Here is a 144,179-nt window from a genome sequence, read left to right on the forward strand (position 1 = left end):
CATACTTTTTCACTTCCTTTAACTCAATTTATTTTTCATTTCATGGACAGAGATTTAGTCCTGGTATTAGTTTATGATTTTGCTGAAAGAATTACCGAACACATACAAAAAGGAAATATTATTTTTATTATTTATTTTGTGCCATGTATACCATAGGAAAAAAAAAAAAGAGTTGAAATCACTTCAGTACCGCTGTGTTTTTCATTACAAAGTTATTACATATAGAAATTACTCCAAATTATCTGAAATGAATGGAAATTATGAGGTTTAAATTCCCCAGGTTACTGCAAGCACAGCACTGGAAATTTATTTTGTCATCTTGCTGAACATAATTGCTACAACAAAATTTCTTCCATTTTACAACCACAGCATAACTTATTTATACCAGTGTTGTTGTAATTTTACATCAATAAGTTGCATGGGAAGGAGTACACAGGTGGTAATTGAAAGCAATAATTTGTAGTGGGGTCCAGGTGGAACAGTTGGCTCAGAGAAGACTTCATTTGCTGCTCTGTACATACTCTGCTTCTCGGTGGCCTTTGACTAGGATGCTATCAAACCTCTGGTCCACCCAGCACTGAAGTGGCCTGATCACCCTAAATTACCTTTCAAAGCAGCAGTGGAAGTGAGAGAAAGAACTGATCTGTCTTTGTAGCACTGACCCGCAGCTCACGTGCAGAAGCTGGAAGTGAGGTGCATGGGGAGAAGGTGAAATCACAACTGGGAGAGTGGGAAGCACAATCCTGGAGTCAGGAGCAGCGTCCTTGAAGGAACTGAGCTGGAAGGGAACACAATTTAGGGCTGGAGCATGCGCGTGTGCACACGTGTGTGTGCTCTCAGTGTGTTACAGCCGATGCCAGCTGTGGCCCTTGGCTTTGCAGCTCAGCCGTCCTCAGTGAGCGTGGACAGACACTGTCATTTGTCTGTCGAAGAGAATACTGTTATTTGATCATTTTCAATTAAGATGTGAGTAGTTGCCTGAGACATGAGCAATGACGCTAACATTCATATTTTGCTCCACTCTTTATGAACAGGAATGTGTAATTTGGGTGCAATATACAAGCACTCCCCGGCCAGGCATCCACACTTCTGCGATCTGTAATTGTCAACAGGAATAATGAAACTGCAGAGGCTGATACTGAACCTAGAAACTGATGAATTTCCCTGTTTGAGTTCCGTCGTGCAAGTTAAAATAGTAAAAATAATAATAACAACGATGCTAATTTGTTACTATGGATATACCCTATTTAAATAAAATAAGGTAGGAAGAAGGTAGAGGGAAAAAGAACAAGAATGAATGGGTTGCCGCTCTCTTCTGATGTTCAGATTCGGATTTTCATGATTCACAAGAGACAGACTGGAATGTTTCTGTCATGAGTTCAAGCTGAAGATTTCATTGCAACATTCAGAGCTTAGAGGCCTTTGTTATTTTAAACAATCTAAAGATTTCAAATCCTCTTAAAATCATCTGAGAAGGGAAAGAGAAGAAATTGGTTGAAACTTGCACTTGAAAGCAGAGGAGAGCTGTATCAATCCCAAATTTCAGCTTGTGTAAGTTTTGAGGAACACCTATGGAGGGAGGAGGGGTTCTTTGTCCCTACCACATGCCAGCCAACTTGCACGTGAATCTCCCATGCAAGACCGTGTTATGCATTTCCATAATGGACCAAGTTTTAAAAGTACTTCTTCTGACAAAAATAGCCCTCAATTTCTATGAGGTTTTCAGGGATATATATTTTTTTGGGATGAATTTAGTTCTGGTTCACAAAACTTAGCTTACTGCACCAAGCAATGATGGCATTTGTTTTCCAAAGGCACAAACAATCCTTGGATTGAAGTCGTTAGAAAAGATGTGCCAGCTTTTTTTAAAAAAGCCTCCCCAGCAACAGCGGGTTTTGCCCATCTTCCTTCAAATTTTTTTTCTTGTCCTAAAGCGGGTGCTGTGTGGATGCACAAATGGCATTCATAGTGGGATGGAGTACATGTAGCAGATGGGATGCTTGACTCCTTTTTGTGTTGGATGCTTGTAAAGCATGTTCTCCTCTACCTTTGCCTATTGGCATGTGCACACAGGTGCAGGTGGTCCTTTGCAGGATGAGAGAAGGTGCTGGACAGAATTGTTACCTTTTAGTAGAACTCTCAAGTTACAATTGTAGGGGCAGGTTTGGCTCTCACTGCAATCCCTGAGGTCCTGCAAGTAATTTCAGTGGGGACACAACTGGATCTCTACTGTCAGAGAGTCTGAAGCTTAAAAGAAAGAAAAAATGGACTGATCTTGCACTTTATGTGGTTTAAAAAAAGCCCCAAAATAAAAACAGCGTTTTTCTTCTGTTCTGGCTTGCTGGTTCCATGAGGGGGGTTTGCCTTTTTTTTTTTTTTTTTTTTTTTTTGAGAGGTGGTATTGTTTTGCTTTTATCTAGTTTTATTGAAAATAGGTGTGGGGGAAAACTCAGCCCCAGCATTTTGACTGTTATCTAGTACATTTAACACTTGGAAAGAGTTAGAAAGATGAGGGACTCTGTGTGAATTGAAAAAAATACCACCAAAAAAAGCCAGCAAAAGAACTCACAGACCACTGACTGAGGAAGGGACTCCAAGGAAGGTTTAGAATGTAAATGTTGAGAAAAATCTCATTTTCTAAATTCACTCAGAGAAACATCAGCAAGTCACAGCCACCAAAAATAAGGGGACACCAAATGTCTTGAAAACACAGCAAAATCTTCATCTCTTTTGCCTCACTCCAAAAAGTCTTGGGAATGGTGCAGGGGATAATACATTATCCTCTTAAGCCTTCATTTCACTGCACTCTCAAATACACCAGTGTCATGGAAGAGAAAATCAAGTGAATAAATGTTGCAATTTATATATATTTGAATAGATAACAAGAACAATTTTACTGTTTGCCATAAATGAAAACCCCACCAAATCATTCCTCTAATTGAGGTTCTGAAGCTCTGTTTATGGTTGCAAAGTGATTTGATACAAAAAAATTACACATTTTGAGTTATTATATCACCCAGAAATTTGATGCCACTTAACTATGTAATTTTCAGAAATGATATAAAACCACTGCAGAAAAATATTCAGGGAAGCCCAAAAGACCTCTTTTTATCTGTTTTTATGGGTCTAAAATGAGAACTCGCAGAGATCCTTGCTCTGTATGTGAAGGCTGAACTGCCACCTCGGGAGCTTTATTAATATGTATGTAAATATGATCTGGTTAGATCCTGTGTTTCTGTGCCGTTTCACAAGGTGGAGCGGCTAACTAAGCCGAACAGATCAACGCCCTGTGTTTATTTTCTTTTTTTTCCCCTCCCAAGCAGCAACATTTAAAGATTCAAAGAGAATGAGGACAGCAGCCTCATTTATGTCAAGATTGTCTCAAACCTCCTTCCTTCCTTCCTTCCTTCCTTCCTTCCTTCCCTCTCTTCTCTCCCCCCACCCTGCCCCAACTCCCAGACCTGTATCAAAACCAATTTACTTCTAACTTAGCATAAGCTTTCACATTAAAGACTTAGGAGAAACCAAAATCACATCACACAGAATCTGCAACTACAATTTTTCTTCCACTGAAAAGTTACTTGACCAAATAGGGAGAAAGTGGAAATGCATTCAAAATATGTCCAAGTGGCACATCAAGATTATCCTCCATGAGAATATTGGGACTTCCTCTTTACGCTGAAGCCGCAGTTGTTTATGCATCTACATCCATGCCAAATTTTACCTAAACACATCAAAAAAAGAAGAAAAGAAAAGAAAAAAAAGAGAGAAACCCAGAAGCTGAGCATGTGTGCTGAGAGTTCTTGACTCAGCATGCCTTGTTGTACATAGGATAAAATGGAATATTTGACATCAGATGAGCTTGTTTTTCCCTACGATAAGGACAGTGTTGCTGTATGAGAACTCCTCAAATCCCTTATACATTATGAAGACAGGAAAGATTATTATCTTAATACAAGATATGTAGCGCAAGAGAGTGCTTTCTCCCCCCTAATTTAAAACAAGGGGCCATAGTACTTCTAAAGCTAGTGAAAAACTTGTTTTCTTCTTGCAGATTATGCTCCCATTTTGCTTGGGCTTTTTTTCTTTCTTTGGTGATATTTTTGTGGCGTTTTTTGGGTGTTTTTTTGTTGTCGTGGGGAGCTGCGGCCGCAAGTTTGCAGGCTGGTGGCAGAGGCCGGAGCTGAGCCGCAGCTCCAGGACAGCGGAGCGTAGACCTGGGGGGGCTCAGCCCCCTTTGCCGGCGGCGAACGCCCAGCACGGCCGCGCGGACCGGGACAAAGCGGGGCGATGCCGGGGCCGCCGTCGCCCGGGCAGCCCCCAGGGACCCAGGGCCCTCTCAAGGGGCTGCTGCGGCGGGTGAGGGAGAGACAGAAACGCGGGGCCAGCTGCACATGGAGGCAGGTCGAGGGATAGGTCAAGGTTAGAAAGAGCCTGCTATTGATCTGGCTTTGAACGCGAGACAGGGAGAGCAGAGAGACTAAAGGGGGAGCTGTGAGACAAGACATTAACAGCTTTCAGTGCTAATGATCACAAGTGCCAGACAGGGGAGGAAAGAGAAGACTGAGAAATCACTTTGGAATTTTTTTTCCTCTATTGGGATGTATTTTCGTCGTCGTCGTTGGAGGCAGGCTGGGGGCTCAACCCCCGAAGCCCTGCCAGCAGCTGGAGGGGCGGGAGGGCATTTCGGTGGCCCCGCTGCCCCGGGCAGCTGGGGAGTCCGCCTGGTCAATCATTGCCGGCCCTTATCTCCTGCTCTCAGTGCCCACTGGAAGACACTGGTTAATCAACAGATGATGCCCAGTAACTTCCCGATAAGCCGCGCTCCCAAGGGGTGCAGCTTCCAGCAGCTCGCCCAAGAACGGCGGCGGCCGCCGGCGGCCGGACTTTGCACCCCTCACCAGCCCCGTGCCCACGGCCGCAGCCCCGCGGCGTGGCCTGGGGACGGGCCGCGCTGAGCGCAGCAGCACAGCCACACAAAGCCTGTCGGCCTCGCCAGCCGCGAGCAGAGCGGGATCAAAGCGGGGAGAGCAGTGCGGGCAACCTCATCCCCGCTGATCGGCCCGGGCCCCTTCCCGCGGGGGCGGAGGTCAGCGAGGGGAGCCCCTTCTCCCCCCCCAGTTCCCCCGCCTTGGTGCCGCATCCTTCACCCCGACTCGGACGCGGCTGCCCCGCAGGGCAGGACTGGGGGCTCCCCCTTGGGCCCCGGGGCGGTGGGCCCGTCCCTCCCCGCCCGGCGGCGGGGCCCCTGCTATCACCACGGTCATTTTCCTTTGCAGGACTCCGCAGAACAAACCAAACACACAGGGCGAACAATCGCAGCAGTTTAAGCGCCGTTAATGGTCTTGTACGTGTTTGTCGAGCGTTAGTAGAGGCGGAGGGCCGAGCCCGGGCACGGAGGGCAGTGCCAGGCTGGCCCGGCGCCCCCCGGCAGGGGCTGGGGTGCCCGCCGCCCTCGGCGCTCGCCGGGCCGGGCTGCAGGGTCTGGCAGCGCCGGAACGAGAGCTGTGAGCGGGCGGGCGGGCGTGGGGAGGGAGAGGCAGATTTCCTGGAGGAGGCGAGAGCGATGCTGTTTAGCCAAATTCTTCTCAAAGCTGATTAAGGGCACCGAGATGAATTCTGGTCCCCTCAAGGCTCTCATGCGATTTAATACGAAAAATACTCATTTAATGAGGAAAGTAAATGACACGAGTGCAGCGCGGGTCTCCAAGTGGGCTCCGGGTACGGACTGGTTACTTGGGTTTCTGCTCCATCTGCCTCCGAGCCCCCAGGCCTCCCCTCTCCCCGTTCCCCTCGCCCTGGCCAGACCTGGTGCTGAAAAGCTGTTTGCACCGAACTGTTTACTTATCGAGGGAGGAGAGAGAGAGAGAAACAATCGCAGGAGATGGGCTGGGAGAGAGGAGGTAGAGGGGGAAAAGTTGGTTTCCAAGAATGTTCCAAGTTAGAAACGCACGCAGTTGAGGGCATTTACCTGCGTGTGAAATAGGAGGACAAGTGCACTGGGATGCGGTTCCTGGGAACTCGGCGTCTCTCCGTTCGTGGCTGAGACTTAATTCCTCCAAGGAAAAATAGTCTCTGCCAGGATTTTAAGGGAAGGGGGGTAGGGGGCTGGGAGAAGGTCGGAGCGTGTGTGCGTGTGCGGATCGAGTGTGCGCGCGTGTCCCGCTACCATCGCACTTCGGGTAGGGAGAGAGGAGGGGGAAAAAATCCCTCTCCCCAACCCACACAGATATTTGTGTTGTTGTAAAACTGTTTGAAGAAATGCAGGGGGAACGCGCTCGCCGCCGAGGAGCTGCGGCGGCGCCTGGAGGGAAGGAAGAGCAGCCCGCGACCCCTGGAGAGCCTCCGCTCCTGGGCACGGACGGCGGGAGCACGACCCAGCGCCGAGCCCGGGCGGCGGAGAGAGGCGGCCGCGATGAGCAGCGGCGAGGCGGCGGCACGGGCGGGCAGCGCGGGACCGGCGGGCAGCGCCGCCGCCTCCCCCAGCGCCCCCGCGGACCCCGGCAGCCGCCCCCGCCCGAGCCGCCCCCGCTGCGGCCGGCGCCGAGCTCGGGGAAGTTTGGCCGTGCGTGAGGATGCAGATTTATTCCTTCCCCCCGCTCTTTCCCTGGCCGCCGGCGCTCCGCGCACTGAAAGCGGCGCTGCACAAAGCCCGGAGCGGCGGCGAGCCCTGCGTGTGCCGTAGTTGGTGTGTGTGCGGTGTGTGTGCGTGTGCGGTGTGTGCGGTGTGTGCGAGTGGCGTTTCTTGTTCTCTTGCAGGGTACAATGTTAAAAAGCCACCGCTAGTCGCCCCCAGTGCTCCTACTCTCTGGGTCTTTTTGTCTCTAGTGCAGATTAAACGTCACGTCCGCACTTGAACTTGAATTTTATCCCATTGTACAGAGGCAGCCCCAGCCATAGAGAGACAGAGCGCTCCCAGAGAACCAGGACTCCGCCATCTTCACATTGCAATATATAATAGTAATAGCCAGCACCAGCCCAGCTGCACTGGGGGCTTCCTTCCTTCCAGTCCCAGTGCCAGGCGAGGGGGGAAGAGTGCAAAGTGGTGCAGGAGCACTGGCAATCCAAAAGCACCAGGGCAAAGCAGTGCCACTTGAACTGGGAAAGAGGAGACACAGTTTCGGCTACCCCTTTTCAAAAAAATTCTCTCTATATATCTACCCAGCAAGGGTCAATCTCTGAGAAACATTTTTTTTTGGCGATTTTTTTTTTGTGTGGGGGCTTTCCCAATTCTAGTACTTTTCTTCTTTTTTTTTTAACTACTGTTTTTTTTCTTTTCTTTTATTTTTTTCTTTTTTTCTTTTTTCTTTTTTTTTTTTTTTTACCCTCCTGGTGGAAAAGCTCACTTGCCAATTTGCCAAGCACTCTGGAAAGAGGGAAAGAGAAAAGTGTCACTGGCGGTGCATATCCTCCTAAGTTCAAGAAGAGATCTGGAAGTCCAAGTGGCAGAAGCAGTGGAGAAAAGACAGTGTGTGAAAGAGAAAGAGAAAAAAGAGCGAGAAAGAGCTTTTCCTGATGATGATGATGACGATGATGATTTTTAATTGAGAGGGAATCCCATCCAGTGCACCACAGCAGCAACAAAAAGGAGGCTTTTTTTTTTCGTTTTTGATTTTTTTTGAAAGAAGAACTCGATAAAGAAGAAGAAGAATAAAGAGGAAAAAAAAAAGAGGAGGAGGATCGGCCCCCAACACGTCCCCCCAAACCAGTGCAGCTCTCCAGGCGATGCCAGTGTAAATGCCAGGGCAATGTCCCGTCGCAAGCAGGGAAACCCGCAGCACTTGTCACAAAGAGAGATTATCACACGTAAGTTTGAACTTGGAACCAGACCGAGCCGAAATCGAGAAGCAAAATTAGGGAAAGGGAGGAAGCGGTTGGGGGGGGGGGGGGGGGGAACTCCAGGAGCAACCAAAGCTGGTAAATGACTTCAGAGAGAGGGAGAGGAGAAGGGAATTAAAGAGGGGAGGGGGGTGTGTGGCTGGGGGGGATGGGCTGGGGGTGGAGGGGGGGAGAAGCCCGAAGTTTGCTGTGCGTTTTTGCAGCGGTGCGGAGGTGAGGCGGGCAGGCAGGCGGGAGGGCAGGCGGCGTGGAGCGGGGAAGGAGCTGCCGGCGGGCAGAGCGCGGCGTGGGGCGGCGCGGGGCTCTCCCGGGGAGCGGCTGCATGTGCGGGGGGCGGCGGAGCGGGGCGCGCTGCTCCGGGCCGGGCCGGGCCGCCCCGCCGGGGCTCCGCTGCTCCTCGTTCCTTGCTTCGGGGGCAGCACGGAGCGGTGGGAAAAGTTGGCCGAGAGCCTTGCCTCGGCGTGACAGCCGGGCCGCGGAGGGGGGGGCGGATCAAGGTGGGCAGCAAGGGAGGGAGAAGCGGAACGGCCGGAGGGACTTAGCGGGAAGCACATGGAGACGGCGGGCCGGCGGCGGCGGGGCCGAGCCCCCTGGCACTGGAGCGCGGGGCAGGTAGAGGGCCAGCTGCGCCCTGCCCGCCCCAGGTGCATCGCCGGCGGGGAAAGAGAACTCTACTCCGAAGCGCGGGGCAAGGCAGAACCAGCTCAGCTGAGGCTAGAGGCAGGGCAGGGGCTGCCGAGGGGCCGGGTGCGGGCGGCAGTGTCTGTCGGTGGCGGAGGGCACGAAGAAAGCCGAGGCGGGGGCCGGGGATGGAGTGCACGAAATACGGGCCGGGCAGCTGCACCGGCTCGCCTGCGGGGCAGGAGCAGAGGCTGCACTTTGCTGAAGCTCACATTGTAAGTGAAAATACACACATATCCAACCCAGCCCCCCCCCCCCAAAAAAAAAAAAAAAAAAGAAAGGAAAAAATAAAGCGAGGGGAGGGAAGGAGGCATTCCCCCTCCCCCAGCACCAGAATCCCCCTCCTCCCCGTTCCCACCCCTAAAGCTCTGGTAGAGGGGCAAGTGCCTGCAGGCAGAGTAGGGGGCAGGTCCCCGAGTGGGAGCCCCGCTCCGCCGCTCCGCCGCTCCCGTCCCCGGGGGCTTGTGCCGCGAGGCGGGGGGGAAATGTGGGGGCGCCTCCCGGGGCGCGCAGCCCCCAGCGCTCCGCGCTCCTCCGACGCCTCCGGGGCACGGGGAAGGGGGAGGTCAAGGGGGTCTGCATTTCCCTCCTATAGCATAGGGCCAGTTTGGGGGGGTGGTAAGAAAATATCGGGCACGACGTGGACCCGCACCCGGGAAGCCCGGTCGGACCCCTGCCCCCCCCTGCCCCGCAAGACGAGTCCGCAAGTTGTGCTGCGGGGGGCGGCGGCTCGCACGGAGCCAGCCCGGGGCTGAGCCTGAGCCTCGGCGGATCCGAATATTTATGTTGAGATTTTAAAAAATTTAAATAAATAAATAAAATATTTCCCCGGCTTCTCTCCCCTCCCCTGAAAGCCAAGAATAGGAGCCATCTGCCAGGAGCATTTGGTGCTTGCGAGCTCCTCTCTTTCTTTGTTACCGGTGATAAATTTCTGTTTGTAAGATTTCCTTGGGAATCGAGATATATATATGTATATAATTTTTCCACCTCCTTTGGGATTTTCTTTTCATAGTGGAGGGTTGTTGGGGGACGGTTTGAGTTCCGAAATATAAATTTCTCTCTCTGTTTCTCTATTCCTATTTAAAATATATATATATATATATATATATATATATATACACTCTTTTTTTTTTTTTTTTTAATGTGCGTCTTTATTTCTTAAAAAGTACCCTCACCCACCCCACCCCCAGCCCATCAGCTGGTGGAACCTTGATGAAGATGCATCTGGTATTCAGCTTTTTCTGAGGGGGTTGTTTTTTAATTCATTGTTATTTTGGAGCCAGATTTGCATCACCATAAAAGGTGGATTCCCCCCTTCCTCAACTCCCTCTCCTTCGTTAATTGCATTTTTTATTTTAACCATCCGGTTTGGAAAATGTCTTACTGTTTTTGTTGGTGGCTTCTTATTCCCTTCCCCCCTTTTTTTTTTTTTAAATTTTCTTTTTAAAAGAAAAAGCATCAACAGCCACCTAAATCGCCCTGTGTAATTTCTCCCACTTGTTTTCTGTCTCACTAGCGAGGAGATGTGGGATATTGATAGGGGGTGTGTGGAAAATCTGTTTTGTTGCGCACGTCTGAATTTGTTTCAATGAGTGAAACATTTCTTTTCTCGCTGCTCTTGCTGCTGAGGGGGGGGGGGGAGGTGGGGTGCAGAAGAGAGCCAGGTAGGTTTGTTATTCCAATTCGATCTCCTTTTCCTACCGCTTTACTTGAAGGTAAATAATGAGGCAGGAGAGCATTCAAAGGTGCCGAGGAGCTGCGTGTACAATGGGTTTAGCGGGAAGGCTGGGGGAGGAATGGAGAGCAGAGCAGTACGAGCTTCCCTCCCTCCCCTCTTGTATTTATCTATCTCTCCATCCTGAGGAAGCTGGCGGAGAAATCAGGCTGCATACTGAACAGTGGCAGAAAAAAATGAAGGTATCCAGGGGAGGAGGTGGTGGGAGGCGGGGGGCGGGGGGGAGCTGCGTTGGGCTGGGGTTGGGGCTGGGGAGCAGAAGCACAGGCATTTCAGCCCACAGGTCTGAGCCTCAGCTGTAGGTTTGCAGGAGAGGGGGTCGAAGACTGTGCACTCCTTGGGAAGTGTCATTCATGGGGAAAAAGCAGCCAGGCAGAGTGTCCTCTCTAAAGGGGAGTTTGGAAAGCAGTGGGCAACAGAATAGGAATCCAAAGGACTTACAACAAAATAGAGTCAACCCCATGCCAAGCCCCCAAAGCCAGGATGAATTGATACTATTCTCAGAAATCTTGCGTTTATGTCGTGTTTAGCTTGGGCTTTTTTCTCCCTGTCTCCCTTTTTAGCATCTGTCAGGAGAGTTGCATTTCAGGATGGATTGGAGGTCTTTGCCAGGCAAGGAAAGAGAGATGGGGAGAGAGACAGAGAGGGAGAAGGGTCTTCTGACACTGTTCAGCTGGAGTTTATTTGGTTTCATGCACTTGGTGTTTGGAGAAAGGTTTAGATCCTGAGTGTAAGACAAACAAACTCAAAAAGGAGAGAAAGTGCAGCGTAGTTGTGCTCCAGAGTTGCAGCATCTCATTAGCACAGTGGTCTTTAGGACTGCAAAACGGAGTGGCCTGCTTGTTCTTACCAGGCTCACCCAGGCAGCCTTCTAACTGTGTACGTGCAGGACAAAAAAAAAGAGATGAAACACACAAAGAGAAGAGTGCAACTCTGGACCTTTCTTCACTGGTGGTGGACAGAGCAAACTTGGTAGCCAAGCTCATTTAAATCAGTGGACAATGCAAAAACCCCGATTATATAAAGAAATGGAGGCTGAAGTGTTGAGCTGCTCTGTGCAAAGAAACGTTATTTTGATTTGATTCAAATTGCTGATTTTCCAGCTTAAGATCTTCCATTTTTAACTTAAGAAATCTGTTTTCAAACTAGCCCTGCATTTTGCATTTGAAGGAAATATGAAAGGCAAGAGCATGTGAAAAGCTCGTTGGTAGCAGTTTTGCAGAAGGCGGCAAAGCAAGAACATTCATGTAGGGCAGCAGCAAAGATTGAGAAGGAAAGGCACAGGAAAATCATACAATTCCAGGTAGGGAACCAGGTTTCCCAAGGCAGCTCTTCAGTACCTGGTCAACAGGTTTCCTAGGAAGAGCAGTAATTTCCTGTATCACTTTGTTTTGTACGTAGTCATTAAAAATCATAACAAAAACCCCTATGATTTTTTGCATGTCAAAGTTTTGCAAATTGCTTCAAGGAGCTTCTCTTAAAATGCATTTAGATTTAGTGCAATTAACGCACTTTCCCTGCAGAACAAAACCCACACCAATGTAATCAACTCTAATACAAAGAGAATGTAAGCTGTGACTGAAGAATTAGAGAGGAAATTACTATTATTTTAAGGATGGATGACTTTTTCATAATACCTGCATGGTTGTGCACAGAAAAGCTTAACGTGCTTTTAAAAGACATTACTTGTGTTTACTTTAAACAGGACAGGGAAAAAAAACGGTTGTATGCTGTCGACTTCCAGGTTGTCTTTCATTTAAATGTATTTGTATTGGACTTAAAAGATAAATAAAAAAAAAATACTGGCACAATTTCATAGTTTCTGGTCTTTTAAAATATTTTTAAATACTGGTGCAGAGTAACTAGGTTGTGGCTGTGGGTTGTTCTGTCCTTTTTGGTTGATGTGTCTGGTGGCTTAAATAGATATACAGCGGGTGAGAAACCATTGTGCAGTTTTTGCTGGTCGGCAGATGCAGAGCATATTTTGTCAGGCTTACTTAAATACTGAGAAATAAAACTCTTCAAGATTTTACAAACTGGCTGCCTTTAATAGGAATGGCAGGAGCCCTTGTTTTGCACAAAATGTGTGTTTCTCTGCAGAACAAAGGTTTTTCTTGTGGCATATTTGGCAATAATTATGACTTAGAGGAGTGTGCGGTCGAAGAAGTAGCACAAATTTTTGATATCATTTATGGACTCTGGTTGACTTCAGCTGCTCTTCCCACGGCTGAGTTCGCTGCGAGCAAACCTCTCTGCTTCAAAAATACCTCGCACACGATGTTAGTTTGTCTCCCACATTTCCTACCTGGATCTCTTTGCTCTTTGTGTTGTTTGTTGATGGAAAATACTTTCCAAAATAAACTTCGCTGGCTGCCGGCGCCTGCCGTGTGCCCCAGCCGCCAGTGGCGGGGGTTGGCGACTAGGGGGAGCTCCCAGCCCGTGCGATGGCCGCGCTGGCCCCGCCGCGGGACGCGCGGGATGCGCCGCCGGAGCCTGCACCGCCGCGCCCGGCGCGCACCGCGCTGCGAAATGTGCTCGGCACAAAGTTGTAGTACTGATTTTCATGCGAAGATCTATACAGAGCTAGCCGAGAGAGGCTGACAGAGACACAAATCTATTTTTAACTAAATCGCCGCTGATTAATTGACTCGGGCGGACAGGAGTTTTTAATTAAAATTAGTTTTTAACGGTGCTTTTTATCGTCAACAGACAATGTTTAAATTCTCGATTTGTTGTTGTCAGATAATGATCGTGGTAATGATACCTGTACATGAGTGAGCTCCAGTGTGGTGGGGAGCAGGGGGAACCCACAGAGATCCATATGTTTGTTCCAGTGGATGTGCGAGGACAGAGTGAAGAAGCTGGAGTTGTAGGACAAGATGTGTGCAGCAACAAAGCAGACACACCTGTACAGAAATTGGCTTAGATTATGTATCAGAAAGCCACACATACCCCTGCTGAGAGGATTTGATATGAAATAGTTTACTGTATTTTGATCCTCAGGTCCTTAGAGCAAACTATCTGCAGTTCCTGCAAATGAAAATAAGCATTCTTTTGTTTTCTAGAGAAATAAACACAAAATCACATCCGTCATGTAGAAGTTGCTGCTGAGCAGCTCACAGGCTTCTCCAATGGGCTTGTGCTATTCTCTGCTGCAGTCGGCTTGTGTGTCGTGGATGGACTTTAGCAGGATGCTCTCCTGCCCAAATGTATAATTTAATGGCATACACATGGGAAGCTTTGGATGTCTGTTTCACCCATCCTGAGAAGTCCATCAAGTTACAGCACTATTAACATAGCAGAAGCATCTTATTTTTAGGGTGCAATATGTGGATGGAGGTTATCCTGTGACAGGAAAGTGCGCTTTATTCTAACCTTCAAGAGAAGTAAATTAGGTCAGACAAAGGATCAGGGCTGTCATCAGCTGTACAAAAACCTTTCACTCTTGGGTAGAGAGGACCAGTAATTTATCTGATGATTTCTCTACTTCATTTAATGTTTGAATTGAGCTAGTTGGAAGCATATAGACAGCAGCCAGCTCATTTGACAGACTGGTAAGCTGAAGAGCACAGTGCCTGGGCCGTTGCTGATGCTACTGTTGCACAGCCATGGGGAAAACCTTCCTTTCTCCCCTCCCAAAACCTCAGACTTCACTTACTGTGGCTTTCCTTCCATCGCATGACTGTTAACTTTTTCAAGAGAAACAGCTATCCTTCTCTTCTCCTCCCCTTCGCCTCTGCCCACCAAGTGCACACACACCCACGTTCCCCTTCCTCTTGCTCCCTCCTCTGCCTCCCACCCTTCCCACTACCCCAGGCTGAAGCCTGGTGGAAAAGTGTCCCTGCAGAGACCTGCTACCCCAAAATGGCTCTCAGCCTCCTTGCCAGAGCATTTCCTACTCTTTGGTTGCAGCCGGTTTCTCTAGGGTTGCAGTGCAGTTGTTGGTTGAATTTAGTCTGCCTTCGGTACCGTCCAGAGAAAGCATGTGGAAAAATAAAGAGTGGTTTGGGTTTACCCACATGCTTTAAAGTTAGCAATGCCACTAAAGCACTTGGTGAAGCATCAGCATCGTCTGTAGACGGCTTTATATGTATGTATCTTTTTAATGAGGGAGGGAAAAGGCATCAATAACTGCATGCATTGATAAATGCATGATTCATTCAGCTGCTCGTACTATAGCACCTTCCTCCTCGGTGTTTATTTACTTTTTAAAATGTATCTGGGCAGGCTACACACCATTTCTCGGCACTCAGTTGCAGCCTCAGAGGCAGTTGTGTGTTCAGCTCCTGAACATCAGTTAAATTTTCTCACTGTCTGCCCTCCTTCTCAAAAAGCTGTTTCTTGCTCAGTACTGTAGACCTTTGCTGGAGCTTTAAGTAGCAGCTTGTTTCTTTTCTTTTCTTTTTTTTTTAAATTTTTTTTCAAAGGATATATAAAAAATGCCTAAAGCAGGCTATTCGAAAACAAATTAAAGTAGAGGGACACACTTCATGCATTGCAGGCACGCGCCAGTAGAAGGGGGTTAGAAGAATATAATCATTTTACTGGCAAAAGTGACACCAGATCGGAGATTTGATTAATGGTGCAGCATTCACAGGGACTTAGTTCTGTATTTTTGACATATGCAAGTCTTTTGTGTAGTTGCCTCAGCGCAAGAAATTCCGTTTTGTTTTTTTCCTGGAGCAGCTGATAATTTGTGTGTGTGCTGGATATGCCCAAGGTACTTTCCAAAGACTAAGCACTAGACAGCACAGTACAAAAAAGGAATCCAAAGTTAAGAGAGAAGAAAAAAACATACTGGTTTACTTAACTTTTTTATGACCCCTTTTACTAAGCCACTGGAAGAAGCCATAAATTCGCTGAATGTTATAATGAATATGCTTCAATGAAAGTAAAAAAAAAAAAGGCTTAAGAAAATTGTATATGAGCAACAGCGTGCCATAAACAATTGAAAAATGCAGTCTCTTTTGAGCCTGATATTTAAGAAAAGAACAGAGCTGTTGTGTGTTTAATACATGCTCAGAACTAATTACTTAATTTTGATCATGCCTTTTAAATCCTTGGGTAAGGATCTCTGCTTCCAATATTCTTTTCTATGCCAGTTGAAAGCCTGTACCCAAATACCGCTCCTTCTCCTTTTGTGGCACCGAGCACTCCTTTCTCTCCTTGGTTGTCGTTTAGTTTTAAATAAAACAAATGTATTCACTGGGGAACAAAGAATGCTTTTATATCACATCATCACATCCCATTTTATCTGCAGAGATTTACAGCTTCTGCAGTCTATAGAAGAGCCTATGCATTTTCTGCTTTCAAAAGCAGTAAATATTTTTTTATGAATGTACAGTTTACTTAGGAGGAGACACACTACTCCCTTCCGTAACACTGTACATAGTTTCTGAAGAAATAACCTCTGAGAAGTGTTGGAGATTTGTGCAGATTCTTGGATAGTCTTGTCTTTTGTCCTGTTTGGGTCCGGCGTGGTTATTGTGCCATTTTCCTTCTTCTTTTCCCTAAATCCTGATGTGTTGACTGGCTCTTTGTGGCAGTGCTCGGGCTTGTTCTGTCTCAGGTGTGTACAGAGGGTTAAACTGCTTTCTGAGAGATCCGGTCTACTTCTGCAAAAGGTGTCTGAGGTACCAGTGCTGCAGGATAGTCCTACGACTCGCAGCCCTCTGCGGGTGCTGAAGCGTTGGAGTGACCGGGTCATTTCTCGCACCCTCCCTGCCCCGCCGTGTCCCGGTCCCGTTGCGGTCCCAGCGGGGGCGGCCGGCTCCCTCCTGCCCGCCGGGGCCCCCGGCACCTGCCGCGCTGCGCCGCCGGCCGCCCGGCACGTGGCCGCGGGTGACAGGACGGCGGCGGCTCGGCGGCTGCACCGAGGCCACGCTCGCACGGAGCGGCAGAGCCTCGCCTGCCGCTGCTCCGGCTGCCTTTGTGCACTTTGCACACGCCGGAGAGTCGCAGGGCAAGTGAGGCAGAATGAGGTCCCCTTGTGTTTCTGGAGCTTCTCCGTCAAGTTGCCTCTTTTGGCCAACTCAGCCTCAGAGTTGCATTTAGGAAAAATTTAAATACTACAAACAATTGTTTTGCAGTCTTCAGAATAATTAAAAATTGGTGTCAGATAAGCGGTGCCTAGCACCACTGAGTGTGATGCTGATGCAATATGTAGCCATAATCTCAACTCTGCACCTTGTGGCTGCAGGGAGCTGCTGGGAGGCTCTGGAAGCAGGTTATTGATAAACTTTGACGGCAAGGAGCCGCATCGCCCACTTTGAGCAGCGTTAGTCTTTGCGCAGCAAGGATCCTGACACCGATCTTGGTGATAACCCAGCCAGAGAGCGTGTGATTCGAGCTATTTCCGTTAAGCATGTTGATGTTACAGTAAATGTGACATGTGGGTGTTGATTGAAGGGACATCATTTTCAGGCCTGCTTTGGGCCAACACCCTGAAGAGCAAGTCAGTCCTCTGTGCTCGCTCCCCAACTAGGCTGAGCTCTCTCTGGCTGTGCCTTCAAGACAGCAGGGACTGCGTGAGGAGAACAGTGCACTTAATGTGCTGCAGCACATTTCCGGGCAGTTTCCTGTGCCTGGCCATCACGAACTGAGCCCCCATGGTGGACCCTGGGCACCCCCAGCTTGTCCCAGAAAAGGGTGGTCCCTGGGGTAGCCTGTGCCTTGTCCCCCAGGTGGGCACAAGGGTGGGCAGTGGCTGTGGCAGGGTGCCAGAGCAGGCAGGGCACCCAGCAGCGGCTCTGCAGTGAAGGTACTGGCAGCGCTCACCTTCACCAGCCCGTTATTGATTTGTGCAGAAACCAGCCATGGGGGGGAAGTTTCACACACAGCAGTTTGGCCCAACACCAAAATGTTTCCTCTTCCCCCTTTCTTTGCCTCATTTTGATACTGTGGAACAAGAAAAATAAGGAAGAGAATAGGCTGGCAACTTCTAGATCCCTTCTTACCCTGGTTCTGCAGTGTAATAAAAAGGCAAGAAAAAAAAAGACGGCTGTCTGGACCCAGCCTCACCCAAACTCTGTGAACAAGCATCCATGGTTCTGTCCTTTGAGGCCTTGGAAATGCTTTTTAGCAAAACAGTCTTTTCCACGATTAGTGGGTAAGATTTTGAGACAACTGACAGGCAGAAAGTAGTTAGCGTGTGCATTCAATTCAATACTGGGCATGAGAGCATTGTTTGCATGGGACACATATGCTCTAATGATGTCACCACGCTGGAGTAGGAGTGCTGGTGGCTTTGTGACAGTGCCTTTATGGAATTAAGGGGTTTGTCCACTGTATTTTGGTGTGGTAGGCAGCCAGAGATCTTGGAGATGCTGCTTAGAGTCCAGTCAGCAAGTGTAATGCTTTTTTAAGTAAAGCAAATGATTCAGACTGTCCGGTTGCATTAATTTCACAAAGCCATTGTATAACAACTGTGTCACTCATGTCCCCAAAGACTGCCCGTCGCCAACTCACTGGGCTCCCTAGGCAGGCAGTGCCAAGGCAGTCCTCTGCATAGGAATCTCTGGATGTAGGGAAAATACTGGGCGTACCTTAGCACACCTGAAAGAACCAGGGCATGAGTCCTCGCTGGAGACAGCTCATTTGGTTTTTTTTTACTTTTTCCATGTAAGTGACATGAGATGTTTTCCATTCTCCTATTTTGTGTGGCTTAATTTCTTTGTCTTAAAAAATATAAATTAATTTAAAATAAATGCTGGTGAAGAAACACCCTCCTACCTCTAAACCCAGCTACCAACAACAGCAATAAAACCACAGAGTTAAATTCAAATAATGTGAAGCTACTCATTTTAAACCCACAGACAGAAGCAGAGTCAGAACTCTAGATTGAGACTGGCCTAAATTGCCCCACTGGTATTAAAGGGCTCCTTAAACAGCCTGAGATCTTGGCTGTTGTATTAACCAGGCATGACCCGATGTGTTATGGGCTGGACTTGCAGGCTTTTTTCTCTTTTCCTTTGTGGGTTTTAAATCTCTCCTGTAATGTTACTTGAATGTAGGTTTTTAATGGCTTAATTGAGTTGTCAATAGGAAGCGTTTTCTTTCTTGCTTTTTTTTTTTATTTTGAGCAAAAAAATAAATGCAAATTGACATGGATAAAATGCATTTGAAGATCTATTCAGTATTTTGTTTTTCATTCTTTTATATGTATTTTCCATGTTGTGAATAAGGGGATGTAATACAGCTTCTGCATTGTTGGGTGAATAGCTGGTCTCATGATTGATGATTTATTAAGCTCAAATCAGAAATAGAGTTGAGTAAAAAAAATCTTTTGATAGTTTGAAACCCAATTACTACTGATCATGAGGGCTCAGCGTACCAAGAAAACGAAAAGCTGATTTTCGGTGATGTGACGACTGCCAAAATATGAAGGAATACCAGATGTTATTTTAAAAAAAGTGCCATTGCGGAGTCCTTGGAAAGAGAGAGTGAGCGAGTGTAAGCGAATAGGCATATGTGGATTTAACTAATATTCAAATGAAGCGTAGAACTGAAAAGAAAGAATCCGTAACAGTTTAGCTGTTTAAACCTCCTTCATGTTTCCACAGACGCCTGGTCAGGACCCTTATCAAATGCAGAAATTTTGCTACTTTTTCTGAAGAGCACGATCTATATCATAGGCAAAAAAAATTATAAATCCTCACGACAAAAAGACAATAAATTTGAGATCAGTGCTTTTCTTTTTATTTGTTACATATATATAAATGCTAAAATTCAGCCTTCGTAATGTAAGACACAGATTTTAATCAAAAGGCTTTACAGGAATGTTAGTGAAACTAGTAACAAGCATTTTTCCCCTCTGCCACCTTTTATTCTTACGACCCTTCATTCAGTTCCTGTTTTTGCGTAGTCTTTTCCAGCTCTTTGTCCCATCTCCTGCGTGTGTATCTTCGTGCCTGTGTGTGCCTCTCTGTATGGTTTTTTTTTAATATTTTGACACACTGCTCCCCCTTAATAGGAATTCTGGCTACAAATAGCATGCACATTTCTAAAAGACCCTTTTCACAGTCCTTTTCTTTTGGCTCTAAAATGATGTATATGTAATTGGTAATTAAAGGTGCAAGCTCTCTTCAATATAAACAATATTGCTCAATGTTAGATCATTAAAGGGAACCGCAGCACTAAATAATTACCTTTTGCATCGTGACACGCTGTTCGCAGGCATCCGCTCCCTTCCCAGCAGTGCCTTTTCAGCACAGAGCTATAGTTACATTTTTACTAAGGCAAGGATGCATCTTCTTATGATATAAATTGATTAATTAATTGCTTACTATTGTCTTCAAACTCCTTTTAAACTTAGATTAAGGGGAAAAAGGTAATTAATGATTTTCAGAATGAGTGAGTTGGGAATCATAAGCCTTCTTGTGCCCATCGTCTGCTCTAGCAGGATGGTCCATGCTTGGACACTTCTCTGGGGTCCCTGTCCTTTTCTGTGGTCACTGGTGCTGCTGCTGCTCTCCGCTTTGCTGCTAGGGAGCTCTGATGCGACTTGTAATACAGCTGGTTGATATGCTGATCAGTTATTTATTCTGGGAGGCAAAAATGGGAACGATTCTTTTTCTAAACTACCTTTTTTCAAGGCGTAAACATTTTTGTTGCCAGGCAATGCATTCCACCTTCTACCTCTTGCCCCTTTTCTATGTGTTTCTTTTTTTTTTCACAATTGCTGAAAACTGGGACAAAAATCCTTTTGTTTTCAGACTGGAGAAGAGTCCAGATCTGAATTACAACATCTGTTTATCACAGTCTTACTTCTTTGAGATATTTGTGTTACTTACTTTCCCCAGGAAATCTATGAGGAAACTGCTAGGGCTAATAGAGAACATTTTTCCTCCTATTCCTTTAATCCTGATTCGATTAGAGGTCTCAGTCACTGATTTACATACTGTTAGTTCCTCTGTTTTGTTCAGCCCAAATCCTATAGTCCTTGCAGAGGCAAACCAGCCTTAGGCAAAAGTCAGTGGAAATTTTGCCTGAGCAAAGTCCAAGGTTTGTATGATTTGTCAGTTACATGGCAGAACAAGAGAAAACAAACCAAAAAACCATGTTTTGCCCCAGAAATGGATTGTGATCCACAATTATTTTATAGTGTAAAAATTCTCTTCTAAATACCAATTTAAAACATACTGGGTTTTATTAATTGTGAAATGAGAAGTTAACATATTTCCTAGAAACTGATTCAGGTCATTCAGAAATTCTTTTCCAGTCTTTGGGGGTAAAAGTAGGAAATTCAACAGGTCTGTGGATAAGATTTAAACAAAAGCCCTTTTATTAGCCTATATAGCAATGGCAGGGTTATTTGGCATTGGAAAAATAGAGTGGAATATTTCAGGCTCAGCCAATATTCCAGTATGTTAAATAAGTGCCTCATTCCCTTTCCCACTGTACACACTTTTGAAACCCCTTAACTGCTCATGAGACCATATCCTGCTTATGATAGTCTTGCAAATATTTTGTTGTAATTTCTGCTAATGGGTGGTCATTTAATCTTGCTGGTAACTGAATTGGGACAAGGTGGTACTGATTTTGTATGTAACAGGGAGCCTGGTCCTGCTAGTTTGGTGCATAAAAGCTTTCCCCATCTCTCTGAAAAAGAAGGAAAGACTTGGGTGCATAAGCTTTGCTGGATGGGGCCTTGGCCAGATGGCTGGGAGACGCGGTGGGAATGAGAAGGTGGGATAAAAAGAGAGGAACTATTTCAGAATGTGACTCGGGGCTCGAATGCGTGCAAAATGGCTCTTTGCTGATATCCTTGCAGTGCTGGCAGCAGTGGGAAGGAGCTGTCAAGAAAGCTATGCCAGGTCAGCCTTTCTATTTTGTTTCAGGCAGGCTTGGTTGCAAAATATATTGAAATCATTCTGGGAGAGCTGAAAAGCTGAAAAATAAAAGAAAGATCTAATCAGGCTTGGCTTCTTTGAGGGGGGGTGGGGGGAGGCTGGGCCTCTGGTGATGCATCCTTCAGAGTCTGTGAACACTCAAAGCAATCTCTTTCTCTTCTCCCTCGTCCCTTTCCTCCCTTTTTCTCCTTGTCCGTGCAAAGCAGAGGCTGACCATGTGGAACCGGCACTGGCCGACGAGGATGAGAGCCTGGCAATAGCAGACCCAGGCAGCATCAGCATCGCCGCAGGTGGGACAGACCCCGACTTGTTAACCTGTGGACAGTGTCAGATGAACTTCCCGCTGGGAGACATCTTGGTTTTTATAGAGCACAAGAGAAAACAGTGCAATGGCACTGGTGGTGTCTGCTATGAAAAGAGCATGGATAAGAGCAGCCCTCCTCCCTCCTCACGCGCCGAGCTCAGGAAAGTGTCAGAGCCAGTGGAAATCGGGATCCAAGTCACACCCGATGAAGAAGACCGTCTTCTCACGCCTACAAAAGGAATTTGCCCCAAGCAGGAGAACATTGCAGGTACAGCACGTTTTACACTCAATCAACTTGCCTAGGTAATCTTTTAACTAGAGTCCTCTACAAAGTGCCATGAAACAGGCTTCAGCAACATGTCTTCATAGGAGCCATCCATCTGGAGGGTCCTCATGGCTATGCAGGGCTCACCATCCCCTGTTTAATTCATTGTAGCTGTCTGTGCAGGGCCAGCTGCTGGAGAAAGGGGCCTCTCAGGTCCCTGGGAGAGCTGAAGGGCACCCTGTACATCAAGGAAAAAGCAGGAAGTTGGGGTCAGAAGACATTTCAGGAGCATCCTTAAGCAAGGAGCAGTGGCAGAGGGATAGTGAACTTTGGTGAGAGGCTCCGTTCAGTCCTGTTCCAGATACTCTTTGTCACATGCAGACTCACTGGGAAGGACCACATCCTGACCCTAGTGAAGTCAGTGGAAAATCCTCTTCCCATGGACTGTTAGTGGGAAGAAGATTTTTTTTGTGAGGGCTAAAGCAGGGGTTCATCAAGTCCCTCATTTTTCCTTCTCTGTGGTGGATGTCAGCTTCCTGGCCTGCACTGCTGCCTGTGCTGCCTGTCCTGGGTCTCCTTAGATGGCTTGGGTTGGGTGGGCAGCACCTCCATTCTCAAGCTTACCCCAAACAGAGGACACAGGAGCACAGGCTGGCCTGGGTGAGCAAATTGCAGGCATTTCTTTTTCTAAAACTCTCATACATGGGGCAGTTAACATTCATTCGTGGACCTCCCCTGCTCAGATGTGGGTAGGCAGGTGATGATTATCCACCTGGGTGAGGTGATCTGAAGTGGTTCCTGCAGAGTGCCTGGCATGGGGTGTTTCTCCCCTCTGCAGTGGTGAAAGGATGACTCTCCTCCCTGCTAGTGAGTGGGGGTTTTATGTTACACAGCAGGATCTCCCCTCAAACGGGCCTTTTTTGTTCAAACTGACTGCATCCCATACAGAAGACCAATGGCAATTTGTCTTTGCTGCCACTATCCTGATTTCTCTAGGAATTGTCCTAAGGGATTAGATCTGACAGTCCAGGATCCCGCCTGTAGTAGAGATGCTCCCATGAGTGGATCCCCAGAAGACCAGCAAGAGGCTCCTATCTTTACAATTGAAGCTTTTAGTGTTGGAGGTCTCTGAGTCAGTCCCCAGCATCTCTGACAGGCTTGGGCATCACATAAATGAGGGTGTTGCCTTTAAAATGCTGCAGTCTTCAGACCTCCTGTCTTTTAGGACAGGGCATAGGATGCCCATTGACTACACTGTTTTCTTCTAGGAATCTTTTTTTTGGGTGCAGCCACCACCCTGACATGGGACAGCTGGTAGCTTTGGGAGCATTAGCTGTGGCAGGCCTGTGCTGTAGCATTGTAAGCAAATCTACCATAAGATCTGATCCCATGTTTTCCTCATGCTTTTTCAGCTCTTTTCATCCTTTTGCAGTTGTGAATGCATTTCTTGGTAGAGATGACTACATCGTGGTGTAGCAGATTTGAGGGCTAGATTTCCTTTCCGTTTGGTAGGAGCAGAGGAGAAGTATTCAGGACCTTCCCTAGTCTGCTGAAGGCTGCCTGAGTGGTGCTGAGCACTCCCAATAGCCGTTGATCTCTGTGCAAGCTGTGCAAGTCCTCAGCCCCTTGCAGACGGTGTGCAGTGCTTAGTAAGGTTGGTTTAGGAGAGCTCTGCTGCAGCTGCAGTCCAGAGCTCATCTCTTACTAATCTCTGCCCAGGTTCAGTCCATAGTACCTCAATGGCTATTCCCAGAGCAGAGGGGGCTGTCCCATCCCAGCTTCTGGGGGGTCAGCAACAACAAAACCAAAGCTTTTGCCATGCAGAAAATCTGCTGGGGTAAGAGGGGGTGAAGGAGATGTTCACATGTGGAAAAGGCATGAAAAAGAATTAAAAGCCAATCTGGAGCACCTAATCTCTTTCAGGCTAAACTGAATATCAAATGAAAAATATGTAGGAAAGATTTTGAATTGAGAAAAATAAAAGGGTTTATCATTCGATTGGCATTTTCTCATCAGTGCATGGAGATAGGGACATCCACTAAATAGTGCCATAATAATGCTTTCTCAATTAGGAGCCCAGCTCTGAGATAAAAAGGTGCAGTGTCGTTCCATATTTTTTTTAATAGCAGCGGATAGTTTTCAATAGTAGGATAAAAGCCTCACATTACAGCCATGGAGGGTAGCCATGAAAAACCCACAGAAGTCATTCACTGGAAAGGCTTTAGTGGGATATACCAAACCCCTTATTTATATTTCAATAGAAAGGCTTTCTGCATTAGCCAAGAAAATCAGAATCTGCATTTAACATTAAAGGTATTTCCCAGTGAGTGGCTGTAGAGCATTGTTGTTAGATTTGTTAAAAAAAGAGACTAAATACGATTTCATAAAAGGGAAACTTAATCTCTAAGGCAGCTTTCTCCTACCCTGCCACCCCCTCCCTTTACTTTTTTTTTTTTTTCTAATAATGCAACAGCCTACAGTATTTTTACTTTATATGTGACGAAAGATATTCTTAGCCTTTCTGTACTGCGACAGGAAGAATGAATTTCTTTATTCCACCAAGAAATATGTAAAATAATCCCTTAGAAGTATGGGGAGATATGTTTGTTCAAAGCATTTAAAATGTTATTTTAATCAAAGGCACAAAACACTCTACATGCTGTGTCAGCTAAAGGAGACCATTACATTTTAACAGCAAATCATGTTCTTTTTCCTCCTCCTAGCCAGCCCCCCCGCTTTGAAACTAACTTTTTTTTATTAAATAAAAAGGCGAAAAAGATTAAAGAATAAAAAAAAAACTTCAGTGGCTCAAATGTATAAAGTAATTTAATATGGTGGAAGCATTAATTATTTTAGCTTAATTGAATTCTGAGGACTGCAGTAGTTGCATTTTTGTAGACAAGCTCTGTTTATTATTTCTTTGTGTAGATTAACAGTAAAGGAAACATAGATAACTTTCAGTTATTTATTGTAAAATAAATGTGTCAATTCATGTGTAAAGCAAGCTGTTCAAAGATAATTGAGTCTTTATATTTGAAGAGGGAAACCAGAAATCACCCACTCGCCACTCCGGCTCTCTGAAATATGCTGCCACCACTGCTGTCCTCAAAGAGGTTTCAGCTCCTCTCCTTGATCTTGTGTTATTTTTGCAGACCTTCTTATTTGGTCAGAATGATTTGTACAGCCTTCTGTGGTGTGACTAAGCCACCAAACCTTACGGCTGCCCATGGCTGAATGCTCTGAGGATATGTCAAGTGCTGAGCCTGGCTCTGCCATTGTACCTCTCGTAGCTCTGGGTGTGAGGACATTGGGATGCAGAACTGCGCCGAGTATTCATCCTGGCACAGGGTGCTCCTGAGGTCTTTCTTTCTCTGTTTCTTTTTGTTTGTTTTTTTTTTTAACTTTCTTTGTACCTCTTCTTGCCCCGGTCACTGAATGCCTGTTGACCACACAACAGACCTTGTGCTGCTTTGAGGGAGGCTTTGAGGCAGAACTCAGGAGTCCATGAGAATTTTTATGTATGCAACACAAATATCCAACTGACATTTCTATATTACAGCGCAGACAAAGGCAACTTTGTCTCTGCAATAAGCTTTTAAAGATCTTCTGATAATGAAATCTGTCATCTTTCCCTGACTGGTGACTTGCAAATCCAAGTTTCTGAAGGTGCTTTCATTTAGTTACCACTGTCTGTAAGATATGTGGTAGCATGTTAGCTGGCACTGGGAGGACGTGACTTGCTTAGGAACAGTCTGCCCTGTAAAGATTTTTTTTTTCCGAATTGGCTGACCTGTTTGAATATCAGTTCTGCCTCTTGTACAGAGGGTGTGATAGTATCGAAGAGATGTACCAGATTGTCGCACAGCAAAACATAGCCAGGCCAATGATTTGGCGAGCAGTTATTGGTCACTGCTTCTTTTATTTCACTGCTGGCAGGTATTTTGGAAAAAAATAGACCACTGTTGCATTTTACACCTCTTTTTATCTTTCATGTTTATCAGATCTTGGGCATAACCAGGTGACCTGTCCTGGCTGAAGAATGACCTGGGAAGCTGCTCCCGCTGTCTTTTGACTGATGGTGTCTCATCTCCTCCCCATGGCCCTGAGAATCCTTTCAGGATTCTCTGGAACTACTCAAGTTAAAGAAAAAGTACCAGTCAGCTAGTCAGCTTGATTTTAATGCTGAGTGGTTTCATAGAACCCCAGCAGAGAGAAGGGAGCCTCTGTGGGGCAGGCACCACTTGGACCAGACCTTCTCCAGATTCACTGGCAGGTCTGCATCTTGAGGCCAGCAGGCCCTCACAAACACGTAACTACAGCAGCAGCAGAGGTTCATTAAGATGGTGAGATAATTTTTGCAAAGATAGTGCTAGGAAAGGGGAGGGGGTTGATTGGAATTCCTCATTCATCCTGTCCCAGCTACCAGTGCTGGGCTCCATACATTGTACTAGATGCACATCATGAAAAAAGGCTCCCTGTCAGAGGCAGGATTTAACTGTAACCCCTGCTCCATGAATGTTCATTTCAGGCTTTTGAATGGTAAAACTGCCAGTGAGAGAAACTAAATAACTCGCATGTGCTGGAAGCCAGAGATAAACACCGCTGCAGGTTGCCATGAAATGGGCTATTTGATATATTTAGAATTGTTATTTTTCTCCAAATTAAGATTAGTTAAATCCATGTGTGTTGTGTGAGTGATTGTTAACTCAATGGCATGGATTATCCTTTTTTCAAATCATGACAGCTAATTATTATTGCTGTCTACCCTGAGACATTCACTTACAATGTACCATTATGGACCCGTGCACCCATATTAACTGCAGGACTCAGACAGCCGTCGTGATGCCTTCACACGTGAGGGGAGGGAAACGCGAGCTGAAACAACCCAAGTACTGTGACAGCGACATCAGGCAGGTTGGGAAGAGGTATTCTGAAGCTGAGCTGGCACAGGGCTTGGTGGCCATCCCCTTCCCAAGGCTGTCATGGCACCAGGTGCTGCTACTAGAACCTCCCTGGGGCAATGGGTCTTGCAGGAGTGACTTGTAAAAGTGAGGCCAGGAGAAACGAGTACGTGAAGAAAAAAGGCTTCTAGAAGTATGTGGTAACAATGCCAGAGAAACTCAGCTGCAATCCTTTTCATGAGGCTTTTCCAGGCTTGTTTCTTCCCTCCAATCTGCTAGGGTTTTCCTGAGTGCAGAGGAGTTACCTGGTCACCTCCTCCTACTCCTTTGCTACTTCACCAGGTATTTAGCAACACATTTTGCTAATTGGTGTTGCTGAGCAGTAAGGGGAGGACACATGACACAAGGAAGGTGTCAACTGAGAGTGCCCTGAGAGTGGGTTAACGAGCAAACCTCCTGCCCCTGGGACCTTGTTGAGGTCCTTGCTGGGGTGTGGAGAGAAAAACAAGCAGGGTGATCTCACCAAGAGCCCTGCTGGCACCCAGGGCTGGGGGTGGGGGGCATGCTTGGGGAGCTTGGCTCTCCTCTGGGGACCGGGCACCCCCCAGCCCATGGGAGCAGTCCACAGTGCCAGCTGCCCTCCCCTGGTTTGCTGAGGCTTCAAGCTTGAAAAAGGGCTGCTGAAATGTTGATGACTTAAAGTTTTAAGGCTGTTGGTGGAGGCCAGCATGGGGGTCTCCAAGGAACATGATTGTGCCCCTGTGGGAGATCCTAAGAGAGGGCAATTCCACCTTCAGGGCTGCAGCCACAGGGTAATGGTTGCAGTGTCTCTCGCCAAGGCAGCAGCACGGACCCTGCTAATCCTGGCAAGAGTTAAAGGTGAGAAACCTTCCAGTTACAAAACCTTTCCTTCCCCTCGCTTGAACTCCACCACACCCTGGGGCCCCTCTGCTCAGACCCAGCCCAAGGCCACCAACCACCCTCTCCCTGCTGCCACCTCAGCTTGTCCCCAGCTGTGTCCTGCCTAGGGTCCGGCCCTGCCATGCACCAAGGCTTTCCCAGCATCTGCCAGTAAAGAGTGAAATTAATCACAGTGAGTTTTAAAAGCAGTTTTTAAAAAATGCTGAGGATATTTTGCCCTCAATTCTCCCTGCCAATCTTAGCTTTTTGTTTTGTTCCTCTCACCATCCTGTTTTTCAAAGTTATCTTCTGTGCCCTGTATGTGGTTAGCAGCATCTCTGTGAGGCTGTAGTAGTGGTGGGGGGTCCAGTTTACCCTTCTGTGCCCCAGTTTCACGTGGGGTAACTCCCCTGAAACCAGCAGGACCATGCCAGATTGATCGGATGGCGCAAGTGGGGACCTGCCCCTGAGCGCATGGTGTGCCGTACTGAGAAACAGGAGCTTGCTGCTGTTATTTTCTCCCTCTCTAATCTCTCCTAGTTATAGTCATCTTCAGTTTTATGAGTGACAATGCTGGGTAAAACCTTTTCGACAGAAGTGCCATTTTGCAGGCTGATGAGAAGGGATTTAAGAAGGTCATTCAGTACACATGGCCAGAGTCTTCTTGCTCTGGGGTGAATGCATGTGAGGAGTCACTCTTTAAGAGCAAAACTTGCTTGTTTGTACCACGTTGGCACTGCTGTTAGCCTCTTTTAATTCAGTGGAAGAACTCTGGACTTACTCAGAGTTAGAACCCACTAAAAATGTCACCCAACAAAGTGGCTTTTTGCCTTTCTTTAATTTCTTTTGTGAAAGTACTTAGGCCATGTGTCCAGAAACTGTATGCATATCTGGTTATAATTACCATGGAAAGACTGGTAGATTTTTATAGGCAACAGTAACGGTGAATGGTGAAAAGGCACTGTTCAACCAGCCATTACTCATTTTTCTTGACAACTTTGTGAGCAACTGTTAAGAGCAAAGTAAAAGAGGTGCCCAACCATCTTGTGGATTGCTTTGGCATTTATGTGGATGCGACTAATAGCAATATGCTTGTGCTTGGTGGAGTGTTGACTGCAAGAAAGGAACTCGTATGTGTTTGCAGGGGAATTTTGGATTGGGCTGTAGCTAAAGGAAAGCCGGGTGTGTGGAAGTACTATAAAAGACAAAAGCTGTCTCCAATGATGTCCTTCTCCAGCAGTGGATAAATACATAAAGACACAGAAATGGTTCCTTTGCTTGAGCAGGACAGAAGTGTTGCTATAGCATGAGGTTGCCTCCCTTCATGCGTTTTCCATGGATTGTTTTTCTTTCTCAGCCGGTGTTTGAACTGTGCTGCCTATACACACAGTGACCAAATCGGCTGTGACATAAAGGTTGAACCTTTCTAGGTTTTTTCTGAGATTGGAACATTTTTCTATCATAACTGGAGAAAAAAACCCCTGTGAAGTAATCATACTTTTTGTACAAGAAAGGCTTGGATTTCTATGTCATGTCACATAACTTCAAAGGGCATAGATTTGGGGCTGACTTTCAGCACTGGCTTCGGAGGCTGAGTGGGAAGATGGGAGCCTGGAGGGTAGGAAATAGAAGAGAGAGGCCAGGTATAGAAATAAAACCATGTTTCTCAGCAGAAAACCCTGGAAGCCAGGAGAAACTGGGTAACTCTTGTCTTGGGAGATACGTGTGCTCTCTCCAATGAGAGCATCCTTTTCAGCATGGTTTCTTTTCCCCATTCCCTCCCACCCTCCAAATGGTAATTGGTGGGCTGTGCAGTAGAAATGTTATAAAAAAAAAAAAGGAGAAGAAAAACTGGGTGGGTGGGGTATCTAGGGATTTGGTGTCTAAGCTCAGGAGTTAAGCCGGAAATCCCAGAGATGTAATGAAAACAAAACGGACTTTTCACTCGCGCTGTGGCATTCTGGCAGTGAGAACGCTTTCGTGAGCCAATGTTTTCATTGTAGGTTTTCTCGAGAGAAGTAGTGGAAATGAATCGTTAACCCCTTAACAGGAATGAATGTGGTTGCTGCAGTGAGGAGAGGAGAGCCGTCTTGGCTCCCAGTTGCTGTGTTGCAGAGCTCGGGGGTGTGTGTATGCTTGTGTGTAGTGGGGAAGGTGGGGTTAGATACCGCTTGTAAGGAGTTTAATAATGTTAATGGCAGATGTGAAGTGGTTACTTAGTGGTTGTTGTTTTTTTCTCTTTGCATGTGCGCCTTTGCAGAAAGATTCGAGTGTGATCAGCAGAAACCGCTGTTAAGCCCAACGGTTCTTAAACTCGCTCCTTCTTCTGGCATTTAGTAGCATATTTCTTGAGTGAGAAAAGGGGGGACACTGCTCACCGGTCTCTCGGCAGAGTCATAAAAGCTGCAGATGGAAAAGACCTACCAAGTAGCAGATCCCAGTTTTCTTGGAAAGTGGAAGTACAGGATGTGTGTCTGTAGCAGGCATGCTACATATATAGCTTTAAATGTCCAGCAGTCTTGGATGGTGTGCAGCCTTACAGGAGTCAGCCCCTTATTTAAAATTAAGGGAGTTTGGAGAGGAAGAGAGCTGGGAGTGATTAATCTAATTTACCTTAACAGCCACTTTTGGTGAAAAGATTTTGTATCCTTGTCCTCCATGCTCTGATTAGGCTGCATCTTATTTCACTGTTTTATTTCACCTTTTGATTGCTGCTGGCACTTACCCTATTTCTCTCTCCATTCTCTCATTAGGATATTTTATCTGCATGTATTCTTGCAAGCGGTATAGAGCATCAGCCCCTCTGCTCTAGCTAAAGAGCATCTCATCCACGCTTTAGCATCTCCGAAGAGCAATTAAAATCATTATAGACCTTCTTCCAGCTGCCCTAGATCCTCCAGTCCAGCCCTTGCATGCAGGTTGTGGGACTCTTGGTGCTGTGCAGACTTCGGATGTAATTGCATAGCTGCTGCAAAGGGCTGCGTCTCTGCAGCTGACCTTGCTCAGTGCATCTGGCCTCTGAATAGATGTTTGCCTTCTTTCTTCCCACTTTGACAGCTCCCCCCCTCTGCACTCCAGCCCCTCACTCTGCTCCAGCCTGCTCCTTGTCTGCTCATGCTGGGAAAGCACGGCGGCAGCAAGGTATTTGTGGCTGAGACTGCCTTGGCAGTGAGGAAAGCTTGAGGAGAGCATCGGCTCTCCCGCACACCCCTGTTTGAAGAGGGGAAAAATAAGAAAGGAAAGAGATGCTGTTGAATAAATGATGGTTCTACATGTTTTTTATACCACACTCCTTTTGTAATGGTCATTTAAACAAGGTGGAGAGGTGGGGGAGGAGAGAACAGATGAGACTGCAGACAAGGATTAAACAGCCCTCTTCCTCTTTTAAGACATTTATTATTTTCAGAGTCAAACCTGTTGTCAGCTAATGTAACTGTAAAATTCCTCTGAATTATTGCTGAGGTGCTCTGAAGTATTCTATTATAGCTGATGTACTTATGTGCAGGCAAAACTCAGATTTGAATTTAGCACCTACTTGTTTTATTTTCTTTATTAAACCAACTTCTGGTTCATTTTTTCCTTTCAAGACCCACTTTTTGTTTCCCGTTTTCTAGACTGCCTTATTACTAGCTCATAAAAAGAGTTAGAAACTGAAGGGAAGTTTCCTGAGCAAGAAGGAGTTTTTTTTCTTTTGTTTTATTTTTTTCCTCCCCCCCCCATGTCTTGGCCTGGTGCCAACCTGTCTTTCAACAAGTAGAGAGCCATTCCAAGTTGAAATTTATAGAGCAGAGTCCAGGTTCAAGGGCTGAAGCCCGCCAACAGCTCCAGCCTCTTTGTTACTGATTAATTCTGCAAGCGGTTCAGCTGGTTTGCTCACTTCTGCCCGCTCTTCACAGCACCGCAGCGCTTCCGAGCCGGCTGCCGCTGCTTCGCCCTCCCCTGCTTTTCAGCAGGGCTTTATCCCCTCATTGTATAGCATGCCCCCCAAATGCATTTTAACCCCATGCAGTTCAAGCTGCATTGAGTTGACTTTCTAGCAAAAATTACAAAACATCCTTTCCCTCTTTCCTCCATTTTTTCTGCCCTCCTTTTTTACTTTTTTTTTTACTTCTTTTTTTTCCCCCTACAGCTGATTTTAAATGTCTGGAGCTTCCCATTTCCCTTCAGTTCATATTAATGATTGCTTCTTGGCATCAGTTGGAACCCAAGTTCCCAGGTTTTAATTACTTTACTCAAATGCACACAGTGGAGCAAAATAGTTTCTTTCAGCTTTACCTGCAAAGGATGTTTCCTGTCTCAGTGAGGGGGTTTTCCTCATGGAGGGATTTGAACGGCAGAAGTTTTCAATTGGTCTCAATATGGGGCCCCACAAGAGTGAGTGTGGGAGGTGAGGGGGTGAAAGAGCAGTAAGAGAAAAGAGAGAGAAAAAAAACCAAACAAAAACCTAAACCAAAATAGATTTTGGGAAAGTACCTTGAAATGAGGATGGTCCCAATCCTGCAACAAATTGGATGTCAAAGCACAACCTTATTGACGTCAATGGAGGTTTTGCCATTGGCTTCGGCGCAGGCCGGATTCCATCCTCAGCCTGCACTGAGCTGTAGGTACGCCAACAGTGCTCTGCAGTCAGCGGGATTACTGATGTGCAGAAAGTTAAGCATGTCTGTAAGCGTTGGCAGGATTAAGATCTGTGCTGGTATTTTCAGACCAAGTGAAATGCATGTAGGAGTTTTTTAAAGAAGAAAGTGCATGGGAGTTTAAAAAAAAGGGAGAATATAGCCGAGCCTGCCATTTTTAAGTGCCTTGGGGAAAAACCTGGGTTGCTATTAAAAATATCGGAGGACTAATGTGTTACTAATTGTGACACAATTAACTTCTTAAAAGTATTTGATTGTGAGTCCTGAGAAAACAAAAAGATGGAGATGAACAGCTAGAAATTCAGGCCTGTGTTTCAGTTAAAACATTTCTTTTCTATTAACTAGGAATAAAAGCAAGCCTAGAGGTTCAGTTTACCATGCATCTTGGTTACTTTGTTCCTAGAAGTCTACTTTTTGTGGGTTATTGAAAGAATTAAAAAAACAACATCAAGGAAAAGAAGCTCAAACCCAGTAGCTGTCTGAGACCCCTGTATGTGGCTTTACCACACAGCTCTTAAATTCCTGTTTAAACATTTCTCAAGAGCTGTTTCTCAGGAAGTTAAAATATGTGCTGTTTGTCTCTAGCAGATTAAAAGTTTACCTTTAATGTGACAGCTTCTCAAATCTAGTGTTGGAAACATGCCTCTATTTTATGGTATTATGAAACAGGTCTGGAGCAGAAACAACATATTTAAGTAAGAGAGAATGAGATAGAATTTGTGGGTTTCTTTCTTTAATGGTTTATAAGCAGAAACCTCTTCTCTGTCTGTCTCTGAAACTTTTGTTCATACAAGTGGCCAGCACATGTAAACCACACTTTGAAATTTAACAGTTAACCTTAAAAAGCATTAAGTTCAGCAAAATGGCTCTCCTTTCTTTTTTTCTATTTGTAATCTACAGACAGCTCTTTGTAATGATCTGTCAGAGGACTCTAAAGTTGGTTGGGTTTTTTTTCTCCAAAACATTCGTAATTTCAGCAGTAGAAAACTGAAGCACACCCGAGCTCTGAGAAGGCTCTTTGACATCTGCCTCTGCCTGTGTGCTGATTCCCTGGGGTCCCATTTATAACAATCTAACAAGATAGAATCTGCCTTTGAGTATCAGTAAATATGGCTAAAGATCACAAAACTGTACTCATAATTGTTCAAGACTAAAAGGCAGAATATAGTGTTTGATTAATGCTTATGCTACAGGGCCTTTTTGCAAGGAAGAAGTTAAAACAGTAAGCCCCAAAACTCCCTTAAAAAACCCCTGAGCCCCCACTCCAGCTTCCAGACTCCTCTGGAGGAAGTTATCCTCATCATGCCAAGTTCATCATCTAAGATGATGCACGTTATTTTTGATTTTGAAGCTGATTGAGGATTCCTGATTGGAGCTGATTCTCCAAAGGGATGCACAATGGTTTTCTGTTAGCAGTGCTAGTACACAGGAGCAAAATCTTTACTGGCCACCAGAAGCACCCATCCCTTCAGGGGATTTTGACAGTGCATTGTCTTGGACTGGCCTCATCCTTACCCTGTCTGCTCTGTGGCTAAGGAAAAACATCCTCAATCCGCAATGCTCCCTATCTAACAATTAACATCCACTAGAAATAATTCGGCAAGGGGAAGTCATGGATGCAGTGGTGGTCAGAGACTCCTAGCAAAGGCACCTGCTTGTTTTGGAAGAACTGATGAGCTGGATTGATGAAGCCTGTGGGCTGGGGCCTTGAGGCTGTTTGGGTTAGGGTTTTTCCGGGCAGCCGGCAGCTTGTAACAGACGTTACCTGGGTGGGGCAATTCATTGGTTGACCTCACTCCCTCTGGGGGAAGCTTGGGAACTGCTATTGTCTTCACTTTTGGGAGACTTCCCTGCTATCTGGAAAGGTTTACTTCCTTGAGAGATAGATGGATCTGTTTCCATCTATCTCTCAAGATAGAAGTAAGGTCTAGAAGTGGCAGAGATGACAGTGGAAATGCACAAAGAGATGATGTGGGGGAGAGTCGGTGCTAGTCTGCATTCAGGGCTGGTCCCTCTCAGAGGCTCCTGCCAGAGCAGGTCCTGGAAGGAGCCAGTGGTGGGGCTGGGTGCTGGCCAGGGTGCCTGGGGGATGCGCTGAGAGAGGGGTTGTGACTTTTGCAGTGAAAACCCCATGATTTGGGGAATGGGGAAAGGGTACAGAGGGAAAACCTGGAAGATGTGCGTATGCTCCAGTGATTGTTTCTCACTGAGGAAGCTGTGGCCTTGAGGGTGAGACAGTTACTGCGGTGCGCAGAGAACTGTGCTAGCAGAAGTACCACCCCAGTGTGCCATGACGGGAGAACCTTGGCACTTCTAGAATCACGCTTAAATACTTCTGCTTCCCACCCTCCTGTCCCTATGCTTCTCCCAGCCCTGGCTGTGTGATGACAGTGCAGAGCAGAGCCTAAACCCTGTAACCCTTCTGTAGGACAAATTGGTGTGGTTTGACGGGTGAAGTGCAGAAGACCATCAGCCCTTTCTCCCATCCTGCAGCCCCAGCTTTGTTCCCGGGAGCTGAACAAGTCCAGGAATTTTTAGTGCTAGTTGCTCTTGCTTTTAACTCTCCCGTCTCTGCCAGCACCAGCTTTAAGATGCCCACAGGAGATATGCACTCTCATTTCTCAGATGAGGCAGAAAAGATGTGAATGGGTTTATTTTCCAAAGTGCCCAGCTGCATCCGGCAGGGAATTGGGCCAGCCTGCAGCACTCAGCACCCTTCTGGATAAGGCCACAGGTACTACTGTCCAAAATTCCAGCGGGGAGCAGGGGAGGGCAGCAGTTCTGTGGCTGGGAGAACTGTCCTCTGGTTCATTGCTGACAGCCCTACCTGTTTGTATGTGCGTGGGTATTTTTGAACAAGCCCTGATCCCTTTGAGTCTCTGTGCTGTTCCCCCCATCCCCAAACTCCTTGGCAAAGAGTTTGGATTAAACAAAAATGAAGTCACAGGCCAGGCATCGGGGAAGGCAGTGGTGTCTCCCATCCCCTCTCACAGCCTGCACTGATTGGTGCGGATGGGTGGAGGATGTGAGGCTTCATGCCACTTCCTGGGGCCTCGGCAGCATTGCCACTGTGGGCACAGTGCCAGGAGATGGCCTCTCCCTCATAAATAAAGGATCTAAGGAAATTTCACTTGTGAACATGTCATATGGCCCTTTCTCGTGTGGGTAGTCGTGAACCCCAGAGCTGGGTGGCTCAGGTGAGACCCTGTCTGAGTTTGGCTGGTGCCCTCACCTCCACTCTGGGTGTTGGTTCCAGAGGAGCTGGGACTCCTCTGTGCTGTATTCCTGCAACTGGGTGCTGAGGAAGAGAAGGAGGCAGGGGGAAAAGGGCGGGGGGGGAGGGGAAAAGAGAAAAGATCTGTGACAAAATCATGCGACACCCACGTAAATATTGTTTGTATGAATTGGGTCCTTCATCTTTTGTTAGCAGCAGCTTGTTAATTAACAGCAGATTAGTGCTGCTTTCTTCTGACACATGAATATATTTTGGGCTAGAAAATACTTGTACTCCATAAAACTGTGTGACTGAACAATTCAGAAAGTACCAGCGGAGCGCCGTAATGGATTCCCTTTTCATCCCCTCCCCCCTTCCTCCTCCTCCTCCTGCTCTAAACGCAAGCAGATTTCTGCAGTCTAGTGCAGAAGAGACATGTTAAACACAGCTAAATAAATCATGTTTACTCTTGGCGTTCTTGGTAGTGAAAAATCTGTTGGCTGTTTTTACTTCCTTATTTCTCAGCATTTGCTTCCTACCTGTTTTTGAGCCTGTGCCCAGAAATAGTAGTTTTGTCAAACGAGTAGATTATGCCAACCAGCAGTTCCCTCTGCCAAGGAAGCTGCTGGATCACAAAACCTGGTGACTTCTTTCTTAGAGTGACACTGAGATTCCCACTCTTCCTCCCCCCCACTCCCTATTAGAATATATAATAAAAGTATTAAAATCTGGAGAAGGAGAAAATGTAACCAGATCCTGGCACTTAAGAACCCAGATTAAGGAAAGTTGAACTTCTGTTCCAGAAGCCCTTCTTTAAGCTGTTTGTGGAGGTGAAAGTGCTGGAGATAGCAATAATAGGAACCAGACATTTTCCCTTTCCCGTTATCATTCCATGTCCCATCCCGCCCCCCCCCCCCCCCCCCCCACTCCCCCCCAAATGGGAGTGGGTTTTCTTTTACAGTTTTTCTGGTTTCTTTTTTTTTTTTCCCTTCCCTCTACAGAGAACTTTACAGCTGGAAAGGAGAGGTAACTAAGCCGTTATTTAACCAAATTGGCTCTGCTGTTGCAGGCAGAGGGTGAACTCTAGTTTTTGGTCTGAATTCTGCTCCTGACCCTGCATACTTGGGTGGCCCTGCTCGAGTGAGGGGCTGAGCTTCCTTTGCAAGATGGAGTAAATGCAAGTGTGAAAAAGCAATGCACAGTGCATGTATATATATATACACACACACAAATATATATATAAACCAAATATATATAGTGTGGCACATTTGCTGTCATCAGCAGAGTTGTGTTGAGTGGAGGGGAGTGTAGCCCAAAAGATAAATAACTCAATTTTCACAGAATCCTGGGTATTAAGTGCTCCTCTTTGACCCCAGGTGACAACTTTTGAGCCTGAACCCATATTCCTCACTGCTGTTATCCCAGGTGTCAGTGATCCCAGATGTTACTGTAATATGGATTATGAGCCTGGTGGACTCTCCCTGTTTAGTTTTAAAATTAGAAAAAAGATCCGTTTTCCCATCAGAGCTTTGCATGTATTTACTCTTTGATCACATTGGAAGGGCCTTATCCTGTCTCCAGAGAAGCTTTAGTTCTGCTTTCAGTGGTAACAGGGATCTGGCCCGTGCTGAATATTAGCATTTTAATGGCTTACTTAAAACCCCATTGCTGGTACACTCACAGGGCTCCCGGCAGGAGAAGAGTCCAGCTCTGGGGTTTTGCAAAGCGATGTTGCAGGCTGCAGTGCCTGCTGAAGGAGAGGAGCCGGGATAGCCCATTTGTCATAGATTATTAGTATTGTCAATAATAACATGTCTACAGAAGCCAAATTAATTCCTTCTTCCACTTAGTACTAAGTCCAAGAAATGCCAGATCAGTTTCAGAACAGGGGGAAAAATAAACAGAATCAAAGTTTGTATATTATGATCCCTCTGAATTTCTGGTGGGAATACTCTGTGATAGAAATGATATTTCCATAGAGGCACTGGCTGCCAGTTTGCTTAATTACATTAAATAGTGGTATAAACCTCTGCAGAACATAAACCTCTGTTACAGCCAGTCATTAGAATATTGAATCATAAGGAATAATGATACCAGTGCTAACGGGTTACAACAATCTTTATTATATTAGTGACTGAAGTGTTATTTAAAAAATAAGGTTTGTTGTAGTGGTTTAGGTGTGCATGCATATTTTCTCTGATCACCTATTAAGAGACTGAAGACTGGATTTGAATTTATTACAGGCAAATAAAGGGCTTGCTTCAAGGAAGAACTACTAGATCGCTGCTTATGATTTTACAATTTGATTCCACTTGTCCTTAAGGAAGGTTCATAATGCTTACTGCGGAAATACCATCTACATCTAGAAAATTAGGGTTAAAAGGATGACTTTGTTGAAACTAATTACAGGCTGGTTCAGCTTTTTAGTTGGTGACATTTTAGAGATTTTGCTCGTAACACAAGAGGTTATAGAAAGATTTGGTTAGACTGTGATATACAGCAATAAGCTGTCATTTGAGTATATTGACATTTTCATCAGATACAAAAAAGTCTACTCAGCTTTATTTTACTGTGGTGATAGTTATGAATTTAATATTGCTTCCTCATCCTAACCATGGATTTTTGAAGGAATTCTCTTGCCTCACCTTGTTTGTACAGTATGTCTGTTTTTTTTATACACTTTCCTGGCTAAGTGTATTCAGCTTCCGTTTCGAGCAGACTTGATAATAAGCCTTTTTGTGTCTTATGCTTTTATGTTATGGAGAAAGATGCTATTCTGTACAAATAATGGGTAAATTGAGAGGTACAGGAAAATCTGGTCCAGAAAATATATACCTCAGAAAAAAATTCTTTATGTAGAATGGTTCTTGGTTTCTTGTACTTTGCTCTTAGTTTTGTGTCAGAGTGAAAGGATTACAGGGTTATTATTATACTGCACTTGTGTTTTACCTCTCCTGGTGCAGGGTTAGGTTATCCTGTCTAATTAGTGCTTGTGACTGGGCAAATTCTGTTTGGATCCAAGTCTTTGGGTAAAACTTCATTGTTCTCTTTAGCAGGGGGACTGGGCACAAGTTTCCAGCATGCTTCCTTGTACAAGTGAAACTGGTTCACTATTCCCTTTTTTTGACTTACATTATAGTCTGAACTAAATTCCTGGTTGCTGGTTTATTTATCTGCTTTCTTTCATTATTTAAAGCTAGTTAATTTCCTAGCCTCTTTTCCATTCAGAGAGGATTATTTGCTTAGTTGTGCTGGTGTCCAGTGAACTGAAGACTGGATCTCTAGATCCTCAGTGTTCTTCTCATTTGCTGGATTGTTTTACCATCTCTAGATGATCGGTCTGCTCGTTTAATTTGACAGATTCCGTTATCAGACTTGGGGCCACTCGTACACACATAGCTGGAGTAGTTTTCCCCTGAGAGATCCAAAACTCAAAGGGAACCTTCATTTTAAAAATATCTGCTGCTCCCTCCCTCCTTCCCTCCCCAGTCGCTCGCTCTGCTTTGCTTTTTCAAGTTTTATTGGTGTTAGTGAATTGCTCTTCTAAGTGTGAAAGTGCTCCATGCACAAGGAAAAATTTGAAAACTGTAAGTGTGCCTATTAATGCCCCCCTCCCCCCACTTATTTTAGAGTTGCATTACTTTAAATCTGATGTGTGCATTCACACTAGGCAGGTAGACTATTTTCCACATAGAAATTCAGCACTTACAAAGTGTCTACACTTACATTGCTTTTGGCTAGGGGTGAGCCAAAAAACCAGAAGCTGTGATTCTCTCCCAAAGCTAATTGTTTCTGTATATTAAGTTTGTCCATCTGTGCTGTGCAGGGACATGGCATCACCTGATGGTTCTCCTTTGCATTTCCAGCAGTGAAGCAGTTAACAGTGCTGCTGCTTAATATATTGCTGTTACAGAGTCTTTTTAGTTTCCAGGACATTTAACTAAATCAGGTGGATGTCATTAGCCGATTTTCACAGATGGGGAGACTGAGGCACAGAGGGGCAGAGTGACTTCATCTGCTTCTTTTTCCTCAAGTTCCCTCCCATTCCAGGAATTGCTTTTGCTGCCAAACAGCTGAAGAGCTGCTAAAGCCTCATTTTGCCTAATTCCATCAAGTTTTTTTAAATTATTATTATTTTTTATTGTGAGAGATAGGGACAAAATTTAAAACTATGAGTAGAAAGCAAACTTCAGAGTGAGGCAGTTACTTACCCAAGCAGCAAATCCTGATGTTCTCTTTTCCAGAGGCCATATTCAGCCTGAGGATACATGTTTGCAATGCAGCATCTGCCAGTGTGTGAGTGGGACTGTTCTGAATGGCCAAGGCAGGGAGGTCCACTGATGTTAACGACTCCTGCTTATCTGTGGCTCTTCCCTGGCCACTTCAGTTCCTTCATTTTAACCTCCTGACCATCCTCTTGCGGCCAAGCCCTCTGGTTATTTGTAGTGGCATTTCTTGTTCTAGCTGCATAAATACATAATTTTGCCCTTTGGAAGCAGCTTTTTCCATCCACTGAGTTCCTTTATTAATTTCAGGGCCTGTTAAATTGCTACAATTTATATTGTAGTAGTTATATGTTTCAATTACATCAGAAATATTTGCTGGTAGATAGAAATATTCATGATATAATCAGGACTAAAATTTTTAGTTCCCACAAGGATTTTTACAACCATTGAAACTCCCCAGGACTTAATTACAAGAGTTAGGGAAAAAACTTGGGAAAATTGATGAACTGTTTATTGTCTACCCTTTATGCCTTTTGGAAAAAACCCCAAACCCTCCACAAATCAGGATGATATATTATTATTGTTATTGTTGTTATTATTATTATTATTATTTGTTGGTTTATTGTGGTAGCTTCTGGACATTGCAGCTCAGATCAGGCCACCGTTGTGTTAGACACTCTGCATCCCCAGAGTGAGAGCTGGGCTCTACTTGAGAGCTTGTTGGGGCTGAACAGACCAGACGGGCAGTCAGTGGGAAGCTGAGCTCCAGGAGAGAATGTGCCATAGCCTGGGTGGCTCATGCCCTGGGGTGTGCACCCCAGCCCCCTTCCCAGCCCAGTGGTCTGCAAACCACCCTCCCGAGATGAGGAAACTCCCTGGTTTCCTGTGTTATATTTTTAGCACATCTGCTGATATGTCATATATACTCATGCCTTATGAAGGTTTTAGGCCAAATACTGCCCTGTTTTCCCATGCTCTTGCTCCCAGTTGCTCTCATAGCAAAGGGATGTGGTCCTCCTGGGACAAAGGCTTGTGTTGGTGGGGTGGGCAGAGGGCACAACAGGGGGAGGTGATGAAGGCTGCCTTGGGGTAGGCGAGAGTCCTTTTTCTTGTCTGTTTAATTGGAGTGAGCCAAGATGTTTCAGTTTTTCTCTTTTCATAGCACAGACAAGGGGTGAGGAGCAAGTTTAGATGAATATCAGGTGGGAGAGAGGCACAGGTAGTCCTGCAGGAGCCACTGTGGAGACCTGGCTCATAGGGATGCTGCCAGTGCTGCCACGTGGCACCTGGATACCCCTGGGGACCACCCACCCTGGCCCCTGAGTGACACCAGTGACAATCTACACCACTTTTTTCTAAAAGAGGGATTTTGGCACTGCAAAAACAGTTCTGCAGGCATAGTGTGGGCTACTTCTGTGAATTCACATGGTCTCAAGGTAAGCAAAATTCTCCACAGCCTGCCCTTAGTGTCCAAGCCTCCAAGATGTCATACACAAATATGTGGGTGACATCACATGGATTTTTACACGATGAGACAAATTGCATGCACTTTAGATATATTGGGATATTATTAACCACACGGGGTGTTCCAAACTCAGTTTATTTATCTTTGTAAAGTACTTCCAGATCTTTGCGTGGAAGACACTAGAGAAATGAAAAGATTATTATTATTATTATTGTTATTATTGTTGTTGTTATTATTATTACAGAATCTAACTACTGACAGGCAATCACAGCTGCATGCTCAATTTAAGCCACTCAAATTTAGGGGCTGATTTTTGCAATATGGACTCTTAATGCTTTTCCCCATTGACTCCATATGCAGAAATGTGTGTTCACCTGCCCTGCAGAAGTATTGTTATTCTCCAGAAATATGTAAATGGGGTACTTTTAAAGAAGAAATGAAAATATGGCATAAATTTGAAGTATTCACATTCACGTGGTAGAATTCAACGGCCGTTTAAGAAGGGCTTCAAAGCAACCAACTGTAGGAGCTGGTAGTTGCTCCTCTGTCATTAAAAAAGAAAATGCACTGATTAAAATAAAGCCAAGGAATCTTGTAGACAAGGGATAACATTTATGGTGTTCAGGGTTCTGACACGAGCTGCAAACAGCCCAGGAAATGGAGATCTGAGTTTCACAGTCAAACGTGTTAATCAGTATGATTGTGCACAGCCACTGCCGCGTGTGTGTTATGTAATATCATGCTTCACCCGCCCACATGCACCCAGAGACAACAGACATCTTCGAAAGGTCTTGGCATTATTCAGAGCAAAGACTCCCAGCAATACCCCAGCATGGTGTTTAACCTTATCTTTACTTACATTTAGGCTTTTTTTTTTTTTTCTCTCCTTCCTTTCCTTTTTCCCCCCTGTTCTTTCCTGTGGTACATCGGTAGTGAGTATTTTTGTATCTCCAAAAATGGAGCAGATATAGGGGAAAAAAATCCCATTAGCTATATGATGTGTTTTCATGACAGCTTTGAATGTTCTGATCATGTCCATTTTTTGCATTTTGTAGCATTGTCCTTATGCTTTACTGTAATTATTTTTGTTTTAAGTATAGTTGAAATTTTACATTCTGAAGACACCAATTAATTATTAAGTGGTACTTAGCCTATGCTTTCTTTAGATTTTTAAATAAGAAATAATTAACCAGAGTTTTTAAAGGTCTGCAGAAAAGGCAAACAGGCCTGTGAAACCCCAGGATCTAATAACAAAAAGGTGAGTTGGTTTTCCAGTGCCCTAAGAGTTTGAAGATATCCTTACTCTGAGTAACAGAAAGAGCTCAACTACATTTCATTCTGGTATAATGTAGCCCTGAAGTTAACTGTTTTTCAAAGAAAGACAAAAAAAATTTAGCTGGCTGCTAATTAGATGTATTTTAACTGCAAAGTCATTTTAGCAGCTAATATTGTTACTATGTGCTTCAGTGTGAATCCTTAGTGAAGCTATTAAACTGTGAGAACCTGAACTTATCAGACATTTTATAATGCGACTGAATTTTTGTATCCTTGTTCAGAAATCTGTGGGGAGTGGAGGACCTTTCTGGCTCAGACATGGAAAACACATTTTTTATCAACTGATTACCAGGGTGGGCAGCTGAGACCTCCTTGCACCCTCCTTTTCAGTTTTTTTCTTGCTTTCTTTTCCCTGGCAATAATATTTCTTCTTTCTGTTGCACTCTTTCCTCTCCCAGACAGCAGTCAAGCCCTGCAGTGTGCCCTTTATCCAAGGAAAGGGATTTAACAGCAGGGACTGGTCTTGGTTATTTCAGGATACTTACGTCTCCTGCCTGTTGTATACAACAAGTTGGCGATTCTCAGTAGCCAGGAGGCTCTCAGCATCAGGCAGGCTCCTGCTTTTGCAAAGCAATAGCCCATAGCAGACGGTGGGCTTAACCATCATTTTCCTATCTGTTTCTCACCCAGGATTCTTACTTTGTAATTGCTGGGTTGGGTTGCTCAGGGTTTGGGTATTTCCCCCCATCTTATTGCATCGGTTGATTTTATTCTCCTTTGCTCTCTAAAACAAAGTGACTGATACAATATCCAAACTGATGAAAAAGAAGGTGATTTTTTTCCCCTTTATTTGCTCAGATTTGAATTAGGTTATCTGCCTATCTTGTTTATGAAATTTTGTGCTGTCTTTTCTGCACAGACTGTGACTCCCAAATCTTCCACAGCTCCATTTCCATATTCCTGCGTGCTTGTTCTTTGTTAATCACTTGGCAAGCGCTTATTTGAATATTAAAAATTTCTTTAATCATCAAAGGCAGGAGCACAGCTTCATGAATATTCATATTTTTTCCCTCCTCAGACTGGATTCTAGTTCATTACCCTGCAGTAAAGCCAAACAGTCATCAATCGCGCTCATTACAGCCGCTGGCGTTTTGATTGGCTGCCTGCTGCTGGTAGCCTGCGTCCCCCATCCTCCCGCTCTCCTCCATGAGCTGTCGTGTACCTGCCAACAACAACAACAACAAAAAAAAATATCAACAATGCAAGAATAAATTTCTCCGGTTGAAAAACAACTTTGCAAACTTGTCAAGCAGTCCTCATCACTTTTTTTTTTTTTTTGGTTTTACACCAAAAATTAAAAAAAAAATTAGAAGGGAGAAACTTGAGCTTTAGAGATGAATATTTGTCAAGAGAGTTGACGTAAGTTTCATTTGCATAATGACTTTGTACTTCTGCATTAATAAAATTTGCATATGAAGCCATGTTAATTACTCCTGATCATGCTTTTTGCATTCATGCATAGTAATTTTCTCCGACTTGTGAGAATTAATGTCTTGGCATGGGGGGAGGAAGGGGGGGAGTTGGGGTACTGTCAAATTTCTGTGCCAGTGCCCCTCACTCACACTCTTTCTCCTCCTTGCTCACCATGTCGCTGTTCTTGATCTATGACTCATTTATGCATTATCATTCGAAATTCTTGGGAGAAAGAAATGTATCAATTCAAAGGGAATCCTTGTCTGCCAAAATGAAAAAATCTCTGAGCAAAATACAACAGGAAATCTCTTCCTGCCCTCCTTCTTCTCTACCTGGTGCAACTTTTGCATTTCCAGCTTCAGCAAAGTTTTAGTCTAAGCATCATAATCAGTGTGGGGAAACTGCTCCCAAACCACTGTGCTGGGGGGAGAGGTGAAGGCTGGTGTGCAGGTGTGTCTGGCCGAGTGCTGGACTCTGGGTGTGGGTGTGTACACTAGTGTGTCTGCCCACACCATGGAGTCGTTCTGCCTTTCCTGGGGGATGCCGTGTGCATCTGCCCCTCGCAGGGTGTGCGGGCAGTGCTCTGCTGGCTGCTGCTGGAAGCGTTTGTGCATGTGTGTTTCTGTATGTGTATGTGTGTGCTTGTGTGCGTTTGCTTCCCCAGCTCTGTTGGTGTCTGCATAAAGAGACATGGCAGAAAGACAATACTATCAGCTGAGAACAGTCCACAGGAGAGGGTGTGATACAGATAAGACAACTTGTTTTAGAAAAAGCTTGGAAAAAATCTGTTGGAGAGATTAGTGGATAGATTTGTCTATCATTTTTGGGAGTGTCTGCTCAAACCTGCTGCAATGGTTCATGTAAAACCCATCTCAGAACATCTGCAGTATTTTCCCTGAACATGACGGGCACAGGGCAGGGATGAGGCTTCAGCCTGCACTCCAAATTTGTAGCCGTACACTGTTTGAGCAGATGTTTTTTCTTTTTATTGAAAGAGAGTTTTTTAATAATGGAGCTGAGCTTTATTCTCTAACCAGCTATTGATTGGACTTTGTGTCACCAGACAGGCACAGAGAAACACACAGAAAAACTTGGTTCGTGCCCCGTTAAGTGCTCACACGTCTGCCTGTGCACCTGCCAGTCTGCCGGTACACAGATACACACCCAGGCACCCACCCAGCCAAACACTCGGCACCCCTGGGACACACCAGCTACGTGTGGCTGCTATTACATGTGACATTGGATGTAAAGCCAGGTCTCCTAATTTAAGATTGCTTCCCCTGGTCTAAGCCATGCTGAGGTGGGACATTGTGAATGCTGCTTTGGCTCCATCTTTGTGTTTTGCTCAGGGACTTTTCTGCATGTGTGCCACAGGAGCATGGTGTTTTACATACACCATATCATATGGCCAGCCATGCCTAGGCTCAGGGAGAGGGGCAACAAAAGGATGCAATTTATGCCTTGATTGTGGCTTTTGTCAGGTTCATCTAGGCTTTTATGTTCATTTTCCATCTGGGGTCATGTCCAATTTACCTTATTTTCTTCTTTGCAAGTTTAAAAATAGCAGAGAGAAAAAAAATTACTCTTAGTGGTGCATGGGAGTCAACATCACCTGTGAGCTACTGCCATGTACAGGCTCTGAGGATATGCTGAGCCTGTTTAAAGCACAAGAACAAAATCTTCCTTTACCGTCAGCAATGCAGATGCTTTATTTACATGGTGACAGTCCCTGTGCGTGTTTCACACTCATGCTATGTGCAAAACTCCCCTTCTCATCCGTGCAGAATGAATGCAGAATATATAATTGAGATCGGCAGTGCAGGTGAGTGATTTCCCAGTGCTGACCCAAGAGGAAAATCGAGCCTCACACATCGTGTCAGGGATGTCCAAGCGAAACAATGCTGCATGTGTGTGCCTGCTCTCCCCATCCAGATGGGATATTTGCCTCTAAGATTGCCCTGCAGTTCTTGCGGTTTGCTTTCCCGTTAGTGCTGACTGTGGCTGTGCCCTTTGTGGCAGTCAGGGGCTCGCAGGTGTGTTTTCTCTTTGAAACCTCTGTGCAATGTGATGTGGTCGATCGGATGTAGAATTCCAGAGATCAGCTCCACTCCCGTGCCTGTTGCTGTGTGGGCTGAGCAAAAAACTCTCAGCACCACCTTAAGATTGTATGTATGCATGTATGTATGTATGTATGTATGTATCTCTATATTTTTATGTTTGTTCATTTTGTGTTTGTCTGTCACCTGTAACAGTTAAGTTGAAGAGCCTCCATCTTCATTTTCAGCTTTAAATAGACCCTTTATGGGATAAAAATCATACACAGGATCCCACAGAGAGGAGCTGAAGAGATGAAATGGGAATATGTTCCTAGCAGATACAAGTTGAGTATTTTTGAACTCAACTGTTATTTGTTCTATAGCTATGAAGAGGTATCGTGTACCTAATGGTGGACACCTCCTTTTCTCCCTGCCTTTTCTTGAGGCCACTGGATATGATTTCCATCTTCATGATTTTCCACTTGATCTGATTCTGTAGGACTGTCCTGATTAGTAACAAAGAAGTGAACCTTGAAGTGGTAGTAAAGAGGCGGACGAATCACCTGATTTGACTTTGCCTGTAGGGGCAGACTCAAGTCTCCTGGTCTGGCAGCTGCATGATATTTGTCTCTTAGTGCTGGACTCAGGACTGGTGGTGGTAATCCCTGATCATCTGCCAGAGTCTCTCTAGGTCCACTTTTCTTCTCCCTTGCCAACACTTTTGTGATGCTAGGTTAACAATTTTTAGATTTCCTCACATATACATCAAATCATAGAATCACAGAATGGTTTGTGTTGGAACAGACCCCCCTGCCATGGTCAGGGACACCTAAAAGACCCATTCAACCTAGTCTTGAGCACAGCTTCTCTGGGCAACTTGTTCCAGTCTCTCACCACCCTCACAGTAAAGAATTTCTTTCTAAAACCTAATCTACACCTATCTCTGTCAGTGTAATGCCATTGTCCCTTGACCTATCACTACATATCTTGTAAAAAGTTCCTTACTGGCTCCCTTGTCAGCCCCCTTCAGGTACTAGAAGGCTTCTTTAAGGTTACCCCAGAGACTCTCTTCTCCAGGCTGAGGACAAGAAAAAGACCTTCTGAGTGACAGGTTCAGTTCCATCCATTCACTGGCATCTGGTTCACACAGTCCTTCTGGTAACATTGTTAGGTACCTTGTTAAAACAGATTGCTGTTTTGCCCCCAGTACCTCTTTTGGGAAGCTTACAGGATCTCTTTGACCAGATGGTGAGAAACCTCCTATTTGAGACCTTTATTCCCTTTCCACACCAGAGATGTGCTTACTAAGACCTGGGAGGACCTCCCTGTACCCACTTGGTAAGAGCTTTTTGCATTTTCTTGCACACCTCAGGGCTGTGCAGATTGCATTAAATTCATTGCCAGTAGACATGTGGGACACAATAGGGCTAGAGAGGAGGCTGTTACTCTCGAGGTAGTGCTGTGTACCAGGGCCCACCGACCTCCACATTAAAGCCCCATGCAGTGGAGTCGGATGGTGCATTTGGTGGGCTTCATATAGTTTCTCTGTGTGATTATCTCCTTCAAAACACGTAGTAAGGCATTATGATATATATAGGGCCAAGTGGCTGCAAGACCTGTGCCCTTAGTCATGGTGGGACCACAGACACAGCTCAGTATAACCTGAGATGTAGCTGCCCTGTGGTTCTACTCTAAATCTCTATTTCAAGCTCATGACTTTCCAAGCAATGACAAGTGCCCAGGCAGCTCAACACAGCCTAGCTATTTTTATTGTATTAGGAATACAAGATACAATTGTTAAGTCATTGGAGGGAATCTGTATTATTATTTGCTTATTCCATGAAAAAAGCAAACATTATTTACATCTGTTACAGTGGCAGTAGGGTGGTACCTACACACATAGAAATCCATGTCCAACATCAGTTTCCACATGCATAGTGCACTGTCTTGCCAAAAATGCAATGTAGGTATGATCTGGATAGCAGTTATCATTACCTGCTTGTATAGTACTTCCAGAGAGATCAAAGAGTTACAAAAGTCAAACGACAGAGCTCCCAAAATAAAAAAAAGTCCTTCCTTGTCCCACAAGCCACAGAGATGGCTTCTATTTAAAACCAGTCCTCACAAAAGAGCACAAATTTCATCCTCGATGCTTGAAGCTCAAGTATTTACACAGGGAATTTAGACTCTTCACTTGTGGTTTTGGCAAAAGCTTCACACAAATGTTTTGCACTGGTGGTCTCTTAGCCATTTAAGATAAACGCCAAAATCAAATGCAGTCCTTGCAGACTGGAGCGCTGGATGCTGTGCCAAGGATGAAGTATCCCCATTTGCCTCACATGTGTAGCTGTCAGATCAACATGCACGCCTGGTTTCCAAATAGGGACTCTCAAGGTGGAGAGACTCCCTTGGAATATGTTGCATGTTTAGGGTCACAAGGAGCATGGATAAATATTCTTCCTTGCTGCCACAGTGTGGGTTCCTTTAGCAAATGTTGTTTTTTCTAGGGTTGGAGGGAACACAGACAAATATTTCTTCTTGCTGCCATGGTGTTTGCCTCTATCTGCAAGGTGCACACTCATGCACAGTCAGAGATGCCACCATTTAGAAAGAAACCATTTGCCAGAAGGTACCCCACAATTAGCACACATATTTCCTGATCTAAATACAGGGGAAACTGTGGTTTCTGATCTACCACTGTGCGGTAGCTATTGGCAAATGCCAGCTTTTTAATGGCGACTGCTCCACCACATATCTTCATTTAGAAACTGGCCTTGATTAGTAGCTACCCTTTAGTTAATAACTCAGTGGCGGCATAGTATCAAATGGAGAGGTTAGGATTCCCAATGGATAGAAAGTGTGCCTTTCACTCAGCTTCCCTTTAAACTCTGCTAATTTGTGCCAGCCAAAAACAGGACTCCTACGTGATTTTATGTGTGTCTGTGTCTGTATTTGTGCAGGTATATGTCGATATTTAAGACTTGTATCTTAGTTTTTCAAAGTCACAGAGTTCAGTTTGGCCTAGTGCCAGGAGGAGCAAGCATTTCCAGTGGAGCAGGAGAAAACTCTTAAATACAGCTTTTAAATGGCAGGTGATTCCTAGAGGGGTTAAAAATAAATAATACGGTTGGAGGTTACAGTATCATCTTTTAGCTACCAGGAAAAAGGTTGTTCCCTTCCTTGCAGGCTCAGTAGGGAATCAGCCTGCATAATCGGGGCATGCAAAATCCACAACTGGCTGCAGCTCAAGCGGGAAGGCAGCGCATGGCCGCCAAGGCTTCCTTCTGGGAGCTCGGCTCCTGGCACCTCACTGAAGCCATTTGAGCTCTAAGTCACCTCACTTTGTCCGGGCTGGTGTGTGGAGCCTGCTTCAGCAGTGGCTCAGCAGAAAGCCTGCCCAGTTTTGTGTCAGCTCAGTGCATTAACACAGCCATAAAACAATTATCCCCCTTTTGATTTGGTCCCTGAGCAAGTGCTGGTGGCGACGCCACTGCCTCCGGCTCTTCTCTGTGCCAGGGCTGGCCATCCCCCACCTTCACCCCGCTCCATGCCCACACAGGCCCCCAGCCTGGGTTCACGGGTCCTCCAGGTCTCTTCTTATTCTTCCCCCACGGCAAGAGCCTGCCATCCTCAGCTGGACCCAGAGAGGGGTTCAGACCAAGCGTGTTGTGCGTTAGGCAGCCAGCCCCCACTTCGCTTGTTTGATGCCTCCTCTGTCCCTCCAAACTTAGATCCGACTGACAGTTTTTTCTATTGTTTTTTCTCCAGGGCCGTCCAGGCCTGCAAACCTGCCGGGGGCTCCCATAGCTGCCTCCTCCCACCCTCACACATCCGTGATCACGTCACCTCTCCGCGCACTGGCCTCCCTCCCGCCCTGCCTTAGCCTGCCCTGCTGTGGTGCACGTGCAGTCTCAGTTGGCGGGACTCAGACTGAGATTCAGACTGAGACGTCAGGCACATTTGGATGTCATTGTCAGTTGTCAGGTAATAGAAATACTTTTTTTTTTGTTGCTATCTGAAGGTCAGTAGTGCTGCCAAGTGATGTCGTCTTTGCTGTGGGAGAGCTGCCTTTGCTGGGTCGCATGGGGAAGGCAGAGAAAATGCCCCAACCCCCCCCCACTTCCCTACCTCCTTCCGTCTCCACCCTGGAAGAGGATGGGGAGTGGGAAAGGGCATATGACTCCCTCCATTTCCCCATCCTACCTGCCCACTCTCTGTTGTCACCTGCGGCCACTGCCAGACCGCTGTGCCATGTTGTGAACAAATGTCTGAGACTCCTCACAGAATGTGATACCCCAGTATCAAGATTTCATCTCTCTAGGCTGTTTATTTTAAGCTTAATTGGATAACATTTAACATCTGAGGTATTTTTATTTTCTTCTTTTTTGCCCTTCCTTCTCAATTATTCATATTAAAGGCTCTCCTCCGCATCCATGTGCACGCAGGATGTATGGGCTCCATGCTATTTTCTCCCTTGCTTTGAGAAAATGCTCCTTGGTAACTCACCATGCATCCCTGGCCTCTACCCCATCAGCTTTTCTTTTCCTCTATTCCTTTTGGATGTCTGACTTTTGTCACCACAAGGAGGGGAAAGTGATGTGAAAATGAAGGCACACCAAGCTAGCCAAAGAGAACACGGACATATTGTCACCAGACCACATAATTTCAGACCCAGAGATCTCTTTGAAATCAGTGGGTGTTTCTGAGCATGGCTCAGTTGCAAGACTAGGTCTATGTTGAACTGTGGGCTGGCGAGGTGAAAATGGGGAGGGTTTAAAAGAAAACACAGATGTGGCAAAATCCACAAATGTTTATGGAGTCTCACTGTGGTGGGCCAAACCCCACAGCTCTCATTCATGATAATGTGCATGTAGTTTTAATAGGGAGTTCCCTAAATGTTGCTGGATAAGTAAAGTGTGAGGACCAAAGGATTTAGAGAGACAGCAATGACTGTCAGGAGTAAAGCCTTCGGGAAATGGCTCCTCATTTTCTCCCTGAAACTGGCAAAACTTTGTTGTGCTAGCTTTTTCCTTCTGCAAGCAGTGGTGTACCACCTGGCTACAGTATGCTGTATATCATGAGAATGCTCCTGTAGATCTCTCATTGATGTAATAAAGCAAGATATAAAGTTTTGCAAGAAACTTAAATTTGTATCTTGGAAATCCTGCATCTTGAGAGATAAAATATTCTCAGGAGGAGGCTAAGAGCACTCTGCAGGGTGCTGCGTAGATCCTGGGTGAAGTTCAGGGCACACAGAGAAGGCTCCCGTGCAGCCTGGAAGATGCTCAGTCTTCACCTATCTGTTTGCACTGGGGCACAGGCTCTGGGCTTGTAGCAATGTGCTGTGTGGTGAGGTGCTGTCAGTAAATTAGGGGTCTGGTTAAATTTTCTATCCAAGCTGCTGTATGCAGTGTGGCAGGGGTTCAAACTCTGCTTTATCAGCCTTGGCAGATTGACCAACTGGCCTGAGATAGATAGACCAGCTCTTGCAGATGGTGAGCGTTGGATCAGAAAGTCAGAAAGCTTCCCTATGCCCTGCCTTTCTCTCCTCCCAGGAAGCAGTAAACCAAATTGGAACTGGTCTCACGTTTTGCTGTCCTCTGTCTTAACTGGCGTAGTATGTGCACACGAGCCTTTGGGAGACAGGTAGTTGTAACACTGAACTGGATGCCCTGGTTCCCTCTTGCTTCTGATGCCAGTAGCTAATGGGAATGGAAGCAAGTACAACTAAAAATAGAAAAGGAAGGAAGGAAAAACTTAATAAAGAATGTGGGGAAGGTGAGGCTTTTGTACTTTGCGTATTTGGAGTTCTCACTTTGGAGTTCTGTGCTGTGAGTTTTCAGAATTGCCTGTTTGCTGGGAGAGTGCTGCCAGCTCTGTGGAGAGAGAGCTGCTATCATGGCTTCCTGTAATTACTGCTGCAGTCGGCGACACTTAGAGAATAGGTTTTATCAAACTGCATGTTACATGTTTATGACAGTAGTTGGTCAAGGTCTGCTTGAAAGAAACATTTTCTTCCCTTGAAAAAGGAGATTATGTCTACTTAACCCTTTCTTATCTCCCATAATAGTCACTGTATGTGAGCCTAGGCATGGCTTAAACCCCATGGCAAGGGTTATGGGATCTTTCTGTCCCCCAAAATGTTTTGTGGAAATGAAAGAAAAGTGAGTTCTTTGTGTTGATTAATAATCTAGCGACAATCCCTCCATTGTGCCCTCTTTTTTAATATAGACATTTACAACAGTCACTTGCTCCAGCTTTAGAGATCAGCTTGTCTCTCTGACTTGATTAGCCTTTTATTCTGTCAGCCCTGTTCTTGCTTCTGAGGAATTGGTTACTTCTTTGAACAAAAGCCATCAGCAGTTCCCGCCTCCCCTCATCCTTCATAATTTCTTACCTTTCCTGTTTTTCAGCATTTATTTAATTCAGTACCTGGGGATTTTCCATACAGTTCTCAAGCAGACTGCAGCTCTGATGGCTTGAAGTTGCAGGTGCTCCAAAATCTTTGCTGGGCACTCACAAACCGGGCCCTCAAGAGTACCTCAGAGCAGTTTGTGCTGGAGAATCCAAACGACTGGCTACTGGTGGGATTTGGGGTACATATATGTGAAAAACGGCATTTGGAAATCTCCGACCTAGATAAGAGTGGTTGTCTGGGATGCTGAGTAGTGTTCAGTCATGCGCAGAGCAAGTTGTGCTGCCTCATCCAGAGCTGTTAGGGATCTTTAGAAAACGTGCTGCTGATAGTTTCAATCCCAGCAAATGGTGCTGGGAGGTCTGCTTGGATGTCCACTCTGCTGCTCAGCCAGTGCTGATCGTGGTCCCTCTGTCTTTGTTCAATTCTTTGTGTTCAGGGCACCCCAGGACGAGGAATTTGCAAGTAAAGGTCTATGCTTTTTCATGTGATTTAAAAAAAAATCTCTACCACTGGTTCAATCTCTCTCAGTCTATTTATTTTTTTATATATTTTGCCCCAGAAGCTTTTGTCAGTTGAATTGGGTTCTCCCGTTCAAATGTTTTTAGTGCCTATTTAATTAGAAGTTGGAATAGAGTAATGAAATTCACAGGGTTGTGTAGCTTGGATCTAAAATATAAATGGGCAAAGCATTCATTTTGCTTTACCCCTTGCCAGATTAGGGTGCTTTTTTTGAGCCTGCTTTTTATTTCATTTCAATGAATTGCAACTGCTCAGAGTAACTGTAAAACGCACAGAGTTTTTTTTGCATAACAGAGACATGCAAATGATTGTTGAGAGACATAATTATGTAAAGAAAAGTATATGCCTGTGTGCATGCATACATACACTGCAATGCTTTTTGTGGGGCTACTTTTTCACAATACATCTTCATAAGGCTCTTTTTATGATGCTGATTTATTAATATTGTACATTAAGGCTTAAATTGTCAAAGCTGCCTAAGAGATTTGGATGCCCATTTCCCATTAAAGTTAACGAGAAATGAGCATTGAAAGTCTCAGTGCAGAAGTGCATGGCAGTTTACAGTGTGCTCTCCAAAGAAAAACATCCCTGCCTTGAAGATACTATGGTGCAAAAGCCCCAGGAAGAAGATCGTAGTCAGCCTAAGACAAAGGGGATTGTAATGGCACAGAGAATAACTTATCCCCTGTGCCTGCATTCAGATGTATACTTGATCCAAATTCTTTGGACCTGGGCCTATGAGTGAGGGTTTTATATACCCCTGTAAAGATAATTAACTCTGTCCAATACACATATATTAATCTAACCAGTGAAACTGCTTCCTTCCCACACGTAGGCTGATGGAAGGAGGTGGAAAGAAATTACGATACTTAGTTGCATGTATAAAAACAGCAAGTAGGCATGGACAGCAGTGATTAGTGGAGAGGGCTGTGAAATTTAAGGTCTAAAACAGAGGAAGGCATGGGGCCATATCTCAGAAGAGAGGAACAAGCTCCTGCTAATTCAAGGAATCAGCTGTGTTAGTCATTAGGACATTCTGAAAATCACAGTCATCTTGTAAAGTTAATATCAATTTACTTGGCTACTGAAATTCTACTTACTGCTTCATTTAACTAGTCTGGTGTTTTCTTGGCAGAGGTTAAGGTGACAGTAAAGATAAAAGCAGTCCCTGTAAGTAAATCATAGGTTTTAAAAGAATACTTTTCCCTCCATCTATTATATCACCATATTAATTTTATGTTGGTTTTATAAGTGGAGTCAGCCAATGAGAAGAGCTAGATTAGACCACCCTGCTGTAAAAAACTTGATGCAATTATTACAGTCTGTCTAGAAAGAAGTATTATTTCAAAAACTTTTATGTTAATGATATGGTATGCACTCGGTGCATTTCTTACTTGAACAAGAAGCAAGCTTTTGTTCACTCCAGACTGGGTTTTGTTAACACAGGAGGATCAATGGAAAACAAAACAGTAATCAGAGCAGAGAATGCAAACTCATCCAGCAAAAACCTTCTAACTCATCATGTCCCAGGACAATGGTTGATACGCTACTTTTCATTTTTTGCTGAGTGGAGTCTCAAAAAAAACCCAAAAACCACTTGATTTCTCTTCAGCAGTGGGTGCTGTTTTGAGAGGAGAAAGAGGAATTTGGTATAATTTTTGAAGGACAGACAAAGGTCCATAGTTTCCCCAAACCCCTTTGTAAATGACTCTTCATTTTTCTGCATAAAGAAGAGGTTTGCATAAAATACTGGGTAATGTTCAGGAAAGATGTCCCTATTAGTCATGGTTACATGTATTTATTTATTTTAGTGAAATATTTAATGCATGCTATGGTAGAATCGACTTTGTGGACAGTACTTACAGAGTGCAGGGATGTGCAAGAGATGTATACACTAAAAAGAGTAATGCATCAGTCTGAGTGCACACATCCATCTTTACACCTATCTCTTGATCTATGTGTTCATTCATCTGTCCAAGTATTAAAATCATATGTGACCTGCTGTCTATGCAGCTCCCTTTATCACTAGTTATTAAAATCAGATCCAAACTCAAAATAGATGGATCTAACACAGACTGATTTTTTTGACTGAATAGTGTGTCAAGAGGCAGCAAAGAGACCTCAAGATTGCAGAGATGACTAAAATGAGGGTGCTGCATGGGGCAGGGTTGCTGGCAATGTGTGCTTGGCTGCGGCTTTGTTCTAGACAGAGGGCTGATCACTATAACTTTGTAAGTCCTAATTATGTCAAGTTAAGAACCAGCAGGAGCAATAGTGATATTTAAAGGTGCTTTAAAGTGGATGCTTACCATTTCCAGACATCCCAGCAAAAAAGAAAAGCCCCTTAATTGCAATATTAATGGATGGAACTGAATCTGGTAGTCTTGGGACAAAAAGGTTCAAGGCAACGTTGCCTGCAGTAAGGACAATGGTTCCAACATTGAGAGAGTTAACTCAATCGCATACCACTACACTGAGCCCGAGAGTCTGAACTCTTCAAACGCTCCAAATGGAGAGCTAAATCAAAGAATCCTGTTTCAAATCCATCCAAGATGTTGCTGTTTTTCTCCTCTGACAGGAGAAGCATTTGGAAGTGCAGTTTCTTTCTTTTTTTATAGCTGTCTTAAAAAGGAGTTTGGATGTTTAGCACAGCTGGTGCTCATTACATTATGCACTATCAATAAAATAGCATGTGTAATTAATTTTTAATGCAGTGCTGTATGCAGCGCTTTAAAGCAGTTACTGTATGGGGAGAGCCGACACCGGTCACTGACATCAGAAATATTGAAATAGAGGGCTAGATTTTGCATTTTTAAAGGATGCATGTGAGAGTGGGGGAAGGGTAATTCCCAGCCAGCAATTCTCTGGCCACAATCAAATTTAAAAATATAGGAACAAGATGGATGAAGGTGATTTTATAATTTGCTTATTGGAATAAATGAATTTATGTCCTTTTGAAGTTTGCTGAGCGATGGCTGGATTAGGAGTAGGTGACTTCAGAGCATAGGTAAGAACCAGGAGAGCACACAGCAACAGATCCATATTTGTTAAAGCCCAAACAGGCTTTGGTATCTGGTGGGAGATGAGGCAAAAAGGGAGCTTATAGGAAAGCAAGGGAAGGACAATTTCTATCTCATTAAACAGGTTTTTTGTTTTATTGCAGGGCTTCATTCTTGTGCCTTGTTGTGCCTTGTTGTTCCCATCAGTAATCACCCCCATTTTTTCCCCTTGATTCACTAAACATTTTGGAGTATTGGTAGTCTGGAAGGGAGAGAGTAGCTTGGTTACAAAGAGGCACCACTGATGACATGGTTTGTGCTGCTCTGACAGAAGACACAAACAAATTAGAGTCTTCTTTTTTCATGATGTTTGTGCACAAGACACCAGCATAAGTGAAGACTGCTTTAATTAGGCACAGTAGGTAAGGTTTGGGCACCACCATGACTCTCAGCAGCCATTATGTCCAGGAACACCTTGGTTGACTGAAGGAGGAGCAGACCTCTTTTTGAAGTTGCAGTGTGGTGTATGTTCATGCTCAGCAAAGGGACAGGAGTGGCTTTCATGTTTCTGCAGCAGGGTAACCACAAGGGATGGCTTGCAGGATGGGACCAGCCTCTTCCCTGCTGCCACTGTTTTCCCATCCATTTTCAGAGAGTTGAATGCTTCTTGGTGAACACTTCCTAAAAAGAGAAGAAATCAACTGCAGGAAGAGAAGGAAGGAAGCAATCACCTAAAAAGCGACAAAATTAGGGGTAGTGCTTGTCAGGTGCCTTCCCTTTTGGTTGGGCAATGCACCAGCTTCCTAAGAGCTGATTTACTTTTTTTTATACACATGCACAAGGCATAAATGTTTGCAATTATTCTTTCTTTCTCTCAGCAAATTGCCATTCATTTGTACATAACATATGCTAAACAGTTCACTTGTACAGCCTCACCTGGCATATTCAGGATGGAGTTTCCTCCTGCCCCTTCAGCAGTAGCTTTTTGTCATCACTTTTCTTCTCGCTTTCTGTCAGATTTGTGCGGATGTGTTTGTGTGCCTGAGCCAGGAAGTGAATTGGCCTGTTCGGTTTGTGAGAACAGAGATAAATCTCTCGTGCACAAATATAATGCTCAGTGTCAAAGGAAGTAGGACAAGCTATGGTGTATGGCGTAGGTAGTTGTGATGAGAACTGCTCTTTAGTTCACAAGCCAGAGTGGGAAAGGTGGAGGGAACAATGAGGTGTTGTACATTTTGTAGTGAAATCACTTAATTTTATTTTATTTGCTTTAGAAGAATTGGATCATTTATTCCTGGGGTGGCTCAGGTTTAGGCCAGAGAACTGCAAAAAATTACCATGTGTCCCTCCAGAGCTGTCTAATTCAGAGGACCTCTGCTCCTTTGTCTTCTGAGTGCTTCATAAAAGTAGATGAAAGGCAGGGTTCTGTGCTCAGAGAGGATGCTTTATGTTCAGAATGTGATTTGAGCCAAAGAAGCCATGCTGATGCATCTCATGTGTGTCCCACTGGGCTCCTGTGTTGTGCATGTTGGTCCTTCTTTCTGCTGGGAAGTAAACAGCTGAGCAACTATTAGCAACATACATTTTTATGCTGTTTGCCTTCTTTTGGACAGGCTTTTTCCAGGCAGTTTAGAGGTACGTACAGAAATCTGGTAGGCTAGTGTATGGTACATGCCTTTGGTATCTTTATTTTCCTCTTGTTTTTGTCTAAATCAAACCATTTCTCTGGGTCCCCGTTCCAGGTAATGTAACTTGCCATAGCACAGGCTAGGTAAGCCAGGTTCAGTGAGACACTAAAACATGCACTTGGAAGGAAGCAGGCAAAAATCCCACATAGAGAAGGCTTACATTTTTTATGAATTCAGCTGTATGAGTCAGAGGTCCTGGGACTTCAGGAATGAGGTTAATGCAGGCACTAAGCAAAACGATGGGGAGACACAGCCGCTGGAATCATGCTATGAAATGGTGCTTTCTAAATTGCTGTCTTTGCTATTCACGTAAAGGATGTCTGGTTAGAGAAGAGCTGGTTTGTACAACATACCTGCAGCTTTTATTCTTGCTTAAACCTCACCTGGCTATTTGAAGCCAACTGTAAATGTATTATTTTCAGAACATCCCCTGGCAATATGAGAGGAGCATCTCATCCTTCCTGTGTGTCAGGCTGTCTCCTTACATGTCCTGTATTGACCTAGATTTCTTCACGTGAGACATGGATCTAAACCTGGTCCCTATATCTCTTCCATGGCTGCATGACATATGTGGTGCTTCCAGGGCATGCTGTACCATGCCAACAGTCCATGGAGAGATGGGATAGGGGCTGCCTGGGGATGCTTGGCTGACCATCTTCCTGTGAGGTGTTTTCTGACTTCAGTGGTGTTATACTGTTCTGTGAGCTGCGAACCTGGTCTGTGGAAATCCAGGACGTACAGAGATTTAAGTAAGAGTCAGAGTATTGTTGGGAAATACATATAATTTAAAACCGTCCATGGTGATCATGGACTCTTCTAAGACATCAGCACCAGAGCCTTCTGCCTGCAGGGGAATAATTTTTTTCAGTTTGCATCTTCTAACAGAGTTTTGGGTTATTTTCTCATCACTTCTGGTTGAATAGGAAGAGAGTAAGTTAATTTATTATGGCACAGACAGGCGTATAATATAAAGTATGTCCAAAAATTAGATCTGAGTGTTTATGGCTTGATTAATCCAAATATTTTATAAAAATATGTGAACTGTTGATTAAACTGGGAACAGGATCATTGTGGTCATACAGTGAGGATAAGATTAGTGAGTAATTTTACCTTCCTGTAAAGCCTTATTAAAAAAAAAAAAAGTCATTCTTTCTCTATTTTTATCATTTTCTCTTCAAAAGGAACTAATTTGTCCATTGTAAATTTGAGGTAGAATCTTAAAAGCTCCACAGTCTATTGAAGCCAAACACTTCATTATCATTATCAATAGATACATAGAATAGTTGTAAAACAATCCTGTGAGATTGCTGTAAACTCCTTCCCAAATTCCTTCACACTTTCCCTTCCCATTTTCCATGAAGAGTGCTGTGAAATCTGCACCCATGCTGCCCCTGCCTCTATCACCACTGTCGCCGTTCATTAGTGCAGCTGAGCACACTCATAAATGTCTGAGCTCTTCCCATATTTAGAGCTCTCTAGCCAGCAAATCTTCCCTTCTGCTCTCCCCTTTTTGAGAAAAAACCCAACAGTCAGGGTTTGAGGTGGGCACTTGAGGTATAATTTTAATTCAGTGACCTGGTATCATCCAGAGCTATAAGGGAAAGCAAGAGTGTGGGAGAGAGTACCATCACTGCTTAAATAATTTGCTCCTTGCCCTTTCTGTCTAAGTTTTTCAGGCTGTGTCTTGTGATTATAAACTGAGATTTCTTAAATTTGTATTCTCCTTAATAGGTAAAGATGAGCGAAAGCTGTTTTTCACTTTCTCTTCACTCTTTCTTCACAGATGTCTTTGCTCTCTGGGACTGGCTGGCACTGCTGGGGAGGTATTTCCCAGGGGATTTCATTGCCCCAGGGTTAGATTTCCCCATCTACACAGCAGCATGGAGCTGTATTGCATATAGCTCCCTCCCGGCAAGTCTCAGTGAGTCACCATCCTGCTTGCTGGCTGTCTGCTGGGAACAGGATGCTCTGTCCTAGGCCACCCTGGCCATGGAGCTTCTGCCCATCTGCATCTTTCCTTTCCCCTGCTCTGCCCTAGACATTCATATTTCTTTCTGATTTTATATATAACATTTCACCTTTTCCATCAGGTAGGTCCTTCATTCATTGCTGTCACTGCCAGTGGTCCCTGCAGACATAATTACAGCCCTTTTTTTTCTAAAACACAAGACCAAAATGATATTTGTTCTTTTTAGTGTTTTTTAACTTCACAATTTTAAAAATGGAAATGACTTCTGAAAATAAACACAGTTTGCAATGTACAGACTTACTGAGCCAGCATGAATTTCCTTAATAAGCTGGGGTATGTGTGTGTGTGTGTGCATGTGTGTGTTTTTCCCCCTTAAACCTTGGAATAAGAGTGCTGTCTCTTTAAATCCTAACTCAAACTTTACTGGCGATTTTACAGAGCCTGGTTTCATTTATAGTGGAGCCAGACTTGCTGTGTGAGAGCCGTCCGCATGCTGGAATTAGTCTTAAGCTCGCTTCTGTGGAGTTGCCAAATTCCATGTTTGTGTTTTATTTAGAATTCTTTTCACGGCCAGTCGAATCTGTTCAGGCACACATAGGCAGTGTTGCGCCCCATGGAGAAAATAAGCAAGTTTGCGTTTTCTTTGGCATAGGCCATGGCCACAAAAGACTGCGGTCTAAAGAAACATTTTTTAAAAGCTATTTTAACCCATAACAGATGTATAAAGTAGGCACACACATGCCAGCTTCCTTAGTTTTAATTAAAAAATAATTATGGCTTTAATGGGATGCTAGTGACAAATTTGGATGAATGGTGGGTGACATTATCTCAAGGCTTGCTTCAACTTATAAATTAGTGCGTTTCTCTTGGCCAGTGGTACAGATGAAATTAAATGAAGGAGCAGATTAATATTTCTTAAAGTTACATTGAACCAAATGAAAAATCCAATCAAATAAAAAAACATGGCCTCTTCTTTCCTCTCTTCGTCAGATCCCCATTTGCATGACAGAACACAGAGGAAAGGTTATTTTCTCTGCCTGATAATTGATCTGGCCAACGACAAACTGGACTTAGGTTTTCAGGGTGCCTGTCCCTTTTGTAATTTTGCATTGGTAGCCACATTGCCAAATTACTGTGATTAATGTCAGCAGGTTCTTCCATTTATAACCACATCTAACCAGCTAACATGGTACCTCCGAGCCAGGAAATCTTAAATATAAACCCAACCCGACATGTTGCATGTTGCAATGGTTCTCTCTCCATACCTTGGCTAACTGGCGGCGCTGCTGGCTGTGATTCCCACATCTTTAGGCTATTTTCAATTTGGGGCTTTCAAGGCTCACCAGAACTGGGCTAGATGCACAGGCTTGCACAGGTAACAACAGTTTATATTTATGAAGAAATAAACAAAAGAGTAATAAACTTGTAATGAGCTAACCCCAGATGGTATCTCTGTTGTTATTAGTTAGGTGTATGTAGAGTTGAGGAAGGCAGATTGAAGGATCAGCATGAGAGGCTCTGGATATTGAAGGAGCAGTCAGATGGGTTCACTGGAAAGTGTCTTCCTCCTTCCCATGCAAGCCTCCATCCCACCCATAGACACCCTGAATAGGTGCTGAGAACAAAGGCAATAAAGCAGTGCAGCTTTTCAAGGCCTGCAGGGGAATCACATTTCCTCCAGACCTGTTTGTCCCACCCTAGTGCTCTCCAGCAGCAAAGCCAGCCCAGCGTGGGATGGGGCTTTCTGGATGAGAGCAGATGATCGGCTTTACGACCTATGGCACCAGCAGATGAGGATCATTTTGGTTTTGGATGGCAAAACCCTGTTTCCTGTTCTCCAACATATTCTTTCATGAAACTTCTCATCTGCTTAACATTTAGCTTCCATTGTAAAAGAAAACCCTGGAATGCTGCTGATACATGTAATCTAGATGGTGAGAATTCTTCACTTAGGCAGTGCTAGTTTTTTCTGATGGATATGTTGAACTGTTTCCTTAGTAAATAGTAAAAGCGACTTTTGGGAAAAAGCAGATTAAGGAAAGAGGGAGAGAGTATCCGGTGCTTGGTGGGTAGATGTGTACCTTCCCCACGATCAGTCCATTCAACTTGTGACTTACAAATGTTTTGCTATTAATTTCCATGCAAATGTGGCAGGGTCCCCCACCTTGCTTGCTTAAACCTGTCTGCCATGTTAAGCTGGGGAAATTCAGCAAGAGGAAGTAGCTTTGCTTGGTTTGGGCCAAGTCTGTAGAATTTGAGCTCCTCAGGGCAATCCATTTGATCCCTCAGGGACAGCAGTGTCTCTTCTTGGTGTGCAGGATGTCCATTGCCTGAAGCTGAACCAAGCCAGTCTCTCTAAAGATACAATTCTTAGGCTTTGTTTAACTGCAGCAAAAGAAAGATTTTCCTTTGTCGATTGAGTGAGGATTTCTGTGGTAACATTTCCCTGAGCTTGAATTCCTCATGAGTGAAAATGAAGCTCCAGCATTAAAAACATGAGTCATGCAGTGCACATGAGACTAATTTTTGCATTCCTGGAATTTTTGGAAGGGAAACATTACATTCATGATAATCCTTTCAATTATACCTTATTGCTAAAATAATCCATGAGGCATTCTGCAGTAGAGCCCTCTGCTATTTGGTTACAGTTGAGACTTTGAAAATAGCACCTGAAAGCTTTTAGACTCCTGTGTGTCAATATCTTAATTTTCTTTTTATGTTGAGGCACACAGGATGGTCTGCCATCCTTTTATTTACTCCTTAGGATTTTTTTGTTTAATAAATAAGGCTAATTTGATTTGTTCTGATCTGTCTCAAGTATCTAATTGCTGCTGTAGAGAATGATTAATGTCCAGTTGAAAGGATTCCATATCTATAAATGAGAACTGAAAGCAGATGTTAGTTTGATGAACGTGTGCTGCCTATTCCTTGCCTGCACTGGCTCAGAGAGCGGGCTGCTGAGAGACTGCTATCTATCAAAAGAGAGATGTTAGATGCCAAACACAGTTCAGAGTCACACACCTATGATGAGCAGAGTGAACAGTTAACAAATAAAGTATCCCAGGTAGGTTTTTCTCTGCTTGTGAAATATCTATACATGAGACAGTGTTATCCTCAAATTGTCAGAAGTACTTGACAAGCTCCAGTTTGGGGGAAGGCACTGTGAATTGATGACAAGAAGGACTTTGTCTCTGAGTTTTCACTCAATGAGTAGTGTTGGTATGCTGTCCAAGGGCAGGTAAGTTCAGTTTCTAGTGCATTGTGTGCACAGTGCTGATTCTGAAGTTAACTCAACCCCTGAAAAACCACCCGACAAAACCAAACCAAAGCTCATACTGGTGTCTTTGCTATTGGTGGTCTGGCTAGGTGCTCAGGCATTTCTGGCAAGCCAGGCCAAATGCTTTTCAGAGTTTGCTAGCTTGAGCTCATGCAGATCTGTGGAGAGCAGACACTAAAAGGAACAAAAGGCTGAATTGCCTGGGCATGAGATCAGGTTTTGTATCATCCAGGCAACTTTGACATACACTGCACAAAATAAGTGCAACAGCTTTTTAGATAAAAGCAGGTACAGACAGGATCTTTTCACATGGGCTCTCCAGTTTAGTAAAGATGCTTTACAGCCCTTTCACAAGCGGTGCTCTCTTGTGCTCACAGGGCTGCTGGAGTTCACCTTCCCAGCCAGTGTGTAACAGCAGGTTAGCAGCCAGTGCATGGAGGAGGAGACATTTTGGCCAAGGGCAGGAAATTCTGATAACGGCAGTAGGATTGTCAGTGTTTCCAAAAAATAGAGAATGCTTTCTTTGTAAAGCCTCTTTTAAAACTATTTCCATTAGTTTTAAAATGCTCACCAGTATTACTGTGAGCAAAAGAGAAAACATAACAGATTTAGTCACTTTGATTTTTTTTGTGTGTGTGTGTGTGTGAAATAGCCTTTGCATTTTCACTTTTTGTTAAAGTGCTGTTCAGGTAATTTCTGTGACAAGAAAACTATTTCACAGATGGACAGACGGAGATGTAAAGACCAACATAACTCTTCCTTGATGTCGATAAATCAGGCTGACCTGGGACGTGTGGATGGCAGGAGAGGGAAAGAGAGAGAGGAGGGGAGATGGAGGATAAAAGAGACAGAGAAAGGATTTGGAGTCATGGAGAAGGACAGGTGCTGGCATCCCAGAGCTCTGTCTATGTCAACTTTTGTACTGTAGTCATGTCAAAATTACAGCAAAGAAGAGTACTTCCAGTGTGACCTCCTGTTCCCCTGGAACCTCAGTAGGACTCTACATACAGCAGCCAGGTGAGAACAGAGAAAAGACTGTCTTTTCAAGCTGGTTTTTTCATTTGGGGTGTAACTATAAAAACATTAATTCCAAATATAACTATTAAAATCCTTGTGTTTTTTTTAAAGACAGTATTGAACTGAGCAGTGAGACTTTCAATTAAAGTAACTATACTTTACTGGTGTAAAACCTAGCTATTCAGAGTGTTCTTGTTGATTTTCCCTGACCTATATCTACCTGACTGTTTTATGATGTGAACAATTCCCAGCTGATATATGTCACAAAATTACTGGAAATCAGAAAGTGGACCAAAATAAAGTAAATGGTAACTCTCTCCCTGTCAGGGCATACTTTCAAGTATTCTAAAAAACAAAATCTGCTTTTTGTCTTCCTTTACTTCTCTTGCTTTCCCCACCCTCTTCCTAGCTCTTATTTTCTTATAGGGAGGAAATGGAATTGGTGCAAATATGAGTATCCTAAATTAAGCTGGTGAGTTACTCATGCAGCTGTTATCATTGTTGGTCAGCCTGTAGTGCACAGCAAACTTCATTTCTGTGGAGAAGAGTCAGGACTGAAGTCAAGAGAAGGGGCACAGCTGACCATGCAGTCAGGAATATACGTTGCAATTTCTTTTTATCTGGTCTCCTGTCTGGTTGCTTCTACATCTTTATGTGGAGTAGGAGAAACATATCTTTGAGAAAATGTTTAAAGGGAGGTATCTTTTATAACATGGTGACTTTCCTCATTGCAGTGTGTAATTTTTGCAGGACAGGGCTTGTCTGCAGTATTTTATTGTTTCTGGAAGTGGTCACTTGAGCAAGTACAAATGCGCTATGAATAAGTATTGGTTTTCTCTGGCTGCTTCTTAGCAGGTTTTCCTCTGAATAAAGGTGTGCCTGGCCCTGGGCATAATGTGGAACTCCCTCATGTTGGCAGTGGGAATGTGTGATGGGGTTGGGAACTTCATGTGGTGCTCATAGCTCAGTGCACACCTCAGGCTTAGCATCAGGAATCTCATGTTTGCTTTGCATGGACAAATACTCTGTTGGCCTTACACAACTGCAGGCATGGCTTTAAGGTTTAACCATGCGTCTAAAATCAAAGGAAAACACCGCACAGGGAGTGTTCCTTGGAAAAAGCAGCTGTAGGAGACCAACAACAGGCTCTCTTTACAGGTGGGAGAAAATAAAACATTCTTGTCCAGGGGTCGCCAGTGATCCCAATGTAAAGGACCCTGAATCTGGCTAAAATAGGAAAATCCAGGTTGAAAAATATTGTGAGAAGATTTGAGAATTTGCTGTACGCTTTTATTGTTATCCAGTGTAAAGCATTGATAAGAGAAGATGATTCTTGCATATCCTGTCCTATTCCCTACTGCTTGGGAAATCTAAATCCCCAAGACTTTGTTGAATTTTCCCTGTGATCTTGGAAAAGTTCTTTAATTTCTCCATGGGAAGCCTCCTACAAACTCAGTAAGGAATTCCAACTCTTCACTCTTGGATGGGAATAATATGAGGATAAATATGTGGAAGTTTCTGAGGTGCTCAAATACTAAAATAATAAAAAGCTACAGAAGTATATAAAATGAATGCATATAATTGAGGCTAATTTTTCATGAATTGCTCGTCCAGGGTTTTACTGGATGTGATGTAAATGAGTCTGAGGGCCATTGATAGTGATTGATGTTTATCCAACTGTTACTGTGTTTAAAATACTCACAAATGTATACGAGGTACTGCTGTTACTCCTCTCTGTGAAAACAGTGGATCAAATTGTGCTCTCAGGTACAGCAGCTCAAGACCATTGCAAATTAAGCCACTGGAAATCAATGGGGTTGCACATTTGTAACTGAGATCAGAATTTGCCTTGGCCTTGTGAGGTGCTCTGTGTGTTAATTCTTGCATCTGAAACTGGAAGAAATGGCTTTTTTATTACAGCAGTGCTTGAAGAGACCCCAGGAAAGTGAGATGTATATATTAGAGGCTGCCAACAGCTAGTGGCAGTTTCGGCCTAATAAACTGGAAGTAAATAACTTGGTGATTAGCTGGAATTGGCAGGCCACTTAAACACAGCACTGACTGGGTACATGGTTTTCCCTGTTCACACCTTAATACTATATAACAGCATGGGTGGATGCCTGGAAGATATATGAGCCTCAGAAGAACTTGTTCTGAATCTACGTTGTTACTTCTATTTGTGAATAATCTTAATGATAACAACAACAACAACAAGTACTTAGCTAGAACTTTTCATTCCAAGGAGCCCAGAGCACTTCTAATTTGAAGAGTGAGTAAAAAATAAACAGTGAAATCCAAGTCATTACAGCAGGGGTAGTTTTGTAGTTCAAGGGATGAACTAGGAAGACAGCAGAAATTGGGTTTTCTTGCTGCTGCCCCCACCACACCATCTCTCTGTGAACTGTGGCTGTAGTGGGGATATGTGAGGCTTAATCTCAGGCAAACAGTTGTGTGGATAAAGCAAGCAGTGCAAGAACCTGAACAGGATTATTGTGAATAGACTTGTATGTTCAGAGAAATTGAACCCATGGAGATCCACTCTAAGAAGAAATATGATCAAATAGTGAGGGAATAAACGAACTCTTTCAGGGCAGGACATAGATGAAGTCTGTGGAAGTTATCCGGAGAATCAGTTGCTATTGATTCAGTAAGCATTAGGTCAGGTTGCTTGCTCCCTGACTGCCATTAAGTTGTATTTCAGGAAAGAACAGGGCATTTTGGCAGGACAATAAGAGAAAGTCTGGCACAGTCCATTCATTCATTTTTGCAATTGTCATGCTCTTGTCTCATTTCTCTCACTTCTTACATTTTTATACTGTAAAGAGCAAGAAAAGATTCTGGTGCAGTTGTCATTTGCCACCTTTTTGAGTCCTACTTTAAATTCTAATGCACAGGCTTACTTTAATATTTTGTTTCTCCACTGGATTACTTTATTTTTTCCTCTGCAGTAATGAGGTTCCTGCTGCAAGGAGGAATTCCCCTCTCCTGTGTGATAAAATGACCAGGCTGGGTTAGCATTGTGTTCCCAAAGAGAAAGGATTAAAAAATACTCAAACAGTGCCAGGTTCTCTGACAGAATTAATACCTCACAGTATTGTGTCATTCCTGCAGCCTCTTCTTTTCAGTTACCCATCCCTCTTAGTCATTTCATTAGTCATTATTTTTGGAAAGGGGTGTAGCAAACTGGTTTGATTGGAAAGCACCAGGGTAAAGTGTCCAGCTTTGTTACTTATAGAGGCCATCATGTTGACATGTAGATTTCTAAGGATTTAGGCTATGTATGGGTCAGAAAGTGTAGTGCTTCTTGATTGCTCTGCTCTCTGAAGTATAGAACTTTGGTGGTTTAGAAGTGGAACGATAATCCTCAAAAATGCTGCAACATGCCTGAGATTGTGCAGCATAGTTCATCTTTGTGGTTTCTCCTAATCAGTCCTCACAGGTGTGTATGACCATTATACAGGCAAGAAAAAAACAAAGGGCCTGGGCACAAACTTGGTTAATAAGTTCCCAGCCTCGAGAAATCTGGCCTGGTCACGTTGCTACATGAACAAAAGGCATAAAATAAATTTACTGTTGAAAGTGCTTTGCTTTGGGTTTGGATTAGGCCCATAATCCAGGTCAGCAGTTATCAAATGATCTCGTAGAAGGTATTTTGGCCCAAGGTAGTCAGAATTGAAATGCATGACAGAAGTACATCTACAATTTTTGTTTAGGTGTGGAGATACTGAAGCATTTCTGATCAAATAATGTGTTTTAACTTTTACTGTAATTGAGAACATGTGAAATTAATTAAAAAACAAAAAAGAGGGGAGCTGAAAGATTTAAGTGCAATTAATTTTATTTTGTTGAGATTAAGTATTTAATACCTGGAACCTGCTAGGAAGGCAAACCAGGGTTGGCTCTAAGAGTGTGAATTTTCAGGTTTTGAAGAAGCCAAGAATCCATAATGGCTTCTTTATGTGAGTTTTCTTCATTTCTTCAACCTCCTGGGCGAAAGTCAGGTCTGTGTGAAGGTAGGTGTGCGCAGTATTTTGCAAGCAGACATGAGCTTGCTCTGCCCATGCTTCAAGCCAACTGGACCCCAGCCAACCTGCAGCGGAAGCTGTACAGCTGTGTGAGCGAGGATGTTGAGCCCCAGCCCTGTTCCTCTGCAGGGCTAGTTAGCTCGGGTTTGAAGTTTTACTAACCACAGCTACATGTCCTCTGCATTGGTGCTGGCTTGTGCCTGGCCAGGCTGGAGTGCAGGCAGGGTGAGCCTTTGTCAGCCTGCCAGGTGCCATGTAGACATACCCTTCCTCACCCTAGGTAGCAGTTTCTCAGGCACTCAATTTTCGTTGAAGTCAGCATGAGCAAACGTTAGTCATCTTGAGTAGTGGTTGCCAAAGGAGGTCCTTTGTGTAACACATGGATTAGCAATGTAGGCAACTGACTTTGCATTACTAATGTTTGGTCTGCTTTCTCCCAGGCCTTTCCTCTTTCTTGGTCACTGTCAACCCCCTTTCCTGCTGGCTGCTCCAGCTCTGTATTTGCATCTGACTGAAGTGATACAGTTGTCAGCCCTGAAGAAGTCTCTAGATTTTATTGCTACCCTCCCTCAGGCGATGCAGTTTACCACCAGCCCTGAGAGGCTGGTTTGGAGTCTCTTGAAGTTGTTGAGATCTCGATAGTGCTTTATGGTGATATTGCCCTCTCTCTTCACCTTGAAGAAGGGAGTGGTGATTTAGCCAGAAGCGAACAGGCGACTTCAGCACTCTGGTGCTTCTTCCCTAGGGAGTATAATAAAAGTTTCACCCTATAGGGTACAAACTATGCTTTATTGAGTAAAAACAAAGAGTAAAAAAGAAATTGGTGTAGGCTCATGTTTCCAAGTTGTCTGAGCTTTGATTGGTCTCTGTAATTCAAGGAATTGTAGGTGTATATTTTATGCTTCCTATCTGTTACTAATTCATTAATATTCCTTCCTTGGCTTCTCACTGTGGAAACCTGAACTTCATAGTGATATAAAAGCTTGAAATTGCCCAGAAAAATTAATCTTCTTTCACTTTTTCAGGTACTAGCACTAGTGTTCTGAAAAAACCCCACATGATCTGCATGTGAAACTGTGGTCTGTTAAACCCACCAGAAACTTCATGGTGACTTCTGTAGGTTTTTCATGAGGATTTGCATCCTAAGAATTGAGAATAGCAAATGTTCACTTTGCAAAATTATTAAGGTCTGAAATAGTGGTTTTTTTTTCTACTGGAATGAAACCCAAGCGTAGAGATTTGTGAGAAACTAAGCTTTGTTCTTAGTTTGTTAGGCAAACCCACAATATTTTATATCTGATGACTTCTGGGTAAGTATCAATAGTATTTCAGCATTTTTCTCCCAGACGATATGTAGACTGACAAGAGGAGTTGAACGTCAGGCTCAGGACCACTTAGCAACTCTTTTTCTCTCAGTCTTTCTGATGAAGCTTCACTGAAACTCAGCTCTTAACGCAGGTCATATTAACTGTCAAGAATCTTTGGTAAAAGTGTTCTGAGCAGCTCTAGTTCATGATCTTCAAACTTGTTTTAACTTTAACCATGTCAGATCTGTAAGATAGGATCTGTGGTGTTCTGTGAGAAGAAGAGGGCTTTACACGTTGACTACATTGCTTGGCTGGTACGGTTATCATCAAAGGGCTTTTTCAATGTGATAGACATAAGAAATGCCTTCCAATTTTCTCTTCCATGTCCTGAGTATCCCAGCTATATTACAAATAGGATATGAAAGTCCAGACATGGGTCACTCAGCCCTGGCGTGTTATGGATGCCCTCCTAGATCCGTGTGGAAAGTGATGGAAACATACCTTGTAGGGGGGATGCACTTCGCAGTTGTAGAGATGTAACCTAATTTGTCAGCTATCACAAAACACTCATTTCATTTCCATTGCTACAGTTTTGTCTAGTGCTGTTCAAGCCCTGCAGGGTCCAGTTCACAAGGTTTTATGTGAACTGAACCCTGCTCTCAGGTTGAGGAAGGGTGGGTGGAGAAACAAACCTTTAAAGATTGCTTAGAGGGATGAATCAGAGAAATTCACGCCTTCAGAACTCCTCATCGTCTTCCTCTACTCACAGGAGCACTGAGCCCTTTTGTACTCTTTACTCAGGACTTTGAAATGATTCTGGTAATACTTTCCCTCTACTTGCATTTCTGTCTTTGCTGAGTCACTCAAACGCTATACGCTGCTTTCCTTTGGGGCCCTGGGTACTGCCACTAATTAGCTCTTGTATTGCTATAATGTGCATTCAGTATCTTCCCCATGCTGTAGGTTACCTTGCTGGTGATTTGATCTTCTCTTGGCAATTCACATGTGGAATCTGTCTCTCTACCCAAATTCATGAGAAGTGTGGGTTATATTTTGTAGAAAATACAGTAGGATACAGTTCTGCTCAAGCTGCTGAGACTACTCACTGTTGTAATATTGTGGCACATTAAGGTTAATTGCAGCAGGATCCACATGCAAGAAAACCCCAGCCTAAAATCCAGTAGGCAAAATCATATTAATGTAACGTAGCCTTGACATGCCACATGCAAGGACTCAGTAGCATTTTTAATTCACAGCTGTGCACCTCTCAGTGTCCCCTTCTTTAGGATTCATAATAATTTCCAACTTCATTTCAGTGTGTTGGCTGTATTCTGTTCTTGCTTGGACCCAGTTGGTTACCAGGAATTAAATTCTTGTAATGGCAAAACATTTCAAAGATGAGATAATAAAATAACAGGATTTTGTGTATGCTTCCAATTACCTTAATGAGTTTATATATTTTTACTTTGGCTGTAGAGATGTTTTAATGTGGCTCCTCAGCCTGGCACAAAGTAACTGCCTTTCTTGCTACTTCCTGTAAGTATCCTAAGAAGAAAGCCTATAGCGTGATTTACCTGCATGGTCCAGCTCACTTTTCTCACAGTGACAGTGTAATTTCTCTGTTTAAGTGCAGTACAGAACATGTGGCTTTGAACATGTGGATTTTGGTGAAAGACAAACATATCCCCTCTCCCTTGATGCTAGAAATAGCAACAGCACTGAGCAGTCAAAATATTTCAGTCTCTTGTTCTAACTGTATTTGAGAGTGCCTGTGTTTCATGTCCTGTTATGATTGCAGCAAAGAATCCCCCATTCTTGATAGGTTTTTTTGGTGCTTTTTGCAAAGATGAGAGTGAAGAAGTAAGGGGGAGCTCTTCCACAACAAATATCGCTGCATGCTCTGGGATCTTTTGGAAAGAAACCTTTTCTTATTTTTTAAATTTATCTTCCAACCGTCCTTGTTATTAAGATATTCATTTTTATAAAGGGATGTTAAATAATTAAGCCTGTGTAAGGGGCAACATCAACAAATGCTGGAATATATTTAAATAATGAAGAACATCTTTAATTTGTACATGTAAAATAATTGTGGGCCTATGGCAGGTTAAGTATTCATATTTATTAAAATGTAGTTGCCTCTGCTTTAGAGGAAGGAGGTTGTCATTTCATATACTCTCCTTCAGCCTGAGTCACTTCAAGACTTCCACCTCTTCAGTCAAAAAGAATCAATTATGCATTGTGGTTACTTTCCCCCAAAATGCTTTGATTGCCTCATTTTGTTTTAGCTGAGAGCACTCAAGTCATTCCTCTTTATACAGGAGGGAAGAGGGGTGTGGAAATTACCCAGTCTGTAACCAAATAACCTGGCCTTTAGTGAGGATTCCTAGTGATTCAGAATATTGACAGCAATCAGGAGTCTCAGGCTGTTGAAACTTCCCCTCTAATTGAACTGGGAAAGGTAAACCAGTTTCAGTGCTCCGCACGCTGTAATTGCAATAATTTAATTTAGCTATTTAACCTGTAATTCAGTGGTATTTATTAAAGAGCATAGGAGAAAATGAGGCCATTAGGAGCCAGAGATGAATACATTGAAATGAAAATGAACACTTCTAACTGCTAGTTGACCTTCGTTTTGTAGCAGTTTTTATTAGGCTGGTCACGGTAATTACTGGGACGTGAATCACGAAGAAAAGTGAATAATTCTGTAATGAACATTTTTATTCATTATCTCACATTTTCAGGAATCAGAAAAGTATCATATAAAAGTATCTCCAGTGTTCTCCTTTTGTTTGTTTTTCGACAAATAATGGTTTGTGGACAATAGCCTGGTGCAAAGCATCACTCCAGAGTGAGAATTTGAGTAACGCTGAATTGATGGGCCTGCGGTGTTCCGAATGCAGCATGTGCGACTGTGGAACATGCTCAGGGAAACTGAGAGGTTTGTAAGTCAAGCAGGAATCATATTAGTAAACACAGGACATGCTGGTCACCCCTGTTAACACCTAGGAGGACATATTTTGGGTCAAAACCTGAGATATTGAAACTTCCCAGGGATTTGCTCTGGGCTCTCTGGGCTTGAGTTCTTTTACCCTGGCTCCTGCCAAGGGGCAGTCCTTTTAGGAATGGGTCCTTCTGATCATCAGTGACCTGTTTTGGGGAGCACAGCTGGCATCTGTGGAGGCTTCCAGCTGGTTTTTGTAAGACAGGAGTGAGGCATCTCCCAACACCACTGTGTGAGCAGCAGAGCATCCTCCATTCCTCTTCTGCTTTAGCCCACACCGGCATTTCCAGACTAGCTCTGGAGCACCCAAGCTGCCTCCCCAGGGTTTGCCTCAGAGGAGAAAGGGTAGAGGGAGAGCAGGAGTGGGTGGCTCTGCTGTTTGCATGGCTGCTCTAGGACTGGCATCGCTGTGGGGAGCAGGGGAGCGGATCAGCACCCTGCGAGGAGGTGGGCACCCACGCACTGCCCGGCACGGGTGACCACGTGCGTGTCACACGATCTGCCGGGTGTCCTGCCGCCGCAGCCCTGCCGGCCGTGTTGTTTCATTAAATCTGCTTCTTTGCTGCAGCAAATTGTTCAGAGTTAGTGCCCAGCAAGGAGGAGAATGGGCAGCGCTTTGGAAGTTGTGCTGTTGTTGATATTCTGTTCTCTGCTCTTGAATACCCTCGTGTATCGTTCTTTTTATTCCTCTTGTTTTCTTACTAGTTTTATTAAACATGTCAGCCTCTACAGGGAGCTGGCCTCATTCACTCCCATAGCTCACAAGATCTGGAGGGAATTTTAATTTGGTTTTGTGTTTTTATTTATCTTTTTAAATAATTAAAAAAAAAATCTCTCTATTTTTCTAAATTACTACCTGATACAGTGAGATGTAAGTTCAGAAAGACCAGAGTAGTGAGCAGGCTTACTACTCAAATCCCTGCACCTTATTTACACTATTACAGCCACTGTAATTCTAACACAGATGAAGAGGGTGAATTTATTGATTGTAATTACTCACGCTGAAGATGTTGCTAATAGTTCCAGGTTTGAAGCTCTTCGTGCTGGAGATGATCTCTGCTAAGCATACTTTTCTCTGCTTAAAAGTGGCCAATAAACCTACACTAAGAAGCAGTGATTAAAAACTCCATCTGCACTAGCCTCTTGATTTCCTGAAGTGTATATTTTCTTACTTGAAGCTCTTTGTTTTTCAGCCTGACTTCGAAAGAAAGATAGGTTTCATTAAGTTTTAAAGTGTCAAGCACATTCCCAAGATAGTTTTCCTAATTTCTTTTGCTCTCTTCACTTTAAGGCAGATCTCAGTCCCTGTGGCAAATCTCTCATTGGGACTGACATTGACTTGAGGTTTGGTATTCAAATGGCTGAGGCTATATTGTGTGGGTTTAAGGTGGTAAAGAACAGTGGAGTTGTAAGTGGTAAGATGTGAATACTTTCAACATTCACCTGGGGTCAGAAATTGAACGTAACTTAAAACCTGGGGCTGGAACCTGAATGTGCTTGGTTATGGAGAGGCACCAAGGTGCTGGGCTAAAGAAAAGGAATGTGATGTTTTCCAGCTGACTGATTTTCCTGCCATATCCCCTTATCTGCAAGCTACCTTTTACTGCTCAGCCTGGAATCCCAAACTGGTAAATATGCCACTGATTGCTCCAATTTCCTCTACCTGATACTGGTTTAAACTCTACATCACCAAAGAGGCTAGCCTTTATACTTGCTGAGGATTGGAAAGCACTCACTCCCTTGGAATTTGGCAGTGTGATCTTAGTGAGGCTTGCCAAGTCTTTTGTGGGGGGTTTAGTTACCTATGACTAGTTTTCTTTAGAATACTGCCACATTCTTTTGGGCCTCTGCGGCTAAATGGAGATGTACAGATGCATGTCCGACCACCCCCATTCAGTGATCAGCCAGAAAACTTAATCTTGGGTCAATGTAATAGGGTTAAGTTTTATTACTAATAGTTTTCAACTGTGGTGGCTAGTTGGCAGTTACGGATGATTTGTGAATAGTGACACAGTATTATCAGGATAGTCCAGGATCTGAGAAGGTTTAATAAAGCTCAGAGGTTAAAAACAATTAGCAGTATCTGGGCTGCATTTCTTTTAAAAATATTTGCCTTGTTTATTCAAATGGCTAGAGCTGAATATCCTTACTATAGACACTCTCTTGGCAAGGCAAGCATTAAAAATCCTTACTGTACATTTTTCTACATCTACATCAAAGGTGTTGTAGTAGTGAGAGTTACAGGCATATGGGTACAAGCAGATATACATTCAACATATTCCTTTTATATTCAATATATATTTTATACACACACATCTATCTGCATGTGTGCATAAGTGGGCTGGCAATAAACCATTTTAGCGCTACATTTTTCTTTGGAAACAAACGCCAGCCAGTGATAATGGTTACTTTTTCTAGCATAGGATCTTTTTAAGCAATAGACTTTGCCACTGGGGATTGTACTATGAGATAATTGACCCACGTGAGTTATGTGTCCTGAGTCTAAAGCAAGGGCACACGTGGTGGCATCAAAATCAATTATCTCACAATGCATTCCCCAGTGGAAAGGGCTACTGCAGTTAGAATAGACCCATGAAAAAGATTTAGGTATTTTAAAATGTTTTCAGTGACTTAATTCTTATAAATAATGTTCTCGCATTATGCAAAACTAACCAAAACAATAACGGTGGATTAAACTGCACTAAGTGTACCTACTGATGTACTCTGGATGAGCACTTGCTCGCTGGGGATGAAATCTCATTGGGGTATCACTGATGGAGTATCACAATGGCTGTATTAACTGGGCTGCCTCCATTGCTGCTGTGCAGGTGACTGTCAAGTAGATGCATCTTCATTTCCTCTGTGGTTGTCATCCGCTTGCATGTGTCAGGGAGCAGCAGAAGTAATGAACAGAGCTGCCAAGCTCCGAGGACAAAATTCTACCTCCGCCAATCCTTGCAAACCCTTGCCAGGGTAAAACTATTTGGAGAGAGCAGAGGTATTTAACTCAGGGATGGTGTCTCCAGTCAGAGCCCGATCACCCAAATGATCATAGCTAAATTATCATGTACTGGAACTTTGAAACTCTTCAATTGCCCCGTTGCTTGGTTACAGGATCATTAGTCATCTATTCTGGTAGCAGGGTGAGAGGTGGGGGAACTGGAGGGAAGGGGGGAGAATATTACATGTGCTGTTGAAAATGCAATGAGCACATTCGATCATATCTAATTCCCATTTATATTACTGTGGACATCCCTACTGCCCAGCTGCCCTCTCAAAGACTCAGAGCTATGGGATTTTTTGATGCATGAATGAAGACTGGGAAGAGGGCCAGCATGCTGTTCATAGGCTTCTTCATCATTTATTACCTTCTAGTTTTAATTGTTTTCCTGCTTCTCCCGAGATATTTATCTAGGAGGAATTGTACTATGCAATGCAGACACGCGAGATGGCAACTGAAGATTGCTTGTTAGCTCAGCGCACTGCACAGTAGATGGGTCTTAATAAAATAGGGAAGACTATTTACATGAATAGAAGAGGCCCATTTGTAAACCCTTTGTTACTGAAGTACACAAGTTTGACTCCTGTTTGTCCATTATAGAGGTGTGGATTATCTAATGATCACCACATAACTGCACTGTCTATCCATCTAGTAATGAAAATCAGATCTTTCCTTACACCATGCTGTTGCATGCTATTGTGTCTGCAGGGCTACATTTATCTCTGGTAAAAGGCTCTGGTAGATTTACAATAGGGCAAAAATTTGTTCTGCTTAGTTTCTGACTGGTAGTCAGTGGTGGAAAAATTAAACAGGATCTCCCATAAGACAGCTTGAGGACAGGATGTAAAACAAAGGGGAAGTTGGCAAAGGAGGGATGGATGATTTATAGGAAAGATATGAATGGACTGTGTGTTTCACATAGTGAGATTTGAAGGGAAGAATGCAGATCTCTCATTCCCTGCATCTTCAATGGAGCTCCACAGTGTTTTTCTTTGGGCAACTTTCAGATGTCACCCTCACCACCATTTGCCTTTGCTCATCAGAGCCTGGTGGCTTTGTCAGAGGCAGTTACCTTTTGCGGTCCTCATGGTGCTTCCCAGCCCTACCCTGTCCTTCTGGAACTGTGCATGCCATGGCCACAGCCTTTCCTCAGCACATGGCTGAAGTGTGCAGAGGAACCTGGTCTGCCTCCAGCTCCAAAACCCAGCACAAACACATTGGTGTACCCCCAAGAGAGGGAAAGCTGGCAGTGTAGAGCTGTGTGGAATATGGCTCCAGCCTTCGCTGGTTGTTGCTTTGTGTTGTCAGAGAACCCCACACTGCGCAGGGGATGTGACAAAACACTCCCTGTCTCTGAGGAAGGTCAGACCCATAGGCTGAAGCAGGAGTGACCACTTTGATTTAGGTACTCTTTGATTTGAAGAACAAAAAGATGCAAGTCCCGTTCCATGCTTTGAGGGCTAGAGAATTAGGGGTGCTTTCATGCCGCTGTCCTATTTTAGTCTTCAGTAAGGCAAGGGTTACACATTACTCTAATTTCTTTTTTTAAACATAAGAGTGCAGTTGAGAACAACTGTGTGTGCCTTGGGGCTTGGAAGAATTGAAGGCTACTATATGTAGGGGATCTTCTTAGGTGAAGAAAGTGGCTTTAGAAACAGGTGCCTTTGGTTTGACACCCCCAAAATTCTTTTATTATTTCTCCCAACACTTCAATTACCTTGAGTGTTTATCTCACCTCTTGGAGGAGTTGATTTTGTCTTCATGAAAGTTCATGTTATTCACTGCAGCAGTCAGGACTTCTTTGTTTGCCTCATACCTAGAGTTCCCTGTTAGTTAATTGGGAGAATATTTGTTGACTTAGATAGGTCTGCTGAGCAGAGTCCATGTTGCCAGGTTCAGCAGACAAAGCTATACACTAGATTCATCCATTCCTCATCCATCTTGACAAAGGGATAAATATTGACTCAAATGTTCAATCTTGTTTCCCTCCCATCCCCCTTCCCAGCAAAACCCAAAGTACATGTTTTATGGATATAGCCAATTGACCAAGCTTAGATAAAAATACCTTGTGCTTGTAGTTATGAAATGGCTTCAATTAGTCTGAGTAACAGGTCATCTTGCCTGAGACAGCACACATCATTAGTCTAAAAAGATGATAATATGCAATTTATAAATATATATCATATGTTTTTCCTAATGAGTTAGGAAAAAACCTTTTACCATCATATATTTTTAATTATGTAATGAATGTTACCGTATGTGAATCAGCTTGATTTAAAAATACAAAAGAGTCGAAGTACCCTAATAATAAATCTGTAGGTGTGTGTTGGAAAGGAGATGCATTCCGCGTGACTGATGAGATATTAACAGTTTTGACCTGATCTCTCAGTGACTGATACTGATAACACTCATTTCTAGAGCACACTGAGGCTCCCATACGGCACAGCCTCTGTTGAGGTTGGAGGGGGTGTGTGCAGCTCATCCTGAGTCCGGTGTTTCTAAATGGGGTGCTTGGATCAACCCGATTCATTTTTGTGAATCACAACTGTAAATTTAGAAAGCAGAAAATGCTTATTTCATAATGCTGCCTCACTTTGGCAATGGGACATTATCATTGTGTACTCTGAAGTGCTCCTCCTCGTCTGAGATGTCGCTGTCTTGGGGCTTCTTGCAAGGATTTGCTGGCCTCAGAGTTAGGAAATGTTTTCCTGATAATCAGGCTACACTGTCAGTAGCCCAATTAAATCTCATTACTTCTTCTTATACCCCAGTGGGATCCCCAAACAATTCCTTGCTAGCCTCACTATCTGTCCCCTGTCAGACACTCCTGGATGATTATCTGGAGTCTCCAACCAAATTCTGGCTCTAAGTCAGCCTCACTGCTGTCTGCTTTCTGTGCTTCCAGGGCCCTTCTTCCTGCTTTGCATCCCATATCCCTCAACTGCATTTTTTTTGTAAATCTGGCGGGCCATGATGTTTTGGTTAGTGTGGAGTTAAGCATCTGCCTGAGTGATAAAGGCAAAACAGTGCAGACTGAAGGTAGTCAATCAACCCCTCTGTCACCCAGCTCTGTCTTCTGGTCTCAGGGGTAGAGAAGGGAAAGCTCTACATCCACGGACATTGACACTGAACTCTGGAAAAGAATCTTACTTCTCAGTTTTGTTCATGGACCAAATTCAGTCCTTAGTTTCACCATCCCAGGGTGTTCTTGAAGTCAGAATGCGATCCACAGCAAGACTAAATGGGAAACTTTTTTTTCACAGAGCAAAGACCCAAGACTGCCTATGATTTTGTGCACCTTGCTAATTGGAGGGTGTTGTCAAATTGGAGGTAATTCAGAGAAGAACAACAAAAGCGATTAAAATGTTGACAGGATTTTTTCAAAAGGAAAGATGAAAAGAACTGAAAATATATGAGCAAGTTAAATAAGGAGCAGGTAGAAGAATTATGATTGAAGTGTCAAGGAACACTGGGGATGATTCAGTAGTGTGACAGCCCTTCCAGGCTCCATTTCCAGAAGGTTTGGAGTGAGGCTTCAAAGTCTGTGAAGCCAAAGAGACTTCAGTATCAGCCTGATGCTACACAGGTGCATTTTCAGAATGAGAGCTACAGCCATGAATAATAGGTAACTGAACTGTGTGTGAAATGAGCATCAGAAAAAAATTCCAGACCACGACTGATTTTCAGGTCGTAGAGTGTTCTTAAGAGGAGGAAAACTGCCAAGTTTCAGCAAAGTACTTACAAACCCATCTCCTAGCATTTGGTGAATATGTCATCTTTGTTTAAGCCTTGACAAGGCTAGGAGCAGGACAAGAAACTCTAGTCAATCAGGAATCAGGAGCAAACAAACTAAGGGAAGGATGGTCTGGAAAGGAGCTATCATGTCTGACTTGTGCCCAATCCCGAAATTTTCCATTTGTTGCTAGTTATAGTTTAGTCTCCTGTGGGATCAGTAAGGATTTGGTTAAAGTAAGAATTGTGTAAAAGCAGAGAGTGTGATTTTTCTGTCCATATCTCTAGACAGTACCTTGTGATGGTCTGCTGCTCTGACCCACTCAGGTTGCACTTGACAGTGCAAGTGTCCCTGTTAAATACCCCATGAATCAGGCAGCAGACCCAAAACTGATGTGGTTTCTTGTTCACAACAAATAGAGGTGTGGAACTCATTGCTGCAGGATGCGTTAGGGGCTAAAAATAGCAAACAGGTTCGGAAAAGGACTAGGCAAAATCCGGAAGATTTGGTGGGTGGTTTATAAAAATGCTAATCTAGTCTGGATCAAGTCCCGGCAGTGAAAGACTCTAAATCATTGATTGCTAGGAGCTGGGAGGTCTGGACAGGGTCTAGTTGTGAACTTTTTTCTACCTTGATTCACAAGCTTTGTCCCTAAGCTTCAGCTGGTGGCCATGATTGAAAATGGGGTCCTGCCTGTGGGCATGACCCAGACGGTTTCTGAACGAGAGCAGCAGTGTCTGGCTGATAGGATCTCACTGATTTCACTCTGTCCAGAAAGAGACCTCGAGATTCAGCCCAGGAGTCCATAATTTCTTCTGTGTGAAGCATCGTTTGGGTCTGGCCTGAACACCTTCTTCCACTCGTTTACCCAAAGGAGTCTTCCAGACAGATAATCCAGAATACTTCAGGGTATTGATTGTTTAAATTGGTTGCCACTCCAGTTTAGCTGACCTGTTTTAGCATACCTATATAAATGTACAGTCAGAAATTTCCTGATGCAGCCAGTTTTAAGCTGACAGAAATAGAGGCTACACTGGGGTTTGCACTGGTTAAACGGAGTCCTTTTGATTAAACTGGTGCCAAATTCTGTGTGGACAAATCCTCATGTTGTAACAAACCCACACATCCTCCCTTTCCTCTGACAATCATATCAGGCTGGTGAGTCCTATGGACCCAATCTAATAGAAATGGAATTTTTACCATGCAAATCTTATTACCTAAAGTGCCAATGAAACTAATGGGATTTTGGGTAGTAAAAAATACTCTGTATGTGATACATACTTTGGAATATAAATTCATGGGGTGGTGGGGAGGAACATAAGGAAAAGGAGCTGTTTTTGAATGTGGTCCTTTGTGACTTTGGAGGACCTATTCCTCCCGACACCTCTCAGCTCCCACTTGATTTCAGTGGGACCAAAGTGGTGTTTAATATCTCGCTGAAAACACTGAGCTCCTTGCAGAATTTGGTTTTGAAATTACACAACTAAATGTCTTGTTTGCTTTAGAACTCATTTAAGGGAGGGGAACAGAGATAAAAAATATTCCAAACACTCCACTCCAAGGACAGGCATATAGAGGCATATATATTTTTCCAAAGGGAACAATTTTTACTGTGGAGGTTGACTGAATGCATAAAGAACACAGGGAACATTTAGACATATTTTGACAATCTTTGGATTAAAAAAAAAAAAAAAAAGCTGAATCTATTTAGATAACACTTTCATTTAATCCCCTCCCCAATATACACACACACATATATATATGCTAGTGTCCTCAGGCTTCCAACCTGTGTGGCAGCTCTCAGCCTGAGGACAGTGTCAACAGACAGATCTAAAGTTAATAACTGAAGTGTTGCAAACACGACATCCTTTAAAACTGTTTCCTGTAGTTCCTATGTGTTGTAATAACACAGCACATCTTGAGAAGGGTCCAACACCCCTTGTCATTACTTGGGCAGAATTCCTACTGATTTTTCTGGGTGCTTAGTTTATGTGTACATTCAGGCCTAAATATTTTGAAGTAAAATCTTTTTAATAAACTACAGCGTTGTGCTATTTTGATAGTGACGGTGATTACTCGGTGTCACTGAGTTTAATCCCAGTTGGCAGCTTAGCACCACACAGCCGCTTGCTCACTCCCCTCCAGTGGGGTGGGAGAGAGAATTGGGAGGGTAAAAGTAAGAAAACTTGTGAGTTGAGATAAGAACAGTCTAATGAAAAATTGTAATCAAAAGGAAAATAACAAAACCAGACAGAAGTAAAACCGAAGAAAAAATTTTGTGAATAAAAAGCACTACTTACATTGAACAGAATGATACCCAGACTACTGACAAGCAGCAGCCCCCAGCCAGCTTTTCCCATAATTCATATACTGAACATGAGGGCATATGGCATGGAATATGCCTTTGGTCAGCTGAGGTCAGCTGTCCCGGCTGTTTCCTCTCCCAGCTTCTTGTGCATACCCAGCCCCCCTCACTGGTGGGGCAGCATGAGGAGAAAAGTCCTTGACTTCGCTAAGCAACATTTAAAACATCAGTGTGTTATCCACATTATTCTCACTCTAAGTCCAAAACACAACTCCATACTAGGAAGAAAATTAACTCTATCCCAGCTGAAACCAAGACACTCGGTTTCCTGTCACTTTGGAAACAAAGATGCAATAAATGATACCGTTATTTTTGTATTTATTTTAATGAAATAGGCAGAAAAGGTGCTTCAGAAATACCGTTATTTTTGTATTTATTTTAATGAAATAGGCAGAAAAGGTACTTCAGAAAAGTGGGGGAAAGAGGAGGAGGTCAGATATAAACAACTGCAGTGTGATGTACGTTTTTGTGGCATTGATAGTTATTATTCCCAAAGAAAATAATGTCCTTTTTTATTCGCTTTTAACATTTCGCCCTTGGCATCTGTTCCATCCATTGTGGACTAACCTACACTCTGTTCTCTGACTATGGGTTAAAGCAAGCACTTACTGAAAAGCATTCTCTACTTAATTACTTTTCCTTCTTCTGGAAGCTGTTTTTTTATAGTCACATGTTAATTGTGTATTAGTAGGCCTTTCTGATTAGTTGAAAACATAATGAAACCTTTGTAAACAACAGGGAGAAAGAGGGAAAGAGGGAGGGAGGGAGCGGGAACAGGGAAGAGAGGGACCCAGAGAAAGAGAGGTGTGAAGTGGGGGCTGGATCGGTGGGGAGGAGGTCGGCCAATTTTGAAAGGCAGAAATTATGCAAGTGGAAATTTCTGGTTTTTTGAATGACAACTTCCCTCGCCCAAATTAATCAACTTACTTAACGAGAAATGAGATGCATGGAGATGCAAATTGCTGTTGATCTCCAAAAGCAGGGTGGCAAAGGCAGCAAGTTGGAATGGTGTGGAGGGGGGCTGAGCCGCAGCTGTCCACTAACAAGTCAGTCCTATTTGTAAAGGGCACGGAGCTGAATAACGGTTTTGTTATTGGCTTTCTCTCTTTCTCAGCCGTAGGTAGAAATGCTGCATTTGTTTCCTGCTACTATCTCAGTGAGATAGATGTCCTCCTTTTTCATCTCTCCTGCCTGTTTGGTTTTCACAGTGGAGCCCTGTGTTCTCCATGCACCCCAGCCTCTCCATGATCAGGCAAAAAATTTGGACACACAAGGAACACAGGCTCAAGTGCAGGGTCTCAAACATGCAAGGTAATCCCATGAATTATTAATCTATCTGAACACCCCTCCAAAGGGCAGGAAAAAATTTAAAAAAACCCAAAAAGCCAAGCATGTAAACAGTACTTAGGGCCCAATTCAGTGATGCTCAGAGCCCAGCCTGTACAGATCAGATTCAGTGAATCAGCTGAATCAGGCCCCCTTCTCGGAGGTGTTTTTTCTTTCCCTGGAAAGCTGTTCCTTAAACACAATTCACATTGGTTGTTTTTAAAAGGACTATCCTCTGTTTGCATCGCTGGATTTTGAACGGGCAGAGCCTCCCCCTCTCTGGTCCTCCGCCCCCACCCCCTTCTGTTGCTGCTTTAAAGAGCTGTGCTTATAGGGATTTTGCAGCTCTCTGTGTGTTATTAGAAAACGTGTGGCTGGGACGGTTAAAATGGGAGTGCTACTGTATGCAAGAGCAATGTTCACTGTAAGCAATCCAAGGAAATCCTGCCAAGGCAGTATATGAACAGCAGCCAAACAAAACACAGGCGCCTTTCCAGTGAAAACCAGCACACTTCTGCAAATAGAGGAAAAATTGACTTTCTGATTTGGAGTGTTTCTACAACTAAGAAGAATTACTACAGTGATTGTTCTAAAAATATTTTTCAGCAGCATATTCTCCAAGGGGTTGGGATGCTTAGCATTGTTTAATTATGCTTCTCTTAGGTGATCGGTCTGGATTGTACAGAAATAAAATAGGAAGTTTTTAGGATTTTCTTTTTAGCCAACATCAAAATTATTTTTCTGCAGTGTTATAGTGCCATAAACCACCACCTATTTAAGGATCAAAAGTGGTATTTTTATCTTTGCACTTCAGGAAGTATGATTGGAGATTCATCTTTTGCAACTTCATAGTCATAGATTGCAATTTAACTGCTTTATCTAGAGCAACCCTCAAGATCCCTACTTCTGTAACTAATGGGTTTTATTTTTCATCTGAGTATTTTATACCTTCTCCTTCTCTTGCCCCTCCTTGTGCCCCCTCCCCATTTAGGCTGTTAAAGCTTCTGTTCATTTTGCTTCTTTGTTCATTCAGACTGGATTTTCCTTTGCAGGACTTCTGATTCCTGTAGGAACCCTTTAGTGTAGATGTGCCTGAAAACATTCTGGCACCCAAAAATTTCCATAATGATGGAAATTGAATGGGATTCCACAAATATGTGTATTTTCAAGAATAAGTATGTTATTAAAAATTGTTTTGTTAATCTCAACAAAAGAATTCTTAATAATGAAGTTTAAGAATGGAGTCAGTTTATCTAAACTGAGCTAAAGAAATAGGATAGACCTAGGGAGAACTGCTATTGTCCTTTTTTTATTTCCAAAAACCAACATAATATCAGCAGAAGAAAAAGCAACAGAATTGTCAAGGATTAATTTCAGTTTATGTATATCTTACATTTCAACTGTTTTTCCTTTTAACTAAAGATACAAAAGATACTTTACTATCTGTGTCTCTGTTTATTCCTCTAAAATATTTACAGCTGAGTTCTCCAGGCTTGTAGCTGCTGTGAAATCAGTTATCTTCCTTTAACTACACCACCACAACCATATTTATCCCTACATTGAAGAGAGTGTCTTGAGACTAACAAATCCCAATGTGGAAGAAGACCCGCTTCCAGAGCCTATTGAAGCCAGTGGAAAGATTCATATTGACTTTGGTGGGCTTTGCATTGGGATATTAAACATTCATTTAATCTTTTTTTTAATTTAACTAGTCATTCTCAAAGTGAGAGACCTCACTTTAAACAAATCTTGAAGTTGCCCTAATTTACTAATTAACTTGGGCGGTGTTTATCATTCACACAAAACTTCCAGTGGGGTGAAACTGTTGTGTATACTTCTCCCATAGTAAGATCATGTGTTTGAAGGTCTAGTTTAAGTAGCTATGCAAGGATGGACCTCTCTGCCCTGTACTGAGCCCCCCTTCTCCTTTGTGCATAGTGCTGTACTCATAGCGAGTCTAACAGAGACCAAATCACATATGTATACATATATAAACACACACATATGCATACAGGCACACACGCATTTATATATGTATATATACAAAAATAAAAGAAAGCTTGAAAATGTAATAATTTCTGCCTTCACTGTGAAGGATATCATCCTCTGTGTTCAAATTAGGACAGGGAAAGCATAGCATATGTCGTGTCAAGACACAGAGTGTAGTTCTGTATCTTTAAATGTTGATGCATAGCAGTGAAACCAGGTGAGATCTGGCCCCAGGTGCTGGCTGCTGCATGCATTGTTGAACAATTTTTAAAGGATGCAGATTGGGTGGTTAGAGGAGGAAAAAAGGATGTCTTTTTCTAAATACTTTTTTTTTTCCCCAGTAAAATATGTTTTAGGTTTAATGAAATTATTAAAAAAGTTATCGACTTAAGCTTCATACATTCTTCTAATAACAACTCTGTATAATCTAGGCCTGACCTGGCTCTCCCTGATGAGCAGCACTGGTTGTCATGCAGCCCCAGCTATGCCAAACAGAGGGAAGATTTTGTTGAGACCATGCAACTCATTTCACTAGTGGTTGTACATACATGATGAATTAAGAATCCTTCACAGAATTATTCAGAAGGGAAAGCTTGGATGCTGAAGAGGTGCTCCAAGGACTGCTTCTGCTTTCCCTGCCTGCACATCCAGAGCCTACGTGGCTGGAAAACCTGCTCCACAGCAAAGTCTTTTCCTTCATTCCTTTCAATGTAAATCCAGTTTTAAATCATTTTATGTTCAAGGTTCAAATTCTGTGGTCACCAGAGATGGGGCATTGAGGTAAATTTGCAGATAATTTGGGTAGTGGCCCATATTGAAGGTGTGTCGCTTCTAAACCTAATTAGAGGTGTAGTTTGTTGCAGGAAAAATTATTGATACACAAGGAAGATTTTATTCAGAGACATCTGTAGGTTGGCAGCTGTGCCAGCCATGTCTGTTCTTCTAAGTAACGGAAGCCACACAGCCGGGAATAGCAACGTTTTAGTGACAAGTGTTGAGAATATTAGTTGAATTGCACTATGAAAATATTTTCATTATTTTTATTATTACTGTTCTGCAAGTGGATTTGAGATACGTGCATGCCTATGTCTGCGAGCAGATGAGCTGGAGAGGGAGGGCTGTTATTTTTATTTTTTTCAATCACACCTCCTTAGCATTTTGTACATATCAGCATTCTAGCCGAGTGATTTGCTAATTGCACTGGAAGACCCACTTTAAATTCAGGAATACTGAAACTTTGAAACTGTAACATTTTGACTGGCGAGAATGACCAGTCTTCTTTTCTCTTTTGCAGTGAGCTAGTTGAAGGAAGCTGGCATTGTCGCAGAGTGAAAGCTCTGCAGAAGTGCCGCAGGTTTTTCATATGGAAATGTGAAATAATGGGGTGATTAAATAGAGCTGTATATTAAAGTACATCTGACATTAGAATTAGCATAATGTGCTCTAGCCCTAGGCTGAGTACTTTATTTGCCATCTGCGTCGGACCAAAATCCCCTGGGGAAGCGCTAAAATATTCTGAATAAACTCAGCCCGAGTTCTTATTGAGAGTAAAATACCATTTGTGGCACGTCGTATTGATTCGTCTTAATTGCGGTGCAGAAAAGAACATTCAGTTGCTGATGACTTTTGTACTCTGTGACAAGTCGGCTGGAGTTATTCTAACACTGCAGTTGGTTAACCTGAACAGACTGTCGTGCTCAGAGAAGGAGAAAACCTTATCTTCGGTAGCATAAACTATAGTATCATCTTCCGGCTTTACTCCTTTCTATCTCGATGGAGTGTCTTTTTATTTTTTTTTTCTTTTTTATTATTCCCTGAAAATAGCAGCCAATGAACTGGAGGGAAAATGGGGCTTCATTGAATCAGTCCAAGGAAATTCACATTCTTACCTAGTTGTTCTCTGCGGTCCCCCTCCCTACACTTCCACCCCCATATCGTCTTAAAAAAAATCGAGGAACATCTGACCAGCTTTCATCTAAGGGAGTGAAAATCAGTGGAACTTGTCCTTGAGGATCCATCTCCGGAACCATTAGTTCAAGAGATTTATTATGTATATTCAGTAAAATCTGTGGCTTCTCCTGTGCATAAGCCCACAGTCTTAGTTGGTTGTAGTGGTTTGATTTTTGTCAACTCTCCACTCAAATAGGTTGCTGAATACCTTTGAAAAAGTGCTTATAACATGCATAAAAGATAAATATTTCATCTGAAGGAAAATACTTTGATGCTCCATGCAATTCTGTAACATTCATAAGGTCCAGTTTTTACCCTATAATTGCCTATCATTATACACAATTTACATATTCAAACATTCTCTACAAACCTTAGTCTAGCATGTTTTTATTACAAATTCAGATCAAGGGAATAACCTTTAACTTCAGAGACAAATGAGACAAATTTACAAGTGCATGTCTGCTGTTTTCTTGTGTTTTATAAATCCCTGCAGACCTGAACACTTTTGCTATAACGCCACTCAGAACAATATACATATATTACTACTTGTTTGTAGTGCTGCGGTAATGAGTCCCCTTTGTATTAGATAACCTATATAATTCAGCATCTAGGCCCTCCATAATGTCAATTATCTCCTCATAGCTAAATGTACATTCCATTAAAACAAGATTTACAGCCTTTACAATACTTCTTAGGCTTGAATGTGGAGATTTTGTGGATTTAAAGAAGCAGAGATGGGAGCTAGCATTTGTTAAAGAAGCAATGAATTAAAACAAAAATGCTATGTCTTTTACTAACTATGAATAGGCACCTAATACCCTTAAGAAATAGCTGTAGTAAAACAGACTGAAGTACTCCCGGGGAAAAAAAGAGGAAAATTTGTTTTCATCCTTTGGCTTTTTTTATTGTTTCCTAATTTACTCTTAGTTTTTCCATTATATGACATGGACAATTTCCTCCATGTATCCTCTGTTTAGTTCCTGTTCAGATTACTGAGAATTCTTGACTCTAAGATGAGAAAATGGCACCTTAGAAAAGTCTGTGGGAAAAAAAAATTCCAGCACTTGCCAGTTTTCAAACAAAACTGCTTACAGGAAACTGATTTAAAGGGAAGCTGCTGGCATATTTCATATGTTGTAGAAAAGACTGACATTATTTCAAATGCATTTGAATACCTTGTGCAAAGAAAAGGCCTAAAAGTGTCCTTGAGCAGTACAAGGGTTTTTCATGAGTGCTGTAAATGGGATCCTATATATTATACCATCAGCCACGGGTAGTCCTACGGTCTTTTAATCTCACAAGTGGGTACGGTGGCTCTCTGTATTGCATTCCCCATTTTAGCTGATAGTTTTCACTATTTTATGCAGCAGGTTTGTAAAACATCCGTTCAGTCTGTTAGTTGATGTTTTAGGTTCAAAGAAATTATCTAAAAGACACAAAGCTGTTTAGATGCTAAAGGTGGAGTTAGTTGAAACTGTTGTATCACAAAGGGCTAATTTAAAAGTTAACTCATTCACTATTGATCTCTTAATATTGATTTTCCTGTTTGCTCCTTACTTTTCACACTTCTCCCTTCCTCTGCTTTATAAATTGCCTTTGCATTTTAGATTTAACACCAATTAGGAAAAGGTGTTCAGAGATGACAAGCATGTTTTTTACCTTCCATTTAAATAGTTCTTCTGGGTAAAAATCCCTGTGTCACAAGTTCCAACTTTTGCTACGCATTTTTCTTTCCTTTTCTGCACTAAGTAAAAGCATTTCTTATGCTTCTGTAGGCTGAACATTAACTTCCAGTAAGCCAGAAGCTCTTTTAAGGAATGAGAAATTGGACATCCAGAAGGAAGTTGCCCAAAATGCCTATTGACATTTTATACCTAAAAATATAATATTGCCATTTTGTAACACACTAGAAATTAAACTGAGCTGTGCATTTGGCTCATTTATGTGAGTCTGGCAGTACAGATCTGAGGTATGATTAAGTCTCACAGAAAATGGGACCACTGAACACAAGCTGCATCTTCAGCCAAAGGTCGCCTGTGTCCATTAAGACGCAGGAAGCATCTGTTTGTGTTATGCATGGCTGTAGTCTGCCTGCAGCCTCCTCCTTTTCTGTAAGTATAAATGCCAGAGAGGACATATAATATGCTTCTGGGGAAAGTTCAATGCAAAAAAAATAACGAATTGCAACTTGGTATATTCATATAAGTCTAGTTAAGATCCTTGTTAGTGACAACCTGGTGTAGTTTATCTGGAAAAATTCAAAATCTGTGCTGGTGATCATTGCAGCTACTTTGAATTCATAGCAGGGTAATTCAAATCAGAGTTTGGCAAGGTGTATCAGCTTGATATCTCTAAGACTTTCAGGGATTCATGCTCTTTGTTCTTGGAATTCTGAAAGGATTGACTGTAGATAGACAGTATGACTGTCTTCTCAGCTCTGTGATTGGTAATTAATCTGTTTGGTGTTCCCCTCATTTAATAAAATAGTTCATTTGGCAAAATAGATATTTATTATTACAAGAGTGAAAAACAGATTATTTGCAGTTCTGCCTAATAGAAAAAAAAAACACTGCTGAAATGGCATCAGAAGATAAAATAATTTCCCAAAAGTGGCACAGCACTTAATCCACCAAAACTGGAGTTTGACAGTTGGCTTTAGCACAAGAAGTATTAATAGCACATTGCTAATAGTAGTGCAATATTAATATATTTTAATATTTGTGTCAACCACTACTACTGTAGACATTTTCCAACAGGTAAAAAATGGTCTAAAGAATATTTACATCACTAATCAAACTCAGTGCAGGGAATGAGAGGGTCTTGTGGGGTGTGTAGGTTCTCTTGGCATAAAGCCTCTTGCATAATCTCTGTTGAGAACTAGCAGTCTCACTAGTCAAGGTAGAAAGAGGATGGGGAAAGCTGTAAAACATACAGGCAGTGTGTGGGAGAAGAATATTGCATGAAGTCGTGATTTTTCTTCTGTTGAGAATGGCACTGGAGGAGATAGGCTATCAAGAGGTACAGTAGGAAAAGAGAAGAGGTCCTTGTATGGGAGGAAATAGGATTCTGTTACTGAGAAGTAACACCTTGCGATTACGTCTTTCTTCAGACACCCCTGTTTTTCCATCCACCCCTTAAAAACATTTCATTTTTGTTTCCCTGTCACGTTCTTTCCTTTCACTGACCTCATCCTGAGATTCCCCATTTCCAGATGGTGACAGGCTCTGTGGCCCCTCATGCTTGGGCTTTTGCACCTAAACCTTCATCTGCTCTTCTTGACTGAGATGCACTTCAGGTTGGCTGAGCTTTACAGGAGACAAGGGCTGTTTATCTGAGTGTAGAATTGGAGGTGCGTAGGTTGTGAGACTGCAGGCGACTTGTTAAGTCATAAAATACCAACACTAGCTGCCAGTTGATGCTAACTTTATGAACTGTTGGTGATAGTCCCTGTAACCCTCAGCAGGATGTACTGCAAGATTCTCTTGAGCCCTTTCTTTAGATGAGGCAGTATAGGGAGGGATGAACTGTGTTAGCTCTGGGGATGTATAGAGGAGTTGTGCTTGTTTTTCATCTTCAGCTCTTGCTGCCATGAAAACAGAATTAATATGAAGAAAGGTGTAAAGAGATATGGGACGTTTGTGTTTGTTGTTTAAAGCTAGTGACTGGCATTGGACTGGCAGTGGTGATTCACACCCAGACTTGGACCCTACTTTGCATTTCTATCTTTTTTATTGAGACTGTCAGTCCTTCTGAAATGGAGGTAGCAAAACTTCCAAAGAGCTCAGTGAATGCAGGGAGGGAGGGTAAAACTCTAAGTATTGTGTGTGCTCGGATAATGTTTATTCTATTACGAACATAGGTGAGTAAACATTCTTGCTAACTTGGAAAATTTAAAGTTATAATATGGCTTATAAAACCCCTTCAGAATAAATACGTATATTAGAGATATTTTTGCAGACCCGATCAAGCATCAAGCATGAACTGATACAAGTCACATAGCAGATCCACACTGCAGACACCTGAAAAGCATTTGGCCCTTGTCTGGGTGATCTGTCAAACTACTTATAATGATATATTTTTTTCACCATGCAACACCAAATCTTTCCATTATTTAATGCCCTTCTCTTTAATGTCAGCTGGTCTTCTAAGGAGACTTGTTAAACTCATGTTCTCAATTATGGCATTTTAATTTAATAATAATTCAATTAAAGGTGTGTTTTTTATGGAGCATCCACGCTACCTTTATTGGTATTATTATAGTAACCATCATAATAACAAGGAGTAATTATTTAAATGTTCATTAAAATCAAGTGGTGGAGAAGAGAGCAATATTGGTGGAAAGACTGTAGGAACCTGATACATGTCTGTTCCTGAGTGCTACAATAAAAGGTGTACTTTCTTTAAAGTTGCAAGTTTCTACTTTTCCTGAACTTCTAAAGATGCAGTAAACCAGCATTAAAATTCCTTAACATTTTTATTGCTGATGTTGTAACTTTGTAAAAGGGAACCAGAAACATTATCTGGAAAATACTGCTAGAGGTAAAGAATTGCGGTGGTTATATGGACCTGACTGCAGGTCCTCATCGCAGTCCTGGCAGGGGTTATGGGTGGGTGATTAAAATCAGACAGAGTTCATTCCCTGTTACAGCTAATGGAATTACTCAGGCATGCTGAGGGGAGGATTCATAAGGCAGTGGATGTCACTGTAGCTCAGCAGAAAATAATGAATTCTCAACAGTTCTTATCTCACACTGATTGTTGTTTGATGGTATCCAGAATAACTGAGGATATTTTGAGGGAAATTTTTATCTCCAGGGTAAAGGCGCTCAGCATTCAGGGTATATAGAAAGTTACGTACCAACTGGGCAAGGAAGATCTGCGTATCACTAAATGATACAAGTCAGACTGCAGGGGACAGATAAGTCAGGGATTCAGGCTCACTGGTGCAGCGGGGTGGATGTCTATAGACCCAGCCTAGTCTTGTTCTGACCTGTGTTTTCTCACTGTCCTCTGTAAGGGCAAAATTTGGGAGGCAAGTTCTGAATCCAGCTTTGTTTAGCGCTGTTCATGAAAGAGAAAAAGGCTCATTATTGCTTTGACATTTTGAATGGAACATAATCTGTCATGGACTAATGGAGGGAACACATTTTAATATTTCTGGAAAGGACCATCTTTTGTCATAATATGCAGAAAAGGCAAGAGTGTTCAATAAGTTCATAGTTTATAATTACCTGCTTTGGGAGAAGACACTAGAGAGATTTTTAATCTCCAGATAAAAATATAGCAAGATCTAATGGTTGGGAACTGGACTCAGCAATTCGAATCGGAAAGAAGACAGCTTTTTTTTCATACTGAAAATAGTCAACATGGCCACAGACTACTCCAGTACAAAGTGAATTCTCCTTCAACATTTCCAAATCAAACTGGGAGAAAAGGGTGCTAAAAGACGTGAAGTGGTTCAGCTGCAAACCCCTGGGTTGGATGATAACTGTGAGGTGCAGACTAACTTCTTTCCTGTGTTTTGCACTTACATCTGGGTAGGACAATATATTAAGACCTGAAATTGCAGGAAGAAAGATTTAGATTAGGCACATGGGAAGTCTTAATGACAGTAAAGGAGAGAAAGAATGAGGTAGACTTTAAAAAGGTTGTAGACTCTCTATTTGGTGGCCTATGAAGCAGGATATTGGAGCAGCTGGCATAGATATGAATACATTCATAGATATGGACATGTAGTGACAGGACAAAGAGGGAACTAAAAGAGAGTAGGTTTAGATCAAATATTAGGAAAAAAATCTTTACTATGAGGTTGGTGAGGCACAGGAGCAGATTACCCAGAGAAGTTAACGGACGTCCCATGCCTGGAAGTGTTCAAGGCTAGGCTGGATGGAAGTCTGAGCAACCTGGTCTAGTGAAGTGTCCCTGCCCATGTCAGGAGGGCTGGAACAAGATGAACTTTAAGGTTCCTTCCAACCCAAAGCATGACTCTATGATCCTTTGGGTCAGGAATTGGATGAGGTCAAACCTTAGGGTTTATCCCAGTCCTCTCATTCTTTAATTTCACAATCCCTCCTGAATACCTGTGTCTTAGTAGGATTCAGCCCTAAAAACCTCTATCATGTCTGAACTGGCAGTATGTGTTTGGCTTTACTGCAGCCTGGAAGCTACAATTGATTGCTCAGGAGTTGTGACCTAGATGTCTCATCTCTGTACATACAACACATCTACCAACTACTGTAAAGATAAAGAATTATACCTCAGCTGCTTGCCCCTAAATTCATGCCTAGTTACAGACTGTGGGATTGAAACCATGTGCAATTCATCCAACAGTATTAATGAAGTCTTGGCTTGTGTTTGACTCTAAGCACATGAATAATTTCATCACTATCCAACAGAGCACTTCAGCCTATGCTTAAGTTTCACTGATGTTGATTACTCACATGCTCAAAGTCAAGCACATGCTAAAGTGATAAAGACTGCATATGGCAAAGACTATATAGCTAGTTGTCATAAAGTGAGTATTTAGACAGACTTCAGTGCAGGTGGCAAGGGATTAAGATAGCCATATATCAAAAGTAGCCTTATAACAAAGACTTTTATAGTGTAGGTTCATTATTAAATATAAGGATCATTCTTGAGGAATACATGGCTGTTTCTGGGCATGTTTCAAATATTTAGCAAGTTTTTGAACAGAAAAATATTTGGAGTGAATCTTCAAAGACTTTTTGACATTTTTCTGTTCTTAAAAGTGAACATCTACACTGCTCAGGGCAACTTTTAGGCAAGATAACCATGAAGTGATAATATGGTAATTAATTTTTTTTTCTATTTTTTTTAACAGGGAGTCTGGGGAGAGTCTTTTAGGGCTGTGAAAAAAATCAGTCAGAGATTGGTAGCCAGGTAGCCTGCAGTCAATTTTGCTGTTGTGTTGGGGTCTCCTGAAGAGGAGTGCTAAGGAACATAAAAGTTAAACAAAACAAAAAAGGGAGAGAACACTTATGACTGCTAGCTTATAAATCTTAGATCACTAATAGCACTAATTTTGTCTTTTTTAAAGAAAACTAAAAAGGAGGGGACTTACTTCCTCTTTTGAACTTCATGGAGGTGAAATTTTGGAGAACAAAACAAACCAAAACATCTTAGTTCCATGTAACATGTAGTAGCAAGCATCCCGCCAGCTGCCATTTTGAGGGTAATTTTTTTAATCAGCCATTTCAGTTTTAGGTTGGCCTTGATCCTCAGCCTGCCCAGGAATTTTTCTTCTTACGTATGTGCCTTTTCTGAAGTAAACATGTTGCTGTTGTTGTCGCTTAATACACAGCTGCTTTCTTTCTCCTGTCAGTTCTTGAGCTAAGCAAAGAGAATGCATGTACATAGACAGACACTCAGACACTTTATTTTCTGAGAGAAAAAAACTCCACAACAAAAAAGAGTGCATGCTGTGACTTTAAAAATGAAAGAATTGAACAGCTGTGGGTAATAAATCGATTAATTAGAGTGGATAAAGTGAAGGTGAAGGGTGCAGAGCACTCTTTAATTTGAAGATATATGACCTTGTAAGATGCTGCACTTCATTTGCTATTAGATCACACTTCTTAAGGGGCTTTATTAAAATCTATTCTAGGGTGAGCTGAGGTAAAACATATTGTTTAAAAAAGCTTTTGACAGAGTATGTTATATACTTTAGTCTGCTTCAGTGATTTCTGTCACTTTTTATACCACACATGTTGCTGTGCAAGAAAAGTTAAAGGTCTAGACATTTTCGTCATATTTCTGTAAGAAACAGAAATTTAAATATTTGAAGTAATAATGGGAGCATTTACTGCTGCTTTTGCTGCAAAGCTGACATAAAACTTCCTAACTGCCTCAGTGCTGAGTAGATTTTTACGGGATAATGTATCAGTTTCTTTCCATGTTTGTATGTGGCTTTTATTAATGTCAATAGCAGTTATGGGCACTTTTACCAAGCCAAGTGCAGTTCCCAAACTTGTTTTTTTTTTTCCAATAGCGACTGTTAGAGATTAATCAAACCAACTGTGTCTGGCCCATGCAGACACAGAGTGTGGGGCCAGGGCACAGGGGCCACTTCAGCCAGGCAGTAATGCCCACTGTATTGTGTACATTTTTTACTGGCTGTGAAGAGGTGGCTTCATTGAAATCGGGGTTCCAAGCTGCTATTCACAGCAATAGCCCTACTAAATCAATAACTGAGTGAGGAGCTGCAGCACATTTATCACCTACCTTTGTAAATAAATCTCAATCTGATACATGCTTTTTCCTTTATGCTGTTATGGATGTATATTGGGTGATAAGATTAGATAAGCTGACAGGCTGATAGGTAGGCAGATAATCTTCTAGCCTCCTTGTCTAAGGTTTTGTAGGTTTTGTTAGCAGCAGTCATTCCTGCAACAGCTAGAAGAGGGGAATTCAATCAGCTTCTCTTGATGTGCCCAAGTGTAAATTTTTTTGTGTGTGTGTGCTATGAGTCATTCGTCTTTACAAGGTAGTTTCAATAATATGGTTCCGTTCACCTTATAAACTCTTTCTTTTTCAAGCTCATGCAGCAGGGTTTTGGGAATGGCAGCCCCCCTGTCTAGAAAGCGTCTGTTAGTTCAGCTTTGGATTTGAGCTCCTGTGGAGGGGCTGAATCAGGCATTGCTTAGGTCCTTGTTCCATCATGGGTCAGGCAGGAAGCTTGGTTCAGGTATAGAACTTTCAGGAAGTTTAGTGCCTTTAGGTTCAGTGGGGCCATTGCTAGAGAAAATATGTGCTATCATAAACAAACAAACAAGCAAGAAATTAATTTTAGATTTTCCAAAATGGGCAGGTTTCTTTCACAAAACATCCCCCTCATTTAAAAACAAACAACAAAACAAATCCCGCATCATGATTTTCAAGTTGACACATATTTATGAATTTATCAGAGTCTTGCAGAGGCATTGAAAAAAGGAGGGAGGGCAAGGAGGGAAGTGCTTTTTGCAGATAGCACATAGTTTATATTGTGCCCAGGACCGGAATTTTCTAGCTAGCAAAATTATGACTGTGATGCAGACTTGTCCACACCTGTCCTTTATGTAAAGCTGAATCAAGGTTAAAGGAATGCTTTCCACCTTTATGCAGTCGTTCAAAGAGGCTAGAAAAGCAAACAGAACAATGTTTTTGGCTCTGGTGAGCATTTCTGCATTGGAGGGCAGGCTCAGGCTCAGAAATTCTTGGGACCCAGTTCAAGCACGGCCCGACATTTGTTACTGTTAATTGCAACTGTGCTGTCGGCTTTGATTACCGGATGTTTCATTTGAGTGGCTTCTTGGTGTTTTGGCAAAAAGAACGTCAGAGTGGTTTATGCAAGGGTATGTTTTCCAAGCTCCTGTTGACTTGAATAGGACTTTTGTGGCTAAATATCTACATAGTATTTTAAAAATGGAAGGGCTGGCATGACTTAACCATGTATAAATTAAATTCAGCAAGATCTCAGGGGACTGCTGCATGAAGTATATAAAATGAAAGAGTGAAAATGACACTGAAGGTCCTTACAGGTGCCTTGTAAAACCTACCACACTGCATTTTTCTTGGTTTTTGTCAGTAGTCATAAATCCCTTGAAACAAATTCCTTTTTGTGGAATAAACATATGAAAGGATTTGGATGCTTATATGTCATAAAGGAAGGTTTTATTTGCAAATTAGAGGATGTAAACCTATATAACACAAATGCGTACATGTGATATTTGTCATACATACTAAGTGAATAAGTGTGGTGAGTAAATGTGCTGTTCAACAATTTATATCAGTCAATACGTTGCAATTAAATCCTTATTTCAGAAATGCCAAGGAGGAAATGTGTTAGCAAAATAAAGTGAATGCCAACTCTATTTAAATGTTCTCTGCTGTATTATTTTTTAAGTGTTCTTTCTGTTTTTTCTTTTATAGGTAAAGATGAGCCTTCAAGCTATATTTGCACAACATGCAAGCAGCCTTTTAATAGCGCTTGGTTCTTGCTTCAGCATGCCCAGAACACACATGGATTCCGCATCTACCTGGAAACAAGCCCTTCAAACAGTTCCCTTACTCCACGCATCACCATCCCTCCTCCTCTGGGACCGGAGACTGTTGCACAGTCCCCGCTGATGAATTTTCTTGGAGACAACAACCCTTTCAACCTTTTGCGCATGACAGGACCCATCTTGCGTGAACACCCTGGCTTTGGTGAAGGTCGGCTCCCAAACACGCCTCCGCTGTTCAGCCCACCGCCTCGTCATCATCTGGATCCACATCGCCTTAGTGCCGAAGAAATGGGGTTAGTTGCCCAGCATCCCAGTGCCTTTGACAGAGTTATGCGTTTAAACCCCATGGCAATTGAGTCCCCAGCGATGGATTTCTCCAGAAGGCTTCGAGAGCTGGCAGGAAACAGTTCCACCCCTCCGCCAGTCTCACCCAGTCGCACCAACCCTATGCATCGTCTGTTGAATCCTTTTCAGCCGAGTCCTAAATCACCTTTTTTGAGCACCCCGCCACTGCCCCCCATGCCCCCCAGCAGCACTACGCCTCCCCAGCCTCAGGCCAAGAGCAAGTCCTGTGAATTTTGTGGGAAAACATTCAAGTTCCAGAGTAACCTTATCGTGCACCGGCGCAGTCACACAGGAGAAAAGCCCTACAAGTGTCAGCTCTGTGACCATGCTTGCTCCCAGGCCAGCAAGCTAAAACGCCACATGAAAACGCATATGCATAAAGCTGGCTCCATGACGGGCAGGTCAGATGATGGACTGTCTACCACTAGTTCCCCTGAGCCAGGCACGAGCGAGCTCACTGGAGAGGGACTGAAATCCAGTGAGGCAGATTTCAGGAATGAGAGCGATCCTTCCCTGGGCCATGACAATGAAGAGGAGGAAGAGGAGGAGGAGGAGGAAGAGGAGCTTGAGAATGAGAGCCGGCCAGAGTCGAGCTTCAGTATGGACTCAGAGCTGAGTCGTAACCGAGAAAACGGCTCCAAGTCGCTGCCAGACGAGAAATCTCTCGTCCTGGGAAAAGTCATTGAGAATGTAAGTCTAGGTGCCATTCAGCAATATAACGACATGTTAGCTGAAAAACAGAAGAGGAGTAGCTTCATGAAAAGGTCCTCTGACCAGCGAGACTTGTGTCCTCGAGACCTCTGTCAGAGAGATCCGGGTGACGAAGACTCAGTGGTAGGAGAGCTGGACCGCACTGAGGAAGGTACGGTCAATGGAAGAAACTTTGGCCCGGGTGAACCCTTCCCAAACTTGTTCCCCCGCAAGCCAACACCTATCACGAGCCCCAGTTTAAACAATTCCTCTAAAAGAATAAAGGTAGAGAAAGATTTGGACTTGCCACCAGCAACGATAATACCTTCTGAAAACGTTTACTCCCAGTGGCTGGTAGGGTATGCAGCATCGCGGCACTTCATGAAGGATCCGTTCCTCGGATTCACAGACTCCCGACAATCCCCCTTCGCGACCTCTTCCGAGCACTCATCGGAGAACGGGAGCCTGCGTTTCTCCACTCCGCCGGGGGACATGCTGGACGGGGGGCTCTCAGGGCGCAGCGGCACGGCGAGTGGAGGCAGCACCCCCCACATCAGTGGACCCGGCCCCGGGCGACCCAGTTCGAAGGAAGGACGCAGGAGCGATACATGTGAGTACTGTGGCAAGGTCTTTAAGAACTGCAGCAATTTGACGGTTCACCGTCGGAGCCACACTGGAGAGCGGCCTTACAAATGCGAGCTCTGCAACTATGCATGTGCCCAGAGCAGTAAGCTGACACGCCATATGAAAACGCATGGCCAGATAGGGAAGGAGGTCTACCGCTGCGACATTTGCCAGATGCCCTTCAGTGTTTACAGCACCCTGGAGAAACACATGAAAAAGTGGCATGGAGAACATTTGCTGACAAATGACGTCAAAATTGAGCAGGCAGAAAGAAGCTAAGGCCCCCCCCATCCCCCCCCCTCCCGCCCCCCCCCCACCTCCGCTAGGTTAAATTTCAGGGGTCTAGGTAACATTTTATTTGTACAGTTTAACTATCGCCAACTGAGAAAAGATGACCTAACTTGCCTCCGTAAACATAACTTAGCATAACTATGGTAGGTGCCAGACTTTGGCACTTAAATATAACCTGTGTCTACAAAGTTCTATTAAACCCGAGGGTTGATTAAGGCAGTAAAAATTGTGGAGCCTTTTAACTGTGCAATAATTTCTGTATTTATTGGGTTTTTGTAATTTTTTGGCATGTGCAGGTACTTTTTTTTATTCTTTCTGTTTAAATTTCTTTTAAATTTTGTTGGGTATCCCTTTTTAATTTTACCCAGTCGTAGCCTGAGATTACTTGCATTGTAGAAGAGAAACATATCTTTTAAAATTATAATTTTTGGGCCGCTGCTTTGTTGAAATTTAAGCTAAGTGTGTGTAATTTCTTGTGAAGAAGCCAGCATTTGAACTGAAATTTTTCTTTTTTCTTTTCTTTTTTTTCTTTCTTTTTTTCTCTCTTTTTTCATTCTCTCTCTCTTCCTTCTCTTTCTCTCTTCTCTCTCTTCCTTCTCTTTCTCTCTTCTCTCTCTTTCTCTATTTCTCTCTTTCTCTCTCTCTCTCTCTCTTTCTCTCTCTCTTTCTTTCTTTCTTTCTTTCTTTCTTTCTTCCTATTTTTCTTTCCTCTTCTTAAATAACCTTGAAGATTAGGGAAAACAAAATTGTACAGCGGATAACAATCTTTAAAATTAGCACTTTCTTTTGAAATTGGATCAAATACGTAGCACTGACAATGTCGCTGACGATAGAGGCCTTTTCTAGATGGATTTCAGCACTAAGTTATGGCAACAAAAAAGACATAGATGCAGAAGGCTGCTACACTCAAAATCCAGAAACATTCTTAATTGTACATTACTATCAGATAGTTTCTTCTTGTTAAAAGCTATGGCAACATAATGATACCAGTTTGTCACTTTCTGGAGTGTTTTTCCCTCCCTCTTACCCTCCTGTGACTCTTCCCAGAGACAATAAAAGTACATCTCAAGCATTTTAATATTATTTTCTAACCTCAGAGGAGCCAAATGCCATCATTTTTTTCTTTTCTTTTAAAACCACAAAATCATACATTTGAATTCAGGACGTCTACCTTAGTCCATATTTGCTGTAGTTAATTACTAGAAGATGGGAAAGTGTGAATTTCTCAATGAAAAGCCTCAACTCATAGGCATTTGGTTTATGAACAGAAATATTAGAACAATCTTAAATGCTGTACACTGATGTTATTATACAGAAGGGAAAAACTAAATTCTGGTTGATTTACCTGTCTTGGCAAGATTCTTTTCCTACTGAAGTCGGTAAGATTTTTTCCAACTTAATTAGGAACAGAACGGAATTGTATTCAGATAAAAGCATTACAACAGAGAAAAAGTAAAGCAAAGAAAAATGCACCTGCTCTACTTTCAAATTCCAAATTTTTTAAAGCCTTTTGCAACTAATATTAGCAAACAATAAATAATTATGGTTAGAGATTTTAATTATGTTGACCCGCACTTTAAAGCTTTTGTTTGTGGTTAAGAGAAAAATGGCTTCTCAACAAGAAATTACATCATGTTCTACTTGGCCCAAAGGTGGGTTAAACTGTAAGGGAACAGCTGAGATTAAGTGTCAGTGTTGCTAAGCATGGCATTCACAATACTGGCACTATAAAGAAAAATAAATAAAAAATAATTTATTGGACAGTTTTTCTACTGCCATTCAATTTGACGTGAGTGCCTTGAAAACTGATCTTCCTATTTGAGTCTCTTGAGACAAATGCAAAATGTTTTTGTGAAATGGAAAGACTTTTAAAAAAAAAGTAAAACAAGAAAAGTACATTCTTTAGAAAAAAAAGAGCCACATTTACTTAAAAAAAAAAATTACTGGTTGAAGATAGTGGACATGAAAATGCCATAAGACCCAATCAAATGAAGATGTATACCCAGCACAACTTCGGACATACATTAGCTGAATTATTCTCAGCCTTTTTTTTTTTTCAGGACAACGCTGCTTAGGAAATGGAATGGAAATGATTTACTGCTGAATTAAAACTCAAATGACACAAATTACAAGTTGCTATCATTGAATGAGAAAAAACAATTCAGGAACAACGGCTAATTTTTTTTTAAAAGTTAAATTTAGTGCACTCTGTCTTAAAATACGTTTACAGTATTGAATACATACAAGGGTAAAAAAGAAATTGTGTGTATGTGTGTTTGAGCAATCTTTTTTTTTTTTCAAAGTTTGCTTAATAGGTTATTAAAAAAAATGCCATAATGGCCATGTGTATATTGTTTTCTTTTGGTGACGGGGTTTTAGTATATATTATATATATTAAAATTTCTTGATTACTGTAAAAGTGGACCAGTATTTGTAATAATGGAGAATGCCTGGGCATTTTACAAAACCAGAAAGAAAAAAAAAATTTTCTTTTTTCCTTGAAAATGTTGCAGTAAAATTTAAATGGTGGGTCTATAAATTTGTTCTTGTCACTGTAACTGTAAAGTCTTGAGTTTTAGTAAATTTTTTTCTGCCTTGGGTGTTGAATTTTTATTTCAAAAAATGTATAGAATCTTGTATTCGGGGATTAAAAGGTGATTGCTACACCATGTAGAAAAAGTATGTAGAAAAAAGTGCTTAATATTGTTATTGCTTTGCAGAAAAAAAAAAATCACGTTTCTGACCTGTACCTATTTTTCTCTTTTTTTCTCCCCTTCCCCCCCTCCCTTCCCCTTCTGGAATGGATATTGATATTGGTTGATTCATATGATGTAGGCACTTGCTGTATTTTTACTGAAGCTTGTAATTTTTTAACTGTATGCTTGTCCTTTTAAAGGGATTTAATGTACCTTTTTGTTAGTGAATTTGGAAATAAAAATAAAAACAAACAAACAGGCTGCCATAATATATTTTTTTAATTTGGCAGGATAAAATATTGCAAAAATAAAAAAAATTTGTATGTGAAGTCCTTATTGTACAGGAAAAAAGGGGGTTGTTAGACGACCTTTGAGTAAAAGAAACAAAACAAAATAATTAAGTGCTTTTTTATTTTACTTTTTTTCTTGTTGTTGTTCACAAATAATTTTAGTTGTATATATTTTTTTTTTGTCAGAAATGGCCTACAAAAAAGTACTGTTCCCACAGGGCTCTAAATAACTTCAAAGTTGCCTGGACCCCTTGCATCAAGGTTTTACCAGGTATGGTTGAACCAGGCTGGATGGTTATTGCCTATTTGTGTGAAAAGAAATTCTGTTCCTGGAAAGGTGTCTGGGGTGACATCCCACAGCTTCCCTGCAGATTTGAGAGAGAGAGAGGAGATTTCTTCCCCTCCTTCCAAACAAGAAGATGCCCAATACATCTTCCCTCTCCTGGCCAATCCCCACTCATTGCTCCTCACACCCTACCACCGCCCTCTGGAAGAAAGTCTTTTTATAGCAAAAAGTGAGAGCTGCTGCATCCACTTTGACATAAAATGGTGAAATGGCCTGCTGTTGGTACAGCTGTAATCGGGTTGAAGTAAAATTAGTCCAGGCACAGCCCTCCTCTTCCCTGTCAGAACAGGACCGACTCCGTGTACAGGTCTTGCCAGTCCATGTTATTAGCTGCTTTGCTGCTGTTCACTTCTAATTGTACATTCCATAAATTTCTGAATGTTTCAGGGACTGGGATGAAATCCTGTACCTTTTGATGTCTCTCTTCTTTGCAGTTCTCCTTCTCTCTCTCTCTCACACTCTCTCCCTTTTGGGTCGAGGGGAAGACGTGGCAGAAGAGGCACTAATGCTTTAGAGAAGGGGAGGAGAAAATGATCACCGCTCTTGCAGAAAATGATGGTAAATCTTAAAACAAAAGCAAGAAAAAAATATATATTGCCATGCCAAATTCTTCTGCTTTCATCAGTGCAGAACCATTGGAGCAATTGGGGAGGCATGGGTGTGACAGTTGGGAGAATTTGGTCCACCTAATTATCAGATAGATATATGCCTTCCTGGCTTGAACATTGCACCCTTAAGTCTTCTGGACAAATTCTATGTCTCAATTAAACTGATATAAATCAGGAATTATTCATTACTCTTAGTCCTGGATTACTCCAGCATAACTGAGGTTGGAATGTGGTCCCTTAAAGGCACATTTTCACTTTTTGGTGAAAATTCAGATCTCTGGCTTTTGTATAAATCCAGTCATGTCACAGCACTCAGAAGAATCTCTTGGACTTGCATCAGTGAAACGAAGATCAGAAGTTAACTGCACATTTTCAGTCCACAATTCATTGATTTAAGAAGGAATTTCACTTTTCATTTTAGTGTAAGTTGCTTAGAAGCTTCAGTCTCCCTGTTGTTTTTAATTATCCAGGATAGCTAACACCAGCAGTTGTCTAATTTTGTGACTTAGATCACTGAAACTAACAATAAGTCACCCAAAAGCACAAGGGTTGTGTTTCTGCAGACTGTAGTGATACTGAAATGGCCCTCCTTTTCTTCTTGCTTAGAAGAGCTGTAGTTTACCAGGCCATAAGCACAATATAACATGGACATAGCTAGAATGCCGCCGTAGTTCTTTTCACACTTTAAATAGTTTTACATTTTTTTTAAGGTTGAATTTATTACTTTCATTGTGTCTAGTCCTGCTGCCTTTGAAGTCCAGAGCAAAACTCCAGTCGACTCCCTTGGCAACAGGACAGGTGTGGGAACCTGGTTTTAGAAAGAAAAGTACCAATTTTTAAGGAAAGGGTCAAAAAATCAGCATTTCATCCCAGTCCTATGTAAAAGACAGTCCAAGGTTTTGTTTATCACAGGCAAACTCATTTTTATGGTGCTCTTTGTATTTTAGAACTGCAAAGCAAAGTAACGTTGATTTAAGTTGTTTGCATTTGTACCGGCAAGGCAAAATATTTTTATTACCTTTTTCTATTACTTATTGTATGAGCTTTTGTTGTTTACTTGGAGGTTTTGTCTTTTACTACAAGTTTGGAACTATTTATTATTGCTTGGTATTTGTGCTCTGTTTAAAAAACGAGAGCACTTTTTTTTTTATTATGGATAAAATGTTGAGATGGCTGGAGGTCATTTCAATATGGCTTAGTGAAATATTTATTGTTCCTTTTATTCTCTGTACAAGATTTTTGGCCTCTTTTTTTCCCCTTATTGTCACAATGTTGAGTTCAGCATGTGTCTACCATTTCATTTGTACGCTCGTTCAAAACAACGTTTGTTCCAGTTTCAAGTTATAAAAATAAATTGGACATTTGACTTGATCTCCAAATCTTGTCTTTCCTGTTTTTTTGACATTGAGGGGTGGGAAGGGGAAAAAAGAAGGGGGCAGGGAGTAGAAGCCTCAGTACAGATGATAGAGGTCCTGCCATTTTTTCTATCAGTTCTCATGGAAGTCCATCAGGAGAGAAGTCTTGTTTGGGAAGGAGAACCTGAATGATGCTAAGCAGATGCTCAAGTCCTGCCTACATCCCTTGGACTTAAATAAAATGCAAGGTATTTCCTGAACAGGGGTCTTGAGAGAAAATGGTAGAATAATGCTTGGTACAGTCACATTTCTCATACAAAATTATGTTATGTTTGGGGCCATTATCTCAGTTTTCTGAAGGTGCTGAGAAGTGCTTTGCTCTTGTGTTTTTTCCCATCCCTCCCCATAAATGTAAACATATGGTGTATGCACTCAAATTTGTTAACGTTCTGCTTTTTGGATGCCAATGCAAATAGGGAGAGCACTTACCAATTCAACCAGGACCTGAATTTGGGCCACAGACTGTATTATGTGAGAAGCACCAAAATGTAACTGCAGCTAAACATCTGCTCCTCCCCCTCAGCTAGGGACAAAGACACGCACAGCTAAAGGCAGAATTTTGCACAATTTGCAGTTTGAGGATAAGAGCTGATGGCTACAGGTAGTTCACTGTCCTGATGCTCTTTATCAAGCCAACCTGTTAGCTAACACATGGAAATCTTAAATAAGAGAATTGTTATTCAAACCATTATTGGAAAGCATAGGAAAAATTTGGAGTGTTGGAGATCAGATTCTGGTTTCCTGGAGGCCCTGGTCCAACAAACCATGTAACAGGCTTTTGATTCAAAGCAGGCGGGTAATTGAAATTCATTTCAAAGGAACTGCTCCTGGACTTTAAAGTATTTGGCTCAACTCAGAAGTCAGGAGGGGAAGCTAAGTGGTGTATGCTACAGAGGAGCTCCTACAGATGGTCCCTTCCTGATCTCAGGCTCCCTGAATCTACAATCTAAATTTAGGTATGTGTGTAAGTGCTTTGCTGGATCAAGACTTCAGAGTGATATAAAAGTTACAGGCTTTGAAAAGTTGCACTCATGAAAAACCAGTGAAAATGAAATCAGAACCCGACGCTGACAATTATATTGGGCAATAGTTCACGCTATAATTTCCCAAATGCCATGTTCATGTTGGATGCCTTCTGAAGTGAGCTGTAAAGGCTGTTACATTTTACTTCTAAGTTTTGTACAGTTTGCATTTGAATGGGGTGTTTTTGACACCCCATAAACATGACTTCACTCCAACTGAGCTTTACACCACCATGTCATTTTGTCAGCTGTAAAGACGCTGCAGGCCTTGCAGATGTTGATGTGGTGTTTGAAGATTTAGCGGTGGCAGTTACTGCTGTGCATGACAACTTCTGGCCAGGAGGGTATGGAGGTACAAGGGGTCTCTGTCTACTGCCTCTGCTAGGGAAAGTGATATCTGCCTGGCAAGGAGAATTCTGGACCTCCTGGAAGTTGTAATGCTGTAACTCATCACCACTGAAGCTGCTAGAGTTTTTCTGTCAGAGCCCTGATTACCCATACACATTGGCATGAGGGAAAAAGTAGAATGAGGCCCTTTTGACAGAGAAAATGTGAGAAATCACACAAATAAAGCTGCAAACAACTAAATCCAAATGAGTCTCTTTGTGACATCCTTGGGATGGATACTCCTATTTCACACATGCTTGTGTAATCCAAGAAGTCCATTATAATTGGTAAAGGAAGAGGCCTTAAGAAAAAATTTTGTGAAATCCAAGTGAAACCAATGGAATTCAAACTTTGGTATGAAAGGAGAGGTGGTTAAACTCAGCGTTGTAATTATTATAATGAAAATCTATTATAAAGGTAATTCGATTTCTCAAGGTCCTTATTCTTCACACTGGTTGTACACCATATTACTTCTTTGGATTCAATAAATATTACATAAGTATTCCATGGACTTGAATCTGGTTTAGTGGTTTTATGTACATAAAACTTACATAAGTGATAGGAACATAGAATAGCAGTGATCATTGAACTCCAAGACAATAACTGAGATTTTTCCATCAGAAAGTAGAGTCCAAGAGTTACATTTAGCCTACCAAAGGACAGAAAGATGCCATGTGATCTGTATGCCCTATTAACACAGCTTGAAAACTGAGCACCCAAAATGAAAGGCTTGTGAACAGACCAATAATTACACACAGAAATCATTCAGGAAATAATTCTGAATAATGAATATATTTGAGAAAATTGTGATCTATTTGCAGACAACTTGTAAGCAAAAAAGAAGCAACATTTGCCTAATAGTTGATTTGCTCTGAATTATTCTCCTAGCTCAGCTAAACACTGACCTTTAGCTACTCAATGACAACATGCATTTCATTGTCTGGCAGATGACAGACCATTCTCTGGGATTACGCGTTAGAGATGGAAAAGACCTATTCACTCCATTTGCCAATGCTTTACCAATGCAAGATTATTTCTTTCAGTACATTTCCTAAACAAGCTGTTATGCAGAACAGAATCAAATGTAATTGTACACCTACCCATTGAAAAAAAATTGTCTGGTAAGAAAAGATTCTTCATCCAGTTTGTCACTGTCCATTTTCCCGTGGCTTTAACCACAGGAGATAATATGGTACTAAATTTATTGAGAGTGGACATACACTTCAGGGCTTTTTTTGGAGTTCAGTTTGAGGGTGAGACTAGTTAAAAATTTGTTCTGATTCTTCTACTTCCCATACTAATGAGGAGACCATTGCATTATGCAGACAAGGTATTGATTCACAGATTACTTCCTTTGCACAAGTTAGACAAGTTTCCTTGTATGTGTATCTTTTAAATTATTTCTTACTCTGTCAGGATATTTGTGATAAACTTCCGGTGCAAGTGAAGATCACTTGCATATTTTCATATAGGGTTGGCAAGTGGCTGTGCTGATTATGGTAGATATCATAGGTATCATCAGAGAACACAAGAGCTAACGAGAGTGTGAAATAAAATAATGATGATTAAATTATTCCTGAAAACTGACTAGGAATCACAATACTGCAAAAAAATATACACATTCTTCTTCAAAAATGTTTTAAGCATAAAGAATAAATGTCCAATGAGCAAAAGGTTAGATGTGTGTGAGTGTGTAAAAACAATGTATACATCTCTCCATACCTAACTTAGATATCTGTGTACTTGTAGAAAGCTAGAGTATAGTAGTGGTTTCATTTTAATTTCTCCTAATTAGCAGACAAATGTAACTGAGCTCCTTTTAGTCCACCACACTACATTCTTAAGATTGCCAAATGAAATGGATATTACAATGATAAATGAAGACCCGTTGCTTCTCCTCTAGAAATCACAATGGGAGCACCCATTGCGTGCGGGCAATGTCTATATTACATTCTACTAGACACTATTAAAATCTCTAAAATGCTGTTTTTCACTAGAAACCAACAGATCATAAAGCAAAGTTCAATGAATAGCCAAGATAATCTGGCACATGCTAAATTTCCACGGTAGCAAAGTACCACTAGGAGGTATGTTGATAATTCTTTCCTTCACTGTATTTATTAATTTGTATGTGAAGATGGATATAACTACATATGTGTTTGGAGGATGTGGGATTTCACTTATCATGTTAAATGGGTCTTCTCACCAGTGTGAGATGTAGAGAGACAAAGTGAAACAGATAAATTAGAAAAGTCAAGTAGACATGAAGCACAAAACAAAGAACTCAGAACAAGCTCTCCTCATTTAACTCTCTGTGATGTGATGGTGAGAAGAATTTTTGGATTGAGAAAAGAGGCCAAAGGAGTAGAGTCTTCATATGATATATTTCCAATGTGAACCAAGGAAAATTGATATTGATAGCAATCGTAGTTTCTATTCAGGATGTGGCTGAAGCAATCTAATTAGAATCCAGGCACTTATTACAGAATACTTTGAATTCTTAGCAATGATGTAACATAATGCATCTTCACAGAGAAAAACACCATTCCAGCAAAATACTCCCAAATGACTGACAGAACAAAATGACACAATTACAGAATTAGAAGAGGAGCGGTAAGGAGATGTTAAGAGATATAAACAAGGGAGAAAATCATGTTTCACATGGTAATAACGTTCAGATGAAAGGAATGTGTTGGAGGATCATTGATGAATCAGGACTGTTAGACATTTCAAAATACCTAAGTGAAATGGGATTTAAATCACATTTTAGAGGTAACTTGAGTTCTAAGACCCACTGATTTTTAATAAGCTTTACATTTCCAAATGACTATTGAAAATAAGGCAGTGGTCCAAAGCTGTTTTAGAAAAAGAATAGGCATAGATATTATTCTGCTCATATTCCAAGGGCTTAAAGTATTGCTTTTAATGTCTAAACATTTTAGAGAAATTGAAATGGCAGATTCATCCTGTTTCAGTTTGTGGCTTAACCTCATCTTTACTAAAAAGAGACATAACTCCTAACTCCCCATGTTTCCGGTGAAGAAACCCATCACTGTACCCAACAGATAACAGAAATTCAGGGTAAGCAGCACATGCCCAGGACAGTGTTTTAACCATTTCACTAGATATGAAAGGCTGCAGCATTATCTTCAGATCAATATGGCTTGTAAGTGTTCCAATAGTCCTATGAAACTCTTGAAATTACACCCTGGTAGATGCCTCTCTCTATCTGCAGGAGGCTGAAATTTATATCTGCAAGTTGGCTTATTGCAAAGACTCTTGAAGTAATAGTATGAAATCGTAGCTATTTAAAATGCCCAATCTACAAGCGACGAAAAACATGAACTTTCTTGTTGAGGGAAACACATTTTTAGTCAAAAATTCATATCTCTGCATGAAAAATGTTCTCTGATGGAAATGTTGCTATGTATGCACTAGTTTTGAAGTTTGATATGTGAAACATTTGCAGTTTACTCCTCTGCCATAGTTTATTCTTTCTATAAAAGAGTTGCAGTATAGCTCGCATGGGTGCTCCTAGTCCCCTCTAGTGCAAAGGCAGGTAGATTTACCAGTTCTCTGCTAACGGATCAAGCTAATCAGAGAAAATGAGAGGACTTTGGCAGTACAATTTCTATTGACACACCTTGTTCTACAATGTATGTTTGACAATGGCTGTAGAATGTCTTGTCCACCCATGACACTGGGATACTCCACATCAGATGTATGCAGAACACTGGTAATGACCAGTGGAGACGGGGCTGTGTCTGTGAAGATGGATTGTCTTCCCAGATATGGATTCTAAAAGCAGATTTTTTTTCCTTTTTTAGTAGCAAGTTAGAGAAATGAATTTTCTAATTCTGCTTTGTGGGGGAGCAAACTAATGTGGGATATGTGTTGATGTAACTCAGCATTGCTCTGTTGTGCCAAGGCAGAGAGGCATATTTACTTATCAGCTAAGAGTGATCTTCCAATTTCTGCTATCCAACTCATCTTGGTAAATGGTTTTAATATTGGATATATCTTTTTGAAAGAGTAACATGTTCTTCAGACTTTTTAAAGCAAGAGGTGTTTTAAACAAAGTTACCTGATTGCTTCGTGGTACTGAGTGTCAGTTTCCAATAAGTCAATCCTCAAAAAGAGCAGTAGAAAGCAGTAACTCTTGGCAAATTAGGTCTACTGTGCATGTCAGTAGGAACTTCTGTGATGTATGTGAATGATCAGCCAGCAGAATGAAGTAACTTTTTTGTCATTTCAGTCTGATGTAACCTCTCAAGCAATTTTTCCCAGAAGTATATACTTGTCTTGATATGCAAAAACCTTGGGCAGAGAGTTCACATGATTTTCCATACTCAGACTGCTTCTTTTGTTAGCTGTTATTCAGATGTGATTTCATGTTACACTTTAACCCTGGTGATGAATGATTCCTCAGTGTAAAATCAGTATGTTTCTCTTCACCATGCTGTTTTCCCACAGATGAGGTTTCAGTCTTTCTTCCTCTCTCCCAGCAAGACTGGACATTGATTTCTCCCTAAACAGCTGATGTGAACTAATTTGTGCAGGTAATTGTGCCTCAAGTGAAATTTCGTGATCTGTGAAACACTTCTGGCCCAGGGGTCTGGTGATCTGCTTCTGCAGTTCTCCCACACAAGAGCTGCTTAAGTGAAATAGGAGCTTAAAGAAGAAGGAATTCAGATCCTCTGAGCACAAAGGACACTAGAAAAACCTGCATACCTACAAATAAAGTGTTTTTCAGCTTGCCTCTGTATCTACCAGCCAAATAGCATGTCTCAGTTTGCTTGTATTACTTCACTCTCCCAATTTTCTTTTCAAGGTGCCTTTTCTGTTCAGGAAGAGGGAGACATAGAGCTTGAAGGGAGCAAAGTTGTCTTGGAGGAGCCATTCTCAAAACAGAGCAGGTTTTAACGGGTCAGTACTGAGGGCAGTTCTGTGTAATTAAATTTAATTTCTTGACATCCTTAGGTGATGAACTGAAGGCAATTTATTATATTTGCACACCAAACCAGGTTTTGAAAGATCCACACTGTTTTGAAGGTTGATGGTGGTGTTCAAAGTAATCTTAATATTTGACTAATTTACTAACATCCATTGGTTAGAGGAAAGAAGAAGGGTATGAAGGATCATAAGTGACAGGGAGACAACAACATGCTCTTGCAAAGAAGGCAGATACCACCATGGCATGCATCAACGAGTGTAGCCTGGAGTGATGTGTACTCTACCCAGCATTGGTGAGGACTTTAGACATCCAGCTATGGGTTCAGCACATACAAATCAAGAAAAATGAAGGCCAGTTTGAAGGTTGACCTAAAGGGAGCAAAGGAAATGGTGTATGTTTGATGAGGAAATACTGAAATAATTTGGATCGTTTGTCCAAATAAGAACAGAAGGAGCCAAAGCGAAGGAGGAAGATAACTCTTCTCAAGTAGGGAAGAGAATGTTGTAAACATGTTCTCCCCCTCTGTGGTTACCTATGATTCCATGGTATCTCAGAGAAGAAACAAATCCACTGCACCTTCACAAGGAATTTCACCTTATGCCACTCTCAGAACCTTTCCTTGGCAAACTTTTCCTTTCCTCACGAATCAGTGATCATGTCTTCCTTGAATGGCATCTTGAAAGAGCAAGGGTTTTTTTTTATGTTTACTAAACAAGGGAGTTCAATGGCAACCTTGCCTTCACCCAGGCTTCAAACATAAGAAAAGACCTGTGGACCAGATTCAGACCTGGTGTAAGCTAATGCAACACAACCTTTGAAAGAGTTCTCCCTTCTTCCACCAGACCTGATTTTAGCCCTTAAATTAACTCAGAGAAAAATGCAAATTAGCCTAATTAAACATACAGTTCAAGCAATCAAGATACTGGTTTTGTACTATATTGATCTATTTTAAAATATCAACGTAGGACAGTTAAAAGCAAAGGGGGCAATTAATGTCTTTCCCTGGAAAGGTGTGAAAGGTACCTGTCAGGTTTCATTAAGTGTATTTATTCTTTCCTTTCAAATTGTCTCTGCTTTGAGCAGACCACTCGTCTGGGTTAATGGTGACAGAAGACAGCAGCAGTGCTGTAAGCATTCTACACAGCAAATGTAGCCTATTAGTGAAAGATGGGGAATCTTGAAAATGAATTACTGTATTGGTGATGCCTCTGAAATGCCCCATATGCTTATAACTGTCTCAGAAAAGCAGTGCTGACGCTTGCTACCTCTGCTTTTGGGAGAGACCTAATACCTTTGGGCAGCATGGATAAACAGTAAGAGAAAAAACTGTTATTATAATAGCTTTATGAAAGGGGATCTGAAGCACAGAAAGATTACCTTATTTGTTGAAGGTCATACAGAGAACTCTGTGAAGTAACCAGAAATTTCATGCAGCTCTCCTGAGTTCAGCTCTGGTGGGTTTTGATCTTATTCTTAAGTCCTAAGGGACATCCTTTTGGAGACATGTTTTTATGGCAAGTTACATCTCAAGGTGTGGGAAATTAGGTTTTCCACCAAAGAAGCTTTACCCAGAGCTTGCCTAAATCAGTGAAAAACATCCTGTTGATTTCAGCGGGCCAGCTTAAAATTTCAGGGAACAAGGCCATTCTCCACTTTCAGTGTGAGCACAGCATGACTGCATTAGACCACATGGGATCAGCCTGAACCTGGCCAGCCAAGGCACCTGCCCATAACCAGGAGAAGCTGATCTGCTGTGGAGAGTGAGAAGGAGATGGGGGGAGTTTTCCTACTGGACATGATGCAGTGGAAGGGATGGGGCTAGGGATAAAAGAAGGGAGAAGGGGCAATGGAAAAAGAGGAGGGTCTTTGTGTACTTCCCAGTAAAACCTGTGCTGTGCCTTGTGTGTGTTTCTGTCTGTTCCTCTGGAGCAAGTACTGCAGGGCTGTGATCACAGTCATACACTTTGCAAATAACCAACAAATGTGAGCAGCCATAGGTCTCTGAGTTGTGACCTTTGTTGGTGGAATAGATTTCCCTTGTGATGCTGATATTTTTTGACAGCTGAGCCTGACTCTGAGTTTACGCGTTTTGTCAGGCCAGCATCTCTCAGGGTTTGTGGTTAGGGTGGCCTTGGTGACAGTTACTGTTTTCAGTTCAAGATGTGAAAGAGATGCTGGGCTACAGCAGTAATACTTTGGATATTTCTCCACCTGAAAATCTGCACAACTCTGAGTATGACATTTTCTTCTCAGTAGCTTTTAATGTTATATGGATTTTAAAGAAGTATAATTTATGTCAGTGCCATTTAATGATGCACCTTTAACCAAAGATAAAACACTACCCACATTGCTTCTGATTTAGCCTTTTTGGCCTGGTTGCTGCAGATCATTTTAGCAAGGGAAAGGTTGTCTGCAGTATGAATCCCCCAACCAGTGAAACTACTTTGTCTTAATTACCTCAGGACGAGAGAGTGCCCCTGAAGCAATCATCTTTGTTTGTTAACACACTCTATCTGCTGCGCTTCTTCCCATAAATAAAACATGACCAAGATTACAATGTCATGTTCCTGTGGACTCTAGACCCTGCTAACTGCTCAAGTAGAATGCACAAAAACATCCCACACCAACCCTGTGCATATCGGAGGGCATAGCAAAAGGATGTTTCTCATTCCTAAGCAACCACATGCATACTGGCTTCTAATATTAAACACGATGTTTGCTCGAATGCTAACAGGATGCATAAGACATACTCTTTCTCGCTTTTGTCGCGGGAAAACAGCAGATCTCAGGCCAGATCTGTAGGTGGCAAAAATCGGCAGAAACTCCAAGATCCAGCCCAAGTGTTTACCCTCTGCAGATTGCCTAATTGGAGCCCATACCCACCGTGTTAGCAATTACTGTGGAGCTGGTGGCAGAGGGTTGTAGGTGATGTTGAAAAGACGTAATGATTTACAAGTGCTTTGTCTTGGTTTACTCTTGCTTTTCTTTGTAAGGGTTTGTCCATTAGTGCTCTGCTACTGTTGGTGTTCTCCCCAGGCAGGGTAGCACTTGACTGCTTAGGCTAGGATAAATGAATACTATAAACAAATAGACTGGCCTCTTAAATATCTGTGAAGGGGTGGTAACAGGTACTAGCTGTTAAATACCTGTGAAATACTTCCCAGGCTTTGATTCTTAGAGGCAAAATGGAGGGTAGGGTCATTCCTGCACTGAATAGTATCTTAATCTGTGGTTGATCTTACTAAAATTAAGGGGCACTGTGGAGTTAAAGATGGTTTAATGGAGGTTAAGATAAGGGCAATGCGAAATCACCTCCTCTGAGATAGAGAAAGAGGGGAATGAAGCTACCCAAATAGCTCAGAGGAAGGCAGATCTTGCTGCTATCCCCTAAGGGGCTTTGACTTTTGGTGCAGCGGCAACCTGGACTGGTGTGATAAGGCAGTAGGGAAGATGGGTTGGTTGGAGATCTGGCATCTTCTGCCTATTCTGCTGGGCTGCTTCAGCATGATGTGGCTTCATAAGAGTGAAGGGGACCTATTCTGATCTTCTCTTTGTACAGAACATTTCTATTACAGAAATGCTGTTACACCTGCATTGCATTTCTACACGTATGTCAGGCCCAAATAAATTAATTTCAATGTACTCTCAAATCTTTCCTGCCTACTTTTTCTGAAAGAATTTGTGTTTTCTATTCTGCTTTCCTCTGTCACTAAAACCCCTCACATTAACATGGATACAAAACTGCCTTCCACTGGTCCTCAGATCAGCTACAAAGACCATTGGTGGTACTTCCTTTTTCAAGTGGTTCATCATGGTTCTTATTCTGAGAAGGTCTAAAGGGAAGATCCAACACATGGAAAGAGAACAATTAAGAAAATATCTCTTCAGACCATGAAAAAGATATTTGAGGTTTGTAAAAACATGTTTGTTGATAGGGATGGATGAAATGATGATGGCTAGGGAAGGTCAGAAATGATTTTTCACCCTACGTGCAAGTAAGCTGAAGCACTCCTCGATTCATCTTTATAAAGGTTTACACGCCTTAAAGGGAAGGCTTTTTAAGCTTGCAGAAAGGAAACCTGAGGATTCCTGAGTACACAGAAGCCATCTTTGGCCTAGGAAGTTGCTGAAGCACAAAGGGATGGAGACTGGAAGACTAGAGAAATGTTGTACATGCTGCCTTGATCTTAGATGCTTCATGTTCTCCTGGTTTTGGGCACTGCTGGAGAAAAAAGGTGCAGACCTTTGTTCTGATCCCCCACGTTGCTGCTATGGCCGTACTCAGGGGCTGACAATCAGATGTGGAAAGCTGGTGTTGTATGCTGGTGTATGCACTTCATGACAGCTTGCTAAAATTTTCTGAAAAAATCGTCGGTGGCCTTCCTAATGGGGGCCATGCTGTATGTTGGTAACTGTGATGCTGTATTTGTTCATTCAGAATATCTCTATGTCTGTGGCCCATATGATAAAAAAAATTTTTTTTAAGAAATCTCTGTGTCCAGTCATCTCTCAGCATCTTTACTTAGAGAATCAGTAGTGCCAGCTACCCTGGTATCCTTTGTGAGAGAGACAACTACCTCCTGCACGGGGAACCAACAGCTCTTTTTTATACAGGACACCAAACAGACATCAGAAACAGCACACCGCTGTCAGACAGGCTGTTGCATGGATTATCAAAGGCAGCTGCCTGCCAGTGCCTTGACCTACTGTACGCTTTGGTCAGGCCACGCATTTCATTCATTTGTGAATTCAGAGGTGCTTTTTGAAGGCAAAAACTCTTTTCTTGGCTAGTTGCTATAGACGCAGGACTCCAAGTCTCTGTAGAATACTTCAGTTCTTTTAATGATTTGTGCCCTGTCACTTACAGAGTTCTGTCTTTTTCCCAGCACTGCAATAAAATGTTATTTCCCTTTCTTGTGCTTTCTTTCTACTACCATACTTTCAAGTTTTGTTTTGTTTGTTCAGTGTTGTCTTGATAAATTCCATGTTGTTCTTCCTGGTTTTCTCTCTCATCTTTGTCTTTATATCATTATTCTGATTTACAAAAACCTGCTTTATTTCTTGACTTTAAATCCCTATATCTGCCTTCTTATCTCTTGCAGTTGCCTTGTTTCCTCAGATACATCCCTGGCTTTTATCTGGCATCTCACAGCAACTTTCTGCTAAGTGTCTTCTTTCTTCATTTGTAGCACCATAGTTCAGGTGGGTTTTACTTTGAGATTTGCTGGCTTTCATTAGTCAGGATGGCACACTGGAAGTTATGTAAGCAATAAATATTTTTTATTTGAAATCTATCAGGTTAAAATGTGTAAAAAAGGAGGGAGTGAAAAAAGAAGGGTGGTCAAAGCAATAGAATAATCTCCAGTCAAAATTTACTGCTACTAGACAGCAACTTTGTTTTGCAGGGAAATAAAGGGGAAAAAACTGCCCAAAAGCAAACAAAAAAGCAAATCTCCATATTGCATAAAATCAGCGTGGCTGTAAGTCTTCACAGCTGAGGGTTTGGCCCTGGCTCTTAGCTCATTCATCTTGCTCAGAGACCTATCATCTGCAGAATATTTCAGTCATTTTGCAGCTGGGGAGAGGAACCTGTTGGGGCAGATCTGTGTGTCCGTGCAGAGGAGTGAGGATGTTGCGAACCCGCCTGCGCCCAGGTGTGCGGGTGGAGCTCCTCAGCTGCTCCCCGCTCCCACGGGCAGGGGCTCGAAGGGACGGCGGGGCTCTCAGGAGGAGGGCTAGAGGCAGCTGCTGGAAGAGATTGGTGGCAGACAGAGCTTTCTGCCCCGAGGAAGGGGCAGGAGCAGGGCCTGTGTGCTGCCGGGGCTGTCTCTGAGCGGCTCAGCCTCTCAGGGCTGCTCCTGGGCTGACTCGCCGTCATCACCTACTGCTGTCCCAGGGCTGCGCCTGCGGCACGATCAGAGCCATAATTTGTTGATGAAAGGATCGCTTAATGTGGAAAGTCTGAGTTACTGACCTCTGAGTCCTGTTAATTAAAGTTTGGTAATCCAGGAGGGAGGAGAACCTGGAAAATCACACTTTGTCCTACGTAAATGTTGGTTACAGGAGGCCACTGCTGTTACATGCTGGCACTAAGGGAGACTCCAAACTGAACAGCGGAGTCAGCAGACAGAAATTGGCCTTGTAAATCGGAATTGCCAGTTTTTGTGACAATGAACAAAAATGCAATTTTTTAACCAAATGTATGTGTCATAACTTGGTGACCTCAGTGAATACGCCTTAATTAAGTCCTTTTGTTGCTTTTTACCCTTTTCCCGCAAGCAATTCCAAGTTTTTGAGAACAGCCAAACAAAGTCTGTTGTGATTATTGTGTATCTGACAGAACTGTGAATGACCCACAACTATAAAAACATCATATACCGGCTCCTGTCTTTGGCCTTTAGGCAGAACTAGCCTTAGCCATTATCGGGGTAATGAGAACTTCTCAGCTCTCAGTGTGATGTGGCGCAGTCATCCCTTTGGGTGAAGCTGCCTGTGAGTTGCTTAGCTGCTTGGAGCCTGCAGCCTTCCCCTGAAATCAGGAGAGCCAAGCTGATGCATATCAGATCCGGATTTGGCCCAAAGACATCTGCTTTTGTCTTGGGAAAGGGATAGTCTGTAAGTGTATCATTCAAGTTGGAAACCTGACCTAAAGGCATGTAGCAAAGGAGATTGTGGGAGCTGCAGGTGGGATGGAGATATGGAAGCCCTTCAAACGAGTTTGAATAAGAAGTTCAGAAAGCCTGGGTGATGTGGAAGATGCAAAATAGGGGATAGGCTAAAAGAAGCAAGGAGAGAACAAGGAATGCATGGGAATGAAATCCAGGCCAGGGAAATGATAGGAAGGCAATGAGAAAGAGCAGGGCTTTGTGGGAGGTGAGGGTCAGCAGAATGGTTAGGGGGGTTTCACTGCTGGGCACCTGAGTAGGAAGTGGGAAAACGGGGTAAGATCTGGAAATTGGAAGTACCCATTTCATTTGGGATAATAAGGCATGAGAGCACCAGGAGGTCCCAGCAAGGCAGGAACTGGTGTGATTTGAGGCACAGGGCTGGGGCTGGCGAGGTGTGTTTGAGTTTACACTGCAGAAGCAGAAGGAGAAAGGAGCTTGACTGAACAGGCAACTATTCTGCTTTTGCAGACCTACGGAGAATTTTCTAAACTCAAAAGAGGATCGCAGAGGCTCAGACCGTTGAAAATAACTAAGTGGATGATCTCATTCCATTATTTTTAACTCCATATACCATTGATAATTAATTTGTCTGTAACCATATTGATTTTCTGTCTCATGTTTTATTGTCAGTGTTTTGTTTGCTATATATAACTGGTAAAGTTACAATTAACCCATATTGCCCTGTCCAAACACATCTGAGCATGTTTAGAAGCACAACAGGATGGTTTGAACTGCTGCTTGCAATGTACAGTAAAATGCTCATGCCTGTACTAAAAAAATTATGAGAGGGGTGCTTTCATGGATGAAGGTCAAGCTAGGACTGAGGCCTGTTTAGGGAACATAGGGTAGAGTACATCTCATCATGAAATTATTCCCATTTAGCTCATATCTAGGACAAAAGGTTTGTGCAAAATATTTTTCTGTAGATTTTTACCTAACTGATTAGTGTTTCTAAGGGAATACTTATGCTCAAGCCAAATCAGGATACTTTACATTTCTTTGCATTCCTCTTTACATTCCTCTCTGATAACATTAGAAGCATTGATATGCATATGCTAAACATCTAAACATGAGATTCTCTGCTTTATTCTTGATGGCTTGACATTGTATTTATTGTCTTAAATATAAGCTTTCTTGCTTCTAGAACAATTAACTTTGTCTTGAATCTTCAGGATAACTAGTATGTGTGTTTACACACACACACACACACACACTCTTCATTTTCTTTGACTTATTTTTCAGTTGCACACTGTGAACCTCAGCCACCAGGTACAGCAGTTCCTTTGGGCAGTTTGCAACAGAATCACTGAAATGCCAAACCTAAACAAGCAGCAATGCCCTCCCGTGTGCCTTGGCTTCTGCATTGTTGGTTCTGCATGTCAGAATGGCTTTGCTTTGCCATCAAAATTCACAGGGTTGTCTGGAGACAGTCTAAGAGAAGCCCCTCCTAACCATGATGAGAGTACTCACAAACCCCTTGTCTTCTCAGCTGCTCAATCTCCTGCAACTGAGATATCCAGACCCTCCAAAATGTTTAATCCACCTGCAATATCCCTGGCTGCCCAAAACTATCCTTCCCAGCTGCCAACAGCTCTCACTACATCCTGGACAAGCTGACTAAACATCCTCCTTCCTCTCATGACATATGCCAGCAATCATGGCCATACAGCGTTGTCACATCTTGCAACTGCTTCTCCTGAATTTTACAAAACATTATGGTCAGTAAGTCCTTAAATTCATTATTTGTCTGAAAGTCTGTGGTTAATGTTGGTGTGATTTGTGCTCATGCTGGCATGAGGAAACTGGCATAAGAGCCTGGACACCTGGGCGGATGAGTAGGCTCCTAGCTCTGAATCCCCAGGCTATGAACACACGGGAGGTTGGTCTTAGTCACCAGAGCTCTCTCCTGAAGTTAAATAGTGTGAACACTTGTTGCAGAAGTTGTTTTGTGTGCTAAATAAAAGCTACACTACTTTTTGTTGTTGTGGTTCATAATGTGGATCATTAGACTTAGTAATTTCTGATCAGAAATGGGACCAAGCCACAACTCCTCTCTTGAATTCTCTAGGAAACACCTGGGATTTATTCACTGAAGTTTCTAGAAAGATACATAAGTGGCATTCTGGTGGTGGACACTGATAGTTTTGCTCCTCTGGCTCAAGAGAGCACTCTTCCTTTTGGATAAAACTTGTCTGGGAGGGAAACAAAGCCTTAGGGTAGCTCTCCATCAGTTAAAACAAAAGCCTAAGAAGCTAAGGACTATCACAAGCCTCACAGTCTTCCACTCCAAATGTGAGGCATGCTTTGTGACCTTGCTTTATCCACTGTGCAGAAACATGTGCAGACAAAACCAGAAAAAATCCCAACAAACCCTAGGAAAACAAGAGGCCTGGCACCACATCCTCCTCCTCCATGGGGAGATGATGAGAGAACAAAGAACATGTGATGGATGTGAGACACATCACATATTCTGATGTCCTCAGATACTCAGCTGAGCAAGTATCTAAGTTTCAACAGGACAGAAAGATACCTGAATTTCTGCAGCAGATTTTAATAGAAAGTGAAGATGTTGTGGGGAGTGTTTCAGTGCCATGGTGCTCTTCTTGCAGTGAATGTTCATAGATTTCGTCGAATTTAGTAGTTAGTATAGACATATTTTCTTCTGGACATTTCATGGCATTCCTGACTTTATTAAAATCATGTGTTGTACTGCTGTCTTTTTTTTTTTTTTTTTTTTTTTTAATATTTTATTCTTCCTTTTATGTAGAATGTCCTAGTTTGACTGCTGGTCCGGTGGCTATTTTCCAGGAAAACTGTTTTGTAACAGCTGGCACACGTTTCTCGACTTTAGCTCATAGACTATCAGAGTTGAAAGTCTGCCTGTAATCATGTAATGGAGACAGGACATGTTTTTAACTTACATAGTGAGACTGAAGCTATGACAGCAAATTTCACTTTTCTTACAGAGGAAGCTATAGGTAGGCAGAGGCAAAAAAAATAATTGTGACCAGAGGAAGAAGTTCTTCAGTTCTGCTCCCAGACTGAGTAACTGGAAGTCTGTAGGTGCATATTGTTGGTACTTGCTGTGATTTCTTGCCTGTGGAGGACAATTTTCATAGAGAAGGTTTAATAATAAACAAATCCAATACTTCCCGAAACCAGGAGCAGTTTTCAGTGGGGAAAACAAATTTCTTAGTTGCTTTTTGGAAGTGGGGTTTTGAAGACAATACCTCTGGGAATTAAACTTTAGAGAACCAACAGCCACTCTTTAACAATAGTCTCATGTAAATTACACATGGAAAATTGAAATGGTAAAGGGTTTTAGGAATTGCTGCCCATAACCATCAAATATATTAGATTCAATCTTCAGCCATAGTTATATTGCAGAGACAGTTGAATGTGATGCTTTTTACAAGTTCTGATCATAGAATCATAAAATGTGATTTTTCAGGAAAAGAATGGTTCATTGGACAAGAGATACATGTGAGTTATTCAGGGGAAAACAATTAATGTGTTTCTTTGTCCCTCTGAGTGTTGTCTCACTTGGTGGGGATTTGTGTAATGGGAAGCCCTGATGGGGTTGGCTATCAGAGCCTGTCTGTCCTCTTCACTTCCTTAGCTGGTCGTTCTCACATGATTTATATTGTTCCAAAAGTACAGGTCAAAATTTTGGGACATTTGCAGCAGCTCCCTTACCTCTCTTTCTGAATCTGAGCTGAGGCAAGGCAAATTCTGGCCTCAAAAGGCTGAGCTGGCTCTAGTTACTCTCGCACTTCAAGCTGTCCTTGCTGACAGGGGCTGAGAATCTGAGGCTTATCTCACCTGTGGCAATTTGCTGCTCTGCAGGCACAGCATGCATATCCAAATCTGCTTGCCTTGGTTGCTTGTACCAGGGTCCTCAGCCCCTCAGTTTTTTCTCTTGCATTTCATCCTCCCCTGCAGAAGGCAGCTTTCTGGATGCCATCTCTTACCAGATACCTGCTGAAATGAGACATGCTGTTCTAGCACAGATCCAGTCTGCCTAGAGTACAGATTCAATCTGGAATGCAGGCTCCAAGGCACATAATTAAAAAGGAAGTTGAAAATTATTTAAACATGAGTCTTAGCAGTGGAAAGCTGTAATCTGAATATGTGTTTTCACTCACTGCAAATATTTAGTGGCTGTAGATACACGGAATGAATCCATTGGCTTGGTTTCCTCTTGTAGGTGGGTGTATTGATATGGCGTGTGCGCTGCACACTCATTTGACAAGTAGGAGGACATAACCCTGCTGAGCTGCAAAAAATGGAACATCATAAACAGTGGGACAGTTGTCTGCCTTCTTGATGTCAGCATATTTGGATTCATTATCAGCTGGACTTATGTCAGATTTAATACTTTGTTAGCTGCGGTTGAGGGGAGTGTGGTTGGCTGAGGACACTGGCAGACCATTCGTTTCTGCCCACAGTACAGCATACGGATGGGCTACGTGATTGTTCCAATGCTCAGCAGAAGCTGGTCTCAATCGAAAAGTTAATTCAAAATATTGGAATTTTCTGCAGTAGAAAATAAGAAATTAAGTGCTAAATTTTGGGTCACAGTGTACAAAAACACTGTAGGAAAAATAGCGTGCATTTTTCCTGCAGGTAAAAACCCAATAAACAACTAAACAAAGGCCCTCGGAAGCCAAAGGATCTGCTAGAGACAAATGTGAAGTTCCCTTTAAGGAAAAAAAAAGCAATAAGTCTGCACAGCACTAACAGGTAACACAGAAGGTGACAAGTAACATGTCTCTTCAGAACCTTAGACAATGTCTTCTCTTTTACACCTGTTGTCATTTCATTTGAAGGACATTAGTAGCTTCATCTTTACTCCACTCTTGGGAAGAAAGGAGAAGAGACAGCACCTAGAAGTTGTACTTCCCTGAAAGGATGTGTTAAGTGTTATCTGGTAAGCTAAAAAAGGTGAGCTAAAAGTGAACTGATGTCCTTGGTGTTTGATGTTCAAGCACAGAAAGAGAGAGCCAAAGTGGTGCATAGTTCAGCTTTTAGTCTGTACTACACATATAGTTAGTGTCCTCTGTCATAAGGCACTTCTTGAAAGAAGAGATTTTAAAGATATTATATATATATATACATATAAAAGATACATAAACCTATCACATAAGTAGCCTATCAAAACACAAAATCCCTTCTTGGGAAGCCACCTTTCCTGATGTGATTTTCACTGTACCTAAATTAGCAACATTAAATGTGGTTAGCAGAACTTTCTTATACACTTGAAATTCTCCTCAATTATATAACTTCACACTGTTTCACACCAAGTTCTTTCTTTGATAGCTTTTGTGAGCTTCCAGTTTGCTTGGAGAATTAGCGTGTTTTCTTCTGGGTTTAAGAGAGTTACTTTCTCATGCCAGTATTGTACAAAGCCTTGTGTTTACCTTGCAGGCATCTTGATGTTGGTGCCAATGCAATTTATTCTTGTGATGATAAGAGACTGGCTTGTACTTGGTTCTTCTGTTAGCAGGGTGTTTTGAAAGTCTGTTCTGATGTTTACTGGATGTTTTTCTGCTATGCTCCTTTCCACATCCTGCTGATTGAGTCTCAGTACCACCTTCATGTTAATGTCCTGAGTTTGTAATAAGTGTATGTCTGTGATTTTTGTGAATAATATACCCAGCCACTGCTGTGTGACATGATTGAGGCTTTATCTCTTCAACACATGGATCTTCCTCACAAATATATTATTTCTCATGAGGATGCATTTGATCCCAACAGGGTCTCCTGATGGTAGTTTTGAGATGTTGCTAGTTCATCACCTATTGTATGCTTTGGGCTCTGGAAATCTCAATTTTCGTCTGACCTATCCTTTCACTGCTGGCTTTAATAAAGCTCTAACAACACAGGGACTGTTGGCATGCATCTGGATATCAACCTTGTAAGATCATGTTTGTGAGAGATCCTCTGTTTTGTTTCTTGTAGAACTTTTCTGTAATAGGCTGGAAATATTTTCCTTTCTCTACTTGACCAGCTTTCACATTTCCTGGTAAATTGCTCAAACTCATTGCTAACAAACTGGTGTCTATTGTCTGAAATTGCACAGTGTGGGATAACATTCGTGATGAAATGCTTTACTGCTTTGTTTGTGATGGTCACTGTGGTAGTGTCTGACAGCTTGTCTTGGTGCCAGGAGGAAGGTTTTATATAAACAGTTTAGCATGACTGTATCCCTTGTTTTGACCAGATCACTTTTTCTCAAGATGCTTCTCTCTGCAGTGCCCTGGCCAGACTCCAAGGCAGGGAATAATTTTCTCTCTATAAAAATCCCTCTCAAAGTTACAAACAGTCATGTCCTAAAGGCTCTTGAATTTAACTTGTCAGGTTAAGGAAATGTCAGCTTAAGATAATGAGGAGAAAGTGTGAGATGTTTATTCTCTTTTTTAATTTTTCTAAATTTTGAGGAAAATGAACTTCAGCTTTTAATAACTGCAGAACATTTTCAAATGGTGAATACATTTCTCCTTTTTTTTTGACATATCTTCTGTCTTAGGCAGTTGTTGGGGTGTGTATCTCACAAATCAATCTGCACTTCTATCATGAAAAAGATGTTGTGCTATTGAACTCTTACATCATTCAGTAAATCATGTTTTCCTATGTAATGAATTATCAATTTAAAATAGTTTTGTTGATTTGTTTAATAGACATTTTGTTCAAAAGTTTAATTTTTTTAAAAAAGTATTCACCAAAGAAAGAAAAGTCTCACTTTTAATTTCCTTTTTTAATTTCAGTTTTCACTGACTGAACAGAGATTTTCCTTCCATGCAAATCCTTTCAAAATAAGATTTTATCACTTTCTTATTGCATAACTAAAACTGCCCAATCATCTCCAATATTTGAGCAAAATGTTTGCAAAATGCCTGAAATGAAGAAGGAAGGTATGATTTATGAGCAAAATTTGGCTTGTATTTAAGTAAAGGTGCATGTTTATCAAGTCTGCATGGATTCCCAAGACACTGGAAATAAAAATCCCAAACAAATGCACATTGTCAGTTTCATGAGAACGAAAAGGGTAATAGGAAATTTAAGTATGTATTGTACTGCATGGAACAAAATAGTTAAAGGTTGACATGTTTTTTTTTGGAACAAGAAAAATGGAATTAGTGACAAGTCCCTTTGAGATCCTTTGGGATGGAAGATGGCACATAGTGGCAGGATGCACAGTATTTGCTGTATTATTATAATCTTTCTAATTGTTCAGAGAAATAAAATGTAGTTTGCTTGCCATCCTGTCCCTCAAATTTCCATCCCCTCTTAGAATATGCATTTGAACAGTATAAAATGATGTTTTGGCAGGCCCTGTTGAAGATAATTACACAGACACTTTATTTAGGTCAAAGCAACTGGGACTACAGTTTCTTCTTCCAAGTTCCTAGAGATTGTTATTTTTGCGGAGGGGTCATCTGCATAGCTTAGAAATGAAGAGGCCCTTGCATTGTATATGAGGCATAATTTTGTTTTTTCTCCCCCGTTTGCCTTTGATCTGCACAGAATGAGGAAAACCTCCTCCAGTTTGATTTCAGAATTACACGAATTCCAAGTTTGGAGAATCGCAGTGCTCTGGGAAGAAAGGGAGAGCTGGTTAATCCTCTGTAATGCTCTCTGGATGAAAGGAAGGAAGTACCTTAATAGCATGTTGCAACAACAAGTGTGCTGCGTGTGCGGGTGCACACGTGTGTACGAGTGCATGAACACTCATGGCCAGTGGCTGGAGTTGGCAGAGAGAGCCCTGCTGATAAATAAAGCACTGATGGGTTGTCTTAGCCATTGCTGCTCTTGGAAAAAAAAACTTTCATAGGCTTTAGTTTGTAATACTCACGCAGTACTCAGGGGATTAGTGCTCTCCTTCTGGGGAAACATTTTGTAAACCACGTGTCATTTTTGTATACAGAGGAAGAGAACCTAATTTTGGGGTTCTCCAGGTTTACAAGGTAAATTTAAAAATTTGTAAAAGCCAGTCCCAGTCTATGTACTAAAAGTTGAAATTACTGATGCATCCTAAACAGCACATGAGGTTTGTTTTAAAATAAAATTGCCAGTAAGCTATGAGCCTTGTGTGATGTGTGAACATAAGAAATGTTATGGCAATTCACCTATCATCCAGTTCAGGGATGTTCTAGAAAAGATTCATTTGTCTCACACTTTTTTTTCAGGAGAAGGTAACAACCTAAGAGTGATGGGATGTCATATATGTTGATAGTTTCTAAATCATTTAAGGACTATGATCTCTTCATAGTTTTCCACTAACTGCATATCTTACGTGTTCTATATAAAATAATTAAATAATAGGACATCCTTTAGTCCCTGACATTACAGTAGATAATTCTCCTATAGGTCTATAGGCCCTATAGAATAACTATATCCTTATTCATATCTACAAAAGCAAAACCATGCATTTTATGTGCTTATTATTATATCTGTACTTGTAAAAATATAATGTCTTTATATGTTAGTTTAGATTATTCATTTATAAATATAATAAAGGGTCTGAAAAGCTTTTATTTTCTTGAGAATACAAGTGGAAAACTTTTTTTTTTTTTTTTTTTTTTTTAAATAACATCACAGAACTCCAAAAATCCTTCTGTAAAACTGCAGCTGTGTGGTGCTCTTTGGCTGATAGCCTGTGCAGTGGAGGGATGGCATCAGGCTCCTGCCGTTACTTACTAAATGATTCTCTCCTTGGCTTAGTGATTGGAGATATTCTTTGTTATCCTAGATATAATTTATATAGAATATCTTAATTTTTGAAAAATAAAGTAGGCTTTCTTTAATCAGAATCTGGAGAAATTTAGCATATAATTAAGTAAGGATATGTGGAGGTGTTTTTTTGAAAACATATGTACCCCAGGGATGCTGAGTTCCATAACATTTTATTTTATTTATTCTTTAAAATTGTTTTCCATTCTTATATTTCCTACATTATGATAGGTGTAGAAGTAGGGGGACTGTCAAAGACGAAAAGGAAAACAAGAAAAGGAAAAAAACGTTGCTAAGATGATAGAAGTTTGTACAGTCCTTTATTTACTCAATCAGAGGACTATATGGCAGTCCTGTGAAGTGGAATCATTTAATTAGGAGATGGTACAAGTATTCAACCGAAGTGCTACAGCTAAATTCTGTAATTGCCACATGGAGCATCAACTGTGTCTTCTTGTATGCTGTCTGCTCCTATAAGATTGCATCAGTATGATCCATTGTGCCATCAATATTGCTTCCCATTTTCAGTGGGAACTCCAGTGAGACTGTGCAACCTAGTCAGACTCCTGAATAATTTGGAGTTGAGTAGGATAAAATAGGATCAATTATTAAAAATATTATTAAGTGTTATCTACCAAAATTGATTTCTGATAGCACTCATTTAGCAGCTTTGATCAAAGTATCCCATGATCCAGAGAGACTCTTTTTTCAGATGGCAAATGAAATTCAATGGTGGTAACTGCAAAATAGTTACACAGAGGGAAGAATCCCCTCTAAAATCCTTGTCTGCTCATGTCTATATATCTATATCTATATATATCTATATATATATCTTTATGGACAGGATGGTATAGCTGCCCAGAGATGTTTAAATAATTTCAGAGGGTTGTTCAGAAGGGTCAGTTCAAGAAATGCAAAGAGAAGATTAGGAATATTTAGGTAAAGAATAGTGAGAAAAATAAGAAGCATCGTTATGTTCTTATGCATGTCCATGGCATATCTGTATGTTAAATCCTGAATGCAATTATGGAGAAATGTGATGTGTTTTACCAGATGCAGGAATACCTTCCATACACTACGGACTGGAAAGAGTTGGACTTTTTAGCTTGGAAAGGAACTTCTGAGGTATATAATTAATATTGCAGAGAATGTCATTAGGGGAGGATTAGGCTCTGATTTTCACAATTCAGTGAAATTACTAGGTTTAAAACAACAAAGCCTTCCTTTTTCTTGTGTAGTACATAATCAAAATGGAGAATAGGATATAGTGGAAGTGAAAAGCAAAAATGAGTTAAAAAAAAGAATTAGACATATTCATGAAATTCTGGTGGTGTTTGCTAAACCATATGTTTCAGAATAAACTCTGCTTCATGGGATCTTTGGAACTGATTGAGGGAGGTTTGGCAGGTAAACTGGAGACAAGGCCCAGCCTGGAGCTGCATCTTTGCCTCTTCCCCAAGCATCCATCACCGAGCACACGCTGGGCAGATTGCTGTCTGATCCAGGTTGGGTTTTATGTTCTTGTGTGTCTGGTGCTCAGAAATCTTGCTTACATTTATTTTATATTTTTATTAGCCTTTTTTAACTACTCTGAGACCTTTTGTGTGGTGCTCTTCCCACCCTCTTTGTCCAGTCAAACGAATCTGGGAGACAGTCCCTGTACTAATGGGCTTGAATATAAAAACAAGCTGTGGGAGAGACCACAGGAGTCTGGAGCAATGACTTGCTCCTGCTCACACAAGCACAGAGAGCTAGTGAGGAACAGCTTTATCTATCTGTGGTGAATTCTTGACCTTGTTAAAATCAATGGCATAACTACCCTTGGCTCCCAAAAAGTTAGCTCTTCACCCTTTGTAATGAAAATTCTGTAGACATTAGTTACTGTATTCTGAATTATGATATATATTAGAATAGACTAGTCTGGGCTAGAAAAGTAATTAAAGAGTGCTCTTTCCAATTAATGGAGGCCTATTTACCTTACCTTCAGAAACTCTGAACTGCTTCCTTCACTGTATGTGATACTTATCACAAGCTGCTTTGGTGATTATCCAGTAAGGGGCTGCAACTCTGAGCTTACAGAGAGCTCTGAGAACTCAGGGGAGGCAACAGACAGCCCTTAAGAGACAGCACGCATCTAGAAAACACAGTTTTAAAATTAGTTCATCCATTTTTTTCACATGTATAAATTCCAGCCCTGTATGTTAGTGCTCTAAATCTCACTCTGTCTAAATTTTCTACCTGCATAAGTTAACTTCAGCATGGAAAACCCCTGGGGAATATAGCAGTGCCTGTGAAAGGGGGACCTGGATATTCTTGATTATGAGATGTATATCTCAAATAGAGGAAGAATGATTTTAATCCAGATTATGACATTTGTATTCTTTTCAAGTTAGTCTGCATAAGGGAAAACTTATTAACATCTCAAATCTATGGTAGAAAAATTATTTTCCATACTAAGATAAAAATCTTCAAGTTAATTTTAAGTGTTACATATTTGTTTTTTTTTCAGTTTGTTTTTTCTTTATGAGATTTCTCTTGTCCCAGTGCATTTCATGAATAATAATCTTCAGTCTTCAAAAGAACAATAGCACTTGGATTTTCTTCCACATTAACTGGACTACATTTTTTGAACACATGCTAGAGATTTAGAGCCACATCCTTGTGAAAACTGAATCAAAGGAGCTTTGCTGATTTACACAGTCTGAAGATTTTTCTCTGTGTTCTAGGCTTTGCTGCTAGCCCTAGATTTCATGCTACAAGAAACCATGAGAGTTTCCATCATCACTGTATAACTGGCTCTGTGCTTCCGAAAGCTGGGAGAAGGAGAAATACAAATGATCTGGAGAATATTAGTACTAGAAATTTGTTTAAATTTAGTAGTACAAAGTACAAAGTACTTCCCTTAGGAAAGAGTAACAAGAATTTCTGCAAGAAAAAAGGGGACTAATTTAAAACGAAGACAAACGCCTGCATCTCAACCATTGCAAACTAATATACAGAGTTGTGCCCAAGACATTGGTAATGATGTGGCTGTAAAAATGGCAAATGAAATCCCAGGTAAGACATGCCTAGTAGAAATAGCAAATTAATAATGATACTACACATGGCATAAAAAGAATCTCTATAATAGGGTGCCCACTGCAATTGCTCATTCTTATTGACTAAAGATTAATTTAAATGGGGGGAGACGTATACGTGATTCTACTGGGAAGGAGACAGGGAAGTAATCTGTCTCAGAAAAAGAGATGGAAAGATGTCAATAAGAGAAGCTAGCCTCTGCCCTCCTGCCTGAGAGCTTTATTTCTAGCTTCAAAACCAAAAATGGGGAAAAATACCCCAGACCACCATTCGATGATTAAACAATGGCTGAGAATTTCACGTAGACCCTAAAAACAATCACTTCCTATGTACTTTGAGATTTCACAGCTTGCTTTCTCACAGATGAATTTTAATATATCCGTCAGTCTTCTTTAGATAGGAAAAGTAGGATACAGTATGCAACACTGAAACTATTTCCTATCCGGTCTCCATATGGATACCGTCAGAGTTAACTGCTTCATATAAAAATATTCTTTGTGGGAGCATAACAGTATCTGCATGAGGATCCAGCAGGGGATTAAGTCTTCCTAACTGTAGGTGTCTAAGGTATTTCACATAAAATCCTACTTGTATCCAGAGGGCAATCAGATCTTAGGTGGGTTGGAACACCCTGGGGAGATGTCTCTCTCTTGACTAGGTGGTAGGATTTGGCACCTGGATTTGGTGTCTCAGAGAGTGTCTCTGTAGCATCTCATGGGTGAATCCTTGCCCTTTGTGCAGAATTACTGGTGTGCTGCAAATTCTCATCTCAATGTGAATTTATTCTAGATGAAGATGAAGCTAGCATCAAAGAACAAAATCAATGGTTGCTTTGTCACTGATTTGAAGGCAGAAGTATTGGATTTAAATTGCATTTCTACTCAGAATATGGCTTCTTAAAATGTATACTTTGCCATGAATCCCTTCCTCCCAGGGCAAAAAAATGTTAGTTAACTCACTCTAAGTTTCTTTACTGGTCGCTTCTACATGATTAATTCAAGCCTCTGAGGAAGAATTACTTCCAGGTTGACTTTTCTACCAGTTGGAATCTCTCCTGTCAGGATTATGAAGCTGTCTCCCACACTATTTAAAAATCTCTTTGATGTAACCTGTATCTTGCTCTAGCTGCACAGTAAATATCTGGGAAATTATACTCTCTAGTGGGGAGGGTATCCTGTGGTTACAAGTATCTTGAGAGTTCGTCCAAGAATTATTATTCTTCCTTTCCTCCAGTCTTGGTGATCTATAGCGTTTACCTCCTGTAGATTCCCCTTTGATTTTCATTCCTTTTGTCTTTGTCCAAGAACTTCACTACCCTATTCTCCATTTTCATATTGTCATCTGCTGGCATTGGAGATGTTTTTCACATACAAAACCATCCCTTCTCTGTCTCTTCCCGTTGCATCTCTTCTGTATAAATTGAACCTGTCGGTACTGATATTCTGGTTATGAGAATCATTTTACAAGGTTTCACTTGCACTCATATATTCCATTATTTAGTGATACTTCTAGTTCTTCTTGCTTGTTTCCCATACAGAATTTCCATTCACATAAAGCCACTTTATGACTTTAGTACTCTTATTATTCATCTCCGATTTCAGATCCTCAGCTTCTGTCTTTGTGTGTTAAAAGCACACACTTGATTCTTTGCATAAAGCTTCTCCGTTCAGAGTATTTTAAAGCCCACATAACAAGCCAATTTTGTACCTGAGAAGTTGTCACTCTCTGTTTTAGTGGAGACCATCTAAACAAGCAGCCATCTCTCATCACAGAAGATAGCCTAATGCTTTTTGATTCTAAAATCTTTTTCTCTGTGCTGCAGGAGGATACAGTGATCAGCGTCTCATACCTGTCTTTGCTTTTCTTTGCCAATGCTTTGTATTGGAAGGCTCCGTGAAAAAAATCACCTGGGTTGATTTCACCTTTGTTTCTTTCCCTGTTTCTTTTCCTTGATCTCTGAGGAGGTCTTTCATCTTCTGTAAACAAAATTATAGCTGTTCCTTAAATCAGAGATTGCTTATCAGAAAAAAGCCCCTTCCTTCTAAAGAAATAAATAAATAGAACAAAACTAGATGAATATGAAACAAATATTTCACATTGCTGTAGTTATCAATATGCTAATGTCCGTGCTCTGCAGTATTACTGTGGAAATACTGCGGTATTACTGTGGAAACAGTGATGTAGGTTACTAAAAGAAAGATGATCTACTGTCAAATGGCTGCCAAAAAAGAAAGAGGGGTCAATTTCTTTATGAGCCTTCCTATTAAAAAGAACAGCAGAAAACTGAAATCCCGATCTGGTTCATATTGCTGCAGATTTTGAAACCTGAGCTCAAAACATCATAACAGAATTGCAGCCCAAACACTTTAGGAGACATTCTAAGGCTGCGCAGGGGCACTGAAAGGATAAGCAGAAATATTATTTGTATTTTAACAGATAAATGTCATTTAGCTGTTTTCCTGTTTTAACAAGGAATTTGAATGATGATTCCTGAGTTTCTCTGAGGTTGGTTCACTTAGCAGCACTCTGATATTTGTGAAATGCCAGCTTTCTATGAATATAGGAGTTTGGCAAAGAACGAGAGAACTATTCATTAAAATTCAAAAGTACATAAATGACAAATAAGGAAGTAATTTAGAGGATGTATTTGGCATGTGGGGTGTGGAAACCAACCAAGTAGCCTACTGAAACTTTGACTATTTTTGAAGTTATGTATTTAACTCATCCTTCTGATCCCAGGCTAGCTGGAGTCTGCAGAGGAAGTGCTTTCAGTCCTGTGAGAGGCACCAGGTGTGCTTTGTACTGAGGTCAAGTGTTGACTTGACATGGCGAGGCCAGGGTAAAGGCTGCCTGTGCTCCATGGGCTTCACAGAAAGTGACAACACTGACACAACCAAAGGACAAATAGGGTAAATACAGTGATGTACCCAAGAGCTCAGGTTTTTTTTATCTGTTGTCACATGAGGCCAGGAATGGTTGTTGTCCAACTGATGGCAATTTTTCTCAGGAAGGGACAAAGACAGCACACTGTATCTTTCCACAAGGATTAGAAGAGCTTGTTTGTCTCTGCAGTGCACAGAGGTGGCCTGCCTTTGGATACCATCTTGAGCAGGGCAACTTGAGGAGAGGTTTTGCTTTGCCTGGGCTAAAAGCCTGGGATGCTGAATATTCATTGCTATTTGTACTTGGAATAGATGAAACTTATACTGGGATCACCTGTACATGTCAACTGCACTGTCAGCACATAGAAACAGAGTGATTTCCACTCAAGCTAATGTTGTCTACGAGACAAAACACATCTCAGAGACGTCAAAGCCTCCTTTGCACGAGCGATTTTCTTTGCATGCCACAATGATTGTGCAGACTGCATTACAGATCTGTGTTGCTGCCTGGAGTTTGCAAACATGCCTTAGCTCCCTTTTCACAGGGAGTCGCTTGCATGGGAAAAAGCTAATGAGTTCAGAGGCAAGGTTTGAAAACATATAGTGCCATGAAAAAATATTGCAGAAGGTCTCAACCCTACTCACAAAGAAAGAGATATATCAATCTGTTACTCCCTCTAATAAGCTGAATGGTACACAGTAAAGCCAGGAATTACCTTTACTAGCTTGTGAGCCATTTTAAGGTGCACAAATGGCACGGTAACTTCATTGTTCACAATGGTAATTAAGTCACTACATTATCTCATCACAGTGAGTCATTTAACTGGCATCACTGTTGCAAGATGGGAAAATTTACCAAGGTGGAAAATTATGGGTCAGATTAACTCTTAGTGTAGCATTCAGAAGTATTATGCCCTGAATACATTTGGCCCACCCTTTATAAATTAGATTGTGTTTAATGTGCTTTGGAGAGGAGATGAATCAGACCTGCTGCTGGGGGAAAAAAAAAAGGAAGAAAAAATCTGTCTCATGCTTTTAGATTGCCCATTCCTTCGGGCAAAAGGCAGTTGAAGTTGTGGAAATTATCCCTTGTTTTTCCAGAAAAGGCCTACCTGCAGCTTCAGCAGCAGATCACCAAGAGAGTGTATCTTCTGTACCAGGTCATGGGAGTTCAGTGCAGAGTTGTACAGTAGAAAGAGCATGCCTGCAGTCTCTTAAAGACATCAGACTGCTGCAAGTCAGCCATGCACATGGCCCTGAAGGGATATCTACAAGGTACTTAAAGCTATAAGATCACACAGAAAGGTCTGAGACAGGAATTGAGTCTAAAATATACAATTACATTTGAAAAGTGTTTTAAAACAGGCCATGAATATCTGTTTTAGAAAAGCCCCTGTAATTGAATTTTTCTTTTGACTGGTAATTTTTTTTCTTAAAGAAAGAAAGAAGGAAAACAGAAACTGTTGGTACTGTAATATTTTTCAGTGATGACTCGCATTATCCCTGAGTGACAGCTCCTTAATTCAATTGCAGGAAAATATGGACATCATGCCCAGGTAAACACTCATTAACTTTTCTTGGCAACCCTTCTTAAATTTAAGGAAAAAAAAAAATGGCACTCCAAGTTGCTGCCAAATTTTGCAGCTCTGATCTTGTCCTGACTCTAATCCCAAGGAGCGTTTACCAGGTTTCTTTTCCGAGAACACTGGCGTGCTCAAAGCAAAGTGGATGCCACTGTCTCTGGCAGGGTTGGAGCGCTGGTGGCCCCACGGTGGTGGCAATCCCATCTGGGAAGCAAGTGGAGCAAAACCCCTCAGTGGGTGGGGAGTGCTGCTTTCAGATTTTATTTTTGCAGAAAGAGTTAAGCTTTTGGAGATGAGGGTTCAGGGGAGGAGAGTGTGAGCCTGTTTAACTTGTTTTTCTCTCCCCCAGCTCTGCCCAAGTTTACAGTCTGTGGCGCTATCTGTAGGGCTTCAGACAGCAATAAAAGGGAGGCAGAGAGGTTCTCTGACAAAAGCCTGAAACCCTGGTATCTCTTTTGTTTTCACCCTAGTCTATGGCCACTGACATTACTCCCTTACACCATGGATGGGTAATAAGCCCCCTTCTCAGGAATAGAAAAGCTCTTATACATTTTAATGTGACCTTAGACAGTGCTTTTCAGAAATCACAGGCACATCTGACTACACTTGAGGTTGAATTGAGCTAATGGCATTCACCTCATCTTTAGATGCAAAATTGGAAGATAAAAAGACCTTGATGTGAAAAGGAAAGGGGGGTTGTGGGGAGCGGGGGTGGGGGGAAGAGAAGCAGATTAGAGATATTGCTTAAAAATCTTATGATTGCTAGTTGATAACGAAATGTCTCCTTCTCTTTCTAAAAACCCTATGGGCTTGCAAGATGTCCTTGCGCTTTTATTTTTAATGATAGAATCTTTTTATTCCCTGGCCAAGGAAATTTCAATGTTGCTGCATATGTGGCCAGGAGATACGTTGACCTTTAGCAAATCTTATTTTTAAAATCAGATGGAACAGTTATTGCAATATTCCAGCCCTGTAAGATTAAAAAAGAGCTTTCTTCCTCTGTAATCAGACGTGGATTAAATTTATTAAAGGTGCAGTATCTCTTTTTTAAATGACACTTGCCAGTCATACTGAATTCTAATAAGCCATTTGAAGATTTTGTATCCCCTTGCTTTTATTTTTTTTTAAAGTCGTAACCAAGGCTTTATAAAAAGAGTGGGATAACTTATTTGACTAGCAAAGAAACTTGATGTTAACAGGAGAAGGGCAGCAGACAAAAGAAAGCAGCTGAAACATTAACGAATGATAATGCTGAGCAATGAAACATGCAAAGGAGCATGCAACATGGAAATTCAATGAGGAAAATATCATTTAAAGACCAAAGTAATTCTACTCAGTGAAAAGGTGCAAATGACACAGAAAAAGGCTTAAAAAAAATCAAGCATTGAGTTGGTTATAATAATTTCAATTTTATTTCTGAGCAGAACTGACTGCCTGTTGGGCACGTGCACATTTGAGAGTGAGTCAATGCTATTTGAATGTGTTTTTATTTGCTAAGTACAAAGAGCTGCTTGGGGTTGTCCAAAATATAAGTAAAGCTGTAATCCTTTCTCTTGGGAGTGTACAGAATGACTAAATGAGTTTCTTGACAATGTTGTTGAAATTTTGGGAGTAAATTTGGGGAGTTATTCAGCAGCTTCTATGAAAATGAATATATCCAGAGTTTTTCTTGAAAATCATATAATTATTTAGGTTGGAAAATACCCTGAAGATCATTGAGTCCAGCTGTTAAACCAGTCCTGCCAAGTCCACCGCTAAACCATGTCCCTAATCTATTCTGGAGTAACCTGAGGCCATTTCCTCTTGATCTATTGCTTTTTACCTGGGAGTGAAGACTGATCCCCACCTGGCTGCAACCTCCTTTCAGGTGGCTGTAGAGAATGATAAGGTCCCCCCTAAGCCTCCTTTTCTCCATCTCCAGCCAGTCCTCATCAGACTTGTGCTCCAGACCCTTTACCAGCTCCATTGCCCTTCTCTGGACACTCTCCAGCCCCTCAATGTAGTGAGGGGTCCAGAACAGAACACAGGATTTGAGGTGTGGTCTCACCAGTGCTGAGTACAGGGGGACAATCCCTGCCCTGGTCCTACTGGCCACACTCTTGCTGATCAAGGCCAGGTGCCACTGGCCTTCTTGGCCACCTGGGCACAGCTGGCTCATGTTCAGCTGCTGTCACTAGCACCCCCCAACTTCTTTTCCACTGGGCCCCTTTCCAGCCTGCAGCACTGCAGAGGTTGTCGTGATCCAAGTGCAGGACCTGGCACTTGGCCTTGTTTAACCTCATACCATTGATCCAGCCTGTCCAGATCCCTCTGCACAGCCTTCCTGCCCTCCAGGAGATCAACACTTCCACCCAACTTGGTGTAATCTGAAAACTGCCTGAGGGTGTCCTTGATCTCCTCATCCAGATCATTGATAAAGATATTAAACAAGAGGCCCCAACACTGATTCCCAGGGAACACCACTGGTGACCGATCTCCAGCTGGTTGTAATTCCAGTTGCTGATACTCTCTGGGCCTGGCCATCCAGCCAGTTTTTTAGCCAGGAAGGAATAGACCCATGCACACCATGGAAAGCCAGTTTCCCCAAGACAGTGCTGTGGGAAATCAGCTCCTGCAGTAGCCTTTGGTGGATCCCATCCAACACCATAGTCTTTTTTGTGTCTAAGTGGTGTAGCAGGTCGCTGACCAGTTCCTCTTGGATTATGGGGGTTTTATTCTTCTCTCCATCCCTGTCCATCAACTCAGGGGGCTGATTACTCAGAGAACAACTTATCTTACTATCAAAGACTGAAGAAAAGAAGGCATTAAGCAACTTATCCTTTCCCTCATCATTTGTCACTCTGTTTCCCCTCACATCTAGTAAAGGATGGAGGTTTCCCTTAGCCCTTGTTTAGTTGATAATGTATTTATGGAAATATTTTTAATTGTATTTCACTGCAGGAGTCAGATTAAATTCTAGTTCTCTCTGTTCTTTACCTCTAAGTGAGGATGCAAAAACACTGATGGCGTAGAGAATGTAGAGTGCACAAGGACACTCAGCTAAGTTGTTAAGCCTATCCATCCTTTCAAAATAATTAGTAGAGTCCTAATTAGGAATCTGATCCGTGCTCTCTGATTGTGCCTTGCAAGGCACAACCTATCTGACCTTCCCAGTCCCACTTAGCCAAAATCTTTGGCGGTTCTGAATGTGCTTTGCAGAGTCAGTCTGCATGTGTGATTATCGCAGTGGGAGTCTTCACAGTTCTGAAAAACTCACATCCCCAGCTCTTCCCAGCTGTACCCAGAGCCCTGGATCATGAGCAGTGCCACAGCCTCGGGGTCTGGCTGGGGCCCTCGGCTGGCATGGTGCTACGGGTGTACCAGGGTTACCGCCTGTCCACACCAGCATGGGGAGGAGATGTCCAGTGCCAGGCACTGTCAAAGCATCTTCCAGCATCCTACCCTGGACTTCCTAGTTCTCCTTCTGGTTTCTATCTCTTATTCCCCAGGAGATGCCCGTTATTGGAATTATATATGATAGTGTGATACATAGAGCCAAGTGTATCCCCAGGGTAACTTTGCTGACACTAGTAGATTAGCATGTGTGATAAATTTGGCCATTCCCATGATGCAAAAACTCTGCTTTTTATCCCTAAATAAACATTAATTAAAAATTTTACATGCATAAAATACATGAGAGGAAAAAAAATACCCAACTGCTCCTGCATTATTATAAGGAATACCACTTACAACAGTGAAAGCTAGGAAATTAAGTAATTCAAGCTAGTCTGGAAAATTGAAGCATCAATGCCAGCTAACAGGAGCTGAGAATTAACTACCTGACTATAATTTGTTAGTCATATTATTCCCTTATGATTTTCATTATATGTAGGAAAACAGCACTACTTGAAATGTGTGATTTTTTTAAACAGAGATGCTATAGGAGCCTTAAGACTTGTAAATCAAAACCAGAAGAGATCTATCTTTCTCTTTCTCTTTCTTTCTTTCTTTCTTTCTTTTTCTTTCTCTCTCCTTTTCTCTCTTTCTCTCTTTTTCTATTTCTCTTTCTCTCTTTCTCTCTCTCTTTCTTTCTTTCTTTCTTTCTCCCATTTTTCCCTCTTTATCTTTCTTTTTCCTTTCTCCTCCCCTTCCCTTTCCTCCCTCCTCACTTCTGCTCCCCTCTTTTTTCCTTCTTTCTCCTTTTTTCTCTCCTCTCCTGTACCTGATGGCAGTCTCTAACATCAGGCCAGAGTTCTTGTCATAATTTTCTAAATAAAAATTATTATTATTAGAGGGTGGTCCATTATTTCCTATGTTTTAAAATGTATTTTAAATTGCTTTTATGATATTGTACAAGCCCCAAGCATTTCAGTGGGGGAGCACTTTATAAATAAAATTATTATTATTATGCTTAGTGCACATGTCAGCAAGTGTTCATAAGAAATAAGTGACTGGTACCCTTGCCCTCCAGAGACTGAGAGCCTTATTCCTTTAACTTGACTTTCACCGGCCTGAAGTCTGGGTAAGAATGAGAGTCACTTCTAATCTTGTTCTTCCTATTGGCACAAGAAAATGAGCTGTCATTGAGTAGCATTGGCAATGAAGAACCATTTTTATAATTCCTTCTACATCACATGCTATAACTACATTACCCCTTTTAATTTGAGGATGTAAAGTTGTCAAATGGGGAAAAAAAGAGTCCTTTAAAAATTCAATGGGACCTTCTGGAAGATTCATGTGTGTTGTGTGCATGGAAGTGTGGGAGGACTGGCAGAAAGGCAAAAATAATTTTAGATTGTGTTAAAAGTAAAGCTTAATAAGAAGTTTGGTGCAGTGTATGGAGAAGGTGGTGGTCCTAAGTTTCGATTTTTAAATCTACAATTCTTTATAGATAATTTTTTCCCTTTAGATGAACTTTAAAGAAAAATGATAATGTAAGCACTGCTAGTTACTCTAGGTTGGGATTTAAGATTACAGCATTTAGTAAGATTATATATTTGATGAACAAGGCGAGGTGGTGTGTGTCAGCCTTTGAAGGGGTTACCTCGCTTAGGAAGTGAGTATTAACAGCATCTCAGCCCTACCAAGATTAATGTCAGTGGAATCAAAACTGGCATTAGCAGAACACTGTTGTCAGGAAGCTCGCAACAGTTCAATAACTTTAACACACTGGGTAGATTTCAGTGTGTGTGTCAAAGACTAGTACTGCTTAAAAAGGCATGTGGCAAGTAGGCAGTTTTAATATAAAGATCATAAAAGATTTGAATACCAAATGTACAAGTGTTGAGTATTACTTGTGGGTACTTGGAAAAAACCCAACTTTTATTTCTTTTATTTCTGTGTCCCCCCCTCCCCCCTTTTTTTTTGTTTTTGTTTTTTGCCATGGATTTCCATCTATGAAGAATTAGTGCAGAGTTCTAATCCAACCTGTATATCTTCTCTTTCATATACATATATAGCTGTGAATGAACCTAATGAGGAAACGGGGTTTATTAGCTACTGATAATAGGAAGCATGTGAAGAGAGGGATGAAACTGCCTTTGTTGTTTTTGTTAAACATGATGCTGTATGTCTTGGGTTTGATTTTTATGTTTCTTTATTTTTCTGTCACTCACAATATTAAGCAATTCAAGCACCATAAAAATCTGACTGTAAATGACCCTTTGTTAACTATAATGATTATTTATAGTTCTGCACTGATCTGGAAAGCCAGAGGAACACTGGTGAAAGCCAGTGATTGGTATATATAAATGTACCTTTAAGGGCACTGAAAGAATTGCATATGAGGCCTGTCCTCTTTTCCACCTCCTTCCCTGAAGGGAGAAACAACACAAGCTTACACTTACAGTTAATATGTGTCCAAAGGCCAGTGCCGCCTTTTCAGCCCTGGTTTTACTAGTGGTGCACACTAGAAAATGCTTTATTTTTTGTTCTCATCAGACCTTTCGAGCTGAAAGCATCAGGCTGTGTTCTGTGTAAGGGCTCAGTTTTGTTCAGGTTCACACACAGGTGTGCACTGTGCCATTCTTATCATGAATTGGGAGGTGCAATTTGGCACAAACACTGCTGCTTCTTGGGAGGAACTCAGGATTAATCTCTATGGAAATGCAGTTTAGTTGCAGGTCAAATAGAGATAATATGTTGTGCCGCATAAAATTTAGGAGAGATAAATTTGGGGATGTTTGTGTCTTTTGTGGGGGGAAGGAAAGAGATTGTTTTGGAGTAAAGGGTTAATTTGTCCGACTAATGTATGAGCTCTTAGAAAAGTAAAAGGAAATGATAAAACAGTATATTGTGCTTGTTTGCCTCTGTTACAGGCCTTTTTATAAATAAAGGAATTTGGCTGCAAATGATTTGAAGTAATATTTTAGCACAAGACTTAAACCACACACTATTATTATCCATTCCCATGATTTTCTCTCTATGTATCTAAAGATATTTTTTCTGTCCTTGCTGTTGTGGAAACACATTTCTTCTCACAACTTTGTCCTATATAAGTTACTAGAATTTGAAAACCTAAATTTGACTTATGGTCCTCTCTGATTCTTTAATAGCTACTTCTGCTCTGCAGTTTGCTACTGAAAATCCAGAATGACTGGGAAGGAAAGATAAATAAATATAAAAAAAATTATTTTCTTTAAATGTGTGAAGTGTTCCAATAATTTTAAACAGTTTAATTTAAATTTTAAACTGCAAATCTTCAACCTCTAATCACTTCTAAACTGAAGTGGTTTTAACCAAATGTGAAGTGCTGTAGAGTTTGAAATGATTATGCCTGGAGTAGATGGCTGGAAACTTTGGAGAGGGATGAAAACTATCTTTTTAAAATTTTTTTCTAAACATGCTCTTGTGCCGTGTTGAACCATTCCTGCTGAAGAAGGCGAGGGGCTGAGAGGGAATCTCTGTTAATTTGCAAGGCCAATATAGTGAAAGCATCAGAGCATTTGAAATTTTCAGAGGTAAAGTGTCTCGATGCCAGTCTGAGGCATCCTTAGAAAGCCCTTCCCAGCCCCAGAGCCCCAGCCGGGCCAGGCGTGTGCCGGGCTGTGGGTGCACGGCAGGGAGGGTGCAGAGGGTCTGCTGCCTCTGGTGCCCAGCGTTAAGGAAAGGCAGACCTCAGAGAGGCTCTGTGGAGAGGAAGGTATGTGTGCAGCAGGGGGATGGTTAACACTTCCAAATTTGCAGCTATGTTTTTAGGACTCTTTCCAGCATTAGTTTCTCTTCAACATTTTTATTTTAGGGCTTTCAGTCTTTGCATTATGTGTTTTTCCTGTTTGAGAGAGAGAGTAAGAAACTTAAACTAGAATTCAGAAGCTAGTCCAGGACTCGGCTCCAGCTGGAAAAACACATGTGCTGGCATTCAGCTCCTGTAAGCTCCTTTCTGACTATTTTGAAAGCTGGCATTGTTACAATAGGCAGGGGAACAGCCATGATAGCCCAGGGTGACAAATTGCTCAGCCTTGTGCATATATGTTTTTGCCTGGCTGGTTTTTATTAGCATGTAAGCATCATCTGTGGACTGCGCATTCTTTCCCTTTCATTTTCATGACTCTGTCCAGTTCAGATGACTGACAGATTCACTACATGATTTCCAGCTTTTGATGATTAATTTTTTGACAGCGGTCCTTATCTTCTATTTAATATTGTTATGATGATTATAACAAAGGGCTGCACGTTGGGCAGTGTGGAAATCAGACTGGGTGCTGCCTCCTTAACTTATCCACTGATAACTTTGTGTTGATTTAGCAGCAAAACAGAACATACCTTTATAGATTAAATGAGGAAAAAAGGGTGACAACTGCTGAATCTGATTGTTTGGGTTATTGTAAGAGGTAATTATTTTATCTCAATAGGAGAATGCTCCTTCAAGGACTTTGCTACTTATTTAACTTTTCTCAGGCAAGTAATCTCATTGATTTAAGTGGGACTATACATACATGTGTGAGGGCCAGGTTCTTATAATGCAGAGAGGATGTAAATAAACATCAACTTTTCCCCCTTTGGTTAAAAGGAGACTCTTGTAAATGAATGAAAACAAATGAACAAACAGAAAACAGATGAAAGGGAAAACATCCCTTCTTCCTGAAAGAAAAATGTTACATGCATCACTTCAGATTTGGCAGGCTCTTGTCTCTTACAGTCTCTGTTTTGTTTGCTTAGAGATGGCTGAATTACTATTTTTGATACCACTTAGGACCATGTGCAAGCAAAGGGTTCTCGTCAAAGCCTCCCAGTGGGTCTGGACAAGATCTCTCAAGCACACTGCGTGCTCTCCAGCAGGGATGACAGGGAACAGGGGCGAGGGGTAATTTTTGCTGTGAAGCCCCTCTTTTGCATAAGAATTTGCATGAAAGATATAAACACACTTTATGTTTGCAAATCAGGAATAGCTACTTATTGGGCATTTACAAAGGAGAAAGGCTCTGACTTCAAGCTTGCTTTCGCTGCTGGTTCAAGAGCTTAAATCTCTCATCTTCCAAATGGTTATTAAATTATCCTTGCCTATTGCTCTAGGTGATTTTTGCAACATTTTGCTCTCCTTGGTGAGAGGCTTGTAGAGGGACACTAGATGCAGAAGACTGATTTCTTTTCTACTCCAAGATTCACTTGGTAGGAGACTGATTCTTGAATTTCCTGGCTGTTCTTTCCCTGTGAGTTAGATGTTGCTTTGTTGCTGTGATTTGAAACAGCTGCTAAGGGAATCTTTGCCACTGAGGTTTGGGGACAAAATGGAGATTATATCCTCAGACACCCTCCAAGACATGTCTCCTTCCTTCTCTGCCTTGCAGGGAAGGAAGTGAGTCTGGCATTAGGAAATGCCTTTGGGAGTTTTATGTCAGTAGAAAATATTCCTTTGCTTTGAGAATCCAGTACTGGCAATCAATGGAGGCATGATATCCCCTCTCAATGCTGAAATGTAGTGAAGGGATTGAGTCAGGGCAGAATCCTGTATCCCTGTTTAGCAGATGTTCCTCTTTCATGCCTTGAGATTTTCCAATCAGTACATGTCATGGTTGGACTCAAGCATTACAAGATAAAATCAGTCCTTTCAGTGGGTGGAAAAGCAGTCATGAATGTGTGAAAACTGTCTGGGAACATCCACGCTCTTCATTAAGGTCTTTCTGTATATTGAGGCTTATGGAAAATCTCCTGCCATCTCCTCTGAACTTGGATCAGGCTTATAGATGGATTTCTGAGATCAGCAGAGGTCTTGTTACAGGTTGCTATCTTGGCTAAATGCTGGAGGCTGACCTATAATAGTACAAGGTGTGAGCTGAGGCACCATAAGTTAAGAAGATGGGCTTTTATTTTTCTGGCTAAAGCAGACTCTCATATCCTACAGATGACTGCTGAGGAAGACGTTTAGCAGACTGTGCTCCTCTGTGAATCTGGTCAAAGCTTTTGTGCTGAAACATTTATTCTGTTAAAAATACACTTGTTTGCTGGCACCCAGTCGTTTCAAAAGAACAGGCCTATTCTAACACATCTTCCAAATGATTTCAAAACTGGACAGCAAAACAGATTTCCATCAAAACCAGTCTGGTTCCTCATTGGTCCCTCTCTGCTGTCCACCCTTTGGGCTGTCTGCGCTGGGGTGGTCCTGGACTTCATCCCTGCTGCTGGTGGGACCCCCCTGTGGCCCAGCAGTGCCCTACAGCAGCCAGGGCCAGGCAGCTACCTTGGAGGCAGCAGGTTTTGGGGCTCCCAGGCACTCTGGCCTGTTTATGGGGTCATAGCTGAGCTGGAGGTTTCTGTGCTTGGGCTTCCTTTCATTCAGTACTTCTAGCCAAAGTATTTAAATAATTTACAGTGGTTTGTATTTTCATTTCCATACCCTGCTTTGAAACTTCCACTCTTCACTCCCATGTGTTGTTTTGATTCTTTCAAAACTGCAAAGTTTTGCTCAGAAAGATCACCCTGGAAGCCAGTTCTGGTCATGGTATGCACCTGGTTAACATGGCCTAAGAAGATGAAGTGAGAAATATGTGTGAGAACGTGGACTGGGAAATCAAGAGGGAAATTTTCTTGTGTCAGAAAATAGGTAAGTAGTACCTCACTCTGCAAACACTTACTGTGAAGTGCTTATTTTAGGGGCAGTATAAACACCTAAGTGAGTCTGTGCCCTAGGAATAAATATATGACTTTGGACCATCCCTTTGTATAAGTCAATATTGCTCCCTCTGGGTAAACAGAGTAATGAACTTCACTTGTGGTGGATCTGGCTCTCTGTTTTGTGGGAGGCTTTTGCAGACTCTGACTTTCAGTGAGGTTTCACCCTTTCTCTAGGCGCTGCACTGGCAGTGCATCATCTTCTCCTGGCTTCTGCTTGGCCATAACATCTGACATTCCTGTCTCTGGGGCTGAGGAAGCTGGTGTTGGATAGGCACTGTGGGCAGGAGCAGCTCTTGGAAGCGTGGTGAAGGCACTTTCCATTGCTGTGCTTTTCTGACAGGGAGATTGAGTTTAATTTGCTGGCTAATCTCTGACGGTGAAATTCATTTCTGGTCTGTCTGTTTAGATTGCTGTGACACCCACCCATGCAGGCATCTGTGGCACCCTTTGGCTGCCAGGGCACTGGGTGGATTGGAGCAAGCAGGAGTGCTGGCTGCTAAGAGCTGCTCCCCTCCACAATGGCCCTGGTGCGATTTAAAGGGTCTGCTCAGACACACCGGCTTCCTGTGCAGAGCCCTAGTAAACTCATCACAGTGTCTGTAACTTTGGAGTCTAAGATTGCCTGAGTTTCATCCTTCCCTTCACAGATTTTAGCACATAAATCAATGTGGTTGTCCCAGATCCTCTCCTTTGTTGTTTTATTTTTCATCTTAAGTTTTCTCACATCAGGGACAAGGATACCAACAGAAGAACAGAAGGGAAAAAGTGAACACTTTCTAGTCCTGCTCACATAGGACAACATTTCACACGTTCTATATCTTCCTCAGTATTTTGGCTTTGGTTTTATTAACTTTTAGTCACTTTCCTCGTTAACCTGATTGTTCATTTCTCAATATGCTCCTTTAACTACATACATACCTCACAAAAAATAGTGCAGAGAAGGCAAACTAATTTATTAGACAAGCAGAAGCACATGGCATTCCATATTGGGCAGATTTGTGATGAGCAATTAATATTTCTATTTTCTTCCTTCCCAGTTTAAATACAGTTTAAGTTGTTGATGTTAATATTATCAAACCAACATTTTTA

At 42.2% G+C, this 144,179-nt stretch overlaps 1 protein-coding gene across 5 annotated transcripts; it reads left to right on the forward strand.

Moving 5' to 3' along the window:
* Nucleotides 1–7,245: 7,245 nt before the first annotated feature.
* Nucleotides 7,246–98,347, forward strand: BCL11B (BAF chromatin remodeling complex subunit BCL11B). 5 transcript variants are annotated; one of them, XM_048308042.1, is made up of 4 exons: nt 7,246–7,806; nt 21,309–21,677; nt 49,570–49,785; nt 96,313–98,347. In XM_048308042.1, exons 1-4 carry the CDS (start codon nt 7,749–7,751, stop codon nt 98,322–98,324), a joined length of 2,655 nt encoding a protein of 884 aa, XP_048163999.1. In that variant the 5' UTR covers nt 7,246–7,748; the 3' UTR covers nt 98,325–98,347. The 5 variants fall into 5 exon arrangements, with proteins under 5 accessions (XP_048163999.1, XP_048164000.1, XP_048164002.1 ...); XM_048308043.1 differs by having other exon boundaries at nt 21,312–21,677; XM_048308044.1 differs by lacking the exon at nt 7,246–7,806 and adding an exon at nt 9,748–10,437 and having other exon boundaries at nt 21,312–21,677.
* Nucleotides 98,348–144,179: the final 45,832 nt, after the last annotated feature.

This window comes from Corvus hawaiiensis, chromosome 6, assembly GCF_020740725.1.
Source record: "Corvus hawaiiensis isolate bCorHaw1 chromosome 6, bCorHaw1.pri.cur, whole genome shotgun sequence".
Classification (NCBI taxonomy): domain Eukaryota; kingdom Metazoa; phylum Chordata; class Aves; order Passeriformes; family Corvidae; genus Corvus; species Corvus hawaiiensis.

Excerpts from the sequence above, each read along its gene's own strand:
- BCL11B (XM_048308042.1), top strand. The coding sequence starts at position 7,749 with ATGTCCCGTCGCAAGCAGGGAAACCCGCAGCACTTGTCACAAAGAGAG. Across the intron at positions 7,807-21,308 it reads ACAAAGAGAGATTATCACAC|CAGAGGCTGACCATGTGGAA; the intron begins GTAAGTTTGAAC and ends GTCCGTGCAAAG. Across the intron at positions 49,786-96,312 it reads ATGTCATTGTCAGTTGTCAG|GTAAAGATGAGCCTTCAAGC; the intron begins GTAATAGAAATA and ends TTTCTTTTATAG.